At 41.3% G+C, this 125026-nt stretch overlaps 1 protein-coding gene across 1 annotated transcript; it reads left to right on the forward strand.

Annotated features, from left to right (window-relative positions):
- The first annotated feature begins 7590 nt into the window (after positions 1 to 7590).
- On the forward strand, positions 7591 to 84917 carry efna3a (ephrin-A3a). The gene is made up of 5 exons (XM_039605388.1): positions 7591 to 8181; positions 69625 to 69926; positions 70204 to 70272; positions 71880 to 71954; positions 83171 to 84917. Exons 1-5 carry the CDS (start codon positions 8072 to 8074, stop codon positions 83287 to 83289), a joined length of 675 nt encoding a protein of 224 aa, XP_039461322.1. The 5' UTR covers positions 7591 to 8071; the 3' UTR covers positions 83290 to 84917.
- The last annotated feature ends 40109 nt before the right edge of the window (positions 84918 to 125026 follow it).

Consider the following 125026-nt stretch of genomic DNA (forward strand, 5'->3'; position numbering starts at 1 on the left):
CTCGGCTCTTGTTTTCTCTCTCCTCTCCTCAATATTTCATGCCACTGAAAGTGCATCTATTCTCAGCGTCCCCATGCCCTACCACCTCCTGACTGTCAAAACATAATTTTCTATCATTCGACACCCCTCCACCTTCTTAACCCTCTCTCTGCCACTCGGTCTTCCAAAGAAAGGCCATTACTGTATGTACGTGTAGTAAAGTTATCTAAGGTGTGCAGAGTGAGCCTTTCTCTACCATGAGAACAATGTTTGGGTTTATTTCGGACTTTAAACCTGATGCAGCCAAACACAAAACTGTTAAAATGTACAATGCACCATATGTGATTTTCAGAGTTTTACTTCTCTCACAGTATCACGAAAACTACATGGCCTAATAATGATTTATTTAAAATATTACTTTTTGTTATTTCAATCCACCTTCAGATGAACTCAGGTGACTTGAGCCATTAAGTTTTTACCAAAACTTTCCTGCCACCAGTCACGTCCATAATAACAAGTTTCTGGCAAAGCTGTAATATGTTTCCCCCTGAGGGTTTCCATTTGGAAACCAGCATCAAATATTGCAAGGTGTACTGGGTTACCACACCTATAACGAAGTGGGCTGTGACCCAGAACTTGGCATGGCCTGCCACACTATGCTGACACCTTGTTCACATTTCATCCAGTTTCATTATTTGTTTATTATGAAGCAGCATCTACTGCAGTTTACATGTATTCCACACATACAGTACATACCATAAAGGTATCAGCGTGACTCAACTAACGGACTTCAACAGATGGTCAAATAGAATCTGAGTCTCCATTTTTCTACAAATCTCTGATGTTGGAAACGGACAATCTGACAAAAAAACAAGGGGTGAAAAAAAAGTAGGATCTGAGTATCTCTTTTAAGCTTTACTTCTTTGATTTTTATCAGAATACTTCACTGATGTGTGAATAATTACACAGTATTTCAGGATCAGGTTTAAAAACCAGCATTTCCGACCATTGCTTGTTCATTTATAAGTTTGTGACTACTATATGTATCCATCCATCCATCCATTCTCTGCCGCTTATCCTTTTTCAGGGTCGCGGGGGGGCTCGAGCCTATCCCAGCTGTCTTGGGGTGAGAGGCAGGGTACACCCTGGACAGGTTGTCCAGTCCGTCGCAGGGCCAACACATAGACACAGACAACCATTCGCACTCATATACACACCCGCATTCACACACACCAGCCATTTGTGACTGGGCTGGGGGACGGCCGAACGACGGTCACCTGGTGCTAAATAACTATTATATTTAGCTTAGCAAAATAGCATCACATAATTAAAAGGATTATTTCTTTGCATCAAATAAAACTACAAACCAGGCTAAAGCTGCACAAGCCTGTTATGGTCAAAAACTGCGCAGGATGCTTTTGGTCTCGGTGGACTTCACAGGCCCCAAACAGTAATGGTCCTCTCAAGCTATCTAAGGAAATATCATTTCCAGAATATCAGACCAATTTACAGTCACTTATGAGTGAAAATGAGGTCTCTGTTTCAGAATCAGTAAGTCATCATCTATCTATCCGTGATATGTGTGCTATTTAATGAGGAAAAGTGGAGGCTAATATGAAAAGTGGGAACCCACTGCAGAGGTAAACCCTGTAAAGCAGCCAGGATTCGCAAGCGCTACAGTATAGCGGCAACTGCTGTGTTTTAGACAACTGGAGTATTAAGAATTAAGAAAAAAAAACATGTAGTAAGTTGATGAAAGCCATCGGTGACACTGAACTGAATATGGTGACTTTGTGTCCCAAAGAAATCCTGCAGTTTCGTCAGGTGCTGCTGGAGTTCGATGTACAAGGTGCTGGCTGTGGGAAGACTGGACACTGGAGAGGTTACAAATCCAAAAGGATTTTCAGGTTTAAGAAAACTATTTATTTTGATTAGTTTTAAAACTGTTTTACTTACTTAGAAGGGTTTGCCAAAAGGGTATTTGCAAGCAGGAGGGGAGTGTCAAAGACTTCGTCAGTATAGGCGCAAACCTGGTGCATCACAGCCTTGATGCCACAGGACTCCTTGGGTGTTTCTATGAGATGCCAGGCTGTGACAACACATCAACAATTGACGCCCTGGGAATGAATTGGGATGGCGTGAACCCCCAGATGCTGACATGCAGAAATGCTGGCACGCCCAGGGGATCTAAAGAGGTGACCAAACTTTGATTTATTAAGAGGCAGTGCACCTTTGAATGTCAATTCATTCCTTCAATTATTCCAGTATTTAATTTCTCTCTAAACAGATTGCTTTGACAGTTCATCTCCTTGCTTCTGTCCTTTACAACCATTTAGCACATCACTCTCTTCTCCAGGCCCCATCCCAGCATCCATTTCCTTGCGCTGTCTTTTAATCGCAGCCTGATGCTGAGGAACATTATTCTTGATAGCTTGGCAGATGCCATTATCTTGGGCTTATATCTTCACAATCACATTAGCCATTTGCACAGCTGGGCACTTACTGAAGCGAGGCAGGTTAAGCACTACACTCGAGGGGACAAAACGATGGAGGCCCACCTGGAGTTTGGGCAAGGCCTCTCCTCAGCTTCATGCCATTAACAAAAACACTGCTGGCCTTGCTTCCATTTGGCTAATGCCTCCATACCTCCCTCCCCCACCTTCCTTTTCTCAATCTCAACATGTTGCCTCCGGATTTTCACCAGTTTGTTTTCATTTCTTTCTCTCACTTTGTAACTTTCTAACAGTTTTAAACCTACAAAATATATGTTCATGACAAATAAAACAAAAAAGCAGTAGGATAAGGGAGGGTTGACAAGGTGACACACTGTGACACAGGGATAGACACTTTTACTTTTTACACAGCGTTTTTTATTTGTCTGCGTTACCAGGTTCAAAAGGCTCCTGCCTCTGCTGTTATTTTTTTTTTTCCTGTCACACTTAGTTTATATTCAAAGTTTGACATTTCACTAGATTAACTGATTAATCAAATAAATTGTTGTTTACTGACACCGCCACTGGACATTAAACTCAATCAAGGCAACCTCATTTTAATCCATTAACATTAAAGCTGAGATAAATCCAGAATGAGACGTAGGGAAAAGAGGAACAGATGGGTGTAGAAAATTAGAGATAGCACAGATAGAAGCCAGGAGGAAGAATAAAGAAATCCCGCTGAGGAACAAACCAGCACATCGTTTTAACTGTAATATTGCTTACAATGGGAGCAAAGTAGGCTGAAGAATGAAATCAATAATGAGCGAACGAGGATGCATGAAAGCACTGAGGTTGATTGATGAGAAAAAATTATCAGAATAATCAATATGCCTATAGCCGCTGTTCATGAATTAATCACAAACACAGTCACAGTTAAGGTAACGAGCCGTGCTACTATAGTATGTATCAGTGCCTACAGCAAAATACAAGCTGCGCAGCTGCAGAGGCAATAAACACGCATAAACAGTGCAAAAGAACAAATGTGTTCAATGAGTTATGATACCGAGAAGCTTCACTCGGTCAAATGATCAGAATACACACAAAGCACATTATAAATCTGCAAAATCTGAGCCTCTGCTGGTTGAGACGAGCCCGGGAAACATATGAAATGTCTTTCTGTGCATTTTCCCCTCACTTTCACTGGTACTGCGTGGTCAGGACCCGCAGCAGGAAGCGAGAGATCATCGGTTTAAGGAGAAGGGGAAGAATATGCTCCTCGTGCATACAGCACTTCTTTCCTCCTGAGTGAGAGGTGACAAAAGGATGACAAATGTTGGAGTGGATGGAGGCGAGTGATCCAGGAGAGCTGCACAGATAGGTGGCGGGACAGAGAGAGGGAGCCGGGGGGGAGAGAGTTGGGGGAGAAAATAAAGTGATGGTACTTGCTCTTTCATCCACCCCTTTACTCCAGTCGCCACGGCAACATGCCCGGAGGGCACTCGAGAGAGGCGTCATCACTGACAAAAACAACAGAGAAGCGGGGAGTGAGTGAGAGCAAACGAGAGCAAACTAGACAGACTGTGTGTATGAATGAGAGATGAAAGAGTGGAAAGTAGGCAGCAGATCTACAACCGACTCAGGCTGCGTCTCCTCACTCGCAGAGAATTCTGACCTTCAGGGACTCGGCTAAGAAGTGTAATGAGCATTCATTTATCATCGGCTGTAATTCAGATTAATGTTTGGATCGCTCAGCAAAAAGTTGCACCGACAGAGTCTACGACCATGTTTATGGGTGTGACTATCACTGATATCCCCTCCAAAAAGGGACACCATTATGAGATATGAAATTGGCAGAGTTAATCAAACCGAGGCTAATGCTTAATATTTGGAATTAACTGAGCCATTAATACTGTGGGCAACCATTAGGCTAGATAGAGTGGTTAAACCACCACCGGCGAAATTAAACAGGTTAATTAAAGTCTCCAAATTTTCATACGCTCCCCCCTCGGTCTATATTTCACTGTTTAACACACACACATAAGCACACAGATACACACACACACATATAATTACTCAGACACATGTGTTATTACTGTACTTGTAATGGGCTTGCACTCACTGTATTAATTTTCTAATATTAATGTGAATCTTATTTCTAGCCTTAACCTTAAAGGGATAGTTTACCCCCAAAATCAAAAATACATGTTTTTTTTTCCCACTGGGGTGTTGTGCTGTTTGTCCCTCTAGATTATTTTGGTGTGAGTTGTCCAGTTTTTGAAAAGTTGCTTGTAGAAATGTCTGTCGTCTACTGAATATAATAGAAGTAGATGGCTGAAAAAAAAGGAAACGGGAAAAATGGAAAACCTCAGCAGCCTCAGCCTCCTGTCTTTTTCCACAAATCATGATCTGGCATCTCAAAAAAGATAAATCAGTTGGATACAGGAGCTGTACCATTGGGTAAAAGAAGTGTGTATTATATACCTATTGAAAGCACACAATCTCTGGACGTCAAGAGCAAGGCTTGAATATGACGTAGAGACTGAAGGACGCTGTAATCTCACAGTAGCAATTTAACAATCATAAGGCTGGCCCAACATTATGCTATATTCAATATGACTTTAATTTAGCAAATCAGACCTTAGACTTAACTCAGGGGCACAGATCAAAGGAGATGAGGGTCATTTTCCTATAGATGTCTAGACTCACTGGGCGGTTCATTAGTTTCACCTGTTAGTACTTAGCTGAACCCCTTTTGCCTTCAAAGCAGCCTTAATTCTTCATGCTATAGATTCAACAAGGTGCTGGGAACATTCCTCAGATTGGGTGACCATCTGTCAGTGAACTCCCTGCCATGTTCAAGAAACCAGTTTTTGATGCAACCTTCAGAAGATAGGTACGCTGTTGTCATAAAGGGATGGGCATGGTCAGCAACAATAGTCAGGAAGATTGTGGCATTTAATGAATCTTCACTTGATAATAAGAGGACCAAAGTCTGGCAAGAAAATACCCCCACACCATTACACACCATTACACCACCAGCAGCCTGAACTGTTGATACAAGTTATGATGGTTCACAAAATTCTGATCCTAACGTTTGACTTTTGCAAGAGAAATCAAGTCTCATTAGATTAGGCAATGTTTTTCCAATCTTCTGAGCCTGAACTGAACCGTAGCCTCAGTTTTCTTTTCTTAGCTGTCAGGAGTGGATCTTCTGTATGGTTTTCTGTTGCAGTAACACATCTGCTTCAAGCTTTAACATATTTTGCAGTCAGAGATGCTCTTCTGTATTAGTTGTAGCGCAGATGCACGAGCTTGCACGCAGCCTGTTTCAGCTGCTCCTGTTTTTCCCCCGACTTACATCATTTCCTCTGGGACTAATAAATTATTTTGATTCTGATTCTACCTCTGTTATAACAAGTGGTTCCCGTTGCCTTCATATCAGCTGAAAAGCAGTCTTTCCATTTTTCTCTGACCTATGACATCAACAAGATATTTTCTCCCAGAGAACTCCTGCTTACTATATTTTCTCTTTTTCAGACCTTTCTCTATAAACCCTGGAGACAGTTGTGTGGAAAAATCCCACTAGAAACATCTCAGCAGTTTCTAAAATACACAGGTCATCCCGTCTGGCACCGACAACAATGTCACATTCAGAGTCACATAAGTAACTGTTCTTGTCCGTTGTGATGCTCGGTTTCAACTTCAGACGATCGACCATGCACATGTTTACATGGCTACATGCACTGAGTTGCTACCATGTGATTGGCTGATTAGATATTTGTGTAAATGCGGATTTGAACAGGTGTAAATCACTTCTGCATTTGCCTCATTTTTCAGACCAAGAGGCTACAACCATCTTCTATGTACACTCTAAGGTCGAATATTTTGTGGCCGTGCGAGTATTGTACCCCTCCTCCACCTCAGCTGAAGTTTGCAGATGTAGTTCACTAGAAGCAAAATTATTTCTGCATGAGCCATCGCTTTTATGCCCACTGGATTACATACCTGAAATTTTTCTAAAACTTTTCATTCCTGAGTCTTAAAGAAAATTCTTTTCAAAGCACTGTTTAGGATTGTGCAATTTGTGTGCTCATTGTGCATCTACACACACACAAAATGAAAAATATTGATAAAGAAGTCCTGAACACGATGGCACTTTACATCAAGATGACTGAGCCCAGCACTAGGTAGCTCTGTGTACCACCATTACAGTGTGGTGGCTTTGCATGAAACTGTCATCCATTTGTATATCAAACACTATAGCTGTTGAAATGTGAATAGCCTGCTGATAATTAACTGTTAAACATGCGATAATGAGTCATACAGCAGCCACAGGGGATGCTATTCTTACAGTGTGTTCTCCAGTTTAATCTCTCAGTAAACCCTGAACCTAATCTGTTCTTATGGAAACAGAAAAAAAAACCACTCAAACTTTCAAGATGTGACCTGTACTGCATTTTTAAGATCTCTCATTATGAAAAGAGTCATGGAAACCGTTTTATTTTAGATATCAGAGTGGTCACATTACCACTTTATATAAGGTACCACTTAAGTGCTTAAAGGAGCTCACTCTACCATATGGTCTGTGTCAAGGTTTACTAAAACAATACCTGATGAGAGGCTGTTGGGGGGGAAAGGCAAAAAGACAAGGAAAGGTAATTTTTTTAAACCATTAACAAATGGGAAAATGTGCCATCAAATAAGTTGATTTTTCATGTTTTGGCTGTCAGTAATAATTTTTTATAGTTAAGTACACACAATAAAGCAGAAGAGCTGGAGCAAACTATCCACTGGGTGATTGACTCTGACCTATTTACTAATTAATAGGTGGTGCTAGATGGGCTCTTTTGGAGCGGTTTTATGGTTTGTAAAATCAATGTCCTTTAAACCTAAAATCACCTTCACCTCACACCCTGTCATTATTTAATTCTTATGCTATATTTAACTAATCCAATTCCTTGCTACAATATGACTGATCCTTTTATTTTTACGCATATATTTTCATTTTCTTGTGAGACGGTGCATGTTTTGAGGGGGCGGGGCGGGAGAATAGATGGACATGTGGGCACATCTCAGCCGTCAGAGGGCGGGTTTGTAGCGTTGTGTTCGCAGCGTGTGGCTGCTGCTGCTACTGCTGCTGATGAGAGAAGCGGTAGGTCACCTACAGCTACACAAATCTCAACAGCAGAGGTCCAGCGCCTTGGATGCGACTTTAAAGCGCGTCGAGAACAATAAGCACCGACTGACAGCTGTTAGTTTTGAATGTGGTAGACTGTCTTGCCGTTTCTCTACCTGCACTGCTCCTTTCTAGTGAAAGAACTGGGAAAACAAAACAAAAGGTGTGACTTGGAAAAGTGCTCAGGCGGGCACGCGTCAGAAGTCCGGATAGATTTGGCACAAGTAAAGATGCCCAAATGGGTCTCGTCGCAATGGGATTTGAGTTGAAGAACACGTAACCACTTAGAAGTCACCCCGATTCAACCCGTTTTTAAGGTAACTGGAACTTGAAAAGGCGTATTTTCTTTCTCTTCTCCTTCTTCTTCTTCTTCTTCTTTTTGACCGCTGGGATGTTGTGAGTGACGCGTCGCCTGGGACAGAAGGAGCGGGGACGCAGAAGGAAGAGGGGGCACCAGAACTGGCTGAGCAGCGGAGGGATTATGGCTCTCGCAACGTTTTCCCTCAGCCTCATCACGCTGGCGCTTACAAACTTGCACCTTTCGAGAGCCAGCAATCGGCATGCGGTGTACTGGAACAGTTCAAACCTGCTGTAAGTGGCGCACTCTCTCCCCTTGTTAGCAAATTATCCGATGCTGATCTTTGTCGATGCACACCTGTGTTGATAACTTGTTTACAAGACGGTGTGAGCACCTTCTCCTGCAGCGACGTGCTTCTTTTATTTACAGCAAAGCCCTTGAACCACCACTGAAATACACCACAAGAGATATATTTAAGAAATACGAGTTTATAATAAGATAATAACCAGTTGCAGTAGTTCATAAGTGTCTTCTTTTTATCTCTTCAATAATTCCAAGCTTCAGATGTTTCTTTGTTCCCAGTCATTTAATCCGTTTGAGTGCAGTAATGCATCTCCACTGGGAAACTGTTTCTGCGATGCTCCTCGTGTTCACCTTGCCTGTAAAGTGCCTGCTATATAAATATTTGAATCCTGTCTCACATTTAGACCATCTACTTGCTCCCAGTATTGAGTCATTGAAGTAGTTTTCTTTTCTTTTTTTTACCTTGCTGTCTGCTCGTCCTCCCTGCCCCCATTCAGCATCAATGCATTATTCACATACATTGCTCAAACTTGAAGAAGTCAGCGTATATGTGTGGTCATTACAAATAAGTATGCTTGCCACACTCACTCAAACATACCTCTGACTTTATTCTCGTCCTGTGATTCCTCCGGCATCTGTGAGGTTGCTTACCTCTGGTGAGCTTTCTCAGGCTCTCCTATCTCTCTTTCTCTCTCTACTTCTATAAAGCCGGCTTGCTGTGGGGCAGAGATCGATGTGGATTCTACTGCCTTTGTCTTCTCATTAGCCAACAGTAAATTTATCTTTCTCACATTCTTTTATCTCTTCTCCTCACACAGCCTCCCTCTTTGCCTCCCCCACCACCCCCTACTCCTCCGTCGCCTCCTCTATCTGTGTTCCTCCTCTGTCCATTTGTATTCACCTCAGACGCAGGTCTCTCCTATCGCCTCTCTTTATCACATACTTTGCTTTTTTCTTCCTTCTCTTATTTTTCTACTGTGTATCACCAGCCTGTCTGTCCCCCTCAATTCCACCCCCCACCCTTCTTTCCCCCTCTTCCTGCATCTCATTGCTGCCCCCACATCTGCTGCTGCTGGTCCCTCACTCGCTTTCCGGGGGCACACATACAGTAAATGATTAGAATTAGAAAAGTGGGGTGAATTTAAAAATAGTAGTTATAATAACAGTTCTGAAACCTGATGGGTGCTTGACAAACAGTAAAGGTGATGCCGCAGCAGTGTCACTTCCTCATTAACATTAATGTGAGAATGGCAGAGTCACATTCACAACTGCTTCAGATTTATGACTACAGTTAATCCCGTCGGTGTGACATGAATAGAGAGGGGGTGTATTAACTGAGACTTAGTTGCGTTTTAGTGCTGAAAAAGTGCACGGGTTTTTGAGTGCCATAATCAACAGTAGTCTATCTATCAATTTTAATTAGTTGTTTGGCATGTGCTCCATCTAAAATGATTTTCACAGCGTGGGTATGTTTGCTCGGTGTAGTTATTCATTACAGCGTTAGCACATTCGGTGGCTTTAAATTGACATTTATGTGTTAAAATGACAAATATGTGCACATATTGATGAATTCAAAATGCAGTGTGTGTGTTTGTGTGTGAGAGAGAGGCATAGAGGGAGGGAAGCAGAGAGAGAAAGACAAAGTGCAGGTGTGGGTCTACATGCGTGCGTGTGCAAAACCTTCTTTCTCCACAGTGAGATACAAATCTCTAAAATAATGCAAAAACTGACCCAGTTTGCAGGTAGCAGACAAATCCTCAGAGGCTATGGCAAGAATACTGATGGCCATCAAGCCTTAAAAGGCCCTAGGCTTGGAGCCATTTCTCCTACATGCACAGAAACCAGCTGAAGGCCTTGCTTGTTCAGTAACGCAGCTCCGTCTCTCATCCAGCTTTCGTTATAGAGGCAAGCTCAGGAGGGAGCAGTAAGAAATGAAGGCAGCAGGAGAGAGAAAGAAACCAGAGGCCTTTAGGGCCAAAACTCTGGTTGAGGCCTTAATGTTTCACCCTTGAGCCCAGCATTCAGCACAGATGGTTACGGCACAGCTGCAAGAAATGGGATCACTTGGAAGCCAAGCTGTTTGTGCCAAAGCCATGAAAATGGCTTTTTATGATAACGCTCAGCTAGAAATGTCTTGCTCTGGTGTACTGAAAGTCAAAAGTGGATTGTCACACAGTGGATTCCTCAGTAATACTGCTCTGTTTGATTCTTTTCAGCTTTTCTGAGGTAAACAACATCAGATGATTTATTATTGCTTTTTGTCATGCCTCGCACAATTTGAAACGAGATATCCCGATTATCATAACCCCAAGAAACACCTCGGAGTGCTTTGATTACCGCCCAAGCCCGTCACGACCGCACTACCCCCCATTAGAAAGTGTTGGCCTCAGCTTCCACTCTCAGCAGTGTGCCTGGCCAACTCGTTACAGATGTCCCTGCTAATGGCTGACTGAGGCAAGAAAAAACACACACGCAGGCCATTAAATCATCTCGCATCTGAGGCCATCTGCCAATTAGAGGGGGGAGATGTGGAACATCTTGAGAGCATGCCGGAGCAGCGGTGCACTGCGGTAGCCTCGCCTACCCGCAAGCAGCGTCCCATACTCCTGCCACCTCCTCCCATCAGGTGTCTGGCCTCGCTGGTTTCACAGGACGCATCTCCATAATTGCCCACCCCATGTCGGTGTGATGAAAACAGCAGCGCAGCTTTCATTCAATCTCCCACTCCCTCGCTAAGTCACATAGTTCCTCTGCTAATGCTTTTAACTTAGCAGAACACCAGAGCAAAAAAGTCTTTGCATGGGTGTGTGAAGGAATACCAGGGAAGTGCGTTTGAAAATGTGCCACACGTCTCTTTGCTAAATCGCCATTCCCTTGCCTGCTCAGCCAGATGAAAGCTTTCTTTCGCTGTTTGTGGCCGATACTTAGTGATTTACAGCTCAGCGTGTTTTATGCTACACATTATGGACTGATTTGGCCCTGAAATGGTGTCTGTCAAGCCCCTGGAACACACACACACAAAACAAAACAACCCAATTCCCCACACAGTATATCTGGTGCTACAAAATAAATTATCACCTTGACAAATAGCTTCCCAGAGAGTTCGAGGAACAGCGGCCCGGTGATCAATGTTGAGTCAAGGTGCCGTCTTTCTCAACAGGCTCATTAACCACCAGGTCGGTCTTTGTGGGTGTGTAGACCCAGCTAGAGTTGGAGGCGGTCCCCTATGGGACAGAGGAGAACCTGGTGCCCTGTAGGAAACACTTTGTAGATATTAAGTTGCAGTAAAGGCAATCATTACTGAGAAATGAAGAAATGAGAGAGAGAAGGGTGGGAAAAAGAAATGTCAGGTGATGGATAAGGACATTTCAGAAGGTAGATGGAGAAAAAGCAAAGGATACAAAGTGTGAAGAATATTACTGTAAGGAAGAGCTGGCTCTAACGGAGAGATTGTAATAGAAAGGAATGGAAGGTGAAGATGTTGGAAAGGTGGAAAGCAGAGATGTCTTTCACTAGAATAAAGCAGTGGAAAGATTAATTAAGTCGGTCAAAAGTCAGGAAGGGTGAAAGAGAGCGCAAGCTTTGCCGGATATGGAAGTTCGCTTATTTGGCTGAATGTGCTGTAGCTGCTGTTTTCTGGGGAGAAGATACCCACAGGAGTTGATCCGTGCTAATGTGGACACAGGCTGGGTCATTCATGTGGACCAGTGCTCCGAGACAATAGCTGCTGCCACTCACCTGCCCCTCGGCCCAGAGAAACACGGCGACGCATACGGAGCTTACGGGAGACAAGCAGATTTGCTACCTGATTACGTGCACGTTCGTCCGCCTGCAGCTCTGTCTCTTGGCTGTCTTGGCAATTTTGCATACAAATGCATCTTATTCACCAGCATTCAATTTGTTCTTTTGCATTCATTGTACCACACAAGCGCCTCAAACAGCAGTAGATAGTGGGCTTTTTTCTCCTTGGTTGCAGTTATGTTAAATGAGAGGGAATGTGTGTGAATAACACTGATTGAAAAGTGCAATTTGACCTTTTGAGTTTTTGAATTAAACTGTCCTCCATATCTAAAATGGAATATTCCCCTCTCCAAAAATTCAGGTTGTTTGTTGAGATATGAATGCTTTCCATTTCATTTGTTTTAGACATTCAGAAGATTAGTTTGATGAGCACTGCTTTTAAATGGACGGCTAACTTAGTATCATCGCCCAGCGCTCATTGGAAGTGAAGTGGTGGAAAGTGGTTAAAGGTTACTGGTCTGCAAAGCTGTGTTCTGACCGTTTTTAGCTTGTTGCAATGTGGTATGAGTCACATAAGTGGATGGAGAAACACTGAAAGGATATTTAATGGTTCTTATAGATCCAAGAGTGGGTGTGCAGATCAATACATTTATATGGTATGGGAAGGTGAATGGAACCTGGCCAAACAAAAACACGACCTGGTTGCTTTTGGAGCAGCAATCAATCCGGGTGCATCAGGTGATCAATTTCCAAATGCATTTTTAATTTGATTTCGTGGTGTCAGTAAATCGCCGTGAAGCATTCGGCGCTAAGCTCGGGAAGCTCAGATCATGTATTGCCTTGGAACAGCATGCCTGAGAATTGATTATTATGGGCTTGTCAGTCACTGCTCCGGGGTTCATGCTCCTTAGAGGCCGTAACTATGTTTGTGTGAAACAAGGCCTTGGTATAGCTTCAGCAACAGCTCCAGAGAAAGCAAAGGTTAGAAAAACACGAGTGCAGGCACGGATGAAAGAAAAATAGCCTATGTGTTTTGAATAAATCCAAGACTCAAAGTAAATGCAACTTATTCCTCTGAAATGTGAAAATAAAATAAAAAGCTGTAGGAAAGTATGCAAGGTCTCAACCTATGCAATTCTTTCACAAGATAAAAATGAAAAACCTTTATCACAACGTGCTCCTTGTGTGCATATTTTATAATATCTACTCTCCTCTTTTTCTTTTCTTCCAGATATGAAACATTTGATTTAGAATTCTTAACACAAAGAGGGAAATTTAATATACTTAAGGGACATAATTGCAAAAACAAAAATAAAATGGCACAAACAGTGTTCAATTTTGGCCACTGCTGTTGTTGGGCATAAATCGCACTCTACCAAGCAGTTTAATTAAAACCAACATGTAATTTAACAGATTTGAACCAAGTGAAAAGTCTGAAAACATCAGCTATTGTTCTGTTACAATAAAGTCTCCCGTCTTTGTGTTTCGGCTTTTTTTTATATCTATTCTGATCCTCCTAAAGGTCCGAGGCACTCCAAGCCTGCTGAGCTTCATTTTAATAAGGGATCTGCAGGTGTGGTGGGCCATTATGATGGGAAGCTACCTTGGGACTCATCTAAGAGCTACCTCAGGTGACCTGGAGTGCTTCTTTCTGTGGAGGAGTCCAAGGGAAAAACATAGTTAGGCCCTTCATATGTCATCAAAGGCCATTAGCATTCCTGCACTCCAAGCTTATAAAAACTGCACTTAACTGGCAGTGGGAACCCACAGGAGATAGTCCTGATCCCAGACAGGTAGAACCAATTTCAGACTCAATGATTTGAATGCAAATGCTTTCTACAAAGAGGGCTTTCCAACTTCAGAATGGCAACTCCACAGTACATTACACTGGGAGTCTGCACCGCAGTGCCCGTTACCCACTGGGAAATTACATTGCTGCTATGATGAAAATGGCTGCCATGTAGGAAAAAGATCAAAGCTGTTGATAGGTGGATGGTCACTGGCTGGAGTTTGATTATTTGGGAAATGGGCCTTGTTAAGCTACATGGCCAGGAAAACAATATGGCAGCCACAGCAGTTGGTCAAAATAATTTGTTTTTTTATTGAAGCAGAAGGCCTCTTCTGAGGTATGGCAATTGAGGCGGTATTTTGCACCAACTGGCGCCCTCAGAGTTATCAGTGTCCTTTCATAAAAAAGGCAGCGAGCGAGGACACAGGTTTGTGCTCTGTCATATCTTGTTCTCTGTTCATTCCCTTCAGGTCTTGAGCCGTGACAGGTCTTCCCTCTAATGCTCTTGGGTGCTTAACAACAGTCGTGTTACGAGAAGTGGAAACTGTCCTCACAGCTTAGTGGATGATACGGCTCCAGTTTTCCTTTTATGTGAGGGCAATTTTGGATATGGGCAGCGTAATAATTAGATATTCTCTTATAATTGAGATTTTTCCTATTGAAGATGTAATTATATGAAGGTCTGAGACCCTTTGGCAGCCGTCGTCTCTGTAATAAGAATATTTGAAGAAAATTGAAATCTCTCTCTAGTGCTCTGTGCATCTAGAATGACAAAAAGTAATTTGACCTCTCAGCGGCAGCCGCCGCCACTTAATGTATCCCTCTTATGTTGTTAGAGGGAACATTTAAATCAGTACATCTTCAAGCGAAACTGCTCTATTACAAATATGATGGCAAAGTCGTTAAAACTTGAAAGTGTGGTGCAAGTGAATCGGAGGGGAAGCCTACTGGCAGAAGTACAGGTTAGATTGTTGTCGGGAACCTGGAGAGCTGTGGTGCGCAAATTTAAAATGCGGGGATATTTAAATGCTGTGCTTGTTGAGGTAATTACGTTGGAGGTATTAAATAAAACACTTTTTTTCAGGGAACATCCAGCTTTTGAAAAATATAGTACTGTACACGCATGCCAGTATGCAGTGTCCACATCAGATTGCTGGGAAAGAGGTCGAATAGACGCATTAGTCCTTTTTGTTGTGTTTCTGTTGTGTTGAGGGGGACCAATAAACAATACTGTGAAAGCTGAACGTGTTTGAGTGCCACATGAGTTCAAAGTTACATAAGAAAATAAATGAAATCAAATGAAATAACAGTTAATATTAGATATATTATATTAGACACACAGGTGATTACTTTTTCAATTAAAGTGAAGAAATGGAGTGAAGCCTGCCAGCCAGTTCAGGCAATCAACTTGAGCTGCGCTGCTTTGTACACAAATGGCATGGCTCATTCTCCTCATGAACACTGAATACTCCCTCCCAGTTCAGTTGTCTATTTAATGCTACAGTCACACTAGAGAAGACATTGATTGGACACTTTAGCACAACCATAATTATTGCAACTGTGTGCAATGAGTTTTTTCATTGAAATGTTTGCCTTGAAGACGGGGATTGGGTCTTTGACTGGTGACAATGAGTTGCTGTCTTCAAAGTGACTTTGCATCAAGGCAACATTAAAATGGCAATAAGACGAAGTCTGTTTGTGATTCAGTGGGGTCAAGTTGGCTATTAATGTGTTATTTGTGATAATTTGTCAATTAACTGTGGTAAATCTGCAAAAATTGCAAATCTGTTGCAGTGTTTGGTGTGGTTGTGGCTCAAGAGGTGGAGCAGGTCATCTACCAATCAAAAGGTTGGTTATTCAATACCTGGCCTCTCCAGTCTGCATGTCCATGACACTGAACCCCAAGTTTCTCCCGATACATTCACTGGACCATGAATGTGTGTCAGTGTTAGGCAGAATAGAAAAGCACTGTACAAGAACCAGTCCATTTACAATTTATGGTCTATTCTAAATCTTTTACTGTCATCGTGTATAGAAATTCACATTAACTACTTAGTATTCCAGAGTCAGAACCTCGTAGATTTGAAACAGAAATTCCTCCACAAATAGTGACATAGTTGCACCACGATGGGATTGGCAACCTGTCCCTTCTCCTTGTGATTGATCATGGTCACCCAGAGTTTCAAACTCTGGTTGTTGCAACTACTTGGAGTCTGTCTCCAACAGCAAAATAAACTAAAGCAGTAACCTATTTTTCCTTGTGGCAAAGATGTTGCCATCCTACTTTAGTGTTACTAAATCATAATGAGGCTCATGCATGACCACATACATGGATTAAAGATTATGGCTGTGGTTTGATATTTACAAAGAAAATAGAGAAAATTAGAAGAAACAAAATGCCTCAAGCAGCATTCTCATGTTGCCGTACAATTAATTCTTGATGGGTGTGCCATATGTGTGGCTTGCTGGTGTGGTTGCCAGTCACAAGGCAAGCAGTCTGAGCTTTGACTAGTTGTTGGCATGAGCTTAGCTGGCAACCTGTGACTTACTTTGATCACTACAAAATTCTTGATTTAAATAAACATGATCTGATTGGCTGGCACTTGAAAAGTTGAACTTTTCGCAACTCCAAGCAGCACAAACAAAGCATGGTATCGGCTCCGCAATTCAGTTTGACAATGTAGTCATCTCCTTCAATGTGAATGACAGGCGAGAGCATGAAAGCCTGAAAGATGTGCATGTGTGTTCTGTACAATACGGATGGCGAGAAGTGTGTCACTTTCTAAAGAGGGAGTTCTTGCAGGGGAGCAAGACTTCACTTCAATACAGAGGACTGTTTATAGATCTTTTGGTAGGTGGTTTATTGAAAGAAAAAATCTGATGCTGTGAGATGTCAGGCCAAGTTCAGATGGTGTATGTTTCCACATAATAAGAAGCAAACCCCAAACCCTGAATGCTAAAATTGAAAACCAGATACTTACCCAACTGACAAATAAAGAGCAAATTGAGTTTGGAGCCTACAACCCAAACTGTATTCTGCTGCTGCAATGAATCATGTGAAACTTCAGCTGTCTGACTGAAATGAGGCTTGTTTAATCTTACACTCATAAGGATGAAAAACAGGGTGAAAATAATCTCCTGTTCCTCAGTCTTAGCTAAGCCACAATTAAATACTTGTGCAATTATTTATTAGAGACAAATGGGAAAAAATAAATTTTTTAATGGTTCAGACTTTTATGTAATATAACAGGCAGTGCAGTCAGCAGATCAGCAGACAGCTCAGTGGTACTATGCTCCTTTCTTTGCACCCGTGTTTCCATATCTTCAACCTCATCATTTAATCAGGTCTCGTGTTGGTCTGCATAAAAAAAAACCTACTCTGAATTCATTTGCCGCCTTGATGTGTAAATTCAGTTATGGTTAATGCATGAGCGACGGCACATGCATAATTATGACTCTGTACTCACACACCTGCGTTTTTTTTCTCCCGCACTTGGACAAGACATGACTCAACACACTGCCGGCATCCTCCGTCACTGAGGGTGGGAAGGTTGGTGGTGGCGAAGGTGGGGATGTTTCAGTCCTTTGCTCTCTCCTGATCAGTTTGAAACGTTGATGAGAGAAAGAGCTCTACATCGCAGTCTGTTATTTGCATTTGTTAAAGCTCGGATGATGATTTGTAGAGGAATAAGAAGGGGTGGCGCCCTGCTTGTTATCACAAATTTTTGAAAGCCGTAGTATTAATGACCAGATTCTTGAAATATAAGAGTCTGTAATCTACCTGTTTGCCATGCCTCCTGATTAAACTGTGCAAATCTCCCCTGGCTATGTACCAATCTGCTGCAGTGCTTTGTTTGTTAAGTTATTTATTTGGTTGGTTCAGCTGCTTTTCAGCAGCTCGGGGCTATGTACAGCAGACATCTGTGAGTGCTGCCCCGATGACCGTAGTGTTAAAGCTACAATTCTTACTTACCGTGAGTGTAGTATATGCGATGTTTTCTTGTGGTAACAACCGGTGTAATGCAGCATAGCACTGTGTCTAGACTAGCATGGTGTGTAAAACTGGGAATCACACAGAGACGAGCCCAGCGCTTCACCATGCTGTGTGTGGGTGTATAGAATATCAATGTCCTGCTGTGCTCTCTCACTCTGTGTTTGTCTGGCTGCTATTAGGTGACATTTAAGGTGTTTTCATGTCTCAATGTCTGTCTGGGTTCTTGTATGTGTGCGCGTACATCCTTGTTTGATTGATTGTCTTTGAAAGCACAGTAATGATTCCGTCTCCTCGTCTTGGCCCTCTCCGTCTCTTTTGGTCAGTGTCTCCCTCACGCCCGCGTTCGCCTCGCCGTTGGTTGCATTTGCCTCGCAGAGCAGCAGCGCTCTCCGTCTTCCTGCCGTGTTGTTTGAAGTGTTTTTGCTCAGCCTTCTGTTCCTGCTCCGTTCTCACCTTGTGTGGAGTCAATGGGAAGTCCCAGAAGACTGCCTCGCTCAACCGCATTGCTGTGCGTGGGAGGGAAAGTGGGCACTACCGCCCATTTACCTCCCTTTAATTTATCGCTCTATTGCAGTTGAAAGAGTGAATCACATAGGTCGTATCATTATTTAGAAATCATCTCGCTCATAGACGTCTTAGTACAGTGTGAGAACACGAGGGAGGCTGTGGTTTTCCTTCTCACTGCATTCTTTGTGCCCGTGTGTCTTTCAGTATAGGATAAAGTATATGTACTGTGAGAGATAGATGGTTATGATAAATAGATTTGCTTTTGCAGCACTTAAAGGGATTCTGTGCCACTTCCCAGGAGGAAAAGGTAGAAAAAGTTCTGACAAAAAATAACCAAAAGGAAGAGGAAGAAAGTGAGGATGGCGGAGGAAAATGAGGGAAAAAAAGGAACTTGTGAGAAGGAGATATAAAGCATTTCTAAGATGTAAAGGCTGACAGTGGAGTGGAGGTGGGGGATAGGCTAGGAAGAGGAGGAGGAGGGGGGAAAAGGGGATATTTGTATGTAGGGGAGAGGAAGAGTCTGCATGGAGAATATTAATGGTGTGTCAGGAATTGGAGTATCTTTAAAGACCTCAACCTTTTCTGTGGTGCTGATGTGTACTGTATCAGAACAAGCAGCTTGGAGGCACTGCTGAAAAATCAGGAAAAATAGCAGAACGGGCAACTGTCACAATGGCTATTCTGAACCCACACACAATATTGTACCGGAGTAGTGTTTGCATGGCACAGATCCTGGTGGCTATGAATCAGGAAATAGTAATGGCCCCACTGATACATTCATCACTCAGATAATTTCCACTGCTTTTCCACAAGGGTTGGGAAATTGGACAAATATATCATGATATATTGTGCTAGCAGTGATTAGCCAAGTCCATTATCAGTGGTTCTTTTTCGAGCCGATTCTCAACGATGATTTTTATCTTTGTAGGTTAACAGTTTGGAATTCTTCCTTTATGAAAATGCAGCTCTATGAATATATATATACACTGATACCACTGATCTGATGTGGAAAACTGGCCTTTGAATGGTCAACAGTATTTCCCGCAAATTCAGCGTGTGATGCTAGTGTATGTGCCCTCATCTGGTTTAGCATGCATGGGTGTGCATGTGGCTCCTTTCCCAGTACATAGGCTTTCCTAAATGACTTAATAAATAATACAGTTTCTTCTCTACAAATATTTTATTTGCCTAGTACTTTGCAGTAATAAATAAATAATAAATATAATCAGATGCTTCTTCAGTGAGTCTCTCATCCTGCAGATGAACTCCACTGACTTGAACTGCAGTTATCAAAAGTATTTCTTGTTCTTCTCTGCATCGTTAGTCAGCTTGGTGTCGTGGAAGGTTTGTATTACAGGTTCTAGCTAGAGTGGCCCTCCTGCTCACAGTGGATCTCCAGAGCAGTATAAAGACTAGCAGCAGTGCTCCAAGATACGGATATGGAGTCTGTCCAATGGTGGGACGAGAAGCTCACTGGGGAAGCAGGTAATTGATGTTGAGGGCTGTAGTAAAACACCTGAGCTGGGGGAATAGTCCTCCAGTAAACCAGTCACTGGTGGTGTTGTTCTGTCAGATGGTTTAAAATTAAAAACAAATAATAAAAATAATATTGATATTTCAGTGTGTGACTGTATTAGGCTCTTATATTGCTGTGGAGAAGTTTTGACCCACTCGTCTTTACAACAGCGGATCATTTTTTGAGGTTTATAGGCATTTGTTTATGCACAGCTCTCTTAACGTCCTACCACAGCATTTCAATCAGGTTGAGGTCTCAGCTTCGACTGGGCCATTGTGACATGTTGATTCTTTTCTTTTTCAGTCATTCTGTTGTAGAGTTGCAGCTGCACTTGCGATTGCCCTGGTCATGTGCTGAAAAACAAGCCTAAATCCTTACCTCTCCGCCACTGTGCTTGACATTTCATATAAGGTATTTGTCCTGACATGCGGCAATGTAGTGTTGTATATTATGGCCAGACATCTCTACTTTGGCCTGTCTGTCAGTCTGTCCAAAGGACATTGTTCCAGGAGTTGGACTTTGGATTGCCCTTCCAAATAAGCCAGGTTTGTTTTTAATTGGACAGTCATGAGCTTTAACTTTTAACATGCCAACTGAAGCCTGTAGAGTGGGGGTTTTTTTGGCAGTGTCTTTGAATATTGCACAATCTGACCTTGGAGTGCATTTGTTGGGACATCAGTCCTTGGAAAATTGTGACATTGTATCATTGTGTTTGCATATCTATCAATCTAGCTAGCTAGCTAGCCAGGTAATTCACTCTGTATCTCTCTCTCTTTCTGTATTATTCACATACCTCAAACACAGCCACCAATTTTTCAGTTGCTGTCGTGCCAGGACTGTGAAATCCCTCCAAGCACCTGTCAGCTCTGGGATATACAGCAGGAAGGAGAATAGAGGGTGCTGCAGGTGTGCGCATTGTGTGTGCGCGCACATGCGTGAGAGGGAAGAGAAGTGTGAGAAAAGGAAGAGGGAGAGAGAAGTGACACTCATTTACCACATGATGCAAGGAAGAAACACGCTGTCTTTCGTGGAAGCCTGTGTCACAGGTGACAGTCAGCGACAGGGCCATGAACAGGCCTGTCAGGGAGGTAGGAGCCGAAGAGGGGGAGACGCAGGAAATGTATATGGTAGTCCTCGTATAGCAGATGACAAATAGAGTGAGTATAGGCGTAGACTACGGTGGCAGCGAGAATAACAGTAGAGCACATTGTTAGGAGTTAAATGATGTAGTGAAGAGAATAACATATATAGCCTGAGGTCTTTGTGTAGAAGATGGGGAAAGCAAGTGACGCACAGCAACTGCAGGAGATGGATTCCCCTTGTGGAAATTGGTTTAATACCAGGAGGTTTATTCCTTGGAAATGGTTACTGCCTTTAAAAACATTGTGGTTGTGATTAGAAAAAAAGGGAGAGACTGTAGATAATCAAATTCACGTCTCTGTCTGATATCTGTTTTGTTTTGCTTTTTAATTTAATCCAGAGTGATGCAAATTGAAACATCAAACTCTCAAGTTCTCCTTTCTGTCACCATAAATTGTCTGCTGAAAGAAAGTTTTACTCGTCTTCAAGATTTCCTAAAATCTGTAACAGCCTCAGACTTGGCATTTGCAATCATAAAACAGCCTGTAATCCCTAATTAGCAGGCTTTAATTTTCTTAACGGGAATGAACTTTTGCTCAAATTAGAGGTTCCATTAAGTTTTGATTCGAACCTCCAGCGCACGCCGTGCAGAGGGGGGGAAATGAGTGTGGAGGAAACGATATCTCTACCTAATGTGCAGTGCTAGAAAGATAACGGCAGTTTCAGAAATGCCAGGGACATTAGCATTCTTGCATCGTGGTATGTGTGTGTGTGCGGTCTCAGTTTTTAAGTCTAAAAAACCCCCAAAAACTGTTGTGCATCAGCGAAAACCGGTACCCGCAACCCCTCACAACACACAACTCCTCTTCATTAGACAGTTCATCAGCAGTCTATCATCAAATGTATTATTTATGAGTGGAGCCGAGTTAATTCTAAACACGCAGCACAGGTTTCTTTAGTTATTTAGGTTTCATTTATTTATTTTTTAACTAGTGTCAGCCCTATTGTATATTTAGAGACAGGGAGAGAGCGCTCGGAGCTTTAGAAAATGATGCTTTTCTCCTTAATGAGGACTTGTTTCCACCGCTGCCACCTCAACCCGAGCGGAGCGCCAGGGTTTTCTGCTCTGCCAGCCTGTGCTTGTATGCAAATATCCATTTTTCAATCAACCTTGCCGTTCTTTCTGAGGCGTTCGATACAGGTCTGGCCTTTTGCGAAGTAATTCACCCAGAATTCCTTTGACCTCCGAGGTCAGCGGGTGGAACGACACCTTTAATCACTAACCTCCACTCGGTGTCGACCGAGACTGAGGGAGGTCACTTAAAGTAAACAGGCTCTCGGGTTGCATTTAAATAAGCAACTCATGGTAGTGTAGTGGCATTGACTGAGTCAGGTTAGCGCATCTGTCTGTAACAAGATAGAAAACATTTTGCACCAGTGTTTGGAACTTAAATAGGCAAATTTGCATTACAATAGGATTATCTGTGACCAAGATGTTTAATAAGCTACCAGGCGTCTTCTTTTTTTCCAAGTAGTTTCTGGTCAGGAGGCTTTTTTTTAAATAAGTACTGAATATCAGAAATTTAGCAGTACTGTAACATTGCCTTAATACTTCCATTTTAAACTTGTTTTGAACAAAACTAAGAACTGTAGCTTTTTTCTGGATTTTTATCCCCATTAAAAAGCACCAGTGATTCCTTTTTTTGTTGTTGTTGTTGAGTTAAAATAGGCAAGAGAGCAAATGTTATAAAGCTTGAAAGTTTTTTTTTCCCTAATTGTTTTGGCACATATCTCAAAACACTTTAAAAAGAATTCTCAGCAACAGAAAATGCATTTCCCAAAACTGTTCATGTGTTCAGCAAAACACCATAGTTAACCCACAAAAGGCTGTAACTCATCCAAAACTGTCAAAATGAAGTTTTTGTGTCCATGAATACGTCGGTGCCACTAACATCTTCTGATGTTTTTACTGATATTGAATTTCTATTGTAACTGACTGCTATTGTGTGTCAAAATTAACTGTCCCGATTTCCGGAGCACAATGTTCTGCATTCTACTTTGTAAAAATAATGTGACGCACGTAATGCTCGAAAAAGATAATTGTAATTTCCCTCATGGGAAGGTTGAATGTCTGAGATGATTAACAGTTGAAACCTGTTTGTTGAAGCTGTGCTTTTAGTGCATTGCTGGCAAAGCCACCTGAGTTCCCAAACCAAGTCTGACCAAAAATATTGGAGTTTTAAGATGAGTATTTGACTTCACTTGGCCTTCCTCTGGTTTAGTCCCAGGAACTGCCAAATAATTTCATGCCCTTTAGGACTTCTTCTATGGTTGAATTCCTGGGGGCAGTGTGCCAAGTGTGATGTGAAGCTGGGAGAGGTTTAGGAATTGGAGGATTTACAGGTGAGAGAAAATTCCAGAAACAAAGCATGCTTTCAGAAATGTAAGTGTTAATCATTTATTTTCATCAATCAACAAAATGCAGAAAATGAACAAAAGAAAAATCTAAATCAAGTCAATATTTGGTGTGACCACCCTTTACCTTCAAAACAGCATCAATTCTTCTAGGTACACTTGCACACAGATTTTGAAGGAATTCGGCTGGTAGGTTATTCCAAACATCCTGGAGAACTAACCACAGGGCTTCCTCACATCCTTCTGTCTCTTCATGTAATCCCAGACACACTTGATGATGTTGAGATCAGGGCTCTGTGGGGGCCATACTATCACTTCCAGTACTTCTTGTTCTTTTTTACTAAAGATAGTTCTTAATGACTTTTGCTGTATGTTTGGGGTCATTGTCCTGCTGCAGAATACATTTGAGGCCATTAAACAATCATTTATATTTCTGAAAGCATCCTTTATGTACAGCATTTTTCCACACCTGCCTAAAACTTTTGCACAGTACTTTATTTTAAAAGAGTTACCTTATAACACTTGTATTTGGATAATAAATGAAGAAATGTTGTAAGTTAATTAATTATATAAGAGTTTTTTTCTGGAGTTGCAGAGGCTAGTGGCTGTATAGATGGGAATTGCTTTCTCAGTTTTTAATCTTTTAATTTAATTTTTCTTCACTTTTGGCCAAACCAAAGTGCACTATAAATAGGCTGTGGCAAACCACTACTAGGAGATACTGTGTGCAGTAACGTAATGCAGCAACACAATACTGCTGGGAATCACTGGACATCCTGTCAGTAAGTTTCGCCACAGATGCTCAACCTCCTCACACCTACGTAATGCTCTGTTGGCAATGTAAGCCCAACTGTGAAGAACTCCTGTGTGCCCAAACCATCCTCGACACTCTTCTGCATGCTTCTGTTTTCTGCTGTCTTCGCCTTAATACAACTCCTTTCTCCTCTTCCACTCACATGAGCAGGTGTTGTCCCTGCAAAATATTTATCTGAGCAGGCTTCTGTTTTTGTTTCCCCTAATTTTTATGAATATTTTTTTAACAATACTCACAACTTACATCTGTAAGCTGACTGAACAACAGGCACCACTGATGGAGCCAACTACTGGGCAAATAGCAAAATTCCTTGTTGAGTTTCACCTAATAATGCTTTTTAAGTTTAGCCACTCTCTTTTCAGGAGCCTCATCACTTGGCCGTGATCTTGAAGCACTCTGGGCATTTATTTGGTCAGTCATTTTGAACCATTTTTGAAATTATCTTTAATTTAACTGTTCACATGGCCATAAAAATGTATTTATAAAATGACTTGTCCCCAAAGTGAGGTTTTAAAGTTTGAATTTGTAGTTCTATTATCATTTTTGTTTTTACAGAATATTCCAATAGATTTTAATGCAGGAAACGTGCCTCTTTCTATTATTGTCTGTGGTTTAGCACAGCGGTCCCCAACTCCTGGGCCACGGACCGGTACCAGTCTGTGAGTCGTTTGGTAACAGGTCTCGAGAGTTGAGGCTCGGGTGTGAAATTTATGGTTTTTGGGGTTTTTATCAGTTTTTTTTGTTATTTTTATCATTTTTATTGTTAACTCGGTTTCCCTGGGTCTTTTCCCATGTGTTATGAATAAATGTTCTTTTTTTGGTACCGGTACTGGTTTTATCTTGTTGTATTTATCTATGACACCTTAAAGGCCGGTCCGGGAAAATATTGTCAGACATAAACCGGTTTGTGGCGCAAAAAAGTTTGGGGACTGCTGGTTTAGCAGACTACCTACATCACACTATAAAACACAAAATCTCAGTGTCAGTGTGTTTGTTTGTTACTTTGTCCACAAACTCCTCGTAGGCCCATCAAGAGTTGAGCAGCCAGACTTGGCCACTTAAGCCACTGAAGGTTCTTATCTATAACAGATATAGCGAGGCATTATGTTGCCTAGCAACCACCTAGCCACAGGCTAAAATAATTCGTTTGAGCATTTTTGCATCATGTAATTTTTATTTAATGACAATAACATCTAAATGATATTATGACAACATCGTGTTGCTTAACAAACGGCTAGCATGGCCTGTTTTTGCACTTGTGCATCTAGGACACCTTATGAAAGAATCTGGTTGTTTTAACGTAACAATAACAACTCATTTATACCCACAAAAGTTTAATTTTAAATGTCTAAAAGCCAGCTAAAATGACATTTTTAAACAACAAATACAAAAACAACCAGCATCCACTCTCAGTGTGATTAAGTATGCCACTCTGCCAACTGCATAAACAGACACAACAGTACTGTAGCATGGGCATGTACCAGTCAGTGAAATGTATGAAATATTGGCTCATAGGAGCTTGACACCTAGATGTACTTTTCTGTATATGATGACTAACGACAATGACATAATGTTGGCATGTTTTGGCATGTGAAGTGTTTCAACTGAGAAGGAAACATAATCTTTTTTGATCACATTTAAAACTAATAGTTATTCAAATTGCTGTTGTATGTGCAAAACAAAAATGAGAAATTTCTGTTATGCTGCAACAAATAATAAAATGTTCCAAAGAATTTCACTTGATTTGTTTTGACACTAAGTTATTCAAGAATTTAATCATAAACATTTATAAATAATACCGAAGCTTACTAGTTAAAATATGAAAAGCATCGCGTACCTTTAGGGATTGCATCCATATTTAACAACACTCCGGCACTATTATACTGAACAAGCATGTTGTTTATGTGTAGGTGGATGGCTATAATGATACATCTATCTTTCATGCAGCACATTAGAGATTTTATCATACATAATTAATATTTCCCTTTTTGTATTTTAGTATTCTAGCCTCAGCTGTACCTTAAGTATGGCTTAATATAACCACAGTCTTTCTTTTTATGGTCTTACTTCTGATTGTATTGAAGAGGTGAAAACAAATTTCAGATGTTGGCACTGGAAGTGACAGAAATTGTCTTTGAGTAGAATTTTACAGAATAATCCAGCTGCACTATTCTGTTGTAATATCCAGCTATAAGCCTCTGAAAGCAGAAAACTTCAGCCTTTTTTTAACATTTACCGCCAAGGTGCCCTTGAGCAAGGCAATAAACTTTTAATTACTGACGTGCCGTAGTTTAATAGCCAGCTGTACAGGGCTGGTTTTACAGTATGTGTAACCCTGCTCTCTTATGACTTCAGGCTGCTACAATAAATGTTGTCCGTGTAAACAAGTCTGGATAACAAAGAGAAAAAAATGAGTCATCCATCTGTAGCACTACACATACTATAGGTGTGACCTGTAAGGGGGAATTACACTGTATATTGTCATTCTCAGAGATGCTTCTCCTGCCACTGAGTAGTTTATCTGAGATGTGGCATCAGTCTCTGTGCAGATACCTCATCTCCCTCTTTACCACATAAACCCAAATGCCAAATCTTCCATAAGCCTCACGGTTTAAACCAAGATACGCTGTAAATCCACTTGCCGACACTTTACATCTACCATACACGCCAACATGCCCATGCAGACAGTACTGTTCAGCTTGACTGGGAATTCTTAACAAGGCGATAATTGTAAAATTGTATTGAGTATTGAGAAATTATGCAAATTTGCGTTTGTTCTGCACATCTTTTAATTCAAATACATGCAGAGCAATCATGACAAATTGATTAAAGTTTTGATTGGAGGAGATTTTTTGAATGCTGTTTAGTTATTAGTGATGTGCTTTTATAAAACAGCTAATCAAAGCCCCCCCCCTCAAAAAAAAGGCCTTTGTTTCCACCGAAATAACTTAATGTCTAACTAATCAAGGAAGAAAAGAGCTACACACACGCTTGGACACACACATACACAAAGAAAATCCGGTAACTCTGATTCTTCTCTGTAAAGCCCTGCAGGTGTGGTCCACTCCTCCTGTGCTATTAGCACAGCCTATCATTGGTATTCATTTCCCGCTCCTAATTCCCCCACAGTATTTTTTTCCCTTCTCACTTGACAGAGGACCGTGGGTTAAACGCCGGGGGGAGCGCTTCATCACGACTAGATCTGATCCAATTAAATACAGATTTAATCAGCCCCGCAGTCGGCGAGTGAATACTCAATGTGATCAGGCCGTTGGTAACTGGAAGCCCAGCAGCGTCGGCACTGGTTTCCATCCCCAGGCCAGAAGATTGGCTTGGTGGGTGAGGAAGCACCTTGATCCTATCTGACCTGTCAACTGGGCACGTTCAGATATCTGCAGATAGGTTCGGTTTTCATTTTTTATTAACCTGATAGAACGCTGAAGCTGTTTCTTAATTCTCTACAGTGTCCACAAGCCTTTGTTATGATGCTTCCTAACACAATGTTAGTGTTGTGAGATGCTGAGACAGCAGGAAGAGCTATAAGATGAGGTCTTAATGCAGGCAGGCACAAAAATAAAGATTTAAGGAGTTATGTGTGGCAGGCTAGACATTTTGCTGGGGGTTAACATTTCATTTACTTTCTTGTGTACCAGTGGCCACATGAACGGAAAGGAAAGCATGAACCCCCCTCCCTCCTTTCCTGCCAGAGAGGGAAGATTTTACCTCCTTCTTCCCAAATGGCTGCAGCTGCTGATTGTTGAAACCTTTTACTCTGCAGAGGAAGCAGTCCTGTGATATGAAATACAGCTCCCCGGTGCCCCATCAAAGTCCACTGTAACTGCTGTGTCACCTTCAGAGTTCCAAGGGAGGATTGTACATGGGGAGCTGCTGCAGAGCTTACTAATGAGAAGTCATTGGGAATCGGGTTGCTTTTTAACATAGCCCAATGTCTGGGGGTCGTTTTAGTTATGACCTGAGACTTAATTACAAATCCTGCTATTTAGTATATGGTGGTATGCATGAGAGCCAGAGAGAGAGAGAGACTGGTAGTCTGTGACTAGATATTGCTGTGAAAAATAACGACTCTGGCTGTCATTCAAATGTGTAACTGTAAATAAGTAATGCCTGTCTCAGTTAGCCACAGCCCACACAATGCAAACATAACACACCATGTCATTAAGTGCACTGTTTAGTGTCTGAACCAAATCCAGCCTGGCAGGCACATTGCTCTGGCTGGCGAATCTTAACAAGCTGGGGGTTTGTTCCTCATCTAGTATGCCAGGAAGTCTAGTTTCAACCAAAAAAAAAATAAAAATCTTGGTCCACTGATATCATATTTTTTCAGTGTGAACATTAGCTTGTGTTCCCAACAGCAAGAGAAGCATCTCTAATAATCTAAATTTTTTCCATTTTGATGAGAAAGAAGCCTTTACATCCAGGTTTGGGTGCAGCTTATGGTACTTGCAGAAGCTAAAGCTGTGCCAGTACCAGAAGCTACACCCTGTTGCTTGATGTGGGAGGAGGGATGGTGGATATATTGGATAAAACATGTTGAACGTGGAGCTGCCATGCAGCAGGACAAGAAGATTCATGGAGGTAATAAATGAGGAGGTTGGTGTAACAGAGGAGGATGCCTGGGATCGGGTAAGATGGAGGCAGATGATCCTCTGTAGCAGCCAGAAGAACTGTAATCTCACTACTGATCAATCTATCCATCCATGGATCTGTCAATTTTCTTCCACTTATCCATTAAAGGTTAGCTGGAGCCTATCATAGGGCAAGAGGTCAGGTAAACCTTGGACCGGTCAGCTCAATCTCAGGGCTAGCATGCATAGCATGTCTTTGAAATGTGGGAAGTAGCTGGAATCCCTGGAGAGAACAGGGAAAAGATAAAAACTCCCCACAGGAAGATCCCAGCCAGGTGGTTGAACCCAGAGCTCTTTACAGATTAAACTTTTATATACATAAATCACAATTGAGAAGCCATAGCTCACAGTCAAAGCCTCGAACAGGAAAAGTTGCTTGAATATATTGATGCACACAAGTTAGCTTACCAATTTTGGATAATATGCCATGTTGATTGTTGGGCTGTGATGTGCAACTGGTCTTTCCAAAGTTTCCCAATGACTCTGTGGCCATCCTTTATAATATAACACAGCTACACCCACAACTTCCTTTGAAATATCAATTAGTTTGGAGCAAGTAATCATTCAGTAAACATTATATATGTCAGACCTAGCAGTTTGCCTGAGGTTGGGCAAGTTGGAAGTTCACAGGTACTCTGTTCTTCTGCTGCCAAAATTACTGGATTCTCCCTGGAAGACTATTGATGTACTGCCTTTCTGCCCATGAAAGTAACACTGGTGATTGTCAGACCAATAAGAATTTGTGCTGATGAGAGGGTATCAACCCAAACCATCGACCACTTGATCTGGAGACTGCAGCCCAACACGAATCAATCTGTTATTTTAAAGCGAACAAGATCCCTCATTTTCTGTTCCTTTAAACTTTGCGGTTGTGAATTATGGGCTGTCAGATCATATCCTGAGTGTCATTGACATTCAAAGTGCTCCCCAGCCTTTATTAAAAAATAACACAGAAATAGATGGCTTTAACATTTTACATTGTTCAGAAAAGCTTATCTATGTATTGAATAGAGAAACCTGAAATTAATACAAAAATTACTTTTGGAGTCTGTTTAGTGTTTCCTACTAAATGGTCCAAAGAGGTGCAATTTGTTAATTACTTTGTGAAGTGATTCCAACTTCTATTGTGAGCATTTCAGTCACATCCTGCCCCTGGGATGGCTATCTTTCACTCTTCTTCCACCTCAGATCAGTAGTCTTTAATTGCCTCCTGTGTTTGGGGAAAGCCTCACCTCAACTGTTATTTCCACGTGTAAATGAGATGAGGAGAGAAAGGTTACCCCGAGCCCCATAAGACTGTGCGGTCCTTTCGGTTGGTCTCAGCTCACCCCTGTTTCTAGTCTGATATTTCAAACACTGCTGTGTTTGAAGTGCGCGGTTGGGTGCCTGCGCATTCGGCACTCGGGCGTGAGTCGTGGTGCTTGTTCAACTCCGGCAGCCCGTCTGTAAGTTCCTTCTTTTTGTATTTGCATACCGAACAAACAGGAAATTGTGTTCATTTGTATGCAAATGTGTTTGTCCCCAAGGCTGGGATTTTGAATTAAAAGTTTTACCGTCCCATTAATTCCAAATTACACACAGGCACTGACATGGGCTCCTCCACCCGGCAGGGGGGGTATCCGATTTGCCATCCAAACACATCTCTGTCAGTTTAGGCTGTTTAGTTTGCCATCTGCGAAACCGAGTCGGAATTTGGATTTAATCTGGTCCGCTGATTTGCAGATTGATCGTCTGCGTCACATTGCAATCTCCTCTTAATTATCTCGCGAAAATATGCAAAGATTTCGGTGTGATTGATATTCGAGAATACTACTAGAGACAGACGTGAGGAGGCCTTGGAGTGTCTGACTGACAGGTTGTGAGCAGCATGGTGAATGAGAGGGAGTAGCGAAGGCCGTCCACCATGCCGATGTAGCACACCTCATCAGCCCTGCTCATTAAAATACATGTACAACCTTATGAAAAATGCATGACCCCATCAGTGACGTGTGGCATGTATGGGCTGATGCTGACAGTCAAGGTAATATGAAAAATTAGCACTTACGCATCTGCTTCTCAAAAGGGCCTTGTGTTTATCATAATATTGCAGATCAAGCACTCACACTGTACCAATTCAGCCTTTCAACCTATTGATTATAATGATTGAATACCTGCTGTGGCTTCAGATGGACAGATGTATAGACAGACAAAAGGCTAGTGACACTCAAAATAATGAATGAGAGTCTGCATGCAAAAAAGATTAATGAATCAGAGTCAAATGTATTGATCGATGTCCTGATCTAAGTGATACCCTCTTCATGCTTCCTGCTTCCTGAGTCAAATTTACGAAAAAGTACCACCTTATGAAAATACCATAAAATAGAAATGATCAAAGCACTCTGTTGGAAGTATTTACTGGTCTTTTCTTAGAGGAGTATAACATAAAAGGCCTGAGTTCTTTTGTTCCTGAGTTTCTTTAGTTTTAATGGTGCTTTTATTAAATATTTATCATGGTTAGCCCACAAATAGTTCAAGACTTGTTCTTTAGAATACTTTTGCTTTGAATGCGATGCAGAAAGGTTTGCAAAACTGATCAAGAAAAAAAATCCATGAAGGTGTTGCAGCTGCTGAATGAACCCCACTATCTGCGAATGTGTAAAAGTGATTAATTTTTGCACAAAGAGAAAAGCACAACAGCATCCACACAGTGCTGTTCACAAATTAATAATGCATGGAGCACATCTTGTATACATGCAGAATTTTGGCAGACATCTGATGTCTCTGTGCGATGAGCCAAGGGAGACACATCATTTTTGACTCTCCAGTCAGAGAGTGATGGTGGCTGAGTGCTTGGATGCCAGGTTTGCTAATGAAAGAGGGAATCTGGCTTTGTGTCTCTACAAAGACTTTAAAATGGGTTATACTCTTAGGAAATGGTACAGCACCTAACCGGCAAGGAGCCAGTGACTTGAGGGGGGTGAAAAAAAGAACTTTGACAATGAAACTTACAAATAAGGAGAAAAGGATTTTTTCTGTTTGCTAAAACAATTAAATGAACTTAAAATATGGCTTAGTCTACCGAGTTCAGGGTCATGTAAAAACCCCAAATTAAAAACAAATCCTGCTCACTGTTGTTCTATGAGAAATAGATGCCGGCTCATAAAAACAATAAATAAATCCCCTGATATTGCCTCTTTTATATTGTGTACAGCAATCTCCCTGTATTGACTATGACTACATAAGTGCTGCTAACACAAGATTGAGTTATTTTGGCAATACTTTATCTCAATAAAAGAACAATATTCAGAACATCTATTCAAAGAAATTGACTTGCAAGTTGCATGCACTTGTTTATTGTTTGTACTGAAAAAAATCAATGTGAAACTTAGGAGCAGATGGGAGAGGATTGTTTTGCACCTGAACAAAATCATTTTACAGCACTCAAAGAATGCTTGGCAGATTTCTGGTTTTATTAGCAGGTCTGGCATTCACACATCCTGCTCACCAGAGTAATTACAGTCATATAGTTTTCATTAGTATATATCTTTGTTTCATAATTGATGTTGTGTTTTTAGAAGTTCAGAAGTGGGTTAGCTTACTGAGGATTTCCTGGTTTTAGTATTAGCTTTACTTATTTATTATTATTATGCAGAGTGTTTAGGGAGAAATTTAAGAAGTTCAGAATAATACATTATAAAGAACAAATGCAAGACTCTGTATCGGCAAATCCCACAATAATCATCAATAATCATGACAGTTTATCCACAAAATATACAAAATTAGTGTATCTCTAATAGCCTGATTAAAATGAAGATGTTTCTCCTATTTTAGTTATACTTTACAGAATATTATATGAGTTTTTTACACCCAATTTTAGTTTAGGTTTTGTTTACAGATGCACTGACTGCAATTTTCTTGCACGTTTTTGCGACCTGCCAATACCGACTTTTCTGAAATTCTGAAATTTTTGCAACTGTGACTGATAGCCTATTCAAACAAGAATCTATTTTTTTCAATGCATAAAATTATTTTTATAATAAAATCAATTATCAAGCTTTTCCATTGCTGTGCTTCTGAAAAGAAGAGTGAATAATTAAGTGAAAATTAATTTCTGTACACCTTTTGCATGTGCAAAAGATTTATATCATGTACTTCCATCATTTTGTACATCTGTAACTTCACCAAGTGACAGGACAACCATCCCTTTCTGGTTTTCACTTGTATCCATGATATCCTTGTAACTGCTTGGATCCTTTGCTCATACCGAGGCTGCTGATTTGTGGTTGTTGCCGGATAGCTTTAGTATTAGTATTGCTTCATGACATGTTAGCAGGTGGTGGGTGTGATGAAAAGAGCATGACTTTCTGCCTGCACTGCCGTGTGATTGCGGCACATGGATAAAATGGACTGGTTTGTAATCGGTCGACTGGGTGGTCACTGGTCTCGACCAAGAATGGTGAAAATTGGTCATTTCTCTAGTTTAATTGCTTCTAATACTCTTGGTAAGCACTCATTACCGTAAATGCAGAAAAAAGCAAAACTGGTCGTCTCGTTGACATTTGTTGTCCTGTCAGACAGCGCTCTGAAATCCATTTATGTAAACAAAAATTGTCACAGGTAAAATTTGAATATAAAATGCTTTGACTTGCTGCTTGGCCTTATGTCATATTTATTAATTCTTCATATGATTGAAACCATGCAGGAATCCTTGCAGAAGTTAAAAGAATATGTGGATGAAATGATAAAGATTTTTGAATCTACATCCTAGTCGCTGTTCAATTTAGCAACAACCTTTGGTCTGGAATAAATTTGTAATGGATTTTTATGCAGAGCATTGAAGTGAATACTAAAAGTAATATGATTGCTTAGTCATGTTGCGTGCCTCATCATCCTTCCTCACTATTTCACAGGATCTGCGGCCTTTTTACCATCTGTGACAGAAGGTACTGCTTAGTAATGAGGGCTGCTGATATGTTTCTGCACCAGTGGCACTGAGACAAATTAGAAGCTGTTTATTGTACTTAGTGGACAAGGTGAATCTGAGATTGTGAGAGGGGGATACAGAGAACGCAGTCTTTCCGGATGAAAGTAGGCAAACCGAATGTTAGAGCTATTCATTCTTTTTTTATAATACAACATGATGATGTAGTTGGTGTGCATTTGATACAATTTATAGGACTGGGTTAAAGGTTTATTTCTAGCTTCCAATAAATCTGTTTGGTCTCCCCGTTTTTGTCGGTTATACAGATTTAAGTCGATGCATGTGGGGGAAAAAGAGGCCGTTTAATCAATCACTAGCCAGAGCAAGTGACAGCTGATTAATAATCGTCTGAAGAGAAGCCTCAACGGTGCTTCAGAACTCAATTCAGAACAGCAAATTTATTGATAACCATTGAATTTGCTGACAGCTTGTGTGCCTCTTTGCTGTTTTATACCCAGACTATTGTTCTGTCGTTGAATGAACTGCCACAGAGCACAATATGGTCTGTAGTGTACATTTCCTGAGATGAGGAATGTTGTCACAATTGCCACACTAAATCTCATGAGTGCTAGGAAGAAAGTTTGACCTAGAAGAGAGATTTGGGCTGGATGAAACCTGCAGCGTAAGAGATGCTGTAGGAAAGTAGCTTATAAATGTAGACACAAGGTTAAAGGAGGTGGCATGAGAACGTGGCACAAAATCTACCAGCAGCACCCCGCCCCACCCAACGCCATATCCACTGGTTATTAGCTTTGAATTGGAAGAATTGAATTAGACTGACTTGTCTTTAAAGGCTCCTAGAGTCTAGCTGCCAAAGCGTTTTCTGCCTTTCTGCCCGAGAGCGAGCGAGGGTCAGCGGGAGTGCGTGAGTGGGCAACAACCGGCAGTCACAGCCACTCAGAGACACCCTGGAGGGGCTGAGGAGAGAGCCGACCACAGCTTGGCAGCTCCACTGGAGTCTGATAAGCTTTAATGGCACCGCCACAATGATTCACACCATGCAAGACACACACACACGCAGAAACACATACGCACACCTCTAGCTGCCTTGTGAGGAATAATTTCTGGACCCTGGATAAATTTGCAGTAGCAGGGAGTCTCTATTTACCAGTAATTGCATTTCTCTGCCCTCTTTCAGCCCTGCCTTCAAAAATGTTCTGTGCCTCAGGAAGTTGAAGGTGGCTGGGGAAAAAGCAACAGAACATGTTGTTGGCCTCACACGGTGCTCTGCCACAAGTTGACAGCTTATAGGCCAATCTGTACCACACACGAATACAAGCTGCGTACGGTACATAGCCTGTCAGACAGACATGCTGCATCATCTGCATTTCCCGAAAGCCTGCTCAAGCGAAACAGAATATATTTAACCGATGCATGTGTGTCTACTCTCTATACAATGACTTAATTGATCCATTACTCACCATCACAGACACAGCAAAATTATATATCTCGGTAAATGAAGATGTTCAAACACAACATCTGTATTCTCTGCCTCTGTCCGTTGGTGTAAATGATGATTTATGGTCCAGGGGTTTAGTTAATTTTTCAATGTGCAAGTGTCTGAGGGTTGTGTGTTGACATTGAGGAGATTAAAAAAATGTGCACTGTCTCTGGAAGTTTATATTGAAGGCACATAATTTACATCCAGTTCCAGTGTTCAGTGCCAGGAAGGGTGGTCAGGTTTTCATCTGGTCAGTTTCTACATCCTGGCACAGACCTGCCTTTAATATTGTGTTGTTTTTTAAAAGAAGCAGTAGTGGAAGGGTTACACAGCTAATTTAGTGTTGCGGTGTAACAGAAGGGGTTTGCACTCCACAGCCCACCAGGTCTAAGTTGACCCCCTTCAGGTCCTAAACTTCAAGGATTTTTTTAACATGTATTTTTAAGGTGTTTCTTCTTTTTCTAAAACTCAGAACTTAGAGGTTTAGCCTGCTGTTCCTATTGGCCATTTTACCTCTATAAATACTCGTTTTATAGAACTGTAAAATTTAAAGTAAAACGAAAAGTAAAATAAAACTAGACACAGATTATAAGTTAAAATGGTTTTGTCTGTTCAGCTGGTATCCATCAGTTCATGTTCATTAATTGGAGTGTAGGGACTCAAGAGGGGAAAAAAAGTCACCTCACATAAGCATAAATGCTGGCAAATGCTGCGGTTGGCCACTTGCATAGGTTACATCATAGACTCTGGAAAGATTCCCTGCAGAAGTCTCAATAAGACCTTAGTCTTTATTCTTATTTAACTGTGCATATGTTTTAAATTTGCTTTAAGGTGACCTCAAGGCTTTTAAAAGGTGCCTTTAAATAGAACGTATTATTATTATTATCGTCATACTGGAAGTGTGGAACTACACTCCCCGCTGTAGCTCTCTATGTATCAGTGAAGTTGATACTGCAAAGTACCACATAGAATGTGCAACATTAAGCCTCAGCTAACCAAGTACAGCATTACACACCCAAGCAGTTGATCGCTGCCACTGGGCCTAATAGCGTTCTTGGCAGAAACCCTGTTCTCCATGGTGTGAACTCTCCATACTATGTGTTTAGCTTGGTACAAAGACTGGGGACAGCCTTGGCTTGGCCTGTTTAAAGCCAAGTGCCTCTTGGCTTTTCAGAGGGTTTTCATATATGGCGTGTAAACAGCACGTGTGCTCTACACACATTTTGCCTTTTGGTGGACAAATAAAGTTGAACAGACAGTAAGTGTTGCAAGCATGAGGAATCGAGAGGAGACCCATCACCAAATATGGTCTGCACTTAAGCTACGCACGGCCTAGACGGACACACACAGTGAAACATCACATGGGAATAGTCAGTAGTGTGAAGCAGCCACTCTAATAAAGTACCCAACTCTGCCCAGCTTATTGCAGTTTCTGAAGCTTCAAACTCCCCAAGTCTGCTCCTTGTTAGCAGGAAGTCACTACAACGCAATAATGTACTTAGCAGCTTTGTCTGTAGAGAGTGACTGCTGCGCGGACCGCTACCAAGTGGAACAGATTGCAGTATTGCATATGACTCAATGTCCATCTGCCCCCATTATGTGTGCACTGTCTTTTTTTTTTTTTTTTTCTGATTTTTACTGCTTTCAGCATTGAAGCCTAGTCGCACATTTCTCTCTGCTTTTTGGAAGCTTGAACATGAAAACGCAGGGGCAGGTACTTAAACACATTTCCACACATAGAGGCAGCCTCTGTACAACAGGTAATTATTTGCAAAGAATGGAGCAAATGCGTGGGGGTGGGGTGCAAATTGCGTTGTAGGATGGCTCTGCAGGACAGAGAGATGTCAATTGGAGAGGCTGCCATTTCTACGTACACCTCATCCATTGTTCTCCCTGGTGAATTGCAGGGGGCAGTGTAACTGTATTTATGTGTACCTGTTAGAACGTGGGTGTAGTTTGTTTGTCTTTGTCAGAGAGGATGATTTGCCCCTCGCTGGAGAACACTGGCTGTGCACAAACTGCCGGTAAATGGGAACATGAGTTTAGCAATAATTCTGAACCCCTCTTGAGAGCGACACAGAAAGCCTGTCGCCACCTGTCATAACCCTCAAAACAGCAGGTAGGGCAGAGAAACACCTGCCTGTCAAAACTCTTTTCTCTCTAATTGTTCTGCGCACAGATTAGTGGTTTAATTCCGCTTTATAATCACCGCACATTGTTTCCACTTATTGTTTCTTTGCTCAATTTGTTTGTTTGTGTTCACACTTTAGCAACACAAATGTTCTTTTGTCATGCCAACTAAGCGATTTGCGTTCGAGGCAATTGCTTTTAATTTAATTTAAGGAGAACATAGACGAGGCAGGAGAGCAATGGGGGGAAATAGAGAGCCACCTGCAGACGTGGGAACCAAATGAAGCAAAGTAGGAAATCCAAATGAAAACTGTTTAATTCTTTAAGGTTATACGGGAACTGTTTTAACCAATGTAACTGACAGAAGATGATGGATTATTCGTTTAAAAGGACACAATTACCATATTAAGTAGGCAGGTTCTTTAACTTGTGAATCAGGCTGCTGTATCTGAAGATACATTACAGTAAGAACAAAGCAGCCCTATCGCTTTTCGGTTGCCCATGCCTTTGTCTGTGTTGGGTAATGTGAAGTTTTACACTTATCTTTTGAGGTTCAAGAGCAAGTAATCCTTTGATCTTTTATTCATTACAGCTGCTGTGGCAAAGATTGTGTTACAGTATTTTTTTTTCACTTCCAAACAGAACATATATTACTTATTGTCAGCCAAAAAACTTTTAATCACTTAATATATTACAGTGCAACTGAAGCATAAATAAAACATATAATGCCCCTTTGTGATAGAAGGATATTGTTGCTGGTTTAGCGATAAATAATATCACCGTTATTACTGCTGCTTGAAGCATGAATAAGGTCTAGTTTAATTCAAGCAATCCACTGAAGATGTTGTTACAGGACAGATCTGAACCTGTTTTTCGAAGTGTGACATTCCTCAGACTGGAACGTGTCCAGCTCGCTCTCAACTGGGCTGCTTGGCGGTTCAAGGCCTCCTTTTGCCCGGCAAGTAGGGGTGCCGAAGGGCAGCAAGGGAGGAGGCTGATCGAACCATTTTTACTCTGGGGTTGTCATAGGTCTCTTAACTTCCTCACAAATCAATATAGGCCTTAAACTGCAGCCAAGCGGCTCAAACTGGCTGCGATTTCTTCCTAATGCTGGTTTCGTCCACGTTTTTTTTTTTAAATTAGTAATAACTGAGTAGTTTGAACTGAGCCAAACACCCCTGTGGGCCAGAGAACACTGACTCATGTTGTTCGCGCGCATTAATAATTTATTATAGCATGTAACACAGGATAATTAACCGTGCTGTTAAATACAAGCTCAGTACAAAGTGCCATTCAGCCCGGATGCTGTTTGGCGAGAGTGAGAAAGCACGGGGTGATGACTAAGCCATCCATCTCTGTTGTGAATGATTATAGGCTTTACACTTTTTGTTTGGTTTGCATTTTGTTTCATCGTTATGTCAACAACAAGTACTACAATTAGGGTGTTATTAATCAGCTGCTCAGTCGTGAGCTAGACAGAACTTTATTTCCCGAGTTCAATAAAAATCCGTCTTAGTGCTTAATGAAATACGGCTAGGGATAACTTATTACTTTACCTTTAGGTTTCAGTATTGATAGCAGAGTGATCAACGCTTTCTCATCCAAGGGCACCAAATACTGCAGTTTTTTCAGGAGGAACCTTGTGTGTCACGTTGTGCACATGTTCTGTTCATGCACAAAGTCCACATTATAAGTTCGGAGGAGCGGAAATCAGACAGGAGACCATGGTTTGTGTCAGAGCTTTGGGTAGCTTTAGGCAGTTACTGTAAGCACTCTGTGAGGTTTAGGGAAAGGTTGCGGTTTGGTTAAAATTCATCCCTTCAAATTTAATCCTTCACGATGAAAAATGATGCTCAGTGGCTCAGTCACAGTAGAGTGAAAATAGCCTCCTTGTGACTAGAAAAAATGGGTGATTGTCTGGTGAGTAAATTTTTCACTTTCAGTGACCAATTGCAAGTAGCTGTGTCAACAACTTTTATTTTTAAAGATTATTTTTGTGTCCTTTTTTTGGACAGTGAAACAGTGAAGAATAGACAGGAAGGAGGGGAGAGAGAGCAGGAGAAGACACGCAACAAAGGGCCTGCAGGTCGGACTCAAATCTGGGCTCCTGCTTTTAAGCTGTAATGCATATGGGTGGCTGCTCACCCACTGACCTAAACTGGTTTTGATTGAATGACGAATGCCAACACGCTTTAATCAGACCGAGGCAGTCTGCTCTGATGAGTGCAACTCGTCTGCGACTCATTTGCAAGAGTGAACTCCACTCAGCCGGGTTGTTAGCTCGGTGTATTTTGTTATATTTCTGCAAAAAAAAACACCTTTGTCATTGTGGTGCTACATCACTGTCCTGCAGCAACTGCGTCACTATTTACGGAAGAATTTCTAAATTTTAGTTTCAGATCGCATTCAGGTGTGGCTTTGGATGGACTTTCAATCTAAGTAGTATGCAGTGTATATAGATAGCAACAGATTTGTGATTTTCACAGGTCTTTCACAGTTAATTGCAGTATTGTATCACAGAATGATTTAATGTAATTGCCAACCTGACACAATTTAGTCACAAACTGACATCAGACTGACTCTAGCTTATTGGAGTTTCATTGCCAAACTTGCTCTGAAGATGGCAACTGACTGCAAGTAGTTATAGACATGGTTCTCGCAATGAGATTGCTCATCTTTACAGTAATTTCTCTGTTTTCACTGGTGTTACTGGGATATTTATTGCATTTAAATGTGATATAACTGATCGTTCAAGTCATTTTAAGCAGAAATTCTTTTCTCTGAAATTATCAGTTTGTATGTCTTCCAGTAGAATTAAGGCCTTCAAGACTTTAATTATTTGTAATAGTAACAAGAAACAGTTAGACTCTTCTTTAATGATCATTACAGATCACATTGAGTAAGTGCAGCAGACTTGTGGTATGCTGGTTTTAGCTCGCTGGGTTAGCTCTGGACTCTTATTGTTCCAGCCAGAACTTTGTGTCTATAAAATCTCATCACACCACAAAACCTTTACTTCTGTGGTGGGTCATAGTTGGCAGTGCTTTCCACCAACATCTTTATTATATTCCACTAGCATCTGTGAAAGTGAGATTTATATTTTAAATATACATTCTAAGCCAGAAATTCTCCCATAAACTATTTATTTTTATGTAATTTATCGACTTATTGAAAAATCTTGACTGCCTCAGTCTTTGTCCCCACCACAGAGGAAGAATGTGAGATGTGGTTGAAAACCAAATACACACAAAAAAATCTGCCAATTGTTTGGTGCTAATTTTAATTACTCACGAGTCGGCGATATTCCTTCCCATCAGTACGCAGCATGACTCAGTTATTTATGAGCTTCAGTTGTTTTTTGTTTTTCTCAGCTTTTCTTTTGTCGTTTCTTGTACTGAACGTACTTTTCTCTTTCACTGCTTCGTGCTGACTTTACTTGAGTCCCTCCATGTTACATTACAACCAGACCAGCGATTTGATTCTGTCAGCCCTAATCTAACCAATGTAACTATCTAATTGATCACTTCTGTGTAATTGGAATCATTTGAAGCTTTATGCTCCAATCCATGTTAGCCATGCTCCAGTCCCCTCTGTAACACTGCTCCCCCCACACCCCTTTTCTCCTTCCTCTCTCTTTCCTCTTGCTCTCTCCCTCAATCCCCAGTGGTTCTGGTCCACTGCTCACCCTCCATCTCCCTTGGCTTTTTATTGACTGTTGAGTGTAAGGCGGTGTTAAACCAGCGTCGATGTAATAGTGGGCATTAGCCCTTTGAACTGCCCTTAATCTGGCTGTAATATACTCACATTTATTTTGGCAACATATATTTGCACTTGTATTAAAGCAAACACACACAAACACATGTGGACAGATATCTTATAGAAGTGTGTGTGTGTGTTACGAAATTGGTGTGTGAGGGAGCAAGCAAGATGGTCCCTACATAAATGGGCATTGTAAAAGGGATAGCATACCCGGTGCAAAGCCTGTCAGAAGCTCTCGTGTGCTCCGATGTACTAGAGCTGCGCTTCAGACTTGCCTTTAATTGGAATGTAATTGGAGAAGCACCATTGATCATGAATCACATTCAACTCAGTCTCCCTCCCTTCTGAACTCAGGGCTGTTCTGTTTTCCACTCACTGACTCTGAATCTTTCGCTCCCCGTATCCCTCCCTCCGTATACCCCCTCTGCCTCCTTCTCCCATATGGAGAACGTCAGTCATGTGCAGTGGAGCGATGCAAAGGAACAAGGCCCCCTACTGGGTCCACAGGACGTGGGTCAATGTGCGTCTGGAGCACATGCAACAAGAAACAGAAAAAAAAGGGGGGGGGGAGGGGGACAAAGGAGAGGAGAAAAGTGATTAAGAGAAGCAGAGGTGGGGGGGAGATGAGATGGAGAGCAAAAGTGGAATCATTTATAATGGCTTGCGCGCTCTATTGCGCCATTTCATCCAGCATTTAGTTAAACGAGGTTTGTTTTGTTTTGCTTGTGTTGTTTCGAATGCTCGGAGAAGTCAATTTGTTGGCTCATTTGTCAAACGCTGGACTGCGTCACTGGCATCTCAGCGGTGTCATGGAGCGGAGAAAAGCTCTCTCGCTCCAGAGTGTAGATGGGAATCAGGCTGCTGGAGATTGCCTGCGTACCGTCTTAAATGTGGACTGGAAAACAATGAAAACTAAGGGCACTAGCAGAGAACCTCTGTCCCAAATTGATTCTTAAGTGGAATAGGGCAGCATGAGCGAAGAGCTGGGGGTGGGGGGATAAAGAGAAAAACAGAGAAAAAGAGGTGAAGATTGCAATGAACTGTAGATACCTTGCAGTGATGAAAGGTTTTAATACCACTGTTATGATATTTTAGTAACACATTTTAGTCTTTAATTCTTTTTTATCAGCCCCAATTTAAATCATAGCGTCCAGCAAATAAGAGTCTTAACGAGCTGTAGGGTGTGAAAGTTTTACTTGTTGGCTGTTTATTTTGCAAACACTGTTGGCAGCGGATTTACCCAGCTGCAGCTAATTAACATTAATTGTTGACCCAACAGTGAGTTGACTGAACATCTAAGACATCCTTGTTTGGTTAATATGCTCTCTGCATGCAAGTGTACACTTGTCCCAAGATTCCTATTATGAAGGAAGAAACACACGGTGTAATTTTGATGTTAGCCTCACCACTCCAATTGGTCCTGTTTTGGATAAAGAATCTCTCTGATGAAGTTAACAAGTGAAAACGATGGGAAGCCGGCAGTCCGTGAAAACGATGGGCAGCCGGCAGTCCGTGAAATCTTCCAGTTAAACTTCATTTGTAAAGCTCTGTCCGTAGGCATTCTTTGCAAAAGTCACAGTAGGAAAAACAGAGAGGAAAATTTGTGCATGCTCACTGGGACACAAATGAATAAAACAGAGCAATCATTAGTTATCAGTTATTAGTCACATTCCACACTCATGAAAAGCAAGTATTTGTCCAAATATATCCAGTATAGTAAGCATGACAAGGAGATACACCACAAATGCCTGTGTCACACTGGGAGGAAATAATGTAGTAAGTAATATGTGGAATATGTAGAAGTTGGTATCAATACCAGTAGAATTAAACCCGTGTCCATACACAAATTGTTAAAGAAAAAAAATTATACCAGGTAAAATTTGTAAAAAATCCTTTATTGAAAAACCATTTGAACGATACAAAAATCTCATGTGTATAAATAAAAGAAACAGTCGAGAACACAAACCACTAACATTATATGTTGTTGAGAAGATAAAGACTGAAATGTTAGGACGGCTACTAATATTACTATGCGGTATAACAATAGTTCCAGTAGCTTAAACATTTGCATAATGTTAGACATTGCAATAGTTTTTACTTAAGCTTGACTTCAGAATATCAATGCGATGCTATGGTGCTTCTAATTTGGACGTGCCTCCTCTTTTAGTACGAAAAGCACAATAACATAATTTGCATATTGCCTTTTGCAAATCACTTATCAACCCTCAGTCATCTGCCTCCGTTGCAAAGTACTTCCATCCCTGAACCTTGCTGCCTTTCCTATGAGCAAGTCCGAGCGGAGCTATGGTGGCAGCTGCAGTAGTCGTCTTTTTCTATGTGTAGTCTTTGCTGTGCTTGTGGGTGTCCTGATGTGCTGAAGAATACACAAGAACACTAGTAGCTTTATGCCCACCATCAGAAACATTTCAGCCTCTGTACATTAGCTGCCTGCAGTACCTATGATAATAAAAAAAAAAACCCTCACCTTTTTCATATTTCGGTATTGAAGGGCATCATAAGGATCAGTTCAGGTGTTGTCCCTGCTCAAGTGTGTACTTTAATTATTCATGGACCCTTAACAGTCTAAAAAGTAACTGGGATGCAGGAATGAGTCCTAGAAAGTCCACAGAAATCTGATTTTTTCTTAACTGTTTTTTAAAAATAGATGCCTAAAAGTTCTGTGGTTAAGAGACACTTTTTTCTATAAAATAAATATGTTTTTAAAATTCCTATTTGTAAATTTTGAAATTATTCCTTTGTTTCTCATATGAGGGAGGAGCTGACAGCCATTTTTCAGCCATTAAAATTATGATACTGTCAGAAATTAAGACAGAGAACCCAAATGCAGGACTCGGAGAATAGCAATGACATAAGACAATTATTTTATTCAGCTCTTGTGAAAGTCCAGATGAAATACAAAGTCCATAAATTACAAAAACATGCAGAATACATATGGAAAACCAGGAGAACATAGGTAGCATAAACAGACGAGAGACGTGCGAAAGAGCGGACTATATTCACTCAAAAAGCTTGGTTAACCAATAAGAGAAAGAACAGGCGGGAACAGGAAGTAAAGATGAAGGCACTATCAAAATAAAACATGAGTTGAAACCTGGTAAATACAAGGCACAGAGAAAAGACACATGAAAGAATATCATAGAAAAATCAAAATGAGAAACAAATCTCAAGAAAGAGTAAAAAAAAACCAGGGACCATGACAGATATCATAACATCTCCAACGCTAGTTAGTAAACGGCTGCATTATTTTTGTCAGAAAACATCGTGGTGTTATTTGGTATTTTTGTGTGGGCTAACTTGTCGTCTTTATTGTAAAAGAATTTTTCCATTATGGTCAAAAGTTGGTCAAATTCAGCAGCTACCCTGGCAATCAAGGTCAAAAGCTGCAATCACCATTTGGAGTAAGTGCACAGCTTGCCGGGTTCAATTTAAGACAACACTGCCTCAAAATACATGCATTATGCAACTCTGACCTGAGGTACTGTGAATGCGCTTGGTCTCTGACTAAATAATTATTCCAGTCCATATTTTGTAGTGACAGTCTAGATGCAGGTCATTTATTTATCTTATCCAAGGCAGGTATGTATATTGCTGTTGTGGAAGTAAGTCATGGCATCATTTTAATTTAGCCTTCAGGCTTTAAAACTTAATCTCCATGGTCACATTATCTCAAGCAGCAACAGGGCAGTAACTCAGAAATTGAGAGATATTATATAAATTAGAGTTTAATGATATGTGAAGTATTTATTTTAATGTAAAAATGGGGCAAATTGCTCCTGTATGCATTAAAATTGGATATTTATTTTAAAGCATTCAGCTCTACCAAGGATTCAGCAAGGGAAATGAGAAGAGAGATGTGGATTGTGCTAGAAACTAGAGCAGGGTCAATGATCCTTCTTGGATATTTATGAGACATAAAGGGTGACATGAAAATGTGATCAAATGGATGAGACGGAGCGGGAGACGAACGTTTGAAAGAGCAACAATTACTGAGGAGGGGCTGAGAACCTATGGCTGGGTTGCAGTGTTAGGAGGAACGAGAGCAAACAGCTAACAAAAGCCGAGCAATCAAACAGCGAAAAAGAAGAAGAGGAGAAAAACCCCCAGAGATGAATAAGGAGTCGCAAATGAAAATAAATGGAGAACGAGGAAATTAAGCAGGGGTCGTGAGATATAAGGATGTGAGGAGAGAAAAGAGGTGGCGAGTGGGTGAGGAGAGCGAAGGGGAAAAAAAAATCGAGCAAGCAAAGGGGGAAGGTTGTTGTTTTAAGATCAGTACGGCTGAGTGCGTTTTCCCCTCTCTGGGGAGGGGGCCCATCGGCTCTCCATGTCTGTCACTCCACTCGTTTATGCCTCGCTCCGAGGGAGAGGTAAAGGGCACTGAGTTGTTTGTGTGTGTGAGTGTGCGCGTGTGCTCGAGGTGGTTCGTCTAAATGGGGGCAATTTGGAAGAGGAGTGCAATGCTCTTTTCATCAGCAAATGAGTCACCCTTCCTTTCATTAGGTTGCTTTTCTTCGCTCAGACTTCTTCTTTCAGCGCTGTTCTTTCCCGCTCGCTTGTTCTTCCCTTACAAATACAGGCCACTCTGTCCTCTGCTTCTGTCATTTCCTTTTCTCCTGTTTTTGAAATCTAACACTTTCACGTCCCGCAGTCATTATGGGTCTTATATATAAATCTGTTGATAGAAATCTGGTGATATTTTCCAGCCTCAGCCTGGAGTGAGCTCTTCAGATTGCACCGTCCAACTGTTCCAAACCCCTGAACATCTAGTGCAAAGAATATACAACACATTTAAGATACCTTAATGTTCACTCATTCAAACATGTGTTGCTTGTTTTTGATTATATAGCTATCAGTATTTTTTTGGAGACTTCTTTGGCTTTTCAGTGTTGGTCTGATCAAGATTAAAGCAACCAGTGATGCTGAAACACTGACAAGAAACAGCCTGATTTCACCGTCATCGCACTCCTGTGATGTGAGTTATTTTATAGGGTTCAAAGAAAGATATAGTTCCTATTATGCGTACTCTGTAGTGCTAAAAAAATCATTTTTAATTGAATATGTCCAATATTCTTCTCATTTATTCTGAAATTCATTCATTCGTTCTAGCAATAGGCTCCTATAAGTCTCCACTGGAGTGGATTAGAGTGTGTACAAAATGCTTTGCTTAACTAAAGGTTAAAATTATTGGGTTTTATAATGCTATTAAAAAAAGTGACTTTCCTGCAGTAATGATGGTAATTACAATTAGTCAGTTTCCACCCCTGCTGCTCACTTAAAATCACAGAGTAATGAAATGAATGTAGAATTGCACGCCCATGGAAAAGCATGGTAAAGTCTGGAATACATTTAGTGCTTTAAAATAAAAAATGAATTCAACAAAACATATTAAGCATCTAAATGAATGGATGAAAAATTAAAATAAAATAAATGCCATCATTTCTTTTATGGTGTGTTTTTAAGAATCTGTGAAGGGACAAGAAGATGATGACTTTACTTTATAATACAGGCTGACTAATGTGTGCTGTTTAATTAAAGGCCAGTATCAGTCAAATATTTTAGCAAGCTAATTTATCTGTCTAGCCCGTGCGATGAGTGGTGTCCACCCTGTCATAAAATTAACACTAAAATACGACTCTGTTCCAATCCAATTGTGATTTTTTATTTACAACATGCCACATGCTCTATTTTTGGTAAGTAACTGTCAGGAGCCTCTGAAGCCAAGTTATCATTGTTTTTCCAGGTAGTCAGACCTGTCACCACCAGTGTGTCTTTAGCCCAGTTGCCATGAAGGTTATCAGGCCAGCGCACAAACTAGACTAGAAGTGGAGGGGGTGAGCAGGGTGGGCTCCCCACAGGTTAGGAGGCATAAGTATGCAACACCAGGTGCTTACTTTCACCTGTGTGTGTGCGTGGTGTGTGTTCCTGTGTGCGTTTGCAGGGCTGTCTGTCTGTTTATCCGCCTCTCTCTTTGCGTGTTAGTGTGTACCCATGTGCAGAACCTCCCAGCAGGAGCAGCCAAAGTGCGCTCCTCTAATGTCATCCTGTGGCCGTCCTCCAGCTAAAAGCCAGCGGCTTGCCCTCCTCTACACTCCGCCTCCCTCTCCCCCAATGTCACCTTTCCTCCTTCCACTTTTACTTTCTCCTCTAACACCTCCTCCTTCACTCCACTCTCTCCCTCACTCACTCTCCGTCCATTTGTCATTTTTCATCATCTGTCCGTGTTTGCTAATCTTCGTCCTTTCCCTGCTCTTCATCTCAATTCATCATCCCTACTTGGGTCTTGTGCTGAAGGTTACCCAGTGGCTGATGGAGAGGAGGCGAGGAACATAATCATAAAGAGTGACAAGAATGGAAGAAGGAGGTGCTCTCTATTCTCCGTCTTTCTCTTTCCCGTTCTTTTTGTTCCTTCTCTTTGCTTCCTTTCGCCGTCTGTTGCTCCTCTCCTGATCTCTGCTCCTCCATCTGCTTCTCCCCGTCTTTGTTACTCTGACACCACTCACCTTTCTGTCTCCCGCTGATCCCTCTGTACTGACAGCCATCAAATTTCCAGCAGATGGACAAACTTCACCGAAATGTGAAGTGATCGTCTCCGTGTGCCTAATTTAAAGTGATGCCAGGCAGTGCGACCTGTGCACGAGGTCGACGCCTAATCCTTGCTTTGTGTTTACAGTTTGTGCATGTTAAATATGGCCAGCTCGCCTTGCTCTGTCATGCTTCACACACACCCACACAGCGAGAGCTCAGTACATTAGGCTGTTAGAGTATTCTATCTTTGCGGACATAAGGTCACATTCAGAGCTCCTGAATGCCTCACTACACAGGCCGGTTGCATTAGGCCCAGAAATCATGGCAAAGCGGCCCGCCTGTCTCTATCTGAAATTCTAATCACCACTTGCAGACATTACTATTCAGCGTGTGCTCCCGCTGGCTGCCCGTTAAGCGGCTAAGCTTTGCACTAAAGTTTTGGTTAAACCGTGAAGGCCAAAGCCCATTTCACAACACCCATATTTGTATTACATATTGATAAACACAATCTGTCTGTTACTTGCTGCCCCCAGTCTGCCGTCTCCTTCCCTTCCTCTTTGCTGTCGGTCTCCCTTCACCTTGGCCTCCACCGGTCCCTGCTCCAACTTCAAAACAGTGTATTTTTCCACGTTTACAGTGCATCCAGTGGACCCATTCCTGTTGTCACCAGCTATTTATGCATTACACATCTTTTCTTAATAATCTCCTCTCACATCTTTCAATTTTCCCTTCTTTGCTGCCCTCCGTCTCTGCATTCCTTTCTTGTGCCTCGGTTAAAGCGGTTCACCTCTCCACTATCTCCATGCCCGGGTGCACTTCCGCCATTCGACACAATTCTTATCTTTCTCTCTATATTCCTTCATCTCTTCTTTTTCTATCCGTCTTCTCTATCTTTTTGCCCAGCTACCTCTTGCATACCCCCATCTCTGCGCCCTCTATCCCCTCCCTTTCTGTCCCCCTGCCCCCCGGCTGAAATTAAACTCTGTCGGCACGAACCGGGCCCGACCACATCTCCCACCGAGGCTCAGCCGCACGGACCCAAGAAAACAGACCTTGAAAAACAAGATAAAGTACATCAAAACTGCAGTGGGTTCACTGCTCCATGGGCAGTGTATATTTTTGGATACCATTTCACATTTTTACACTCTCCCTGCCCTGCTCCACCCAGTCTGTCTGTGTTTCTCTCTCCTTCTTTCTGTTTTGCTCCGTCTCTCTTTCTCTGCGTTTCTTTCACGGGCACAGATTGTCGCAGTCTTGACAGTGAAGCGAGTCTGCAGTGATTAACATTGATTATAGTGGCTAACGAGTCTCCTTTTCATTCTGTTGGTGTGAACGTCTGTGTGTGTGTGTTTTAATGTATGTGTTACTGTGGCTGTGTGTTCAGAGCGTGTCCATAAAGCTGTCACTCATCTGGGCCGGGTGTGTGAGAAAAGAAAAGCCCAGCTGTGAGTACTTAGCAGTGTAGGTGTGTGTGTGTGTTTAATGGGATTGTACACAGACGGACGTGTGTTTGTGTTGATGCACTTCTGTGTGTGTGTGTGTACATATAGTATACTGATGTATTCAGCTGCCGCCTGTTTAGCAGAGAGACACATCCTTTGTTGTCTTGCCACATGCAACATTTTACCCACAGATTTGCTTAGTGAGAAGCAAACGGCCTGCAGCTTAATTCTACTTCCAGTCAACTGACCAGTCACATCTGTCGTTTTACATCAAAAACACACTGGATGCCCTGTTGCGTTTCATTATTTGCAATATATTTATCCCTGTGTGAACATTTAAATTTTCTTTTTCTTTTCTCGCCTTATTTTTCGCTCAATTGCCAGATTAGTTACTGTTTTAGTCTGGATAAGGTTGACATAAATATAGGGATATTTAAAACTACTCTACCCAATATTTTATTTTTACAATGTACTGGAAGCCACCTAGAATCATCACCAGACTCTGCTGTTCGGCTCAGTTCTGCTGAACACTTTTACATCTTTCCACCACAGATGGCCTATGAACACTGGATGTAGCTTCTAAACCTGATTTCTTTCTAATCACAGACAGTGGGTAACTCCACTGGATGCAAAAAGTGCTTGAAGCGCACTCCTTGACCTGGCGGTTACTGTATGGAACTAGTTTCAAAAAGAGTGCTGCACCAAAACCTCTCTGTGACTGCTTTGATCATTAGCAGACGGTAGTTTGCATGGAAGACAGAGACTTTTCTGCAAACACTCGCTAACTAACCATCGAGCAGTGGTGAATCTTGAAAAGCTGAGATGCAAACTGGAGAGGCAGATCTGAAAACAGATTGCCTTATAAAATGTGTTGGCCGCAGCAGCAAGGCACAATCGACACATTTTAGCTTGAAAGCAGATGTTCCACATTTGCATTGCACCCTTTACGGTTTTATTACTGTTAGCAGATGTTTTCAGATAATTTAGCGTCTTACATGCAAACTACAGGCTGCTAGCAACTGAAACAATCACAGTGATATTTAGCAATTTCACCATTTTCATCCATTCAAATAATATGCTGCTTTAAGTCTCCACCCGATTGCAGTGTACAAAATGCTTTGCCTAGCTAAAGGTAAAATCATTGGGTTTTATAACGCTGCTAAAAAGTGACTTTGCTGCAGTAATGATGGTAATTACAATTCGTCACATTCCACCCCTGCTGCTCACTTAAAATCACTGAGTAATGAAATGAATGTAGGATTACATGCTGATGGAAAAGCATGGTAAAGCCTGGAATACATTTAGTACTTTAAATTTAAAAAAATGAATTCAATAAAACATATTAAGCATTTTAACGAACGAATGCATGAAAAATTAAAATACAATAAATGTCATCAATTGGTTATTTTTATAACGCAGGTTAATTAATTTGTGGCGTTTGATTAAAGGCTGCTATCAGTCAAATATATTAGAAAGCTAATTTATCTGTCTAATCCAAGCAATGAATAATGTCCACACTGTCGTAGCACTAAAATATGAGAAATGTTTGGGACAGTAAACCACCTCCTGCAACCACTTGCCAAATTGTTGGGGAATGCATTTTTCCATAGTTACTGGTGGTTCCATAGCAACTGGGAGGGGTCACTGACCAGGAAGTGGGCCTGCTTGACTGGGCCTTTAGCAATTTATTTCAAAGCAACTGTAAGACCTGAGGAACCCATGGTCTCTGTCACTGGTTTTAAGCCTTAATGAATACAACATTTTTTCTTTTATTTTTTTTCTTTTATTTTTTTTTAAAATTATGGGCACTGTGGGAGAAAAAAAATAGACTTTGGAGTGTGGATATCTTACACTTGACAGGGCAAACAGTGTCCTTTGTTTCTTGGTCATCCACCTGTTTCAGGTCAAAGCTTTACAATGAGATTTCAATAACCAGTGGGAGACATCATGGTGGTTACCTTTTTAAATACAGTCTACGATTCCACTCGTGTTTTTCTTGTTAACCGTTGAAAATATTGCAACAACAAAAACAGAAGATAAAACTATTGCTAATGTTGCTCTATATCTGCTCAGTGTGATAAATACAACTTATTTGCTGTCATGCCCCACAATACTTTCTGACAATAGTATGAATATGTGACAAATTAAAGGAAAAACCTGAACCCTTGATCCTTCCAGTGAGAGCATGCAGTATCTCTGTTATGCTGTGAGGCGGATCAATACAGTGCTGTTCTGATTGATCACCTTTACCCTATGATGAAATATCTCTTTTCTAATGAGAGTAGTCTCTTCTAGGATGACAATTTTATTTATACATTTTTTATTTAACCAGGAGGCCCCTGAGATTAAAATCTCTTTTTCAAGGGAGACCTGGCCAAGAAGGAGCAGCGCTACAAGGTTACAAAAATTATTAACACAAATATAACACGAACACACATAATTGTTATTAAATAATAAATCAAATTCAAAAAGAACATGTAAGATAACATAACATATAAGTCCAGCTCAGAAATAGCAGTTGGGCTGTTCTTGGTAAGAGCGCTGAACTGCCACACACTGAAAAAAAGGGATTGGCCAACTCTTGGATTTACGTAAGCATCTTGCGTGTATTTAACATAAGTGCCTCATGCTTTAACGTTAAGTGTAACTATATAGTGTAGAAACTACATGATATGCAGAGATGCTAGATTAAATTGTTCATATCATGTTCGAGTGAAGGAAGTTAATAACTTTCAGTCTCGTACGCTTTGGATCGTGGTTTCAGGAAGGCATCCATCTCAGTCAAGTCGAACAGCCGCCTCTACTTTTTTTGGTATACCGAAAAAAGTAAATTGGGTGGTTGTTACATTAAAAAAAGTCTAACTTGTAATTTAAACACAATAATTTCATGTTTCTATGAACGTAATTAAATCATGAAGGATCTGTACGAAATTCAGCAACTTAATTTGTCCTTGTTGAGATGACATGATACAATCTAGTAAGAGTGGTTAGTTGCTGATCTCATGAAATTCACAAGATCGCACGAGATGTCAAACTGCAGGAAAATCACTGGAGTTATAAGAGGCAGACAACTACACACACACCACGTGTATGCTATTGCTATTCATTGTGGATTAACCTGTCAAGGACAAAAACGTACAAAAAAATTCTGCCTCAAGCCTTGAAATCATAGCTTTCCTACTTTCGTTAAGTCTGGATTGGTGGCATGGTGGTTAGTGCTGTTGCTCCACAGTAAGAAGAACCTGGGTTCAAATCCACAATCTGGCTAGTTTGCACTGGTTTCTCTCTGGGTATTCTGGTTTCTTTCCACAGTTAAAAGTCATGCAGTTGTTAGAGTCAGGTTAATTGGTGATTCTAAATTACCTGTCAATGTAAGTGCAAATGGTTGTTTGTGATAGACTTATGAGTTGTCCAGGGTGTACCTTGTTTCATAACCTATCACTTCAGGGTTTTTTCCCAGCCCCCCTACAACCAGGATAAAGATAGGAGGATGGTAGTTGTTGTAGATCCATTCAATTTTTATGTTAACCAGACTCTAGACTTTGTTGAACATTATGTAATATGAAGACAACATGTAGTATTTAAGTGACCAAGTAGTATTGGGGTAAAAGTTATTGAATAGTGTTGAAATAAAATGACAAAATTATGAAGGATTAAAATATTCCAAGAGCTCAACTTACTTCATCTAAACATGTTTCAATCACGTTTTATGAACTCAAAATGCACATGTTTATTGAATATGAAAAAGTTGTGTTGATTGAACTCAATTGTTTAAGTTTCTGCCAAAGCAAAACATTTGTGTGCAACCAATGTCCACTATTGAATCAAGTAAATCCAACATGGCCTTTTTTTCAGTGCAGGTGGACAAAAACATTCAGGTTTAATTTGTTCTGAAGGTTACTTCATGACCAATGTGCAAAATAAAAGAACACTGTTCTGCTAAGCTCAGAAATCATTCCTGGGTACCAAAAAGACAAGACATGTACAGGGGAGAAAATCATAGCAGTTGTTTCTAAGTGTTAAAAAATGACATAGATAAGAAAGGACTTTACCCAGTGTCACCCACCCAGATACCTAAGTTTTTGTAGACTGATACTTTTTTTAATTATGTCTCCACCTGGGAGACATATTACCAACATTATCTCAGATATGGGAGGGATTTCTGGGCATAACAATGTAAATTTACCAGACCTGTTGGACATGAGGGGGTCACTGAATGCTTGATGTAGCTGCAAACCTAAACACCTTCGGGAGAACTGAAGTGTTAGGCAACGGTCTCAATAACCATCATCAGAACGAGAGAATAATGCATGCTTAGATTTCCAGAGACTTTGCAGAATGCAGTAGTTCACACTTTGCTAAGACATATTATGCTCTTTATATTTGTTAACCTCCCTAGAGTTGCTTTCTCGTCGCTCCAGTTGGCCTTAGAAATAAGAGATATAGATTTATAGACATGTATGTCAGTCATATTTACAGCATAATGTAAAATGACAAATAAAATAATAAAACTTAGATTCAGCGCTTACACTCTTAGTATGCATAAACTGAACGATTAATATTTTCTAATTACCGCCTGATTAAAGTGAGTGAAAACTTACCAATTTGTGTAATAATAACATAACACAGTCTAATCCTCACAATACAATTCTGCTGACAGGTGATAAATCGTATAATTAGATTTTTACCTAGGCCTAGCTTTCGGTGCATAAAGGCATACCAAATTGACTGTCAAAACAAAGGTGGTATAGAGTGTGCAAGTCTAAACAAAAGCAGATAATTTGCATGTGCTGGATGTTTCAGGTGTGACTCAGCCTGTTGACTTGGTCCTGTATGATACCTGAGCACAGTAGCTCATGCGGTAACCCTCCTGGCTGAGGCGGTGTAGGCTCAGTGAGCCTTTGAGGCGCACAGATTCACATCCGACATGGCTGCCTGAGCCATAAGAACAACTCCATGAATTATGAAAGGGCACAAGCCCTTGGCTGGGCTGTTCTGAGAGGGGAGGAGATGGAGGAAGAGATAACTACACATTGTAGATAGATACAAAGATAGTGTAGAGTGAGCAAAGTGGAAAAAATACAGTAGAAAAAGATGCACTGGCACAAAAAAGGGAGGGTGGGGGGAGAGATAAAGCTTGCATGTGTAGTGGAGTGAAAAGATGTTTGTTTTGGAGTGAGGAGGAAAAAAAGTTTGTGTATGTTTGTCTTTGTGTGTCTTTCTTCGGGAGGATCGACAATGCATCCTTCCCGAATCTAACCAGCTGTGTGAAGAATTGCTAACTACGCCACTGGATTTAGACTCATCACTAGGCCCACAAAAGCAACATTTTCACACAGACACAGCATACAGCACACAGGCTTTGTTCCAGCCTCTTCAAACAGTTTTTACTGTGGAGGTGTGACAGCACGCCAGGCGGGGATCTGCTGCCCACCATTTCTAAACCCCAGCAGAAAACAGAGGAGCGACGGAGTGAGGGGATTTTTTTTTCTCTTCTTGCACCAATTATCTAATGTGTGATCTTGGGGCCTGTCTGCCTGTCATGCACAGCCTCTGGTTTATTCTGTCTTTTAATCTTTCTAGTAATCTTTTTGCCACTGCTGAGCCAGTGTCACAGCAGTGAACTCCAAGACAAGGCAATTCCATTAGGAGATGGTATGAGGCGGTATTCATTAATGGCCTCGGCTAGATGCTGCACTGCACATGGAAGGGTGGCAAGGGGGTGTTTTAATTTGATTTGATTCCTCAGGATAATGCATTGTGCCTCATCGCAAAGTTGTTCCAGAGAGGGGATTTCCATATTCACAAGGAGGTATTGTAGCTATTGAAAGCAGGTTGATTTCCTTGTGTATCATAGTCTGGTGTAATTCACCCCCACCCACAATCCTTTGCCTCTCCCTCACCTCGTTCCAGGTCTATCACTGTGAAGCCTCCTCTCTGAGCGGGCCTCTAAAATCCTGCCTCAGTCTAAAGTGTTTAAACAGAAAACATTGCAAACATGTAGCATTTTAGCCTCCTGCACCCAGTGCTCCCGTTCTCCCTCTCCAGTCACTCTCTGCCCGCGTTGCCAAACAGCAGCAGCTGTGGTGTTAAAAACTGTCCTGAAGAAGCAAACATGCTGAAAGACGCGCTGCCTCTCCCAGGATGCTTCGCATCGAACGCATTCAGAATGCTCCTCGCTTCATTTCCTCGGTTGCACAAGCACCTTTTATGTACCTGCAACTTTCACAATTCATAACCCTAAGAAATGTGGAGTGACGGAAGGCAGGCGGAAAAAAGTCACAGAGATGGGACGTGGAGGGTGGGGAAAGAACAACGGAGGGAGAGCAGCCACGCAGGTGAGGAGATAAAGAGAAATAGGGGTGAGCGTCGGCTGCAGCCAGTCAATTATTCAGAAGAGAAAGGTTTGTTGTACCTACCTTGGGAGCTGCTTTCAGCATGCCTGCCTGGCATCACCTGCTAATGGGCCACCAATTGACATGCTAGCTGAGCAGACGGTCCTCATCTCGCTTTCCTCATGTACGGGGGCTCTTATCAGTGCTCCCTGCTGGAACGTGTAAATAATTACTCCATGACCACTCTGCTGTGTGAGCTAGAGGGTTATTTGCACAAAGAAAGGAGGATATATTTTAAAAGGGGCAACGGGTTATTTTAAGAAAATGGGTGAATTATTTATGGGGGCCTGCTAGGAAGTGTTTGTGCGTTTGCGCTGTTGCATGTTTGGTGTGAGCTGGAAAGAACCTGAGGGTTTTTATCTGTTAAAGACATGTGTAAGTTAATTGTATTTAGAGTAAGTGATCAGGGAGTGCGCTTTGAGGTTTCTTTTTTAGTTTTCAAAGAGTGTGTGCATGCGTGGTGGTCTTCGGGGAAGGGGTGCTTACACCTACATTAAACCCTGCAGTCGCCATGGCTTGGAGATAAAAGACCAGATTATTCTCCTTGGCATCCATTAGGTTGTCTGAATATCGTCCAGTTTAAATCTGACCCAGAACTACTTTCCTTCATCTTCCTTTCTTCCTTTCCACCTCGCACCCCTCTCTCTCTCTCCTTTGTTCTCTTTCCTCTCTTTGGTGCGGGATGAGAGCGGGATATGTGTGCCAGCCCAGAGAAGGAGCTTACAGACTGAGGTTTTTTGAAAATGAACGCCCTGCTGTGGTTAACTTCCTGCGAGAGTAGCCGAGCCCCCTCACTCACTGAACTTCAAAGCTTGCATACTACACTTTGTAAAGATAATGTAAGCGGCGCTGTTGTCTTGTGGCTCCCTCTGTGGATTTACCTTTGTGTTATACTTTGCCTATATTTTTGCAACGTGGTTATTTTATGTTCACTTTACCTGCACGCTGCCTCAGATGTCTCATTTGTTGAAGATTTTCTTTACGTGAATACTAAGCTGATGTATGTTTGTGCACTCCCTGTCTTGCTCGAGTCTGTCTTCTGCTCTTTTAGTAACCAGACAGTTTGAGATTGGCAGGATAAGCACTTTGTTTTTTGGACATGGCCACGTGGGCAACTGGGAGCTGCCTGGCTCCCTCTCTGAGGGTGTGTACTGTGGAGAATTCATCTTGATGAGAGCTCCTATTGTGTGTCACAGCTCCTCTGCTATCTCACTTTCTGTCAGGCTGCCTCTCTTTTTCCTCTAAGGCCAGCGCCCTTTGTATAAGTGGCAGCATACAGTAAACAAAATAGAAGTAGACCTTTTCTCACAGCTAATATTTTGATTTGATTTGATGACAGAAAAACATGCCACAGTGGGCTTTGATCGTCACGTCCTGCGGGCACCTCTGGTCCAAACTTGTCAAAAATTTCAAAAAATCTCATTTTCAGTTTGGGTAGATGGAGTAGCTCTCGAAATGGAAAAAGATGGAAAAACGAAATCCACCTGAAAAGAAATCGATTATGGATGTTTATTGTCATTTTGAGTACTCTGAGTATGTGTGATTGTAGATTGTGCTAGAAGAAGGCTGTGTCCTAGATCAGGGCTGAAGAGATTTCTTTTTTGCATTGTTGCAGATGTCCACTAGATGAAGGTACTTTGCAGATATTTAGCAGAATAGCAGAGGGGACTAAAGCATCTCCATGCAGATCCCTTTTCAGTACTGCCAAGGGCACATGGGCCTAAAAACTCAGCTGTGGATCAATGTACTAGGATACCCTGGTCTAATGAATCATATTTTCTTTTACTTTATTTCAATAGCCAGGTGCGTGTGCAATTATTTCCTTGGGTAAGAGATGGCAGCATGATGCACTGCAGGAGAAAAGCGAGCCAACAGAGGCATTGCATTGTTCTGGGCAATATTGTACTGGAAAACCTTGGCTTCTGGCATTCATGTGGACACTGTTTTGACATTTAGCACTCAGCTGCACATTACACACATCCCTTCATGGCAGTGATGCTGCCTGTGGGTATTGGTCTCATTGAGCAAGATAATCTGCCCTGTCACGTTGGGAAAAATGTTTGGAAATAGTTTGAAAACCATCTCAGGGTTTAAATTGTGGCCCCTAAGGCCTTCCTCGATACGATCGAGCATCTGGAGGATGTGGTAGAAAAACAACCAAAACCTAGAGGCCTCCAGGGATCTGCTACTGTGGTCTTGGTGTATTTTACCACAATGACACCATTAGAGGTTTTTCGTAGTGCTTCAGTGGGATGTTTTGGTGGCACAAGAGACCCAGAGAAAGGTAATGTTACAAACACTGTCTTTTTGTACAGTTAAGTATATCTATGATATGGTTTGTATGCTCCATTATGCCCATTTATAAATGTTGGACCTTCTGCTTCCAAGTAGAAAAGACCATTTTTTCTGCTTTTCGTGATTTGGTGACAGATAAGTAGTGAACCAAAGGGGAGGAGAGTGAAGCAAAAGAGCAGCAATCTCACAGAGAGAGAGCAGATGTGTACAATCAGGCCTTTAGTAGTGAAGTACAATTGGAGCCTCACCTTTGGAGAGATCGACCCTTGTTATCGCGGCATGTTGCGGGGTACGATCACACCGAGAGCTCAGCGGGATGGATCACTTTTCAAGACTGGCCGTGACTGGGAACTGGCATCAGTTTATGATACATCGGAAGGTTTTGGTGTGATTAGGAGAGGAGATATTCTCGTTTTCTTTTTATGTTCGACGGTTTTTTGTCCACGCCATTCGTTCCAATTAAATGACCAGATTTTTGGACATAGCAGCACAGCAGCACGGATATTTGAGCCACTCAAAATCCCAATTGCATTAACCCAAACCAGAGTTATGAGCGTAGGGAGTTTAATTGCTGGATTTGAGTGCTTACTAGAGTGTAAGCCATATTGCTGACAGTGTGAGTTGCCACACCAATGCAAAGCCTAAAGCCCAGGGGCCAATAATAGCCAGAGAAATATTCCCTAGTGGTCCTTGGAAACATTCCAGTGTAATAAAAGCATAGAGAAGATGCCTACTGGCCTCTGTTATATTTATTTTATGCAAAAAGTGTAGCTGGAGGAAAGCCACAGTTTAATATTCAACTGTGTCATCCATTCTTCAGTTTGATATTTAAACTTCCTCTGTGGATGTCTGGAAAGTAAAGAGCAGCTTAAACCACACAGATTAATCAATGAAATGTATGCCTGTTCATATTTCCTCTGAATGAGCTGGCAGCAAACCCGTAAATCTTTGCAAGTGATTTAATCAGAGTTTGGAGCTGTGGAAATGGCGTTATTAGGGTGATCATTATGAGTTTTGTTTCTCTCGCTGCTGCAACTCAAACATGTACAGCCAGTGAGCCAGTAATAGCTAACAAAAAGTGGCCGTTGCATAATCGAGCATTAAAAAATGTCCTCTGGTGTCCCTGTCAGAAGTGTTTGCTGGATATCTGACTGTGTGAAGCCAAATTAAAAGTCAATTTTCTCTTCTATCATTATTTTATTTAATCATTTTTAGAGGCCTGAAGGGGTAAAACTATACATGATGGTACATAAGAAACTAGCAGAAAGACAAATATGACCAAACATGTCTTGTTCTTCTTATTTTGGCTGCTCCCTTTACGTGTTGCCACAGCGGATCATCTGCCTCCCTCACTCTCTTCCATCGCACGAACTCTCTGCATGTCCTCTTTCACTACATCCATGAATCTTTTTTGTGGTCTTCCTCTCTTAGTCCTGCCTGACAAACTGTTCCAAATTCAGCTTCCTTTGCCCAATATATCAACCATCCCTCTGCATGTCAGCCTAACCTCTTTAAACCTGTCTACAAAACTGCTCAACCTCAGCTGTTCCTCTGATATACTCGTTTTTTAATCATGTGTATCCTGGTCACTCCCAAAGAAACTCTTGGCATTTTCATCACCTCCAGCTCCACATCCTGTCTTTTTTGTTAACGCCAATCATCTCCACCCACTCCACCCTACGTGGACTCTCTCCTTCTCCTCTATTGTCTACTGTCCATTGCTTTGGATGCTTGACCCCAGGTCATTGAACTCATCCACCCACACTACTTCTGCTCTTTGCAGTTTCACTGTTACACCTGTCTCCCTCTCATTCACACACATGTACTCTGTCTTGCCTCTACTGACTTTCATTCCTCTTCTCTCCAGCACATACCTCCACCTCATCTGTTCCCTGCTCTCACAACGGATACCAGTGTCGTCCGTGAACGTCATACTCCGCTCACCAAACACGATTAACAAATAGACTTGTGTGTATCATAGAAGCAATTAATGAATAAGTAAAAACGCAAAAATAAATAATGAAAAATACTTAAGTGTTAAATGCATTTATCAGACACAGATACCAGCTATTTACTGATTAAAGCTTCTGAAGTGTGAAGATTGGTTGGTTTTTTTCCCCCTCAGTTTACATCTAAGCCGTTTGGACTCTGTCCCAAGGGATTGGGTGTAGGGATTTCTTAGGATTTACACATTCATTAAAGATTCATTAAATTATTCAGAGAAAACAGAAGACGCCCTCATGTTAGTCATTTTATATGTTGTATATTTAAGGTTGCCAGGCAACCCAGGTTGGTATTTATGGTTTAGTTTCTCTAGGTCATCCCTTACATTTAGTTTAGAGTAACTACTGCAGACATGCTCTTCTACTGTAATTGCATTTGCTCCTGTTACAATGTGGCTAATACCTGACATTTCTGAATGGGTCCTGTCTGCTTCCTCCACTCACTTAATAAAACAGTAAGCCTGGAGTGAGGTTGGGGGAGATGTACTGACTACAGGATGGAATAGTGAGCAGAGAAGCCATCCTTTAACTTTACCCTGAGATTCATTTCTCAGCATCTGTGTTGGGGCTCGCTGCTGGCTGCTGTTCTTTAGCTGATACTGCACTGTGGCCCTCCTGAGAAGGAAAAAGCAAAGAGAGCTAAGAGATTTTTGCTAAGAAGAGATCAATAAAATATCACTTCAAAGCAGAAATCTATAACTTTCTGCACGGTCAAATTACATCAGGAATAACTGTGTATTTAATGTTCCACTTATGACGGTGTTAAACCCTGTTGTTGGCATGCAGTGTAAATGTCATGATCAGGCAACGTCAACACAAATGTATTAATTAGTGAAATGATTAAGTCGGTTGAAAGCTTTGACATTTCAGCGTTTGCAGAGTTACAGACTCGACAGTGTCCCCGAGTGGTTTCCAGCTTTTACTCTGAAAATCATCAAACTCTCGATATGTCAGAATCTTAGTTGTATATTTGTAGATTTTTAAAATGGACTGTTAAGCTTTCCATAAGGTTAAACTAAAACAAGCAAACGTAAAGGCAAAAGTGGAAACATCGAATGAATTGGGAGGCGGTTACTACAGAAATGAGCAAATATGAAAAGGTAATATTTTTCTATCTCTTAGAGACCACTGTGAACAGAGGAAGTGGAGGAAACTAGTGGATGACTCCCAGTCGTCTAATAGTAATAGAAGTGAGCTGCATCGTATGCCACTTCCCGTAAACTGGCTCAGCACTTGTTTCTCCCCCGGTCCTCCATTTTGGATCGAAACATTGTAAACGGGGCCGTTAATTGCAGCATTAACTCAATCAGTGACGACTCGCAGGAGATATTGTGTGTGGGTGTGTGTTCACATCTCATGGTTGTCTGTGTCCTTTGTGTGCATATGTGCATGCGCAAGTAATGAGTTTTGGTGCTGAGGTACGGAGAAAATCAGCAGAGTCTAGCTAGTCCCTGCCAGGGGACTTGATTGGAGGAGTGTTGTCGGTGCTAAACAGACGATTGGTGAATGCCATTTAAGTCACGCCATTTTGTGCTTCGATAGTTTATCCTCCCGATGAGGCTGATGGTGATTACCTCGGAGAGATTGTTTTTTTAAGGCAATCAGTGAGGATGCCACGCTGACCTCATCTTTACTGACAAAAGTTTGCAACTTTGATCAGAAACACAATATATGCACTGCAAACTTCCATTAGCTACATTTTCCTGGCATTTACTGTGTATTGGAAACCAAAACTCATAAAACATTGTAGACACCTGCATTGCACTGTTAATTAGATATATACTTACTGCTCACTGCAGCAACTCAGTGCATTTAAGGATGTGATCAAGACGACCTGCTGTAGCATCAGAATGAGGAGAAAAGATGTTTTAAGTGACTTTAAGCATAAAATAATTTTTGGCGCCATCTAAGTATTTCAGGAACTGCTGATCTGCTGGGATTTTCCCACACAACCCTCTCTAAGGTTTACAGAGAATGATCTGAAAAAGAGAAAATATCCAGCGAGCAGCGGTTCTCTGGGAGAAAATACCTCCTTGTTGCCAGAGGTCATAGGAGAATGGTTCGACTGCTTCGAGCCGATAGGAAGGCAATAGTAGCACAAATAACCACTCATTACAACCAAGGTATACAGGAATGGGTCTCTGGGCGCACAACATGTTGAACCTTGAAGCAGAATGGCTACAGCAGTAGAAGACCACACTGGGTGCCACTCTTGCTAAAAACAGGAAGCTGAGGCTACAATTCACACAGGCGTATCAAATAAACAATAGAAGATTGAAAAACAACCTGGCCTGAGCCCGAGTCTAGATCTCTGCTGCCACATTTGGATCGTAGGCTCAGAATTTGGTGTAAGCAACATGCAAAGATGGCTCCATCCTGTATTGTGATACAGACTGGTTGTGGTTTAATTGTGTGGGGAATGTTTTCTTGGCACACTTTGGTCCTTTTAGTACTAATTGAGCATCTTTTAAAGCCCACAGTGTGCCTGAGTATTGTTGCTGACTGTGTGCATCCCCTTATTACCACAGTGTTCTCATCCTGTGATGGCTGCTTTCACCAGGATAACCTGCCATGTCACAAAGCTCAAATCATCTCAAACTATTTTCTTGAACGTGTCAGTGAGTTCACTGAATTCAAATGGCATTCACAGTTATCAGATCTCAATCCAGCAGAGCACCTTTGAGATGTGATCGAACAGGAGATTCGCATGTTGTATGCGCAGCTGAGTAATTAAGGCAGGTCTGAATGAAAAAGGTGGTACAACCCGGTGCTAACGAGGTGTACCTAATAGAGTGTTGGGTGAGTGTAGATTACTTGCTGTGTAAAATGTTGGTAGTTTGGGAATTTATGCAAAGCTCAGTACTTTAAATTAAAGCATAGTGAGACTGCTGTCTTTGACAGAGGATGGCTCTGTTCATAATTGCTTTGTATATGTTCAAGCACATAAATCATGGAGGAGTAGAGTTTTCCCAAGATCAAAATAATTGTATCTAGTAGGGATGCACCGATCCCGATACTGGTATCGGGTATCGGGGCCGATACTGTAAAATGTGTGCGTACTCGTACTTGTAAAAGTTAACCGATACCATGAACCGATCCTTATGTAGCCCGGATGGGAATTTGGGAGTAGATAATCATAATTCCCATGGACTTGAACGCCACATAAGGTGTTCACAGTTCACAGAAGAGAACGGCATGGAGAGATGCACGAGGTTAGCTGAACCAAAGTGAGAGACTCGGCTAGTTTTACTGAGGTTAACTTGCACAAAAGAGTGTGTGACTAGAAAGCTAACCGTGTGAGAGGTTCGCAACAGAGTGTGGGTGAAGTGACTTTTTGTTTCAACGGTCGCACCACCATCCGTGGAAAACTGTGTTTCCAGCCATGACCGCCGAGGCTAAAGGCTAGCCCGGACTGCTTGGCTGCGCCACGGAGGCAGCTGCTATGGACTGTCGGAGAGCTGGACAGTGACTGGCTAACGCGCTGTAGCAGAGACAGCATCGGGTCCGCAGGGAGTGGATTTAGTGTGGGACTGGTGAACGGCGACCTACCGAGCAACGGAACTGTAAGTCAGACTTTTGTGCTCTTACTGGGGAGAAGAGGATTTTTCTCCATCGTCCGGCGTGAGCAGCAAACAGGCCTGCAACAAGTGTGAATGTGAGTGTGTGTGGGGCCCATGTGTGAATATTGTATGTTTAGTGGATTTATATAACGTGTTTTGGAGTGTATATTAGTGAGTCACTTACCAAAAGGTGATAACATAAGTTGGGTTGTTTAATATAATTTGAAAGGGAATTATGTCATTTATACAGTGTATTTCATTTGGTTAAGGAATTGGAATATCATTTGAGTTTAAAAAAGGGATGTGTTGTACAGTATTTGTCTCTGCCCTTACGTTCAGTAAACGTTTCGTTTGTGTTAAAGAGTTGTGTGGGGTCGTTTCTTTACTACCGGTTAAGTTTAACTTGTGTGTGGTAGAAGTATCGGTTTTTGTACTCGGTATCGGCAAGTACTCAGATCCAAGTATCGGTATCGGATCGGTTTGAAAAAATTGGTATCGTTGCATCCCTAGTATCTAGGAAGAAAATCTGGCCACACAAAACAAGGCTATGAAGAATATTGGGAGATTTACAGGATAATGAAAGAATTTTGCTTTAAAACTATTATTTGGCTTTCATGTAACATTAATATTATTGCACAAAACTGAGCCTGTAACAGCTGTTGAACTGTGTATTTTCAAAGGATGATACTGGTGCAAATTATACTCTGCAGTACCTATCAGCATTAATGCCTATGCAACCCACAAGTGCTTCATTCTACAATCAAACGCTATTACTGCCTTTTCCACTGCAGGCTTGGACTGAGTTTGTGAAAAGCAACAACTTGTCTCTTCCAGCTGTTTTTAATGGATTTTTGAAAACAGTAGAGCCTCCGGCAGTAATGTAAGGCGAACCTGTGGCAGAACAAACACTACCAACTTCTGTGAATGTGAAGAATACCTTAGTGGGTTTAGACATTTCGTATCCATTCATGTCAGTCGACAAATAAAAATAAACAAATACAAATGCACCAGGATTATTTTTCCTTGAAAGCCAGCAGCGTCTGTGCTTCTGCTTTCTCTTTGATGTAATCTGGCAAAAATTATTACACAGAAAAAAAAAGTGACTGAGCACTTGGATCAGTTCTAGTTTCGAGCTTGGGAAAGCAAAACAAAAATAAATGTCACCACTCGTGTAGAAAGCAAGGGAAATAAAATTTTACAAGTGTTGGACAAGTTATTTGAAAACTGGAAAAATTACATTAATAGCTACTCAGCAGCAAAAGTCACTGTATTCTTCTTAATCAGTTATAGATACACAGACAGACAGATACAAAGGAGTAGGAAGAAGCCCACTATTTAATAAATAGTCATCACCTCTTGTTTATGTGCCATCGTTTAAATCCTTCTTTACAATTTACTACACTTACACACACACACACATAGTAGCACGCCAGCAGATATCCATATACACACATAGATGGGCCACAACGCCTGATCAAAGCCCTTCTTCTTTCCTGTACCTTTGAAAAACCGTATATTTTTAAACTGGGTCAGGCTTGGACATTCCTTCAGCTCATCACTCAGTCTGTTCCACAGCTTCACTCCACATAGAGAGATGCAAGAAAAATGTAGCGTCGTGCAAACACCAGGATGTTTTAAATTCAACTCCCACATCAAATGAACTGGATCAGTGAATTTTAATGTTTTTGATTTTAAGAATAGTGAATTCGTATGATCTCTGTAATCAGTATTATGGATTGTCCTTCGGGGCCTTTTTTACTATATAGATAAAAATGGTTGGGAAACAGTGAAACCAGTGAATGGTAGAGAATGTGGAGTGATTTGTGGTCCACAATGGGTTTTGCTTTTACTAAGTATGAAAATCCTTCTTGAAACTTTATTGTCTCTAAGTTTTATATAAGATTTCATAATAATATGACCTTCCATGGAGTCACCGCAGTGGATGGATCCGCATGTTTTATCTGACACAGATTTAACATGGATGCACTTTCTTGAAGGAACTCTTCCATTTATCTAGACTTGAGAACCACACCAGGAGTACATTAGCTTGTGACTCCCTGAGGCTGTTTCTTTCTTTTTTGTTTTGTGTGTGCGTGTGTGTGTATGTGTGTGTGTGTGTGTGTGCGTCCTCGCTGTCTAAATCTGGGCATCTTTCGTGTGTGTTGAAAGTTGAATGTGTAAAACACCATGTAGGCACATGTCAGCTATTTTTAAATTATTTTTTAATGCTAACTAAATATAATGTTGTTCAGTTTAACTCAGACTTCAGATGCAGCTTATTCAGCAGCTTATTCTGTCAGAAATGGAGAAAATCCTTAATACAGTCATTTCGAGATGACAGCACCAGTCATCTGCGGTTCATGCTTTTTGTTTGAGAGAGTCCCCATATCATTAGAAAGCTGAACTGAAGGGTTAAACCAAAGCTCAGTATTAAATGAATGAGGAATATTTTAAACTGTGAATCATGTAAATCCAAAACTGCAACTGGAAAAGAGCAGAAAACGTCCCCTTTAACAAGCGGCACAAAATCTGGATGGATTAACTGACTGTCCAGCAGTTAGCCTAGCCTCAGTGACCACACACAGCTCTCCAGAAGTCCCAACCTCCTGCTCACAGTTCTTACACTCTCCAAATTGGAACAAAGCTGAGCGCCTCCTGAATGGACACGTACCTTGTTAACAAGCCAGTGCAGGAGGTGCACTTTCTCTTTTTTGGTAAAGGCTAGCCGCCTTCCACTTTTGACAAGCCCCCTCATCAATTTACCACAGCCTGCCCACAGACAGGAAAAAACTTCCAATAAGGCTGTGAGCAAGCCTACAATATGTCAAAGTAACAGTGTTACTGAAAATTTAATGTGTAATTAGTGTAACTTTATACAGACAAAGAAATTGCACTACTGTAATTAGTAATCCCTAACTGCCCCGAGCTGCTGATATATGATTGTTTAGGATTTTTTTACATTTTACTGCAGCAGTCGTGGATTTCCTGTGGCTGTGCTAAATGCACTGTTTCTGTGCACTGTATGTTTGTAAGTGTCTCACGCTGTAGCGCTACCTCACCATTGTTATTTATTACTGGCAGTATTCTCCTAAGGCTCCTTTTAGCACAGACGTGAAAGGTGCAGTGGTGCTATCTTTGTCTCATTCTTCCTCTCTTCTTCTTTCTCTCTTTTAACCCCCCCCCCCCACATTCCTCTCTCACTCTCTCGATCTCTCCCCTGCTATTTTCTTCCCCTGGCAGTCTTCACCAGCTTGTGCTGCTTATACTAACTAGCTGTGCACTCCCACTCGTAGGAAAATGGTGATGAGACAGCAAAACCACCGCAGACACAATGCACAGTGGAAAGAGAGGAAACGACTTGGATAAAGGGTGCAGGGAAGGAGAGACAACAGGCGAATGAGATCCATCAGTCTTTTTTATGCACTTTTACCACATATATGTCCATCCCCAGGGGGTGCTGTGTCTCTGTCTAGGCCACTGCCTCCATCTCTGTGCTTTACTCTTTGTTGTTGTCATCATTTGAAGCATTTTCCCTCCCTCACCCTTCCCCTTCCTCCCCCTACCTTAAGTTATTAAATCTGTTCTCACCCCCTCTTTCTGCTTCTCTTTTCCTCTCCTCCCTCCATTCCTCTCTGGCCTGCAACCTTTTTGTCTTGTGCCACTAAATGGACTGCTTATATAACAACATACACCTAGAGGGACTCCCCGCCTCCTCTCACCCATCAGCCAGCCTGGTCTTCTCACTTCACCCTTTTAGTCTCCTTTCCTCCTTGTTTTCTCCTCTGCCCCACCTTACCTTCTGTTTTTCCCACCGTGTCATTTTTCCCTCCTCTTCTTCCTCTCTTCTTCTCGAGCTTCCTCGTTTGCTGGCCATTTTTGGAACAAACAGTCCTCCTGCTGTGTAGCTAGGGTAGGTGCTAACCAAAACAATAAGGAGGAAAAGAATGGGGCCGCATCTTCATGCAAGTGCTGAAATGAGTCATCGAAAAGCGGAAAGCAGATCTGCCACTATTTGGATAAAGTTATTAAAGTAATATATCAAGAAAAACGCTCAAAGCAAAAACTTTATGAAATAGTAATGGTCATTTTTCGCTGCCGTTTTACAGACTGAATAATCATTGGATTCATCTAAACATTATTAATGATGAAACTTATCCTTGCATTTAAATTTATCCCCAGCTTTTACATTCAAGCTACATGGAAAGGGACAATAAGACATTGCTGTACATTTAAGAAGACTCGTTTTGCATATTTTCAAAAATGTGTCTCTCCAACCTGCAAATGCTCAAGAACAAATGCTTTTGCAGACTAGTTTGCTGCACTGTCTCAGCAGTATCCAGTGGCTTTTCATCCATGAATATGATAGAGCACTCAAGCACAGACGCTCTCTCACTGGATCTTCTTCCCTCCTTGCATTCAAGTCTTCTCACACACTTATTTTTCAGTGACGGTGAGTCCGCCTGACTTAATACATGCAACTTGCATCCAGGATTCTCCTGAATGCATATTTTTTATTCAGCACACCCTCTATCTTCCACTTTCATCTCATGTCTCCCTCAAATTCTCTCTATCCTACGCCCATTGTACCTCTTTATCTCTCTCTACCCCTCCATTCTCCTCACCATCTCAACCTTCCTCCCTTCCTCCACCACACAAACCCCCTCTCTAAATATAGTCCCTTTGAAGCATAGCTGTGTTGTCTCTTCCCGCAACACTGCAAGACAAAAGTCTGTCATCTCACATCTAAGCAGTGGGGATAGAAAGCACAGATAAGATTGATGGCCCAAAAAGAACACTGGTTAAGAGAATTGATATTCATCTGCCTCAGCATGTGTGTGTACACGAAGAAAAGGGGAGAAAACGGAGGGGAAAAAATTATCAGAGTGGGCGAGAGGATCCAGAAAAAGTGATCCGCACAGTAAGAAAGCAGTAGAGAAGGGTCTGACATTTCTGATCTTCATTTTGGGATTGAATGAAAAATATCTCTGGGTGCCTGACCCAGTAACGCATGCACGTGTGCATGTTCGTGTGAGCCTGTCAGCAGCAGTGTGTGCAAGTGTTGGCATAATGTATGCACAGTGAGGAGTGGTTATGAGAGTGTTAAAGTGTGCATTCTTTTGTGAAGCAGATAATGTGTAAGAAAGAGAAGACAACCAACAGGAAAAAAATAATAATGGTGCAGAGAATAAGAAGGGTGATCTTTGCCCATATAATACAGCACAATACCACCACCTAATGGTTAGTGTGTGCTATTGCGGGCACTTGGCGTGGGTTACACATCGCTGCAACTTAGGACAATTCCCATCTCATCAGCTCACCTGCAGGAGCCCTTCTAATGACTTCTACTTTGTCTAATTACAGATTGTGTAATTTACATAATAAGTATACTTAGCATTACAAACAGTGTGGATAACAGCATGGTGGCAGTGTGGGACATTATTACATCACTCTTTAGGTTGTTCAGTTCATTTCCTCCGTTTTAAATCGACTGAAGGGTTACTGTACAAGACACACACATATATATTTATATATATTCTTAACCTCAGAGTGGATTTCATTTATGCTAAAAAGGGGACATTGTTCCATGATGTGTACCGTGTGTAGACCACTTCCCCTGCAGCCAGAGCATACATCGCCGCTGACAGAATCTCCTTCCACCTCAATGACCTGGCCCGAAGCTGGCTCTGGGGAAAAGACAGGAGTACAGATTATGATTCTCAGCACGGTTTCCGGGAATTGCTACCGGGCATTTAGTGGGAAAATGTGTGTTTTTATATGCAGAGGGAGGAGAAAGATGTAATAGTTCAAGGTTTGAAGAAAACGCAGAGGGGATTAGCTCTCTTTAAGCCCTCATTGCATTACATTTGTGTTAACTATACTGTTGAAATTGTTAACCAGCTGCTCAGTTAGTTATGAAGCAGAAATTAACTGACAGCTTATTGGTTATTAGTCCGGTAAAATTTTTGCTGCTTTGTTTTGCATCGTTGCATTTCCAGAGTGTTGATCATAAAAACTTTTTTTCATCTCGTGATGGTATTTTTCACTGCAATTAGGTTTTATTTACTGAACAGCTACTTGACATTTCCGGGGAATATGTTCATCTGCTTTCTGGCTGAATATTAAATGAGAAAATTGATACCAGTGTAATAGACTTCATCTACAAGCTCTGCGAAAGCTCACTTATCCAAAAACGAGTTTTTCTTTTCCAGGGAAATATGTGCAGGCTGCTTTTTGCCTAAAAAAAAAAATGTTATTACCTAGACTGTGATTTGCAAATGTTGAGCTATTCCTTTAACAGATAGTGAAAGAGGTTTAGAGAGGTTCCATAGTCACTTACCCACATTTCTTTCTGCCTTTTTTGAATGCATTCATCTTATTTCTGTCTTTGTTTTTATGTCAGCCTCCGACGGGAGGGATACACAGTGCAAGTCAGTGTCAACGACTACCTGGACATCTACTGCCCGCACTACAACACCAGTCAGCGTGGGACGCTAGAGCGTGTCGTGGCAGAGCAGTACATCCTCTACATGGTCGACTACCACGGCTACCGCACCTGCAACACCCAGAAGGGCTCCAAGCGTTGGGAGTGCAACCGGCCCCATGCGCCCCACGCGCCCATCAAATTCTCAGAGAAGTTCCAGCGTTACAGCGCCTTCTCCCTGGGCTACGAGTTCAACGTGGGCAAGGAGTACTACTACATCTGTGAGTCAGGCCTGCGAACACCTGCACGAAAGACTGAGGGTGCTGCACATTCACTGTTTTGATCTAAGATTATAATGAGGAGCTTTTCCTCAGCTGCTGCCACACACACATGTACTGATGGTACGTGGGTGTTGCTAATAGATTCTGGAAGTTCAGCTGAGGACGGGCTGTTGCTCAGTTGCAGCTCTGCAGTTTACACAGCCGGCTGCTGGGGTTCGTGCGGCCTGCAGAGGGCACAAGTTTGACATGTGTTGTGTGTGTTTGCTCTCTGTTTTAGCCACGCCCACGCACCACCACCACGGTCACAGCTGCCTGAGACTGAGAGTATTCGTCTGCTGCTCCACTGGTGAGACCAGAAAAATCTGCCTTAGTCTTAGTATACGTCTCCTCCGCTCATTTTATACCATTTCCTCTCTTTCTGTGTCACTTCATTTGCCCTCACCTCCTATCTGTTTGTATCTCGCAAACACAGAGGGAAACAGAGACAAAGACACCCACACATACACACACACACAGAAAAACTAAGATCTGACAGTCCTGTCTCAGAGAGAGGCTTTTCTGCCTCGTGCTGTCTTGGCAGGGTTTTGATGGTGGCGTATTTTACCTCGAAGCAGTGCTTTGAGACGGATGGCTTAATGTTATTGTCTGTCTCGGTGCTATTACAGTAATGTGCTGTCTCTCTCTGCAAGTGACACGCACAAAAGATGTAAAAGAGAAAAAAATAGATTGAATTGCATGATCCAGCTCTCTGCCCTCCTCTTCTTCTGTCACTCCCCATACCTCTCTCCCGCAGCTCTCTTGACCACCCCCTCCTTCTCCTTCTCTGACTATCTCTTCTTCTCTCTCTCTTGCTCTCCGAAGCCTGCTGCACGGTGTAGTGTGTGTTATTTTTACCCTGGTAGCCTGCTCTCTTCCCTGCAGGCCTTTGATCAGGCAGCCCAGTGCTGAAAGCCTCCCCCTTTCCTCTAACCTTGTCAGCACTAATACATCCCACACTCAGGCCAGTGTCAGCCCCTGTGTACACATCACCTTAACACCAACCCCCCCACCCCCCATCCCACTGTCACTGCTAATCTATTGATGCGTCTACCACGCCTCTATGTGTGTGTGTGTGTTTGGGTGCATCTGTGTGTGTAGGAGTGTGTAGGAGTTTGAGCGCATGTGTCTACACATGGGAGAATGTCAACTGTAAACTGTTTCTTATGGCTGTGATGCGCATGCATGAGCGCATTTAGCCAGTTTACCAGCTCCAACCTTCGCTTAACAAGGTCATTTAACAGCTTGCTATCAAAAAACATTTCTGGTTTCAGCTGCCTTCTTTTCATTCTGTGTGTGTGTCCCACCTTAAATCCTCCAACTATTTAAGATAAGAATGAAATGTGAATATTCATGACACATGCTTTACATCCTTGATGAGTTGCAAATTGCTACCAGCCTCTGTGCACATCCTCCGTTAATGCTGTTCCATCCACCTAACTCTGTATCGCAGTCACAGGCTTACACAGACAAACATATTAGCTGATGAAAAGAGGCAGAAATACACAAAGATGAATAGACACAACCCAAACATCATTCATTCATGGTTAATTTGCCTGCGCAGACTGAGTTTAATTCCATGTCTGCACGAACACTGAATGTGATAATGAATTCTGTTCCAAATGCTTTTAATGTTTTAATTTTCACATGGGACTCTGGATTCAAAGTCCACGATTTCTTCATGCTTTTTCAGTGGCAGGGGTACACGGACTCCTTCATCTTCTTCTGTAACTGTGCAAAATTTAATGGTGCCTAAAATTCACTCCCCCCCTTGTTTCGCAGTGCTGTCGTTTTAATGGAGTGTCTTCTCTCCTTGTCTGTGTCTCACTCTCTCTGCCTCTGTCTCTCTGCGTTTCATTCCTTCCTCTCCTTTCCTTCCTTCTCTCTGTCTATGTGTGGCTGTGATGTGTTTCTCAGTCTCCCAGGCAGACGAGGACTCCATTCAGACTCCCGATTACACAGTCAGGCCAAACATCAAAATACACAACATTGGTGAGTGACTTTAAGTTGCCAAAAGTGAACAGGAACCAGTAGCTCCATATTTGGTTTCTGCAAAGCGTGATTTGTGCACCAATTATTGTGAAAAAATAACTCAAATCAAGTTTTTTTTAATCTGTGGTCAGGGAAAGAAAATCCATAAGCCGTAACTGGTTGATCGGTAAAACCTTAATTTTCTGCTCTTACGAGTCGTGCAATGTGGGCAAGACGGTGCACACAGCAGCTTGTGGATTCCACAGTACTATCATGCACCTGCTTTTTTATATATACACTCTAATTGCCTACTTACTTATATACTGTAAAAAAGGAGTGTGCCAAATTATTATTACAAATTGGGTCTTATTTTTTTCTGTTTAGTAAGCACCGTTTCTATTGGTTATGATAGCGGAATAATTGCAATAAGCGGCATGGAAGCACTGAATCAATACACCAAAAATGGAAATGGCCTCAGTACTGACCTCATTATGGCGTTCATTCATCAGTGTCTTTATAAGATTAATTGTTTCCTCTATCTGCTGCATTAATTCAGTCATGATGCTACACAGCAGTCTCTGACCTGACGTTATCGTACATGAAAATGATTTTAATGAGTTGCACACAATGAGGCATAAAGATTACAAGTATAGGTAGAACAAAGAAAAAAAAGAAGCACTGGTATTGGATTGAGCATTGCTCAGTACCCAGTAAATGGTTTGGCCAGATAATTAAGAACTCTTGTAGTTAAAGTTGCATTTAAATGTAAGTACAACTCTCTTAATGAACAGGAAACCTCCTTACAGTTATGATAAGTACAGTGGCCATTGTTAATTCAAGAAGCACGAGGGATTGTCATAATGAACAATTCTGATTATTATAACATTAATAATTATAATACAACTATATGGACAAAAGTATGGGCACATCCCATTCTGAATCCACAGACAGTAATATGGAGTTGGCTCCCTCTTGCCGCTCTAACAGCTTCCATTTTTCCTGGGAAAGCCCTCTATGAAATTTTGGAGTGTCTGTGTGAATTTTTACTCATTCATCCAGAAGAGTATTTGAGGTCAGACACCAATGTTAGACAAGACAGCCTGGCTCTCATTATTCATTGAACTTATCCCAAAGGTGTTAAAAGGGGTTGGGGCTGAGGTAAGGGTTCTGTGCAGTCCAGTCAAGTTCTTCCACACCAGTCTCGATACCTTCATGGACTCTGTTATGTGAAACGGGAAACAGTCGTGCTGGAAGAGAAGGGCCTTCCCTAGAACTGTTCCCATAAAGTATGGAAGGAAGCATGGAATTGTCTGAAATGTCTTGGGAAGCTGAAGCATTAAGATATTCTTTTACTAGAACCAAAGACTAACCCAAGAAAAACAACCCTCCTGCACTTAACTTTACAATTGGCACACAGGCAGCTTTCTTTCTCTTGGTGTTTATCAAACCCAGTCTCATCCAGCAGACTTCCAGATAGAGACAGGTGAGTTGTCACTTCACAGAGCTGCTCCAGAGTCCACTGGTGACGTCCTTTACATCACGCCACCTGATGCTTTGCACGCAGCTGCTCAGCCATGGAAACCCATACCATGAAGTTCCCAGCGCACAGTTTATGTGCTGATATTAAAGGCAGCGGAGGTTTGTAGCTCTGCAGTTATTGAATTCACAGAGTGTTGGTGACTTTACACCTCAGCACTTCCGCACTTGCACACTTTGTAACTTGACATAATCTGACACTTCGCAGCCAGCCTGCATGGCTAGGTGCTTCATTTTTATACAACGGGACTGAACACACCTGAATTCAAAGATTATGAAGTGTGGCCCACAATGCTTTTTTCTAGATAGTATATATAAATTTTTGCCTTTGTTTTCTCTTGCAGTTGAGATTGGCTTTAAAACCTGTATCTAACAGATTGTATTATATTTAAAAAAGTTGATGTAGCCTCCTAGTCCGAGAAATGAAGCCAATAAGCATCTTTTCCCAAGAAATTTTTGGAGTGAATCACTGTATTTCCACCACAGTGATTATATGATGATATTTTACCCACCAAAGACGTCCCTGCGGAGGGGTTATTATTTTCTGACAGTTCAAGAACTCGGGCTTTCAGCGCTAAACATTTCTGACTGGTCAAGTAGCCTGCTTGTACCATTTTTGGGCCAGTCTGTCTTATCTCACAATCATTTTCACGATATTTGGTAAAATTCAGTTTAACTACTTTAAGGTACACCACAAAAACTGTTGGGTACTGTTTGTAAACACTACATTCAATTTTGGAGCTGTGGGAGTGAGAACAAGAGCAAACAGTGGTGGTTGAGTGAGGTAGAAAACGAATGTAGAAAGGGAAGAGAGAGAGGGAGGTGTTAGCAAAAAGTGATGAATCAGAGGCATAAAATGTTATTTTCTACACAAATAAACATTCCCACACCCAAGTAAATGCCTCAAACTTCCATTCTGGTGGGCACAGTGGTGGAGTGGGTAGCACTGTTTCCTCATAGTGAGAAGAATACCGGTGTGAACTCCAGCCGGGACTTTTCTATGTTGAGTTTGCATGATCTCCCTGTGCCTACACAAGTTTCCTTTGTGGGTTCTGGCATTGTCCCACAAACCAAAGACTTGCATGCTAGGTTAACTGATGATTCTTAATTGGCCATTGAGGAACGCAGGTCAACTAGTGAACGTGCAAGGAGCAGAGGTAGTGAAGGTGGATGAGTTTAAGCACCTGGGGTCAACTAGTCAAAGAAGTAGACAGTGTACAAGAGAGCTGAAGAAGAAGAGAGTGCAGGCAGGGTAGCGCGGTTGGAGATGAGTGTAAGGGGTGATTTTTGGACAAAAAGTGGAAAGGAGATCGACCTGGAGTTGAAGATGCCAAAATGTTCATTGCCAGAGTACACCAGAGAATCAGCTCAGATTGAGCAGATTAGAGAAAAAGTTAGAGAAGCAAGGTTGAGATGGTTTGGACATGTGCAGAGGAGGAATAGTGGATATACTGAACAAAGGATGCTGAAGCTTCTAGGCAGGAGGAACATGAGAAGATCAAATAGGACATTCATGGATGTAGTGAAGGAGGACATGCAAAAGTTTGGTGTGACAAAGCATGCAAGGCAAAGGATGAGATCGAGGCAGAGGATCTGCTGTGGCGAGGCCTAAAAGGGGGCAGCTTAAAGAAGAAAAAGACGTTGTCCAATGATATGAAGTGATTGAAGACTATGTAATAAAGTGCTGTATGGCTAAAATGTGACGTGTAGTCTAAAGCACTTTCACAGTCATTAAGACTAGAAAACGACTGTAAAAATGTGAGTATGTTAGACTCTCCTTTTTAACAGTCATTAGTTGTATAGAAGTCTATGAAGAAAATGACTTTACTTCTCAGTTCATTTGAGGCCTCAGTAAACACTTATCTAATGAGCTCCCAGTCGAGTCTTACTCAATACAGGGTGATGCTCATTTTGTAAATCACAGTCATATTTAGACCAGGATGTAATTTAGGGCGAGTCTACCTTGATGTTGACAAGTCTATATGAGTGTGTAGCACCACTGGTTTGTCAGTGAGACCTGACCTTGAATCAAAAGCATAATCTGGGCTCCAAAGCAGGACTTCACAAACCAGTGGGAGACTGGCTGTTCCAACTATTAGTCTTGTTTAGTAGGTTATTAATTAAAACAATACTAAGGAGTTTTGAAATCTTCAAATGTGGCAATCTATAAAACAAGGAAGAAAATACTCCTACAGTGCTCAGCACGGGCGCACACACACATGCACATTCACAAAGAAACACCATCTTTCTTCTTCTGTGCGAAATCCAAGGTCAGCGGAGGTCTTGTAAGAAATGAAAGGCCCATGTTTACCTAAGAAGAAAGCATGTCAGTGAGCAAGTCAATTGTGCAGCTGAGTGGTTACATAAACCCTCTATTTTTCTTTGTCTTTCTCCATCCCCATCTCAAACAAAAGCCTCTTGCCGGGAATCATTTAGTATGCTTGTTTCTTGGAGCTGTAGGCAGTCTGTGACGAGAGCTAAGAGAGTGTGACCTGCCTGAGATGGAAACTGAGACCAACTGAGATAGAATGAAAAGAGCTCTTGAGCCATCAGCAATGAGTACCTTCAGAAAGAGGAAAGGCAGAAAACAGAAGAGAGAGAGAGACTGAGGGAGAGACGGTGTGAGACAGAGAAAGTCAGACAGATAAAAGACGGGAAGGGAGGCAGTGAAAGAGAAAATGCAGCAGGAGAAAGTCTGACAGAAAGAAGGATAGATAAGGCAGAGTGAGAGAAACAGGCAGAAAAAGAGATAAAACCAGAGTGGGAGCAGAGAAGGGGGAGTGCAGAGAGAAGGGGCAGAGGAAGAAAGAAAAGCTCAGTGGTGGGCGAATTGCTCAGCAGTAACTCAGGCTCGAGCTTACGTAGAATTTAATATAAAAAAAACACGCGCACACACGCACACTGGCAGGGAATCATAAAATATCATAGCCTACGGCGTTGTGATGCATTTTGCTGAATACATTTGGAGAAATAACAAAATCAGGACATACAGATTTATGCGCACACACTTATAACAACTCATGGCCCCGTTGGCTCAGCTGACCGCTGGACACCCACTCTGTGACTCACCCTGAGGACCAGACCCGCCCACGGACTGGCTTAACGTCAACAAATCTCTCCATCTCTCCCTCACATGTGTTTAGGCCTGCCTTCATCCTCCTTCCTTTATTATTAGCTTCATTTCTACGTCACATTTTCCTTATTTAACAGAGAGTCTCTTCTGTTGCAGCTCCTATCCTGTTGTTGTAGTTTTACCCATCATTTCAGCGGATGCAATGAAAGGGCAAGTAAAAGCAAGATAAACGTACAGACTGTAAACAAATCCCCCAGGCCAGTCAAACTTACTCGGAAGGTCAAATTAAGGGCAACAATAAAAATAGGACCCAGGCTGTGCACGGTGACCATTCATCACACTTTATCATTTGTGAAAGGAAGCGCTGATACCATTTGCAGACTGCATGCAAGCAGTGCTTACTAATCAGTTTTATGAAACAGCCCGCTGTTGGCTTGTTTACAGTCTGTCAGAATGTCTGTTTCGCTTGCATTTTTTCCCCAATTAAAAAGCATTTATGGATCTCTGCAATTAAGTGTGAAATGAGTGGATTTGCCATTTTTGTGATATTTACTTTTTAACCCCCCTGCAACTCACCTCTTTTCTGCATGTAGCTGTGTTCAGCATTAATTATGGATAGCGAAATTTGTTATGGTAGCGAATCCTACAGCAAGCTGCTCGTAGTATTGTGCTACGAGAATTCAGTGTCAGTATTGCTTCTTCCTCCATGAATTAATCATAGGTTTCTAGTTTGCTATAGCAAAACCATAGCACGCTCTGTTCATCTTTCCTACTGTGACATACCTGCTCTTAAAATCTTTCCACCTGAGTGCCTGCAGCAGCAGAGGAGGGCTAAAAGCTTGAACATAAATTAGATGGTGGACAAGAAAATACAACTGAAAACGGATAATTCACACGCATAAAGTTACTTCTTTTCACCGTCTCTGTTTATATGCAGAATTTCTTCAAATCAATCATAAAATGTTGTGCAAAAAAACACTTTTTTTGCAGTCTGTCCATCATTCTAATCAAGTCTGGTAAGTTAACTGCATAAACCTTGGTGAAGTTAGCAGATGTTGTATTTTAGTAGCCACCGAACAAAAAGACACCTGGCTGCCATTTCACTGTACCGTGCTTACCAATCAAACCAAACAATTAGTGATATGGCCATTGTGCTGGCCATTTTCAGCTGACATGGCAGCTGAATTTGGGGTTGTTAGTAAGAGCTGACATAATGTTTTTCATGACAAGATGAGACATATGGTGACTAAAGAGTACAGTCATCTGAAAAGGAGTGTTTTCACATGACTCTTTGCAGTCATGTGAAAAACCAGCTACATCCCATGATTCAGTAGCTTGCAGAACCACCTTAAGTAACAGCTGACAGTAACATGAAGTAGCTGCTTTCTTGGCCCACTCTTCCTTAAAGCATCGCTTCACTTCATTGAGGTTTGCAGGCATTTTTTATCCACAGATCTCTTAAGATCCTACCACAATATTTCAGTCAGTTTGGCATGTTTTTGTTTTTCAGTCATTCTGTTGTAGATTTGCTGTTGACCTGTTGTATGACCCAGCTCTGGACAAGTTTTAGTTTTCACATGAGACTCTAGAATGCTTTAATATAGAGAGGAGTTTTCGGTAAACTAAAGGACTGCAAAGTGCCCAGGTACTGTGGCTGTAAAACAAGCCCAAATCATCACCACTCCACCACCGTGGTTGACAGTTAGTATGAGGTGTTTCTGCTGATATGCTCTGCTTAGTTTTCACTCAGTCTAGCGCTATGTATTATGACCAAACATCTCCACTCTTCTATCCCAAAGACATTGTTCCAGAAGTCATGTGGTTTATTCATATATAACTTTGCAAAGCTGTGCTGCCATGTTCTTTTTAGAGAAAAAAAGACTTTCTCCTGGCAGCCCTTCCAGACAAGTTATACCTGTTTAGTCTTTTTGTAATTGCATTGTCATGAACTTTAACATTTAACATGCTCACTGAGGCCTGTAGAATCTGAGATGTAGCTCTTGGGTTTCTTGCACTTTCTCTGAGTATTGCACAGTTTGACCTTGGAGTGAATTGGGTGGAAAGTCCACTCATGGGAAGATTGTGGCATTGTGTTAACACACACCTGAATGCTTCAGACCTGCAAATTGCCAAAACATCTGCTTTTAAGTGTAGAGGTGCTCACACTTGCTAATGATGAGTTAATTAAGTGCATTTGATTAGTAGCACCTGGCTGCTACTTATCCTCTTAATTCCTATGGCAGTGGTAAGGCTTTACTTAGCTTTTAGAGCATTGCACAGAGCTCTGTGAAAATGCTCTTTTTCGCATGACTGTATATCAGTCTCATATGATCCTAATTTCTGCCGCTATCTTTATGTAGATACAAGGAAGATGGCATCCACAGCTGGACCTACGCACATGACCTGGTTGAAATGCAAGTTGAAGTAGTAGACAGTCATTCAGAGACCTGAAACCAACCTAATAACCTCTCAGCGTTTAAGCTGACGGAGTCAATGGTCAGCTTTTAGTGCACAATAACAGCAGTGCTCAATGTTAATCAGTGAGTGCTAATTGCTCCCCCGGTTTTATTGGTAACAACAATCAGTGGACTGTTATTTAGATGGAGTGAAAGCCGTTTTAATATCCTCCACAGTGTTACACCTCCCCCACTGACCTGGAGAGCTGTAGGCGTGCAAGATGGGCCCATTGCCTCATGTTGTTTATGCCTCGCTGCAAGTCTAGCATCATTGTGGCATAGCTGGCACGAGGATTTATCAGACCAGACAACCTCTTTCCACTCATCGACAGTCTACTGCTTTTGTTTCTTATCTCACTGTAAATGCCTTGAGGCGGTTCACCGTGGACAGGAGAGCTACCCTGCATGCCCATCTGTTGTTATACCCCCTTTCACACTAGACTGCACCGGATTGTGCGCTTGGAAATTGATTACTATATCCTACAATTGTACTGTGATGTTAGATGTCAAACACTGGACCTTTGATAACTTGTTATGGCCCGAGGCAGGAAGCGTTCCCCACATTCATCTTCCAAGGCCGTCCTCCCTAAATAGCAAGGGTTTTGAAGAGGTGCATATTGTGCGGGGTGGTGATTGTCAAAGCTCGCGGCACCCACAAACAAGTCTGTAAGAATCAGTTCACATGCACAGCAACTTTCGAGAGGAAACTGTGTAGTTGCTTATGTAAAGGTAAGGAACGGCCCGCTTTTTCTGGAGGCAAAGGATGTCTCGTCTTCTCATCTCCAACTCTACGCTGTGCCTCAGACTGTTGAAATGTTGTTAGAGAGACAATCCACATGGTGTGGCGGCCTCGCTGTGACCTGTGGGTCTTACCTGAGGCAGCGCCTTAACTTAGTCTTCCTTGTTTGTCTTCACCCTGATGCATTGCAGTGTGAATGTCAGGGTTGTGCGTCATCAGACAGATGCCTCGTGTTACTTAAGAGCAACTTTGACGTGGACAGGAGTCATGCAGTGAGAGAGGTCGCTTTACTCAGAGAAAACAAAAACAAAATTCCATGCATTTATCAGGCATCACCTCCAAGGTGATTGCCATCTCTCTCTGTTATCACCAGCTATCTAGTTTTTTCTTGTAGTTAGTTACCCTTGCTGTTACATGTAGCAAGTTCAGACAAGAATTTAAAGTTGCAATGAAAAAGATTTTTTTTTTTAAAAACAAAAGAAAGAAAAACATTTTGCCTGTTCAATTTTGTGCTTTTGTAACTGAAGCCAGCTTAATTTTATGGAAGACTGAAGCTTTATATCACAAAAAATATATAAAAGAGAGGGGATTTTAATTGGTAACCATACTGGTTTTGTTATCTGTCAGCCAAAGCTTGTCAGATAAATATCTTTCTTCTACCAAAGCAGACATGTTGCATTAAACTACTTTTCATATAAGGTCAAATCAGTGTATCATATATATAATGTCCATGTCTTTACTCGTATTAGTGTTTCAGATACTCTTAATGCTTTAATCTTGTGCAAAAGTCTGTTATTATACAAAAAAATCAGTGACAACGAGTTTTGAAATTTTGAGTTCAGCTCTTCGTCAGTGTGTACAAAGGATCTCGGGAGACAGGTACAACAATGAGCCTCTACAGGCATCTGTAAAACACGGTTGAAGCTCTGTCATGATTTGGTAACACATTTCAGCCAGTGGTGTTCAAGATCCTTTCAAAACTGATGGAATTATAAACACAGAAAAGTAACATCAGATTTTGATACCATAAAATTTGCAATACCATCTGGAAAGCATCTGATTGCCAACAGCTTTATTTTTCAGCATGACAATGATCCCAAACACACTGCCAATCCAGTTAAAAGCAAGAATGGCTTGGCCTCCCCAGAGCCTGAACTTCAATATTATTGAATCAATGTGGGATCATCTTGACAGAAAACAGAAAAAAAGGCAACCAACATCCAAGTTTTAAATGTCCTTCAAGAAACCTGGAGAACTATTCCTGAAGACTACTTAAATTTTCAATTAAATTCAATTTAATTTATTTACCTCAAGGCCCTTTATATTTTTTTAAGACCCTATAATAATACAAAGAAATCAAAGAAAACCCTAACGATCATATGACACTCTGTGGGAAGGAAAAACCCCTTTTTAACCCAAAGAAATCCCCAGCAGAACCAGGCTAAGTGAGGGGCGTTTATCTGCTGCAACCGACTGGGGTGAGGGGACGAAGACGGGACAAAGACATGCTGTGGAAGAGAGCCAAAGATTAATAATAAGTAATAATTAAATGCACACAGGTGTACAAACACATAGTGAATGAAAAAGGGGACTGAAGAAAAAACACTCAGTGCATCATGGGAATTCCCCAGCACCCTAGACCTATTGCAGCATAACTAAAGGGAGATTCAGGGTCTCCTGCTCCAGGCCTAACTATATGCTTTATCAAAAAGGAAAGTCTAAGCCTAATCTTGAAAGTAGAGATAGTGTCTGTCTCCCAAATCCAAATTGGAAGCTGGTTCCACTGAATTCTCTGCCTCTCATTCTACTTTTAAATACTCTAGGACGCACAAGTAAGCCTGCAGTCTGAGAGCGAAGAGCTCTAATGGGGTGATATGGTACTATGAGGTCATTAAGATAAGATGGGGCCTGATTATTTAAGACCTTAAATGTGAGGAGCAGGATTTTAGATTTGATTCTGGATTTAACAGGGGGCCAACTAAGAGAAGCCAATAAAGGAGAAATATGCTCTCTTTTTCTAGTCCCTGTCAGCAGCATTTTGGATCAACTGAACGCTTTTCAGGGAGTTTTTAGGACATACTGATAATAACGAATTACAGTAATCCAGCCTAGAAGCAATAAATGCATGAACTAGTTTTTCAGCGTCATTCTGAGACGGGATGTTTCTAATTTTAGAGATATTGCGCAAATGGAAGAAGGCACTCCTACATATTTGTTTAATATGTAGGAGAGACTCCAAGACTCCTCACAATGCTACTGGAGGCCAAGGCAATGCCATCCATAGTAAGCTTACTTTCTTACGAGAACGCATACTTCATTTGTACATGAGTTGTTGTATGTTTGCACGTTTCAGTAAATTGCTGCACAGATTTCTTGTTGTCCTATCAAAATATAAAGAAATGAGGGATGGTTTAAGATTTACACAGAACTGTACCTGCCACACTAGTTACTGTGTTTTGTGAACACCGAGGATGACAGCCTAACACTGAACAATTCTTCCAAACATGAAAGGTGTGATTTTTCTCTGCAGTGCTGTAGCATTAGTATTATCAGTAGTATCCTCTTTCTACTAGCTAAAAATTGTTTGGCGGTCCCTCCCTTTCCACTATGGGGCTAATTTTCGAAAATGTTGACTACACCATCCAGGAGCTCGTAGAGCACTTCATGCTTATGTGCCCAAAGCAAGCATACAGAGTGCACGATATGAGACACAGCGTACGTTTCCAAAATGTGCTGACGTGACTGACGTCATTAAGTAATTGCAGATTTCTTCTATAATTGGGTTTATTTTATATAGAGAAGCTGGTTTCGAGCCCAGGTATCCTACAGCTGTAGGACAGATGGACGTGAAAGCTTTGTTTGCTTTCTTTTGATTTATTTTGATTTGTAATAACCCTCTAGATATAATGGGAAGCATTATGTCGAGGCAGAACATAATCACTCAGTGTAATCCACTTTTTACCAAATAATACAAAATGTGTTCTCCCGGCTCTTTCTCCGTCTCTCCCCTCCAGCTAATGTTCTGTTGTGTCTAATCAATGGCAAGGCCATAGTAATTTGGTGTGATTGAAATCCCTCCAGGATAAAAACATCATTAGTGTGAGGAAAGGAAGAGACACACACACACACAAAAAAAAGAAATAGATCAGAAACAAAAATGTTTTTAATTTTCTATCCCAGGGGGGAAATGGCCATATGTAGCTGATGATAATTGGTGGTTTGTTGGTAATTGCATCGTGTCTCTTTCTCTGCATATGTTAAGGCACAATTTGAATGCATCACACACTGCCTTTAGATTGATTAATTAATAATGTAGTAATGGTTTATTCCCTTCTGTCTTCTGTCTGACACATTTTCCCTCTCGCGGTTTTACATTCTTGCTCTCTCTTTTCTCACTTTCTTGTTTTCTCTTTTTGTGGTTTTTGCTCTCCAGATGAATTTAACCCTGAAGTCCCGAAGCTGGAGAAGAGCGTCAGTGGCAGCAGCCCTTCACGTGACCGCCTTCTTCTCACCGTGGCAATGCTGCTCGTGTCTGCCATCCTTTTGTCCTAGCAACAGTCGCCGAGTGGCACTTCATGCATAGCTGGACCCGCCTTTTGCAAAGGGCTTTGTATCCACCGAGTTTGTGATTACGTGAAATCTGACAGACACACAGAGAGCTGAGGTGCAACTGAAGCACAATCAAAAGGACACAGACAAAAAAAACGACAAAAACAAAAAAAAAGGAAACCCAACAAAAACAAACTTTAACTTAGCTTAATGGACTTTTAAAAAAAGAGGCCTTTTTTGCTGTCATATTTACACCAGTGTATTTTGACACTCCATGTGCTCCATAGTGTAGGGGTTTACACATTCACCTAACAAGCGAACGATTCCCAGTTTGATCCCAGGAGGAGAAGCAAATCCCTTCGGGGTTGTGTCAGGAAGAGCATCCGGCATAAAAATCTGCCAAATCAAATATGCGGAGCTACCGGCTGTGGCCTTATCCCTTGTGAATAAGGGAGCGGCCGAAAGTAGCTTCTTACCTGTTGCTGGATATCATTATCACACCACTACCACCTTTAGTGCGGGTGTTGAGACCAAAACAACACTCAGAGTCCGACTTCTGTGCTGCTCCGAAGCCTGATGAGAGTAAGAAAACTGACTTGTAATAACTTGGGTGCAGACTACACGCTCTTATTGTAGCATGGATATCAAATCACCGGAGGAATTTAAGCTGCTTTCTCTTCAACGTATTGTAACTTTGAGCTTTGAAGAAGATTGGAAACCTGGACTCCGCAGTGGCTTTTTAGTCCTTGGACCACAGGCCCAGTCTGATGATGCATTAAACCCGACTTTGATGTAGTAAAGAGCAAGATGGACTCTGGATCTGTACTGATCTTACCCAGACTATCAGGACGTAATCAGTCGTGATGAGAACTCCTGCTGTTGCGCTGGACATTGAAGAATGTTTTAACACTGATGTGAGGAAGCCGGTGGTAATAACAGTCCAAGAAAGGGGAAAGACTTTGTGATATATCCACGAGCCTTTCAAAAATCCATTTTCACCAGACATCAAAAAATACCCCTAGCTTTGTGATAGGTACAGATGCAAAGCCTGCATTTCTTAGAAGGTAGCAAGTGCCCTCTTAGAACTAGTCTTTTGTCTGCATTTCCTGCCTTCACACTGTAACAACCCTAGAAAAGTACAGACCCTGGACTAGTAATTTGATGGCACTTAGACGTGGTAGATGTGGTAGATGTGTGTTTTGTTCCGACGCATTTACCTTCAGCACTTGGCGTAGATTTTCCGGATGTCAAACCTTTCGCTGCAATCAGCACAGTCATTCAGAACGTCACTAATTTACAATTCTTAAAAAAAAAAAGAAAAGGAAAAAAAGAAAATCTCACAGCAGCAAGTCCCCTTTTAATCCCAGACACCCCTGTCTGTTCCTTTTTCCACAACCAATCAGTGCTGATGACCATTAACAGCAGTCACAGTCACCCTGGAAACAACCCCATACAGTCGCCAAAGTGCGGCAGGTGCCTGAGGAGAAACTGTGCTTTGAGTCTCAAAGTAACGCTGCCGCCATTTTGTTAAAAAAATATATATATATAAAGAAATGTAAAAAAAAAAAACACTTGTGAATGTGCAAATAAAGAGAAGTTCACTTTTTTATATTGTAATACAGGACAGCGTAGGCTTAATCAGATTACAATGTGTGCTTTTTTTTATTTATTTAATTTTTCAAATGTATTTATTTTATCATTAAACTATTTATTTACCTAATTTATTAGCGTGCATTTGTAGGCCTTTGCTTAATAAGCTATCGTGCCATTTTTTTTAAAATTCTTATTCTTTTTTTCTATTATTACAGTGAATTTTTTACTGCAGCATTTTTGCTTGTGTAGATAAATAGATGTAACTCAGCCTGACACACAGAGAAGGTTATTGTTCATGACTAATCAGTAGGGACGTACGCGCAGTAACCCCACTCTCATGTAACGGATACTGCTTACCAGATTTTGTTGCTGAGGAGCATGTCATAAACCAACTGTGAATGCAGTGGCAGACCACGCCGATTGAGGGGCAGCATCTCTCCAGTGTTGCGCTTGCGAAACGAGGGATGCGTGCGTCGTAATGTATATTTATAATACATGCCGGTTGTGGAATGTGCGTGTGTACAAGTGCGTGTGAGTTTGTGTGCGTGCGTGCGCGTGAGAGCAAAAAAACAAAACAAGCATATGTGTGCACATTTGTGCGTATGTATGTAGAATGTGTTTGTCCGCGCTTTTCAAGTATGTGGCATTTAGGAATTTCGTACTCATAAAGGAGTCATTTGTAGGATCTGAATATGCAAGTGCGTACGAGAGAATGTGCTCTTCTGTAATGTTAGTTTATGTTACGGGGTTTGGGACGTGGGCGAAAAGCATTTACCGATGTTGAAGACAAGCACAAGAAATGTGTTTGCCTTTGACGAGAATGATTAAACAACTGTAAATTGAACCAAGAATGATTAAAACAATGCCAATTAAAACCTTTTTTGCAAATTTAGCTTTGTGTATTTATTCAGGCCTTGTGTTGTTCTGCTCTCCTTCAACTGCCCTTTCTTTATCTAAACTGTGACTCCTTTACAAACCCTGCACTCAGATGTGTTTGTTTTTCTGAAGCACTACTTGAAAGCAAATCTCTTCTGGTTTTTTTTTTTCACGCTCCTTTTTTAGATATGTTGGTCGTGAGCAGACGGCAGTCAGGCTGCAAACTAAAACTATCGCTCCTTTTCACGTGGCCCGTCTATGCAGCACCTTCGGTTTCGCAAACACCTCTTCTGCCATAAAACATAGTGACAGCGTGGAGGGAAAGTCACAGATCCAAGTCTCCCACTCTATCCATCCCTCTTTCTCTTCTTACTCCAAAAAAAAAAAAAAAACACCTGCAAGCTATTCATGTCTCCACAAATCTGTCTCTCCACATCACACTTCTTTCTCTTTGCCCCTGTCAGCTTCTTTTTAATCTTCAAACCCAGGACAGAAAGACGCCGACAATCGCTAGGGACGAGCCTCAGATGCTCTAATGTCCGTATCAAAAAGCGAACAGAGGGGTCAGATAAGATTTTGTCTTTGATGTTCTACGTCATGCCTACAATCACATTAGAGAGGAAGAGAAAGGCGTAGTGAAGATTCAGCTGTCTGCTTGTTTTCATTTTTAAAAAAAAGAAAAAAGTGCTGGACGTGCATTTTTTTTTACATGTAGGTTGTAGGATTTTTGCCAAGTTAATTTGACGTACATTACGTGACTGACAATTTACTTGGCATAAAGTGGATCACAGTAAACCAAGCAGGTTACAGTGATGTGATGATGTCTGTTAATGTCTGTTTCACAGCTGTTTGACTCAGCTGGGAGGCAGCAGCTCCTGATTCTTTCTGACATTTGTGCATCGAGCTGACAGGCTGATAATTGCTCAATATTACTGTAGGTCTTGACTTACAGTCCCTTGCCTTTTTATAGGTCTGTACTTGCATAAATGATTCAGTGTTTTGACACCATGAAACACTGGAATGGCTTTAGCTTTTGCTCCGGGGCCCAAGCTGACAACTTTAAACATAATTTTTCAGGGAATTGGACTGCTATGATTTTGGCAGTGAGAATCAGTCTGGTTAGTTAAGTACGGGAATTACACTGTCATATCTGCACCTTAAATTCCGGTTTGGAAAAGCATTAATGCGACATTATTTGTTCTGCTTACTATTCAAATGAGGGGATCAGGAGTGTTGCCAGTGGATTTAAAAAGCCCACCTCTCCCCGAGCGGCTGACAAAGAGCTTCACATCGCCACCGTGAAGCAGATACCCAACAAGTGCTCTGTCCAGGCTCTAACCAAGGAAGACATTCCATTAGCTAAAGGAGATGACCTTATGCCTGTTCCGAGGCATATTGTCGTTTTCTGAATCATTTACTGTGAGATAAGCCATCTGTAGCACGGGCAGGTCTGCGCTGTCGAGAAGAAATTCCCCTGACAAGCGGCACCGTCTGGCCCAAACAATGAAACAGATGCCTCCTCCTCAGAGAACATGATATAACTCAGGACATCAGTGACACAGTCAGGGTGAGTAATGCGCCATTCGAGCGCTCTTTGGAAACTCCCCTTTCGAGGTTGGGAGTCATAAAAATGAGTTGGGGCTCGTTTCAATCTAAATCTACTGTTTTATTCTTACAGTCATGCAGCAGAAGCATAAAGTATATCACACTTTTCTTTCGAAACTTTTGACATATTTTGATTCACTGACATAAAGAAAAGTTTGCATAAAAACCTAATTAAGCAAACATCTATAAACTTTTAGCAATAGTCTGATTATAATTTCACGTCTGCAAAAATATGCATATACCTTCATTAGTAGCTTGTGACACTTTGTGTCACCAGTTACATAAATTAAATGTCCAGTACAGTGAGTTGTTGGAGGGTTGCATTTGGCTTGCACGATCCAGCGAGTTGAATGAGGCTGGAAGGATGTCTGCCATGAACTGTCTGGGCAACGATCCGGTCACATTCTTTTCCATCAGCCATTCCTTGGTTGTTTTGCAGGAATGATCCGTGTCATTATTTTCTTTGTTACATTATCCTTTTTTTTTCACCCCATCCTCAACTCCAAGCCTGGTAGCATTACCTTTTGTTTAAGAATTTCTTGATGGGCCTTAAAAAATCATGGTGTGACCAGGTCCAACCAAAGAAAATCAGCCCCAGATCTTCACATTTACAGCATCATGCTTCACTGCTGGAAGAAGGCTCTTTTGGCAGTGCGCAGTGATAACTTTTCATCACGCACAGCAGTTTCAAACATGACAGAAAAGCACAATTTTGTATAGGCTCATGCCTGAATTATTATCTCCCTTATGTTTTGAAAAGGCTCCCATTTCCAGGCAGAGTCATAGTCGGTTTGATTGCTCTCCATTTTGTTACATTTTTACCTCGCAGACGATGGGTAAAGCTTTGTAGAGGGCTTTTTAGCTTTCGCAAACAGATATGCTCTCAATCCTCTCTTCATGATGTCCTCTAAGACCTCCTTTTCCTCTCAGCATGTGGGACTCAGGGGGGCATGCTTTGATAAAGATAAATATATGGAAGAAGTCCACATGAAAATAGGATGAAAAGACTCCAGGTAAAATAGCTTCAATAGCTTCATATGCTCCAGAATGACCACTTATTACAGCTATACATTAGAGACAAGACAAACACAAACACATTGTTAGAGTTTTCTTTGTCAAAAACATTCTTTTTGTGGTATTTATCTTCCTTGAAATGCTTTTAACCCAGAGTCCATGCAGACCTAAACTATTTCCTGTGATCTTTATACTACTCAGTGCCTGTATTTATGCACATCATAAGCTTCTTACATTTCTGCAGTCAACAGCTCGCCTCCCTTTCTTTTGTATCCTTGACTGAATTTCTGTCATGATCCTGAGTCTGCCGACTCAGCGTTTTGTGTTTCCTTATGCTTTTGTTTATTCTGAGTATATATCCTGTTATGATTTGCCATTTGTTAGGTTTCTGTTCTTTGCTTGCCCTGGTCCCACTTCTGTGTTCTGTCTGTCTATGGTGTCACACTGTCCCGTGTCTTGTTTGTTAGTCAGCCTGTTTAGTTCAGCGTCTTGTCTGGTTCCCTGTGTCTGAGTTTCCTGTTTTATTGTGAAGGTCTGTGTCTTATGTGAGTGTGCTCAGTTTACGTTTCCCCTGTCTCGTCAGCTGTGATTTCTCCCAGGTGTGTTCCCCTCCTGTCTCTCATCCCTTGATTACTGCCGTGTGTATATTAGCCCTGTGTTTCCTTTGTTCTCTGTCGCGTCGTTAACGTCTCCTGCCCTCTAGTTATCTGTGTGTTCCGTCTGCTAGCCTGCCTGCCTGCGTAGTTTATTTCTGTATTCTCAGTTTAGTTAAGTTCATGCACCTTTTTCTGCCCAGCAATAAAGCTGTGTGTTTTTGAGTTCACATCTACCTCTGAGTCCTGCATTTTGGGTCCTTTCCCCGTGCCTGCCTGCACACAGCCATGACAATTTCTATGAATCTCTAAATGATTTCTGACAGCACCTTGAGGTTAAATACATATAGTGTTTGGGCAGCGTTGGATTTATTGTGTAAAAAGTGTGGCCTCACTTTCACATACTTACAGATTCTATATTGTTACACTTTCAAGAGGAGAATCTGTAACAAGTAAAATGCGGGCAGACAGCAGCTGATATGGAGGTTTTGACTCAAATTCAGTGAGCAGCCTGCTAAACAACTCTCCACCCATAGATGTCGCCAAATCTGACTTTCACTCTATAACCGTCACAGTGAAGTAGACAGGTAAATAGAGGACACATGACAATATGGTGCAGCTTTACTGTAAGTATGCCTGTAAGATAAATAGTGAATTCAGAGAAACAGTGACGGCAGCACTAAGTTGACTTATATATTACGTGAACAATGCCCTGAATATCTCTTGGTTTGTCCTTTAAGTAGGTTTAATTTATGGGCTAAGCTCCTGAAGTTCACTGGGGCTTACATTTTGTATGTAATAACTTGCTCAGGAATAAAGTGTGTGATTATTGTAAACCATGTTTAATGGTGCCTGTGAAGCCAAGGGGCACTCCGTTTTACCAGCATGTTAAGCCAGTTAAGAAAGTTAAGATAAATCAGGCTTTAATGAGGCCGTCAGGGGACATCAAAGTCCACACAGGTAGAAGAAATAGCCTCATAGGGTATATATTGCATAACCAGTGACAGGATGAGTTGACCTACTGTACTAAGAACGTTTCTCAACCCAGCAGGATTATAAACTTTCAGTAAATTCCTGCTATTTCTGTTGTACATGGAAATCAGAGTTTACTCTTGTCGTAATCTGAGCTCAGGGGCAATAGGTTTGTTGTTGTTTTTATTCTGCTTTTTAATATCTTTGGCAGAGACGGGATGTTCTTTTTACATTTCATATGTATCAGAACAGTACTCAGGATTGTGCCTATTATTAAAGACACTGACGTCTAAACAGCTGAGAATTTGGTCAACTTACGAGAGGTTATGTTCTGTACTTAAACAGCATTTCGAAGTATTTCAAAATAAGTTTTTGGCTTTGCAGAAGAGGCTTTAAAGCAAAGTTTGTTCTTCTTAGAATAAGTTTTATCACCTGATTAAAGTAAACAAGAAATAATTAAATGACACCGGTAAGATAAACCAGAACAATTAAAGAAATGAAAAGAAGTGTGACAAAATAGAAACACAGACCCAAAATTGAGCTTTTTTCATTTTCCTTCCTTGTAAAGTAAACTAACACGATCTGTTTGGACACTTACAGACTGAGTTTTCTATGTGAGTCACGGTCCTGTGTAAAATTACAGTAATTATTGGTACAGACAAGCCAGACTGCTTTGAGCTGATAAGAAAGCAACAACAACTACTTACAGCCAAGGTATGCAGAGCATCTCTCAATGGGCAGCATGTGGTGGATGTTATGGTGTGGAGGATATTTTCTTAGCACATTTTCAGCCCTATAGTTCCAACTGAGCATCATTGAGGCATCGCAGCCTACTTGATTATTGTTGCTGACCATGCCCGTCCCTTTATGACGACAGTGTATCCTTCTTTTGGTGGCGCACGATAACACAACAGTCCAAAAAGTTCAAATCCGCACAGACTGGATTCTTGAACATGACAATAAGTTCACGGTACTCAAAAGCCCTCCACAGTCACTAGATCTCAACTGAATAGAGTAGAATTTGAATCTGGTGAAACGAGAGATTCACGTCATGGATGTGTAGCCGACAAACTTTACAAAATGTGTGATGCTATTATGTCAGTATAGCATCACATATAGATATGCAAACCAAAATCTCCTAGGAATGTTTTCAGCATCTTGTTGGCTCTATGCCATGAAGAATTAAGACCGTCCTGAAGGCAATCCTGTGATAGCAAAGTGTAACTAATAAAGTGGCAAGTGAGTGTATATGTACTGTGATAATTAGTGAACAGATATGAATGCAAAGTGGATTTCCCAGAACGTGAAACTCATTTCTGTTTGGCAAAAAGGAGGATAGCAAACTTTATGAGAAGAGAGAACTGGAGCTCCAGAACTGCAGCAAACCACAAACATCCATCAGTTCAGACAAACCACCGTCTAATGAAAAGAGGAAAAATCACCCTGTCAAACAATATTGCAAATGCTAGCTGTCTTATGGCTTCAGCTGGACCAGAGATGTCAACACTACTCACCGAAGTGCATCATCTGTCGGTAAGGGTTGGCTAATGCTAACATGGAAAGCAGCAACCTGAGAAGGCAAAAATCAAACATCGACTTATAAGAGAAACTTTCCCTACTTCAAAAGAACACGGGACCATTTGTTGGATTTATTGTATTTGGAGTTTCTAAAAGGCAATTGGAGCAAGCTATATTCTAGTGGATGAGGTGCGTTAGCCCTGCAATAGATTTGCAACCTGTCCAGAAAGTACGTGTTTTTTCTCTATGATAGCTGGGAGAGGCTCAAGGCCCCGTGAATCTAACTTTAATGAGAGGATGGATGGATGGGTGAAACTCTGAAAATACATCAGTGTAGTGAAAACATGTCAAGTGACATAGATATATGCTATTTTGTGCATATATGAATGCCGGTGTACCGCTTGGCTTGAATAAGGCCATCTTTTTATACAGTCTTTGATCATAACACGTGACTTGAAAAACTCATACATGACTCCTCTTATAAAACGAAATAATCTGCATGATCTCAGGTCCACAGCTGCAGTATGATCAAGTTCACCTTGTCACAGGTGAATGCTGAGCTATATGTTAAATTGTTTGAAAGCATCCTAATGGCCCCTGTTCAAATCATTTCAGGATTTTGGATTTGACTTGGCAGCCCTCTAACTTCAGGTTACTGTGAGTCAGCTTCTCTTCTCCACAGACAGAACGGGGGGGGGATGCACTGAGAAGAGGTGACGAGATGTTTTGGGATCCAACATTAAATCATTTCATCCTTCGGGAAATATGATGTCAGTTCTGGAAACAAAACAAAAAAACTGTCAGAAAGGGGGAGAATTATGTGACAGTTCAGGGGGAGGAAAGCTATCAAGACAGTTAACAAGTGTGATGTCAGCACTCACTTTATTATGTTTCACAGCTGATCTGATACCTGCAGCTCTCAGGATGAGAAGGATCTGCGTGCAGTCTCATTAATAGTCCCTTTCGAGCTGATGCTCGGCAAATACAACCAGAGTCAAACTGAAATTTAAATGTAGAACCCGAAAACAAAATCGATATCGCTTCCTTGAACTTTATTGCAGTGAAAACAGAATTTGTGTAGTGACAGCCAACTAATTTAAAGGTCTAAGATGCAGCGTCTCCTGGACATGTTTTTTTTTTTTTAAAGGAGCAGGAAAATGTGCATGTGCATCTTAATTAGAGCAGCGTTAAGCTTCCTAGAGGGCTTTGCTTTGGCGCACATTAATTTGGGCTCTCGCCAATCCTCTCCAGATCAGTTGACTAATGTGTTGACAAGTGGAGGAAAGTCTTTCCACATTTTCAGACAGCAAATGTGGAGAGACTGCATTTTCTTTTTGCAGTAGTAATAGTCGGCACAACATCGTGTGTGTGTTTGTGTGTGTGAAAATGCTCTGAATATTAAACAGGGCAGGATTTGAATGTAACCTTTGGCCAGGAGAAACTGAGGTAGATACGAGGCTGCAAAAGTTTATACTGCCCTTGTGGATGTCTTCTTTATTCGTTACATTTACAAGGATATCGGTAAACTGTTATCTGCTTTTCCGTTTGGGAGGATGAAGCTTTTTATGAATTATAGAAACACATCTGGAGTCTGCTGAAAGCTGCAGAAACTTCTTTTGCAGAAACTCTGTAAGGATCTCCTGTGTAGCTTCTTAACTGCAGCGTCTTCTTGCATACATTAACCCAGGCTTGTTTGCAGATTGTGAAGATAACTAAAGAAATCGATGGGTTTGTAATCAAATGGGGGAAACGATTGTGTTCCAAAGTTTTCTTTACGCTAACGATCATTCTTCTTCCCTCCAACTTGTTCAAACAAACAAAACATCTGTCTTCTGGAGTTTTTTATGTGTTTGGTTTTGTTTTCTTTATGCCGTGTCACATTTTCCCTACGTCTACCCCCGCTCAGCGCGTGGGACTTTGCATCATTTGTGTCTGATTTTTCCATCATCAGGTTGTACTTCCTGTAACCCTTCTTAACCCGTGTCTTCATTCCCTCCAGTCTCCACGCTGTTCCCTGATCACCCCAACCTCCTCCTCTTCCGCTCTCCCTCCAGATTTAGCTGTAATCCCTCATTTCTGGTCGTCACATCTGCGCAGCACTCAACAGCTGGGGACCGACGCGCAAACAGCCACAGGCCTCGTGCGTGTGTATGTGCGCGCAGATATGTAGGCTACATGTGCCCACACTTTGGGCATCTGGTCAAAACCTAAGCCCAGGAATAGCTAATCCTTGACTCCGAAAAAGTTGTTGTGACAGAGTATTTGTGTCAGGCTGATGATACAGGATGTTGCAGACTGACACGAGTAAGTCTCAAAGGAACTAGATAATACTGTCTGAAACTTAGAGCAAGCTATAAAGAGGATACATCTTGTCTGGTTTGTAAACAAATGCAGAAATCCAGACTGAAAAACAAGTGTTACACGCCTGTAAACACGGCTTTAACCGTTTTGACTTGAGCCTCTGAATTTCTTAGAGAAGCTGTAGATGTAGTGAAGATGTGTTTACTTTTTCTTACTTTTCCTTGCCTGACATCTTTTTTATTTTTTTCATTTTTACATCACTTCATTTCCTCTGCTTTCCTCCTCACTGATTGGCTCGTGTGCTCCTTTGTCACCTGACTCAAATCCCCTGCCGCTCCTTATCTAAGGACTGCACTCCCATTCACCTTCACATGGGGTGACGGTTATGGTAAGAGGTTATGTTACTCATTATTTCATATCATTTGTTTGCTATGTAAATTGAGAATAAGTGGATAAAAGTCTAATCTTGTTTTCTTGTTTACTTTCCAGACTGAGCCGTACACGTGTGTCTCTTCCCTTGTTTACACTCACAACAACAATAAATCTGAAGGACTGGATTGTAATTTCATGGCTTATGCCTCTCATACATTTTGAACAGATGCCTACAGAACAAAGAACTTGATAGTTAACAGAGGACCCGACATGACTTTGACATCAAATGATGCATTTTAGAGCTTCTTCTTTTGCTTAAACTTTGAAGTGACCAAAGTGCTCGGTGTATATTTATATGGAGACTTTTAAATCATCTAATTTCATCACTGAAAAAAAAATATAGCTTTTAATCTCCACCAATCTACTTTTTTCCACTTTTCGAATTCAGGGTCACAGTAGCACAAGAGTCTATCACAGTTATCAACAGGTTGAGAAGTGGGATACACCTGGGCAAGTCATGGAGTTAACTGACTTACATTAGTTTCTATCAATCAACAGTTAAACGTGCACGCATATCTTCGGTTGGTGAGAGGAAACCAGAGGACCTGGAGTCTCCACACAGGAATACCCCAGCTGGCCAGTGGATTTGAACCCAGGACCTTCCTCCTATGAGGGGACAGTCCTAACCACCCTTGTGCTGCCTAGCTTGAGGTCTTTCTTCCTGATATTATAAGATAAAGTCCCTTGAGCAAACTGTTGTTGAACTGAATTAAATTGAATTGAAATGAACACTCAATCATTACAGAATAACACAAAATTTGAAGAAATAACTCTGTCCAGCTTTAAACCTTAAACTATTGTGAATCCATTTCATCTGATTTGGTGCAAATGAAAGTGACAGCAGGTGCACTGAGAGGCAACAACAGGACAACCTCCAAAAAGGGAATCGTCTGACTGATTTTCTCTTGTTTGCTTCTTGCCAGTGTCCCTGCCAGTTAAAATTACTTTGTATTACACTGTAATAATCAAGTGTTCCCTTCATTTTTTGGAGCAGTGTTTTAAGACCAGTAAGAAACCGCAATACTGTACCAGATTTCATTGGAGCAGTGGTTGTGGTGCAACAATATGGGCATCACTACAGGAAATGTCAGGAAATCCCTGGGATCACTAATGTTTGGATTCATGGTGGGAATTGTGAATATCTAAGATTACAAATGTCAAAAATCAAGCTGCAGAATTCAAGTGGACACAAATGCAGATAATTTTGGTTTTAATGGCATGTTGGTTTTGTCAAAATATTGATATGAGGAGGGATTTTCTTAAAAGTTCAATTTTTGTTGCACTCCAAACCAACATTTTGTACTTCGTGAACACACATGTCAAATCGGTTTACTTCAGATGACTTCGTCAGACGTCACAAGATATCCTGACTCACTTCCCCGTGGCAACGCTTTTCCAAATGTCATATTGACAAGCTAACTTTGCGAATGCTTTTCAGCGTCTTCGCTTCTCTTCTGTTTTCACATGCTTTGATTCAACGTCAGACAGACATCTTGTCTCATTTGAAAGCATTCAAAACGAAACAGGCGTACAGAGCATGATTTCACATACTGTGTTTAAAAGTTGTCATTGTTTTCATCGCTTTTCACTGCCAGCCCTGCACTGGTTTCAGCAGATTTGATTTTTTTCGCTGCAGCATAAATAATCTTTGAGACTGGAGCCAAATGCCCATCTAAGGCACATAAGACGTGTGAGTGGCACATTATACCAGCAGGCCACAATGATGAGATGAGATATTAACACAGACTGGTGAAGAATTTAAATGAAGTGAAAGAACAGACTTACATCTGGTTATTAGAAGTTAAAAGTGATAGAAATGCATACATTAAAAAAACGGTAATTTTTTATTTATATTCAAAATCAAACATTATTCACTGAATATTTTTTGCAGTCTGCATAACTGTCTTTTCATTTTTGCACAGGCAGTCTTTGTATAGTTTTCACGTAGCATGACCTATCCCCATATGAAGACTTCTCCTCAGTTGGCAGCTTTCATTTATGGTAAATCCAACGTGGCGTGAATGCAGCACGGCTGTTGGTAGAAAGCCAGCAGAGGTCCGGACTTTAACAAGGCACACCTGTGCCTAATCAAACCCCGTCTTTATATCTGTGAGTTTCAGTAAACACTGAGGGAGGCTGGGACTGAAATAAAAAATGACTTTCATTGTACACACACTACATGCAGTGCTATAGCCTCTGTGGTATGTTCCATATGGTGTAGCCCATCCAGAGTTACTAATCGTGTACCAGGAGGCTTATATTTGAAAGATTAACCAATAAAATCAGCGCAGACTTTTTATTACTCCCATCACTCCTCCCCTTTAACTGATACTCCACTGATTTATACTTAAAAAATGGATCTACTCCAAAATCTCTCAACAGATTGAAGATAACTAAAGGGGTCTGAGTTGGATCAACATTTACAGAGTTTGACGGCCTATCAAGTCGGAGTTTATATACACAGGAAGGTCACCAGAATGGTGATGCGCTAGGATGTGTCAGTGTGAGGAAAAACAATATAAATCCTAGACACGTTCCTTAAAACTCATGAGTAACATTCAAGCTGGTGGATTTACAACTTCATGATCATTACATTATGTGGAAATGAGCCATCTTGAATGAGTAAAAAAGCTTTGAGTTTCAATGGATAATCAATCATACATAAATATGTGCTTGCTACCAGTAGGCATATATTTGGAAAGGTACCAAATTCATCTAATATCAGTCTTGAGAAAAGCATACAGCCAATGGGAGTGAAGTATTTTACTCACTTTTGCAAACTAGAGCAAACTAGAGACGGTGCTTTAGTGTAGGATATTAAATATACACACACATTGTCAGTGATGCCTTGCTGCAGTTGTACAGCTTATATTCAAACTTAGGCGGGTTTCCCTGCAGGATCATAGTTTCTAAAAGGCTTTTTAAAATTTATTTATTTGCATTTATTTATTTATTGGTCATATCCATATTAATAATCTCTCAAATGCTTTGTTTTTATAAAGGTTTTTAAGCGTTTCTGTCAGTTATTTTTCACCATTTGTGCCATGAATAGAATAATAATAAACCCCTATATCATGTTGAACACTTACTAAAAACTTTGAACGTTTTCCCCTATAAGGCTCAGCTTTACATTTGATCCCTGAGCATGTCTATTAATTTATTTAATAAACAGATGTCAAACTATTTCAGAGACCTTTGTAAGAGATTATCAAGAGGTATAATTAAGAAATACCCCCAAACACCTTTGTCTGCCGTCACAGAGGGTGTTGCTACTGTGAATTTTGGAACTTTTTTCCACCACATTTCGCCCATTAACATCAATTGTGGGATAATCTGAAAGCATTAGCAACTCCATGGTGAAAACTGTGATCTCAAAAGTAATTTTAAAGATTAATTGATGTTAAACTGCTGGTTCAGACTTTTTAATTAAAGTAGTCTCTTAATGGGTCTAACTTTTTTCATCTTAACACATCTTATTTCACTTTTATGAATGATGATAATGATGTTCAAGCATTTTTTTGTATCCATTTCTATGCGATTTAAATACAAGAGACTGTCATCCTAGCTCATTTCCCCCTAAATGACCCAGAACAAACCTCACTCCCGCTGTGGCGCTGAATTCCCAGAATGGGTGCAAATGTCTGTATTGACAGACACTGATGACTTCCAGGCACTGTCTCAGTTTATCTCCATATTGCTAATGCTGCTATCCTCAGATACATCCTATTAGCTGGAGTTTGAGAACATCATTTTAATAGAAACCTTTTTGTAAACAGCAAGAATCATTAAAAGACCTTAGCTGGCCTTTTTTTTCCATAATCAACTGGCTTATTAAGGGACGTCTGGCCGGAAATGCATGGAGCGAAGCTCTCATAGCTAACACGATGCGTTGTGCAATAAGATTGATTTTATTGAGTGGCGTAAAATGAAAGGAAAGATAAAAACATCAGCAGCAAACATCTATGTTTTACATTTTTAAATATAAGCAAATGAAGTCTACGCAGGATGAATTCAGAGGATTGGCGTGTGAGGTGTACGTATCAGCAGGGGCCGGTGTATGTGTGTGTGCGAGTGGATACATGCTCAAGGCTGTACTTTATTCAGCAGAATGAAAACAAGATAGAACATGGTTACATGGTTCACCTGTCCTGGAAGAGCTGTTACACAATCCCTGCTCAGTTTAAAAAAACAACAAAACATCATCTTAGTGAAACAGAATAAAAATAACCTTGTATGACTTTCATGTGATATTCACGTCATCTTAATATCTTTGTTCCTTTCCCATCATTATCACACAAGCAGAGCTAGAGCTCGCAGCCTTGAATTGTGTCGAAGTTTTACATAACAAATATTCCTGCCTGCAGTGCCGCAGCGCATTATTTTTGAGATGAATTTGTCATCATTTTCCCTGCATGCACTGAGGGTGCAGATCATGCCTTCAAGTTGGGTTGTGTTTATTATATTTAAGATAAGACTGACATTTAAATGTCTATTCAGAATTGCATAAATGGAAATTTTTGCAGTTGCAGCAGTTTCATGACACATCAGCCCATTTGCACTCCCAGGTAGGAAGCTGTAGGTGTAGTGTTTCTGTTTCACACAATGTGTGTGAACCAAGAGATTATTGCAATAGTGAAATGCATGTTTCTGAATTAGAGATTCTTAAAACTATTAAGCTATCGCGAGCCTTCAGAGCAAGGGATGATTTTGTTATGGACAAAATGGTGCTTAAAGATTAGAGAAGTGCACTCGTAAATCCGGCCCTGCCCATTTCCCAAATATCTGAAAGTCAGCTGTTGTTACACAGTGCGTGAAGGAAAAGTGAAAAGCAAGTGAAAACACAAATCAATGAGTGGAAATAAAATGGCTTCATAGCGTAGTGGGTTACACATTAACTTAACAACTTCCTCAGTTTGATTCCGGGATTAGACCCAGATCCCTCTGGGGGGGGGGTTCCGTCAGCAAAGGCATCTGGCGTAAATGTGTTTCCAAATTAGATATGCAGAGCTTCCCACTGTGGCAACGCCTTGTGAACAAGGGAGCGGCTGAAAGTAGCTTAGCCAGTGGAAACAAAGCAAAACCAAGTGTAAAACACAAAGGCCCAAATATGGTCATCAATGATAGGTGGCCAATATGGTCCTACCTTTGTGTGTAATGGTGAGACTTACAAATGCAAATGTGCTGAGCCACACAAGTTTATTATTAAAGGAAGTACGACGACGAGATGATCAGTGTCTTTCAGGAGAAACTCTGGGAGGTCCAAGAGCTTTTGTCTTGTTGGTTATCATAAAACATATTACAAACAAAAATCAAACTGGATATGGTACAGTACAGAAAGTACAAGACATAAGCATAAAAGTACCAATATGACAAATACAACTGTGTCAATGTGGTACAAACAAGGATGGCCTGGATATATGGCGTGTGATTTAGAGTTATTCGTTGTTCCTGGCAAATCAGAATCAGCATACTTTGTTAATCCCTAAGGAAATTATGTGGGTTACAGTTGCTCCAGTATAAGTAACAGTAACATGGCGTATTATGGCGTAACCAGTGAAAAAGTTAGGAGTTTTTAAAAACCTTTTTATGATACCTTGGGTTCTGTCTGTTTGCATAGGTGTTTGTCTACAGAGAGCCTACAAAGAAGGGTTTTTATACCTATGCAAACCTGCTCCCATACTCCCACCAACATGTAGCCTGATGTAGATGATGGTTTGATTGATTGATTGGCTGACAAGTGTGCCTGAATAAGGGAGGAAGCAACAGCAGAGATCATCAAGAAAGGGAGAAAAACACCAAAGATTAAAAAGAGAAATCCAGCATAAGAAGCACAGACAGTGGTGACACTGGACACTTTGTTGTTTTTAACACTCACTTTCACTTCGACCCTTTAAGTTATAACTTTGCTCTTTTTTGGGGGGTTGGCTGACAGACCAACAGCACAAACAAGAGCAGCTCACAGACCAACTATACAACACACACAATGCCTCGACAACAACACTCTCTGCAGGTAAAAGGACAGCTTGTAGCTACCCAAAGTCTGCCAGCGCACTGCGAGTAGAGATCCACATTATACAGCCATAAAACTGTAACTTAGGGGTGTTTAAGTTGTGCCCCATGCAATGTTATCTTAAAAAGACACTGCAAATAAGCAAAAAGGAACATAAATACATACATAATATAAAATAAATAAAGGGTTTTAATTTAAAGCTTGGCTGTGTTACCATTTATAGTGTTAAACTGCAACGTGTTAGATCAGACGATAAGCGAATGCTCATCTGTAAAACATCTTCATTGTTTGTAACATCTGTAACACAGACGAAACACATCTATTACAAAGTGTGTGTGAGAGTGAACGTGTGTGTGCGTGCAACTAATTTTTAGCAGCAAACACTTCATATTATGAAGAAACTGTAATGCCAGCTGGTTCATATTAATAAAAACATTATACTGAAATATCTTTAATTATAATTTATGGCAAACTGTTTATGAATCAGTAACATGCTCACTGACAGTGCGCAGCACTTTTTTTTTCCTCCCACCAAAACCTCAACATCTTGCAATATAATATCTAAATATAACCAACTGTAAGTAGTGACATGGGTCATGATGCAAATCCTAGTTTTGGTGTGAAATCCTACACTTCTTTGCCCACCCTGACCCCTCCTCCCTTTGCAACTCTGATAAATGTTGTGCTTCAAGCACTCAAAAACATTACCTTTGCAGCTATACGTGTGTTAGCTGCGCATGATTTACAAGTAGTCACTAGATCCAGTCCCACCTATTTCATAAGAGCATGTTAATTAATTTCAGTGTCACTTTTGAATGTGACTGTGTACTGACTGTACCGTGCTTCCTGAAACAAATGGCCCTGCTGTACTCATCCATTACTAGACCACCAGCAGTGCAGGCCTAATAAAGCTTCATAGTATTCCCCACCCAACTGACCAGCATGGGCAGTATGATAAATCTGCCACTAATACGATTTTTCACTGAAACTGTGAAATTTGCTGATAGCAATGGGATGATTTAGAACAGGAGACGGTGCTGATCCTCCTACATCTCCTGGGATGAACACAGCGCACTATAAAGGCATTAATGCCTCCTTGAAACCCACAAGTGGAAATCCAGAATAAAAGCACATTATCCCAGATAGCATCCATATGTATCACCTCAACAAAAGGTCCAGGAGGGACTGCAAACAGACCATCCAGCTGTTGTGCCAGTTGTTTGGTAAATACAGCTAGGATTAGTCCCTGCTCTTAAGCTTGAAGATAATGATTTGAAATGGCCCAGGGTGAGAGGTCGATTGCATGTGTGCTATTCTGTGGGCGGGATAATATGGTGCCTGTATCCTGTCTGTTTTCAGAAATAGAAAGACCTCTGCTCCAGGTCAGCGCCCGAGCATTCGCCGTCACACCACAACCGCCAGACTGAGATCGACATTTTGGATTTTTGGAATTGACATGACAAACTAATGTGAATGGTGTGAATCTTTTGCACATGCAAGCACGCACACACACAAACAATACTGAATGAAGCACATAATTTGCACCTTTCTGTTTCAATGAGCAACAGGCTGACATTGACCTTACAAGCAACATCTGGATGAAGTCTATAATTCACACTGCAGGTCATGAGAAGTCTCTGCCAGCATAATGGACATTAATGAGTGTTCGAATATAGCTCGGCCAATTGAGGTCAACTGATAAATGAATATAACCTTAAGTTCCCTCAGATATTAAATAGTATTGTAGAACATCGACAGACCGGAAACAATAATCTCTTTCTGCTGCAGACGCTGCTGTTGTACTGATTTGATATATTCATAGTAAAAGTCCTCTGGTCTGGATGTCAAGACACTCATGAAGGATACTCATGCATTTACACTTCATAGTTATGAAACACCGCAACATTTATTCATGATAGAAAGCATGATTTTGTCCCAAAATAAATCGTGAATTCATGTCCTGCCCCTGCTTTAGTGTCATTCTTTGTCATTTCTGCACAGGATGTTTCAGAAATGTTTCAGAAAAAATTACTTTCAGAAACTGATAACATTGTCCCAATAACTACACAGTGTCTGCGTGTGTGTGCATGTGTGTGCGTGCGTCATTCAGGCACTCTTGAGTAACTAACCCTTCAATAGTAATGATACCTTGAAAATTACAGCGATGCTATCTTCAGTTCAGCTCTGTAATGAGTTGTTGAAGTTCCTTTCGATTTTAGGTTTTGGTTCATTGACAGCTTGTTACATTTTGTTTTCAGAAATAAAGCAAGAAAATTAAGTCAACCAAACATAAAACTGAACTTAGGTACTCCCAGTTCAAAGTCCACAGAAACATAACCGCTAACATTTATTGGTTTACTGTTACAGTCCATAAATGTGAATTATTTTTAAATTCATAAGCATCACGAAGGTTAGCAGAATGTTTACAAAAGGTGTGCAGCATATGGGCTTGAATCTCAACAGCTAAGAGAAATGGAAGAACAACAGAGCTCCTTGCCAATTCTGTCATGTCCAGTCACTTTCTACCAAAAAACCTGTTTAACAGACGTGACTTGTCTCTCTTACATACTGCTTTCCCTGCACAAACATGCTTCTTTTTAAAGACTCCTACTCCCCTGAGAAGACAGTAAAGTGAGCATGCATATTCATGATGGGTGCGTGTATTTTCATGTCAGGGCAAAAGAGAGGAAAGCGTGTGCTGGGTAGCCCTTTCACGGGTGAATCAGTAAAGGTTTTAGCACATTAACTAACAATGCATAGTGGTAAAGATGCACAGGAGGCCATCCAGCAAGCTAGACTACAACAATAATGAATGCACCGCCCTAGCACGAGAATTCAACGTGTTTAAAAGTGATTGCTGAAAGCCCAGCCATTTTAGGGGGCACATCCGCGATGCAGACATCCCAAGGGGCAGCACCTGCCTTCTTATACAGGCAAGAATTTTTTTCTCAAACACACACATACCCGCACACACAGCGTGCAGGGCCAGTTGAGGCTGTTGCTGAGGTGCAGAGTGGGGCCCACTTGGGTTGAGGGTCTTTGTTCCTCTTTCATGGGCTCTGCTTCCCTCTGATGATGGGCCCCATTGTCCATGCCTCCAGTGGACCTGCACCATTCAGGCCTGTCGATAAAGCCCCCTTTCACAAAACCAAAGCAGGGGAAGAAGGAGGGAATGAGGGACAGACGGGAGGGGAATGTGGTGAAGGAAGTGAGGAAAGGCAAAAGGAGATGGGAAGAAGAAATTCACAGAGAAGCAGATGAGGGTTAAAAGCAGAAAAGAAGATGAAGAAAGAATTTAGCAAGAGTTGTGTGAGATTTTTAGCTGGACCGAAGGAAAAAGAAAAACACTAGAAATTTAGAAACTAAATAATAAAAGGATTCGAGTGGAGTATTTCAAAGTGAATGAAAGAATGAGGGGTCACTTACCTCAAGGTTCCTCATCTGCTGATCTGTGGACAGAAACTCTCTCTAGTTGTTTCCAGTCAAACCCAGAGCACATGCAAAGTCCATTGCATGACCTGTAATGAAGATCCACATGGAAATTAAAAACCCCACTGAAAAAAAAATAGATTGGATAAGCAAAAGCAATTTTTTTCTTCACTTTAAAGAAAGCCGTCCATAATGAGAGCTGTCATCAGCGCTGATTCGCAACAGTTTCCGTTGCCGTTCAGCAAAACATTGCTTACGTAATTATGTAGATTTATTTATTTATTGTGTGTAACCATGCCACTGAACCAAACAGGGCCTTTTTTGTCCAGAAAAGCAGGAAAGGAGGAGGAAGAGAAGGCAAAAAAGTGACCGCTGCTGCTGTCATGCAGAGCCGGAGGGGATGCTGCTGAGAATGTCACACGGTGTTCGGTCATAGCAGCAGGGCTTGGCCTTGAGGCAGCCTCTTCCCTTTCTCCTCCGCAGGATTACAGGGGTGAATGGTGAGCACTCATCATGGTCATGAGTTTTCACTGCTACACACGGAAAACGCACAAGCAGAGAGCAGTCAGAAGTGGTAAACAGTAGCCAAGTACCGCAGGAAGACATGGATTGGGGCCACAGGCCGAAGAAGGACAAGGAAAGAATGAGGCAGCTGGTCACTTCAGATGGCAAATGAGCTAGTCTTCCTTCACTCTGACTCAAAAGCAGGAAATCAGAAATAACAGAGTTGAGCTGAGAGCTATTTGGCCCTAAGGTTTAATGAGATCTTTCACCTCATGAGGCTTTTTACCAAGAAGTTCATTAATCTGGCCGGAGAAGTAATCTAAAATTAGATGCTATAACGATGAGTGTTTCAAACAGATTCTGTGTACTATTTCTGGCTAAAGCCTTGTGACGTGATGCGTTGCAGCAGAGGTGGTCGTCATAACATAATCTGTACTGAGCCCATCCAGAATGCTCTATGTCAGAGTGCAATATCCCTGAACTGAGGCATTGTGCATTAATTCCTTGGTTATAAATACGCATCATGCGCATCAAATGCAAAGTAGGAGAACCGAGAGCAATCTTGTCTGCACCAACACTTTAGATGAAGATGCCCTTCCAGATGTTGTAAAAAAAACAAAACAAATCAAAGCTGGTGACTCAGTTTGGCAAGTGAAACACTTTCATTTAGACATTTTTAAAGCTCAAATGTTAACCGCATCTGTGAGGGAAAAAAACTAACAAATTGCTTTGCATGGCCTCATCAGAGGGAGTTCAAAGCAGCCTGGTAGTCATGGTATTTAAAGTCAAAATAAAAAGTGAACTTTCTGAAATGTTAAAAATATTCAGTGATGATTACAAAGCACTGCCAAAAGCTTCTGAGGGTGCATTAGTGTGCCAAAGCAATGAGCCGTTTCAGAGGTGCAGTGTCCGTAGAGTTTTAATTTTCATTCTGTCATTTTAATCCAGTGACTGAACCCATTACATGTCTGATATTTCACAGGCGAGTGTGCATGTGTGTGTGCAGGGTCATTCATAAGGCCAGAATAGATTTAACAGGTATCAGGAATAGAACTGAACAATTATGTAAGCTAAGACACCCACTAAATAAGCATTTGCATAAATCCCTATGAAAATAGACATCAATTGAAAAAATAAAAATGTTTGTCACTCACACTTGCATAAAAATACCAGTTTTATGAATGGAGAGGGGATTGCACATCCATAGGTTATGATGGTAATTACAGGCGGGTAAGAGTCAGAGACAGGAAGCCCTGAAACTGAGTGGCGAGTAAAGCCGCAGAGAGGATATGTTTTTAGAGGAGCAATAGATGTGTTTAGGACTTCCATCTGCACAGCAACAGGCACTGGTACAAAACAACAAGACGAGAAAACAAGAAAATGTAGTAAAAGCAGAGGAAAAATGATGAGGTGGTAGTGTGAGAGTGTGAGAAGGAGAAGATTATGAAGGGAGAGAGTGTGGAAGAAGTCATGCATCTGGTGACTGAAATATGTAGTCCTGCCAGCTGGTGTACGGTTTAATACTCGTTAAAAAAAATAAGACTTGTTGAGAAAGTATACATAAATGCAAATTAGGGAGGCGAAGTAGAGGATTGTGTCATTTGAGTAAGGGAGGTTTAGCAAGATGGGGGAGATAAAGAAAGGCGGAGAGAGAAGGATGGAGCAGGAGGGGTAGGTAAAGTACAAATTTGGAACCGCACAAGCCAACCACATGCTGAAAGACTGTAATTTGGATTTTCCCAGAATAGCCAGTAAACGAGGGATAGACGAGGGACAGAATAACATAAACTCTTTAGCAGCACGCAACAACAACACACTCCCCAAGGCAGTCATCATGACACACACACACACACAAATGCACATATAGGAACAAATATAGGCAATGCATACACCACTGTATGTCTGTGAAGGTTCTCAGTCATCCAGGTCATCGTAGTCAAAGGAACCACTGTACTTACTTACATGTCCACATATGCGCGCACGGATAAGGACTAAATGCGCAGTGGCAAAACACTGTGTATAATTGGACTGTGTGCTCTCTGTTGAAAACATATAAGGTATAGCTCCAAATCTCGCTTTGAATCGAATGAGATCAATGCCACTCTCACGTATAGCTATGTAACTACACAAAGACGGAAATCATGCAAATGGGCAGCCTGATTCTGTCATGAAGTAACCCAATCCACCCATCAGCACGTCTAACGCTCACTCATGTTTGTTTAATCTGCACAAAAACCAAAGCATAAACACGACATGTTGTGGTTTTACAGGGGACTATTTCTTGGCCAGTCACAATGACTTGGCTCTGGGAAGTCACCACAACTCTTTTGTGTAACTCCAGAGAGAAATTCAACTGAATCTTGAGTGTAAATGTGGCATTATATTAGCCTCCCATTCAGCAAGACTGCCCTGCACTCTCAGCCCTGAAAGAGGGTGATGTTACAGTGTGGGTGGTAAAATACACAGTAAAGCGATCCCAGTTGTAAACAGTGTATTAAACTAATGGTGCTGACCAAAAGTGCATTGTGCAACTGTAATAATCTACATTTGATGACGCACTTCCACAATAATGACTTTTGTATTGAAAAAAAAGCATGTGAGCTATAGGTTTTTTAAACTTTTGGACACAACCAGGCGAGCTGTTCCGCCCTCTGTCCATTCTTCGAGATAAGACAAGCTACACATCATGCACTCATATTAATCCCCTCTTGCAGAGAGCGCAAATGAGAACAAAACCAAAACATAACAAAAAATGTTGAACGCCTCGTTTATCTTTCTTTCTGTTTCTCCTCTCCTCTCTCCAAACATTCATGGTCTGACTGTAATCACTCTCAGACAGATTGGCGAAGGTTTGCAAATAACTGCCGTCAAATTTATAAACACAGACCGAGCGCCAACAGGTTGCAATCAATCAGTCTGCACCGATGAGCATCTCACTGGAGTAAGAGACTCAATTCAGCTGGTTGCCAACTGGTTGTATTCTGGTTATATTCCTATATAAAAGCTAGCTTGCTGAGCGCCTACGCTGCCCATATTGCAGTTACATCACTATTTCTGGTGGAATTTCTCTTTTAAATCTATGAGGTTCTGGCTGGACTCCAAATTTAAGTAGTTAATGTGAATGACTGCATAGAGTCATGTGAAAAAGAAAATACGCCCTCTTTCAGTTGTAAGGTTTTACATTATCAGGAACTTACCACATCTTAAAATTAGGTAATATAACCTCCGATGAATGACAATATATGACACATTATACCATGTCATTATTTATTTAAGTGAAGCCAAGTACACACAAGATTGTAGAGCCACCTTTAGCACCATTAGGTTAGCAGGCATTTGTTTATGCACACATCTCAAGCCCCACCACAGTATTTTAGATTAAAGTCTAGACCTTGACTTGACCATTGCAACATCTTGAGTCTTTTCTTTTTCGCTGTGTGAAATGTGCCAAAGCCCTGAGATAAATGGTCGGAGCCTCAAACATGACTAGCAATGGGGTTTGCCCGGCTCCCAGACAAGGGTTCAGGACTTGATGGCCTTAATGGCTCAATCTCCCACAGCCAAAAGGTTGGTAGCATTGATTTGCACTCACAGTTTGTGACTTTGCATCCACCTGACAACATAAGGCAACAACACATTGATTATTAAGGTGCTGCATATAAAATCTCAGGTAATGGAGAAAAATCTCTTTGTAATTTCTAAAGTAGCATCTTTAGGTTTCATATAGGACCAAGAAAAAAGCACCATTTAGGGAGCTGAATTCAGGGAGTGTTTTGCATATCTGTCTCCCTTTTTTCATAAATCAACTCCTCAATTAACCACCTAATTGTTTTAGGAATACAAGCTTTCGAATAAAAAAAAAAGCTGGCTGATTTTTTTGAATGAGATTAAACAAGACACTGTCATTTTAAAAGCAAAAAAATATTACTAAGGACTCACATATGTTGCCAGTTTAAACCCTTGTGCATTAGGACAGTGTTACACTGTGTCTTCCTATAAAATGAACTTTACCAAACAAGTCAATGTCTAACCTTCCAATTAATATTACTGTTTAAGAAAAAAAAAGCATTAGACATGTAAGTAATAAAGTCAGAAGAAGATATAAAGAAATCTCATTACTCCAGCAAATTATGCTTCTAAAGCAAAAACATACAAACTGCTTAGACCTGCCTCAAGCCTTAATAAATTCAATGTGATGAGGTGTTATTTGAGTGGAAAATATGTGCTTTTGCTCATTGTCCTGTTGCATGAACAAATTTCAGCTAAGCTTTAGCTGTTAGATGTCCTCACGTTTGACTCAAGAATACTTTGACATACACAGTTCATAAAGTAGTCAGTGAACACAAAGTGCCTAAGTACTGTGGCTGCAAAACAAGCCCAAATCAAGGCTGACTATCAATTAATCAAGTGCATTTAATTAGCAGCAATTTTGTTCTGCCTTTCTCCCCTCATCCCCAACTGGTCACAACAGATGGCTGCATATGTCAAAGCCTGGTTCTGCCAGAGGTTTCTTCCTGTTAACGGGGAGTTTTTTCTTCCCACTGTTGCCAAGTTCTTGCTCATAGGGTTGGATTGTTGGGTTTTTTTCTGTATTATTGTCTATCTTACACTATAAATCACCTTCAACACAGTTGTTGTGTTTTGGCACTACATGAATAAAATTACATTTAAATTTAATCAGCTGCTAATTACCCTCTGAATTCCTATGGAACTAATAAGGGTGTGCTTTTTTAGTTTTTCATACACTGCTTCTGAATTTTGAGCCTATTTTTTTGTCAATTAAATAATGACACAATGTAATGTGTGATGTGTGATCGCATCTGGGTTGTATTTAAATCATTTTAGAGTCTGCCAAGGATCATGTGACTCTTTATTATGTAATTAATCACAGACTGAATATATCTTATTGCCTCCTTATCACCATCTTAATGGCCCAAAGTTGCTTTTAAGACAGCAACTGACTGTGAGTGAGTACCACAGTTTGAGACCATGGCTGAAGAAAAAGGTGACAATTTCTGTCTTGATGCCTGAAGTCAAGCATTTTTTGGTGGATGTGTCCAAGAAACTGGGGGACACTCAGTACTCACAACCTGTCAGTCACATCACCTTTCTTTGTACTAAGACCATAATTTACTAATTAAACATTATTAATAATTAAGAAGAAGTAAAACTAGTGAATGAGACCATAAAATCACAAGGAAAGGGTTTACTGAAGTTATAGGTCAAGGATGCTGAGAGGTCACTCTTTGCTGATGCTTAAAAAGAATGCAGTTTAAAGGCACTGTTGCATTGACTTTACTTTCATATCTTACACAGAGTCTGTGCATATTTAAAAGAACCAAGATTCACGCAGTAGACTTTATAGCTGTTGTTTTAATACTAACAGCACACTTGACACAATTTTTATTTCCACAGTTATCTGTGTTTCTTCTGTAATCATTGTTTTCTTTACTGACACAAATCCTCCTCTGCAGCCAATCATGCACTTTCACAAGCACCTAATACGTCCAGTACATCAGAAAACAGCTGAAACCAATAATCTCATCAGCAGCAGTTGTGTCATGGCTGATTTATGACTTAGACTTTAACACATCTACACAGGTGTGCAAGCACCACACACAATGAGCTTTCGATATCAATCTAGTTGGAGGTTATGTCCCCATCAAGATACTTTCAGCTGCATGTCACCTGTGCAGACAATGCACAAACATGTCTCCCAGCAGCCGTCTATCAAACTTACCAATGGCTTTAAATATACACAGATTCCGAGTAACTGGACACAGATGTTGTGAAAAGCTCTGCAGAATCTGACATGCTGTCTAAAACATTCACAGCATGGTTTGCAGAGAAGTATAAACAAAGTGTCAGTCATCACAGCGCTGAAAAGGTTTAAAAATCAGCTTTAATATGTCAAGCTTTTCCATATCTGGTTTACATCCAGCTTGAGTTAATTATCATGGGAGTGGAGGTTGAAATAGCATGACTCTGTCTGGAAGATAGCTGGTTTTAATTCTGCATGGAAATGAAGAAAAAAAAACAGTTTTTAAACAATGCACACTTTACTTTCGAGGAATGTGTTACTGCATAAGAGTGATATGGTGTAAGTAGAGTAAGGTTTAACCTTTGTTTCCACTGATGAAGGAGTACAAAAAAATGCATGTGTTCCTTAGACTTTCCCTGTTTACTTTCAAAATGCCCGTAACACATGATTCACATCATGAGCGACCACTCGTGCCTGATGGATTGTGGCATTCTAATCCTGGAAAAGACCACTCCCATCAGGACAGAAACTTCTCATTACAGAGTAAGGGTGATCACTCAAAACAACCTCTCAAACTCAAGGCCCGGGGGGCCAAATCTGGCTTTTGTAAATTTGAATCCAGAAAGCCAAGCAAACTGCACTTAGTTTCTTAGATTTGTAGTGTTTTGGGCATTCATTTTCATTTTAAAGGGCTTCACTAAATGGTTAAAAGGTTGATTTGTTGAAGCCTGTATGTGGACCAGACTGTATGTAAGATTTGTAAATGGGACATATAATCCAGTGTATTCTGTCCATATATAGTTATGTCAATAAACTACAAACATGGCTAGGGATGGGTATCAAAGACCGGTTCTTGTTGAGAACCGGTTCCCACTGTTTCAATTCCTTGGAATTGTTTGCCATTTTTGCAAACGATTCCCTTATCGATTCCAGTCGCCCCAAAAGACATCACCACGTTGCGGAGCGTCATTTACATGGCAGGGCGCCTAAGCGGCTCAAACGCTCAAAAGCTTGGTTATACTTTACAAGAACGGATGACAACGGGGCAACTTGCAATACTTGCAAAGTAGATATTTCATTTAAGGGAGGAAACACTACGAATATGCAAAAGCATTTGCTTACAAAACACGCGATAACCTTAAATTAATGTCGTGTTTTTAATTCCGCTCCGGATTCGTGAATCTCAACCCAGTAGCAGCGGTAATGTTTGCACGTCCTCTCCCCTTAATACGGCAGGTAAATAATCAACTAACAGTGCATGTTATGTTAGCGCGATCTGCCTTATTACAAAACCTGCCATTACTGTGCGCTGCATTTAGGTGACCATGATGAGAGAGACAGACAGAGTCTGGCTGGCAGTTCTTGCTGCAGTCCAACGGTAGTGTCTCCTTTCAGGCCAGGATAGACGAATGTCACCGAGCAGTGACTAAGTTTGTGGTCAAAGGCTTGCACCCATTTGCCACAGCAGATGCCCCCGATTTTCGGTAAGTGAATGTGTTTAATTGTAGGCAGGGACATTACTGGATATTCTTGTGTAATTGCTACAGAATAATTTATGTTATACTTTGTTATTGCTACAGAAGAATATTTATTTTATTATTTTACATTTACAATTTTTTTTCCTGGGGATCCTGTGACACCCCATTGAAGAACCGTAGGCTGTGGATCTCTTAAGATCTCACTGTTGGGTTCGTAAGGCCATGCTACTCCTAAATTTCTATCTTGTTCAAAGAGAAGATATAAAACAAAGTTCTAAGCTAATCAACCTTAGTGTTCTCCTTTTTTTTAAAAAGAATCGATAAGAGAATCGATAAAGAATCGAATCGTTAAACAGAATCGAAAATGGAATCGGAATCGTGAAAATCTTATCAATACCCATCCCTAAACATGGCCCTTGAAGTGATCCCATCATCCCAGTATGTCACTTAATAAAACTACATCTGGCGCTCACCGCACCAAAGAGACAAGGGGGCACAAACCATGCCAGTCAGAGCCACTGGACCCCTTCATAGGTGTCAAACATTCACCCACCTCTATGTGTTGCTTTATTTACTGGTATTTAAAGTCCCTACTTTGAGCACACTGGAGTACAACCTTGTATGTAATTTTACCTTGTCAAACCTATTGTGCATTAACATTTAAAACTGTGAAAAAGACTTGTTCTGTTTCAGCAGGTCAAGTGGAAGAAGTGGGTCAGCTGTTGATTTTAAGTGGACCGCGCTGGTCTTCTGGTGATGGCGCTCGGGCTAGCTGTCGCAGATATTAAGAATATGCTGTCCTTGTTAAGAAAAAATAATTTTCACTTCAGGATTTTCACCCTATGTTGCTTGATGAGTTCATCTCATTCAGCACAGCCTAGAATAAGCTTATTCCTCCACCAGGTTCCAGTGAATTTACATCTCGAGTAAAGAAATAACCCATTTTTTAACAAGAGCTTGAAACTAATTTCCGTGAGGTCAGGATATTTTCCACTGTTATTTTTTTTCTAACACGTAGCAGAGAGAAGACATCTGCACTGCTGGAAATACTTGTGAGGTTTAGGTGAGGGGCGTAGTATACATGGCATCCATTTACAAGCAGTAAATGCACCAAATTATTAGCTGCACGATTTTCAGTTCAAGCCAACGTTAACTAGAGAGCTGGCAGGTTAAAGACCAGCTAATGTCAGGAGGGAAGGAGCTGAAGCTGTTCAAGGGTAAGCAAATGTTGGTATTTTTGTAACAATTAAACAACATGTAACTCATTAGTTAAGGTCAGACATGCTGATAGGTGGATTTTATTATGTTACTTAGAACCCAGCTGCAACCCCTCAGGACTGAAAAACGAAGCCAAAGCAGAAGTGCCAAAAACTATATTTCCTCAGTGGCTACTTGGGGCTGGCTCCAGAAGATTGTCAGTTCTCATAGACTCCAATGCTAAAATTGCCCTTTGACTAACTTATGTGTGCACAAAAAAGGTAATGATGTCCGTAGCTTCATAACACGTGTCTATGGCGAGAGAAGAGGGTGGTTTTGTGGAACGAGCTATAAAATCTGTTTGCAGTACATCAGTTTCGTGTTCTGCATTGGAACTACGTTAACTACTGGAAACCAGTGGATGAAGTCAGTGCAGCTCAGCTTCTATCACTCATATAGAATCTATGATTTTACAAACCTGCTCTTTCCTCTAATGTGTTGCTGCTATTAGTTCCATGTTCCTAGGGTATAGGCACAGGGGTTGAAATAATACATTTATATACATTTTGTATTTCACATTTTTTAATTAACACAAATGAATATTTAATAATCAGGTTAGTTTTTCCCGTTTAAGTAATCTGCAAATATCCTTTTGGAGTGTAAACTATTTTATTTGTAAGCTATTTTAGTGACTGAAATGAGCAAGTGGGCTCATTATGATCTCAGTATATATACTCTATGTAGCAATTTTTGCTTTCTATTTTCAGCATTTAAGACAGAAAAGAAACGTTGCAGATAGCAACAGAAGTTTGACTTGACTGAGTTTTTGATCCTCTTGCCCTCATGTGCTGAACGTGGCTGCTCAAGTGGCCTGTGTTACCAATTAAACATAACCAGGTATCTTTCTGTTAGCTTCCTTCTCTTGCTCTGATGTGAGCACTCACGCTAAGCAGTCACAAGTAGATGGTTATCAGTTTGTTAAGTTGATCCATAGTTGACTATAAGCATGTTCACATGAAAAGGGATGATGTTTTGAGCATGTGACCAATTACAACATCTGGTGAACTCTTATCTCAAATATATCCTGATCTGGCCTTAAAATCCACCTCCCGGGATATAGCAGCTTAGGTCTGCAGCATAAGTTACCATGGCAATGTATCCTGGTATGAGGTGAACCACCACCAAAGTTACCTTGATAACCTCAATTCCTATTTGGTAGTACAGGCCTCTAGTGTGTTGGCCATGTTTCACTAGATAACATCACGAGTGCAGTGAACAGAGAAGTGGAAAATTAGGATAACATCAAAGGGATTAATGCAATACCTGTTTATTAAAAACAAATAAATAACCTATGAAAAGCTGTAGTAGGATAATGAATTTTACAAATTCTTTGCAGAACCTTACTCGTTCACTTGACAGCTGTACACCGGGATAGATTTTTCATATAGCTATGATTTCTTGCCACAGTCGTCATCCTTGCTTTGGTTGTTCAAAGAGCTCTGCAGTTCCCTGCTGCTGGGAATGACTCAGCCAATCAGAGAAAACAAGTTCTCCTCCCAACTATGCGTCATTATCTATTTCCTGAACCTTCCTGTCCTAACTCTGTCTTTTGTGGTGTTTAAAGGCATTCAACACATCTGCAATTTTCATCGTTCATTAGGCAAAACAAATCACATGAAGGTAGACCATCATGGCTAAAGCACAAAGATGAGCCCACTATGGCTTCAGTCATTCGGACTGATTTGATTTGAGATTGAATTTCTTACCAGCAGTAAACAAGCTGCAGGGCACACTCGACATGAGGCAAGGGGAAAGCCTCGGTTGTCATGACAAGTCATGGAAATGAGTTTGATGGTATTGTTATGCACAATGTGTGGGGCATTATTGTCCAAACTGTTGGCAAAAATAATACCGAATGTGGTTTTTTTGTTTCTTCTGTTTGGTTTCTATGACTGCTCTTTTGCTGCCATGCCAAAATCATTAGGGGGGTAAAGTGGGTAAGCTTGATCATGCACTGGCATTCTATCATTTAGGCAATACTCTACATTTAATGGTGGTGACATCTACCCAAATTGTTTGTAAGGCTATTTTGTTTCCATGTGGAACAAAACTCTCGTCATGCAGATTTGACCACATCGTTTTGCTGTCTGTGAATGGTGCAGCATTTTGTTCCTGAGTTAACAGAGTTCCCACATACACAACCAATTATTTCAGTTCCCAAGGTCATTTTGCTCTTCAATCCAGAAATAAAGACATTTTTTGGCAAGCTCTGAATCACAAATGGATGTGAATAAATCATTCTAATAGTGCACACTGACAGTCACGATCTTTAAGTGGTTTTCATGCAGCTTTGAGCCAAATGTCCAGGCTAATTATATTTGATCCAGGGATCTCCTCATCACACGTTTCTGTGCTCCCTTAAAAAATTATGAATAGGGCCTGATGAAAGATTGTTATCACCGAGCTACATGTGTTCAAGTGTATTTACTCAGACTGCAAAGGTGCTGCAGGCCATTAACACGCCCGTCAAACATGTGTGCATGCAGACAAAGCAAAAGATGTGCATACATGTTCATACCGATGCCTCTGTGCACACTTGCTTAGAGCACACGCTTTATTTTTGTTACAAGACAATACTCATGATTGTATCCATATATGTTTATACTTCTCAGTTTCAAATGTTATTTTTGCACCAAAGTGTTTAGCTGGTTTCAAAATTTAAGCCACCACAACAACAAAACAAGTCGTTCTTTTTTTTCCATAAAACGGATGCAGCACTTCCACACTCAGAGGTCATGTCCTTCGCTCTTGTCCTGATCCAATCCTGCTGAGAGTGATTCTTGATAACAGCCATCTCCAAACACTCACTGGAAATCAAAAATGGCAGATGAATTGAACCAGTTTTCGATTTCATTCCCATTGACTCTCTAACACTGGCACTGTTGAGTACTTTTAATCAGATTAGTGTATCTGCTGTCATGTCAATAAAGTTTTTAAAGGGTTTAAAAGATATCCCAGGAAGCCTGGGGGGTCATCCATAGTAAAGCAAGAGATTTTCCAAGAAGAAAGCAAAAGCTTTTAATTGATTTCTCATCTAAAATATATTCTGTCTGGGCATTTGCTCATCTAAAAATAAGCCAACTTTTTTTTTTCTAGAACTGAACGTGGACGCCAGTGATATTTGAGGATTTTCAGTTTGGGTTTTGTCTCCTAGTTACACACCCATGTCTTTGTTGTTGACGATAAACCAACTCATTTGACCCATGAATGGATTTAAATAAGTTGGTTTTCAGTTTTTTGTGGTCTTTTGTGTTTGGTATTGCACAGTGAGTGTTGTGTTTCAGCATTCGTAATGTGGTCGCCACTCACACGGAAGGGATGTCCAGTAGTAGAGGGTGAAAGGGTGGCGTTCGTGAGCGTGAACTCAGATGCCTGCAACTGTGCAATCTGTAAATGCGGACTGAATGAAAATATGAGTGTCTTTGTTTTCAGGGTTGTCCACACATAAGTTTCTGCATTTCTAAATGCATATGTCTCTGCAGTTCTAGAAAGTCTCGCTTTCTTTTCTTTAAACTTCCATCTGCGTGTGTTTGTATATTTGCACTGGAAGAAAGCTGGGAATGGCCAGAGTCTGGACAAAACAGGCAGACAGACAGATGAACATGCCAAAAAATGTGACCAAAAGAGAGGAAGGCAAGGTTAAAAACAAGGAAGGACAAGAGGAGGAAAAGACAGAGAGAGCTTGGATGGTGGAGAAAGTGGAGAGAGACGGGGCCCCTGACCTGACCACACTTACACACTTGGGCCTCTCTCTCCTTGCCAGCTGTGCATTGTGGTCGACTCAGAGAGGACACACTCGCACACACATATACTTATCTACGCATGCTGGCGATGAGGACATACTTGGCCTGTGTGAATGTGTGTGCATGTGTATGTGAGTATAAGTGTGTGTTTGGATGTGACAGCCTATCCATGCGTGCTAAAGAGAGTGCGAACGCTACCAGAAATCCTACCGTCTGTGTTTGTTTTTCCTTCCAGCCTTTTTCCCTTTGTTTTCACGTCCCTGAACCTGTATGCACATCTGTGCATGTGTGTCTGTGCGCGTACATATATTTACATGTCCGCTGAAGTGTGCTGGTGCTCATTTCCATCTGTTTTTCTTGCTCTGCCACTCGAGCGCGCAGGATATTGGTGTGCAGCGTGTCCCCCTGAAGCACTCCATCATCTCAGTCGCTTCACTGTGTCCACATGTGTGTCACGTCTGTGAACCATTAGCAATGTCGAGCACAAATGGAGTAATTAGAAATAAGTACTCAAAGGTGCAACAGAGAGACCCTGCAACCTCCCACAATCCTTCGCCGCATTCAGTGGCCGCTGTTCCCACCATTGCATTCTGACTGTTGCCCAACGCGCACGTCTCTGCAAATAGAAACGGCCCTGCTAACAGGCAATGTGGGCACCCTGTGTTTTCAGAGCAGGCCTCGGCGAGTGCTGACTGGCTCTCAAAGTGGTTATTTTTACCATGTGTGGAGTTCCATTGGACTGGCAGGGGAGAGAGGTGCAGGAAATGCAACATGGTCAAAGATTCAGTGTGGAAAGTTCCCTCTTAAGACAGCAATTGTCATGTCTGTGTATTATTCACAGTGTGTGTAACGCACACGTTGTGTGTTTATGTGCCTCTGCGGGTGTGTATGTCTAGAATACACTGTAACCAAATGCGGGTGGGCTTTTACAGTATCTGTGCGCTGTGTTTAGACGAGGAGAACTGTCCGTGTGTTTGTTTGTAGGAGTGTTGTGTGTGTTCGTCTCCTCATTTCTAGGAAACAGGCTTTCCTTAGCAAAGCAGGCAGCAAGTAAATCTGCTAAAACCTTTGCGACCTCCACCCACAATCACCACCTCCACCCTAACCTGCCAGGAGAATATGGGAACTGATACTGGCATCCGAAAGTTAAGGTTTGGTGTATCAGTGAGTTGCACGCACACATGAGCATTCAGCTAGCCACACATAAACTCATGCCCACACGATGCCCACATGTTCATGTTTGCATGAACGTGGGGACTTCCCCATGCAACCTCATGCCATCTTAATTCAGCGCCACCAAGTGCAAAGTTGTGTACATAGAAGAAGGAAAAATGCAATGGAAATGTTGTACTTCTCCAGCTGAGGTCAGTTTTGGAGACAAACCCCATGTTGAAGTAGAAACCTGAAATATGTGCCTTAATCGCTGTCCTCACTCTGCCCTCCAGCGATACGTGCTCTTGCCCAAGTCAAACAAAGGACAAAGAGGGGACTCGGCACAAACATATTTGCATATGCACACAGTTTACTCTTGAGTGAGCGCAAATGCTGTGTGCAAAATGGATCCAAATAATCGTAGGTGCAGGCTAATTAAGATAACACATTTTCCATTGCTTATAATCAGTCACATATGCAAACAAATCTGCTCACTATGCATAGATTTTATGGACCCTCGTACGCACATGCACATAGACATAAACGTAAACACGCTGGGGCCACCATAAATTACAGTCGTCCCATCTGGGAGCATTAAGAAGCTGTTAATGAATAGGGTGCTGGAGCAGCAGCCACAAGTGGAGCAAGGCAGCTGGAGGAGGGAGGGGTGCTGGAGGCAGTAAGGATGGGGGGTGGGTAGCATCTGGGCAGCAGATATGTGTGTAGTCATGTAAAAGAGGTTGCGGTAACAGTGCACGTCTTGGGGGAGGAGAGGAACTGAAAGATCTGTTTTGAAGCCAGTGCTCTCCGTGACCTGCCTGGTAGAAAATGCTCTGTATGAGCATTTCAAACACAAACAACCATAATCATAATAATCTTCCTTGTAACGTGAAATTCTGCTGAAGGTCAAACGTGAGTACTCACATTTTAAGCTCCAACATCTAACATTATTTCAAGATGAAAAGCAAAATAAACCCAGTTCCCTCACAATCCCTGATACATAATGGGCTGCAGGGAAAGGAGAGCCCAGACTAATGACTTCACTATCTATGGGAGGTGTCGGAGCTTGTGTGGCAACAGAAGGGCCAGTTATCTTAAGTGACCTTTTAATACTCTAAGCCTTTTCAGTACACTTCCAGTGGCGGGCGTTCAAAGTGGACACATGGGTAATACACAGAGCAGAAGTGTGCCTCAGAAGGAGACAAAAGACACCACCTGTATGCTAATGCATTGTGAGGCTTTCAGAGAGGGCAGCAGTGCAGAAGCACAAGGATGAAGTGTGCCGCTCCTTTAAAGAAAGCCTGGGGCTATAAAATGGAAGCAGAGGCCAAAAATTGATTTCGGACCCACGTTTTTTAACAAGTAGAAAGGCAAGAAACAAGAAAAATCTGAAGTGTGCCACTTTATGGGGGGGAGGGTGCCGTAAAATTGATTTTCTCCTTCTTTATAAGGCTGCAAAGAAGAGAGACAATAAGAGCAACGTGGATGAGTGAGTACAGGATGGTGCTGAGGAGAGAAGAAAGGGCACAGGCAGTAAAATTCATTTCCAATCTATGTGTTAAGTAATGAGAAAGTGAGAATGGTGGAGTGTGCCACTTCAGATGGCAGGAGGTGTCTGAGGAGACAGATAGGACCAAGGGCTGTAAAATTCATTTTCCCTTCCGCTCTTTAAGTAATGGAATAGCCAAAGTCTCTGAGGGTGAGTGTGGTGTCTTTGTCAATAAGCAGAGGGAGGGAAAATGCGGCAATAAAATTCATTTCCTTAGTCTTTATGCTGTGTTTTCCTAAGAAAGAGACAGGTTTGTCTAGCAGAGTGTGCCATGGCAAAGGGACCGCTGTTCATATGGAAAAAAGGAAGTGAGGTCAGAGGCTATAAAAGTCTTTTTCTAATTGCCTCAAGTGATAAAGCAGAGTAGCAGCATGTGCCTGCTGAATGGAGGGTGGAGTAATTGCTATTAATCTGATTTTTAGAGTGGCACGCTTGCACAAAAACCTAGACCATTCCGCCTTCACAGCCCTGGACCACACATGTGTTCCCTTTGCTCATTCATAAACAGACTTATGTAAACACATCTTCAGCATGCACGCAGGCACACCAGTCGTGTCAGCTAGATTTACCACTATCTCTGTGCTCCTTTAGACTCTGGAGCTGCAGCAGCTCTTTTTTTTTCTCCACGCTATCTTGTTTCAGCTGAAAAGCCCAGAGCCATCTATTTACCACACTGTCTCTCACTGTGTATACATTCCGACCTCTGCGCTGTGAATTTTTCACACCGTCTATTACTATATTTCAGCTGCAAACTCCTGAACCGTTTTTAATTATATAATGCTCTGTCAGTGCACTTGTTTTTTTTTTCACATCCACTCTATCAGCCAAACAAGCTGCAAGAAAAAGAAACCTCAGAGCTGGAAAGTTGCATGGATACTACATCTCATCTGTCAGCAGGAGTCTGCAGCAACTCCACTGTAGCTGTTGAGTGAACATGCATGTAAAGTATAACCTGTTAGCAACAGTGTCACTGCTGTTGCTATCAGTGTGACAGACAGAAGGGCATGATTCTGGGCAACTGCCAATATCTCCTCTTTCCCTCAAGACTGCCGAGGGCCGATCGGTGCTAGAAAGGTCTGGGCACTTTGGACAGATCTCTGTTCTTTCAGGGAAGTAAGAACATATTCCTTTCAGTTCAACATATTTCAGGGGATAACGAGAAAATACGGATGGCTTCTGCAGCCGTAGGCATAACACTGTCGCCACTAAAATTTAGTTAAGATGACTATACTCTGGGATCAGGTGCATTAGCCTACAGCTTCCTCCAAAAAAGTGTCTCTGCAAGCCTTGTCACCTCTATTCAACTTCCTCTCTCCACATTTCCTCTGGAGAAACGTGCTCAGCTGGCACCTGTGAGATTTTTAGAGCTCTCCGTTAAAAATCTCATTGTGTAAGTGCAGTGCGGTGCTGAGCTGTCTAAAGAACGATATCATTTTAGGTTTGCTTTCTTCTCAGCCTTACGTGATGGGAAAAAAATCGATACACCGTACTATCGCTATATTTTGCATGGTAATATTGTCGATCGATACACAGAATAAATAACTCAAGATATAGATAACTAAATAACTTAATCTAATTGCATAAAAAAGATCCTGACAAACTTTTAACTTTCAGGACATAATCTATACCAGATTAAAGGTGATAAATCACCGTATATGTTACTGAAATATTCAGCATAACACAAAATATCAAAAATTGCAACATCGTATCGTGGGGTGAGGTGATTCCCACCTCTATATCTTTGCATGTGATGCAATAAGGTAATTGTGCTTGTGCTTGTTACTTGGTTGGCAACTTATTCACACTTAGCCCCTCATACACTCTCGGTCTGTTGTGCTGTTGTGTCAAGAAAAAGCAGGGGATGGTAAACAGAACCTCTGGGTGGTCCCCTTTCTCCGGACTCGCACTCCCTGGACACACTGTAAAGTCTGCTGACAGGAGGAGAGCTCTTTTCTTTTCAGCACAACCTGCGTCGCTGCACTCCTCTCCTTTCTGTTCTGTCGCTTGTTTGTGGCTGCCAGAGTCTATGGAACTGCCCTCATACATATTGAAGGGGCTTTTGAGGAATCCACCAGTGTGCGGCTTTTTCATCCTCCTCTCCCTATTTACATTTGAGTGTCAGTCTCTCCCTCTTTTTCTCCTTGCATCTGTCTGTATCTCTCTAAGAAGTACTTTTGCATTCCACTATTCAATTTAGGTTTTTCTCACCCTTTTCCACCTGCCCACTTTGATGCAGGCCCCCCTGTTTTCTCACACCACTTAGCGCTGCCTAAATATTTCTGGTCTTTGTTTTGTGCCAGTCCTTCTCTTCACTCCAATTTTTTTTGTTTTGTTTTGTTTCCAGAGACATCTCTTGTTATATTCCCGTATATCTCTAGATTTTTATCAATGTCAAATAATGCCATTCTGGCATATTTCCATCCCTTTCTTTGGGTCCTGCTTCTTTTCTGTTCCAAAGTCCAGTATTAATTTATTTCAGCTTGTTTTAAATCATACTCCCACTTCTCCTCACTTCCTATTTATTATTTTCTTCCATCAATCGAGAATCACTACTGCATCTCGTGCCCCTGTCTCCCCTGCATTTGTATTTTATGCCTCATCTGAAGATCTTATTACATCTTGTGCCTCTCCTCTCTCCCTCTGTCCTTCTTATTTGTTTCCTGTCTATTTCTATCTTTCTCACCCTCTTGCCAGCCCCCTCTTATTCATTTGGCATCCATCCCTTCTTCCGCCTCTCCCCGGCACTTACTTTCGCCTCAGATATATTTCTGTGTACACATTAAGTCTCTTTTCACCTTGATTCTAAGCCGTCCTCCCTCACATCTCTTCTTGTTATTAAACTTCCTGTAGCTCGCCGTCTCGCATGTAGAATTTTTTAAATGTTTTCTCACTGCCTCGACTGGAAGGGACATCTGAGGCGGAAATCCATTCATTGTCAGCCTTTCCTGAATTACTCTGCATTGCCCAGAGTAAGAACTGCATTGTTCATTTGTTTGCCTGTGAGTCACCTGCAATATCTCAGACACCATTTACCAGATTTGGACAGTTTCAGGGAAATGATGCATTGCACCTTAAAATTTCAATCTTCCCAAGGGAGGCAGCCATAATCACAGGTCAGTAAAAGTAGCATGTTGGCTAATTGCTGGCCCAAAGGTCTCCCTGCATCATTTATCGGTGAGACATGTTTATTGTTGCCTCATGGTTTGTCCCCCTTTTCTTCATTTTTCCCTGCATCCTTTCACGTCACATATTGTCCTTCTTAAGTGTATCTTTTTTAAGCCCCTCACTCTCATCTCTCTCGCCTCTTCATTTTAGCTTTCATTCTTCGTCTTACGCTCTTGTTATCTAACATTGTGTTTGCATTTCTCCTCAGTCCTCCTCCTCCTCCTCATCCGCCTCCTTCTCAGCTGCTCTTTGTCTCTCAGTATGCGCTTCTGTGATGGTGGGTATGCAGGCATACATTTTTGTGTGTCTGTGTGCGTGGGTGCTTTCCTGAATGTCTAAGCATACCGACTGACCAGCTGTCAGCAAGGCCGCTAACTGAGATGCCGCCTTCATAGTATTACCTGATCTCCAGTCTTTCAGCTGGCAAACTGATCACTGGATAAGGCTATGCATAATCAACCGCTGCTTTATTTACCTCTGATAATTAACCACAGCCAATTAAGAACTGGCACTTACAACTTCATCGCTTTGCTGTAATGTGATCAGTTACTTACTGATTGCTTTGCTCTAAAATTGCTCCACCTAGTCATTAGCTTTGCTTTCTGTTGCCTCGGGAAAGTTGAAGAAAAATCATTTGTTCCAAAGGAGGCAGAACGAACTTCTTCACATGCAAACTACTGGAAGGAGGGTTATGCTATCTTTACAGAGAATTTCATAAGAGGAGGTAGACCTGCGCAATGCTAATTACTGGAAACACTTCACTTCATTGTCTGCAAAGAAAGAGCTCATAGGTCCAGGAACAACTCCTGCAGAGAAGCTGCAGTGACTAACAATAGAGGACAAAAACCAAAGAGGCCGAGACACACAGTGGACTGGGCACTGCCGGGCTGCTCCAGAGTTCACACTAACACAGGTCGCTTTATGTAAATAGATGGTGGGCTCTTGTTTGGGGATGGGGACGTTATGACAGTCATTAAACCTCTCATTTGTATTCACAGCCAGGGACCAAACACTTTTCCTTTAATGGTTATGCAGGAGAGCGTGACGACAGAAAAGGACCGCCGATCTCCAACAGAAGAAAAGGAGGCAACTTGATGTGGACCTTTTCAAACTTGCTGCTCAGGCTTACGTAGACTAACATGTTAAACAGGTTAAAAACCCTTCCCCAAGCATAACTTCAAACAGATCACCTGAAAAGGTATATATTAGAAATTGTGTACATTTGGAGAAAAACAAACCCTCCATGGTTTGATTTATCTGTTCGGGATCATGGAAAGTGCATTTCTATGACATCATCTAATTACACTGGTTGAAACGGTCGAAAAAAAAGCAAATTATGGACAGGCGAGTTCCCATGCCTGCATAAAATGGTTCTCCCTATCATTTTCCTATATCTTATTTTCATGCCACGGAACAGGCTTGGTGCAAATCCCGTCAGGATTTGAGGTGAAAAGGGTTGTGTTTATGTGTGTGCGTGCGTTTGTGTTTGTGTCTGTGCGGACATGTACGCCTGCAGAGATTCATTTGTGCATCTGTCTGTCTGTATATATACATATATATAAATGCGTATATCGGGCTGAGCTGCAGTTTTGTCCTACCCCGTCTTTCTTTCTGTTTACTCATTCAGAAACTCAGGTTGGTATGAAATTAAAGGTCTGCTCATTTAGGCCCTGATAGAGTTTTGACATAAATGTCGGCGTGGAGAAAGCATTTCCACAAAAAAAAATTGATTGCAATGCAAATGACAATTATGTTTGCAGTCCCTCTCAGCCTGTTATCTTGCCACCGAGCCAGAGAAAACAATTGGACTCTCAAAAAATTGATCCACTGGGATGAGCGCTCTCCATGAATACAAAACACATTATTTTGGATGACCTGCTTGACACTGAATAGCACACAATTACCATGTATATATGCCTTTCTGTATTTGCTCTGTGTGATATGAAATGGTCTGTCTGTTTGGACAGAATTCTAAAACACAGAATGCATTGTGAATACTCAAAAGCCCCGAGCACAGAATGCATTGTCTGTAATATAAAAAAGACTCCTCTTGAGTGTGGGACTTTTGCAAGAGAAAGTAAATAATACTCAGAGTTTATGTAAACCTCTCAGCAAAATAGCAGTGTGGGTGTCTCATACTAGTGATTATTCAAAGACGAAGGACAACAGAGCACAGAATCAGACCTGGGTTAACAGGTGATGCAAATAGATATTAGTGCTTTAATCTGCTTGGAGCGCCAGATGAGTGGGATGCATCTGTGACAATTAAACTGTCAAATAAACTGTTGATTTGCGTTCAGCAGTCTACCTGGCAGATCAATTATCTTGTTAAACTGTCAGCTACAGTCTTCTAGAATTCCATGTTTTCTTGTGGCTAAACACCAAACTGTATGAGGCGTGTTTAAACACAAGCAGAAAACCTTGAAAGCTTCGCCTCACAGATGCACTGAGCTTAACAGGCTGTAAGAAAGCAATAATTTCTTTCACTCTTCTGCTCTTATATCCTGTGGAATGAGACACCTTTCAGATTAAGTCTTACAGTGTGGTTACATCAGGAGTGTATCCTGCACCCTCTGCACTCCTTCTACACTTTCTTAAAAATCAGCCAAACACCTGCAGAGTTTATCCGATCCTGTCCCCGAGTCTTATTTACATCCTAAAAAGAGGAATCAATCCTCTCATCTGAACTCATTATCCCGAAAGGTTTCGCCCCCCTTTTTTTCCCCTGACTTAATTTGAGATTTTTCATGTTTTGAAAGCTGTTATGCTGCTAATCGGGCATAGCAAA

The sequence above is a fragment of the Oreochromis aureus genome, linkage group 22 (genome assembly GCF_013358895.1).
Source record: "Oreochromis aureus strain Israel breed Guangdong linkage group 22, ZZ_aureus, whole genome shotgun sequence".
Lineage (NCBI taxonomy): Eukaryota > Metazoa > Chordata > Actinopteri > Cichliformes > Cichlidae > Oreochromis > Oreochromis aureus.

Coding starts and splice junctions, on each gene's coding strand:
- efna3a (XM_039605388.1), top strand. CDS start 8,072: ATGGCTCTCGCAACGTTTTCCCTCAGCCTCATCACGCTGGCGCTTACA. Junction 8,182..69,624: donor TGGAACAGTTCAAACCTGCT/GTAAGTGGCGCA, acceptor TTTTTATGTCAG/CCTCCGACGGGAGGGATACA. Junction 69,927..70,203: donor CAAGGAGTACTACTACATCT/GTGAGTCAGGCC, acceptor TCTCTGTTTTAG/CCACGCCCACGCACCACCAC.